Source organism: Haliotis rufescens, unplaced genomic scaffold (assembly GCF_023055435.1).
Source record: "Haliotis rufescens isolate VD_foot unplaced genomic scaffold, xgHalRufe1.0.p SCAF_6, whole genome shotgun sequence".
Classification (NCBI taxonomy): Eukaryota; Metazoa; Mollusca; class Gastropoda; order Lepetellida; family Haliotidae; genus Haliotis; species Haliotis rufescens.
Window position 1 is genome coordinate 60,884,738 of NW_025964334.1, and position 144,179 is coordinate 61,028,916.

The following is a 144,179-nucleotide window of genomic DNA, read 5'->3' on the forward strand; positions in this document are numbered from 1 at the left end:
GGTTTTGACACACAGGTCCATCCATGGTACGATCCAGTGTATGTAGAGGGCGTCATGGAAAATGACAAATACAAAATACTTTGGAACAGGCCCGTAAACAGCCTCAGCCAGACCAACTAATCCGTGTCAGGTTTAATGACACGTAACTGCGTAAACGTGGCATAATAAACACCTTTAGTCTCCAGTCATGATAATACCGATCTATCAGAATTGTTCTGACCTTAGGCTTTAACCAATAATTGGTCGTAAAAGCTTGACATAACTATGTAGAAGTTAACTCCGTGCTCTCCACAGAATTACTGTAATGCAAGTTAAAAGTGGAAAGTTACAAATACTGTAACATTGATACATCTTAACCACATGCTGCATTCACCACCTCATTTGATAAGAGTCAAAGTTTATTCCCAGATACAATCATTGTTGTTTTTATGACAATTTTGAGTTCACCATAAATAATAAAGTTTGGAGTTTATTGCATAAATGCAGGTATACGCTTGTAATAATTTAAATGATTTCTTTCAATCATAACTGACATATAATCCAGCCTGAACGAGCAAGACGGAGGGAGATACATTGCTGTCAGCTCCCCAGCATCCGTGACAGCTCTAACGTCATTGACTGAACACATCCTTGACTACTTCTGACATAATGACTTCTGCCCACATCTAGGATTACCAAAATATCACCGCCTACATGTAGGCCAGCTACAACATCATTGGACACTTTTGGGGTGATTTCAACATCATTGATTACATTTGGGACGAGTACAACGTCATTGACCACATCTACATTTAGTTCCTGCTGCCACCCCTTTTCTCCCAGCCCCAAACGCCCCCGTGGGTGAGTGTGGCCGAGGGTCGACGGGACACTTGTCGGCTCGGGCCAATTTGTCCGCCTACAGTTGGGAACTGATGACTGAGGTTGACTGTGCTCGTTACATTGGTTGACCTGTCAGCACTACATGCTGCTGTACTGACTGTGCCAATCCCTGACTAAGAGCGCTCTTGCCCCTCCCACACTAAACAAGCCTCCTTTTGTGTAAGCAGTTCATCAGAGGAGTCATCAGTTTCCTAACAGAATTATAATGTTGTAGACAGCATATGTCCCTTCAGACACAGAGAAGTTATAGATCACGTGTCACAGCACAGCGTCCATGTATGGCAACTGTGGGGTAACCACGGAGAGTATTGAAGATGTGGGGGTATACTTTCAATTCAAATGTGTCTTGTATGATAGACCATAGGCCCAAGTACATGAAGTGGATACAATACAGTATAGGATCATTTTTCAAGTGAATCACATGTTTCATTTCTGTTCAATTCCGAGTCTTGAAGACATATTTGAAATATAATATAACAGATTTTAAGTCTTGATAATTTGAGGTTGCTATAAGGCGATTAAATTGTTGGACTGACGGTCGAATTATATATTTATGTCGTTTGTATTGCTTTCCCGTGTCAAGGTAAAATGATAGAGATCTTCGATATTGTTTAGATCACAATATGTACATAATCTTTCACATTTTGGAATCTCCCGTTATCAATATTAGGCCTTGTACATCAAACTCGAGCACGAACAAAATCGGTAGCAAATGTACACAAGATCGAATCTATCAAATATTTCTCTGTTTCTAGGCTAATTTTAAAATGTGTAAAATATTCATATCTAGTACTAGATGGTAATATATTGGACCATTCTTTGCTGTACATATCTTTCAAACGGGAGTATAAAAGATTAAGAAAACTAGCCACATATCCAACTTATTGGGAGACCACAGCATACACCAGACCTGAACTAGACAGAACAAGTCTAACATTACTTGTCCAGTTCTGTCTACCTACTGAAACAAGAGTAAACAACAATTCCTAAGCCTCACGCGGAAGTCTATTAGATGGCATGTGAAGTAGTATTTGATGTATTTCACCGAACTATTTATAAACAATGGGTACCGCCCACATTCCCCCAAAGCCATTGCAATGAGAGTGTTAATTCCTGAACCAAGATAATATGTACATGCTAGATAATGGACCCGTTCTACTTCCTCTCATCTTTGATGTCCCCATATCTCGCATCCACAAAGAAAGATGGGTTTAATGTTTTAATCAAACATTTTGAAAAATGTTATTCTAAAACATTTACTGGTGACCTTTTCCCATTTAACGTCAAATGTAACACTGCTCTTGCTAAACTTAAAGATGGCGTCATCATTAGTCCAAGATGCTTATGTTCTGCAACAACTTCTACAAGTTCATTACGATAACACCATTTCTCACGTTGTTTAACAATCCCTACTTTACGAAAAAACCCAATTGTTTTTAGTTTTTGACAGGTTAACATTTAACTTCCAAACTGAACAATAATTATCTGGATTATTCAGTTGCTCTTGTAGCCCACAGCAGACATCAATAGAAATAATTCATGGAAGTCGGGGAATAATTGCACTCCTCTTTAAACTGATACCCATGTAATGATATGTCGTCTTGATGCTGTTTGCAGGTTGTTGTTGTTTGTTGTTTAATGCCGCACTCAGAAATATTTCAGCTCATTGACGGCGGTCTGTAAATAATCAATCTGGGCGAGACAATTCAGTCATTGACATCATGAGCATCGATCCATGCAATTGGTATCCGGTGACATGCATCAACCAAGTCAGCTAGCCAGGTGTAGACATGGAGAGTGTTTGTGATTTGGGGTATATCTCGTCTTAATGCAGAGCGCAGGTGTAGACATGGATAGTGTTAATGGTGTGGGTATATCTTTTCCTGATGCAGAGTGCAGGTGTAGACATGGATAGTGTTTGTGTTGTTGGGTATATCTCGTCTTAATGCAGAGGTGCAGGTGTAGACATGGAGAGTTTTTGTGATGTTGGGTATATCTCGTCTTAATGCAAAGTGCAGGTGTAGACATGGAGAGTATTGATGGTGCGGGGTATATCTCGTCTTAATGCAGAGTGCAGGTGTAGACATGGAGAGTATTTGTAATGCGGGGTATAGCTCGTCTTAATGCAGAGTGCAGGTGTAGACATGGAGAGTATTGATGGTGCGGGGTATATCTCGTCTAAATGCAGAGTTGAAGTGTAGACATGAAGAGTCTTGATGGTGCGGGGTATATCTCGTCTTAATGCAGAGTGCAGCTGTAGACAAGGAGAGTGTTGATGGTGTGGGTATATCTCGTCTTTATGCAGAGTGCAGGTGTAGACATGGAGAGTATTGATGGTGCGGGGTATATCTCGTCTTAATGCAGAGTGCAGGTGTAGACATGGAGAGTATTGATGGTGCAGGGTATATCTCGTCTTAATGCAGAGTGCAGGTGTAGACATGGAGAGTATTGGTGGTGCAGGGTATATCTCGTCTAAGTGCAGAGTTGAAGGGTAGACATGGAGAGTATTGATGGTGCGGGGTATATCTCGTCTAAATGCAGAGTTGAAGTGTAGACATGGAGAGTATTGATGGTACGGGGTATATCTCGTCTTAATGCAGAGTGCAGGTGTAGACACGGAGAGTATTGATGGTGCGGGGTATATCTCGTCTTAATACAGAGTGCAGGTGTAGACATGGAGAGTATTGATGGTGCGGGGTATATCTCGTCTTAATGCAGAGTGCAGGTGTAGACATGGAGAGTATTGATGGTACGGGGTATATCTCGTCTAAGTGCAGAGTTGAAGGGTAGACATGGAGAGTATTGATGGTGCAGGGTATATCTCGTCTTAATGCAGAGTGCAGGTGTAGACATGGAGAGTATTGATGGTGTGGGTATATCTCGTCTTAATGCAGAGTGCAGGTGTAGACATTGAGAGTATTGATGGTTCGGGGTATATCTCGTCTTAATGCAGGGTGCAGGTGTAGACATGGAGAGTGTTGATGGTGCGGGGTATATCTCGTCTTAATGCAGAGTGCAGGTGTAGACATTCAGAGTATTGATGGTGCGGGGTATATCTCGCCTTAATGCAGAGTGCAGGTGTAGACATGGAGAGTGTTGATGATGAGGGGTATATCTTTTCTTAATGCAGAGTGCAGGTGTCAACATGGAAAGGGGTTGGTGATGTGGGGTGTATCGCGTGTTGATGCAGAGTACAGGTGTAGACATGGAAAGGGGTTGGTGATGTTGGGTATATCTCGTCTTAATGCAAAGTGCAGGTGTAGACATGGAGAGTATTGATGGTACGGGGTATATCTCGTCTTAATGCAGAGTGCAGGTGTAGACATGGAGAGTGTTGATGATGAGGGGTATATCTTTTCTTAATGCAGAGTGCAGGTGTCAACATGGAAAGGGATTGGTGATGTGGGGTGTATCGCGTGTTAATGCAGCTTACAGGTGTAGACATGGAAAGGGGTTGGTGATGTTGGGTATATCTCGTCTTAATGCAGACTGCAGGTGTAGACATGGAGAGTGTTTGTGATGTTTGGTATATCTCGTCTTAATGCAGAGTGCAGGTGTAGACATGGAGAGTGTTTGTGATGTTTGGTATATCTCGTCTTAATGCAGAGTGCAGGTGTAGACATGGAGAGTATTGATGGTGTGGGGTATATCTCGTCTTAATGCAGAGTGCAGGTATAGACACGGAGAGTGTTGGTGATGTGGGGTGTATCGCGTGTTAATGCAGAGTGCAGGTATAGACACGGTTATAGTGTTGATGATGCAGGGCTTATATGATACATTGATGCAAGTCAGGTCAGTGATAATCAGCTGTTCCTGCCTCGCCCACGTGATCGATGACCTGTGCTACTTTGTTACATCTGTCCGGGAGGTGTGACCCCTGGTCAGACAAGGGCCGGACTATATGTTCCCACACCTACCAGCACCACTGACCCCATGACCACCATGACGACATCACGGGCACGGTATTCGACACGTGTAAGACACAGCTCCAGAAAAGGTCGCACCCTGGGAGGTGACGTGACACACGATGATCTTCACTGAGGAGGACATCCTCCGTTGCACAACATTGAATTACAACATGTATGGCAATGTATCTTTACCAATGTCACGGGTATCATGCACACACACGTATTTTCTTACAGAAAAATGTCAATACTACGATTCATTGATATATCTCTGTCACACCAGCAACAAATAGTAACTTACCATTGTACACAAAGTAACTCTGGTTGATAGTGCTCTCTATCGTTTACATATCCTAGACCGCAAGAAAGATTGTGCTCAATACTGTTTAGGTATCCTAGACCGCAAGAAAGATTGTGCTCAATACTGTTTAGGTATCCTAGACCGCAAGGAAGATTATGCTCAATACTGTTTAGGTATCCTAGATCGCAAGGAAGATTGTGCTCAATACTGTTTAGGTATCCTAGACCGCAAGGAAGATTATGCTCAATACTGTTTAGGTATCCTAGATCGCAAGGAAGATTGTGCTCTATGTCGTTTACATATCCTAGACCGCAAGGAAGATTGTGCTCTATAATGTTTACGTTTTCTATTCTTCACCAAAAAAACGCTTAGAAACGATCATATGATCTATACCCCAAGAAAGATCATCCTAATGTTTACATTTCCTGTACTACAAGGCAGATAGTGGTCAATAGCGTTAACATATTCTACACTATAAGAGAACAGCGCTATTCTTTGCACACTTAAAATTGAGCCATTCGCATCCTTTTTTAAAGGAAGAGAGTTTACGAGATTATTACAGGGCCACAACTAAATGTTACAGTGTTGTGTGGACTCCTTTTTGTATTCCACTTGGATTTGAACAAACAGAACAGTGTGGTCTGTGTACAGGGGTTTCATCAGTTGTAGCTATAACAGACTTATCTTTCAAACGCATAAAATTGACCCCTTCGTCTTTAAGAGAACAGACTCGGGGTTATTTGTGTAAACCCTGCTTCAATCCATTGATGTCTGCATACAAGTAAACATTTCTGCTCGGAGTGGCACATTATACGCATGGGATCTGATGTTAACCTTAATTTCAGGTATATTGAGGATTTAACATCGTTCAGTAACGGTCAAATAGAGAGTCTCTTTTACTCGTCTACACACCTGAACGAGAAATATACGAGACTAGCCTCATTTATTTCATATTTAGATCTATGCATCTATACATAAAAACTCTGAGTGATAACACACTGTAAGACTGTACGACAAGAGGGTGACTTCAATTTTCCAATGGTCATCTTTCCCTGTATGTCGAGCAATATTCCTGCAGCTCCAGCCCTTGGTGACTGTATGTCGAGCAGTATTCCTGCAGCTCCAGCCCTGGGTGACTGTATGTCGAGCAGTATTCCTGCAGCTCCAGCCCTGGGTGACTGTATGTCGAGCAGTATTCCTGCAGCTCCAGCCCTTGGTGACTGTATGTCGAGCAGTATTCCTGCAGCTCCAGCCCTGGGTGACTGTATGTCGAGCAGTATTCCTGCAGCTCCAGCCCTTGGTGACTGTATGTCGAGCAGTATTCCTGCAGCTCCAGCCCTGGGTGACTGTATGTCGAGCAATATTCCTGCAGCTCCAGCCCTTGGTGACTGTATGTCGAGCAGTATTCCTGCAGCTCCAGCCCTTGGTGACTGTATGTCGAGCAGTATTCCTGCAGCTCCAGCCCTGGGTGACTGTATGTCGAGCAGTATTCCTGCAGCTCCAGCCCTTGGTGACTGTATGTCGAGCAGTATTCCTGCAGCTCCAGCCCTGGGTGACTGTATGTCGAGCAGTATTCCTGCAGCTCCAGCCCTGGGTGACTGTATGTCGAGCAGTATTCCTGCAGCTCCAGCCCTGTGTGACTGTATGTCGAGCAGTATTCCTGCAGCTCCAGCCCTGGGTGACTGTATGTCGAGCAGTATTCCTGCAGCTCCAGCCCTGGGTGACTGTATGTCGAGGAGTATTCCTGCAGCTCCAGCCCTGGGTGACTGTATGTCGAGCAGTATTCCTGCAGCTCCAGCCCTGGGTGACTGTATGTCGAGCAGTATTCCTGCAGCTCCAGCCCTTGGTGACTGTATGTCGAGCAGTATTCCTGCAGCTCCAGCCCTGTGTGACTGTATGTCGAGCAGATTTCCTGCAGCTCCAGCCCTGGGTGACTGTATGTCGAGCAGTATTCCTGCAGCTCCAGCCCTGGGTGACTGTATGTCGAGCAGTATTCCTGCAGCTCCAGCCCTGGGTGACTGTATGTCGAGCAATATTCCTGCAGCTCCAGCCCTTGGTGACTGTATGTCGAGCAGTATTCCTGCAGCTCCAGCCCTGGGTGACTGTATGTCGAGCAGTATTCCTGCAGCTCCAGCCCTGGGTGACTGTATGTCGAGCAGTATTCCTGCAGCTCCAGCCCTGGGTGACTGTATGTCGAGCAGTATTCCTGCAGCTCCAGCCCTGGGTGACTGTATGTCGAGCAGTATTCCTGCAGCTCCAGCCCTGGGTGACTGTATGTCGAGCAGTATTCCTGCAGCTCCAGCCCTGTGTGACTGTATGTCGAGCAGTATTCCTGCAGCTCCAGCCCTGGGTGACTGTATGTCGAGCAGTATTCCTGCAGCTCCAGCCCTGGGTGACTGTATGTCGAGGAGTATTCCTGCAGCTCCAGCCCTGTGTGACTGTATGTCGAGCAGTATTCCTGCAGCTCCAGCCCTGGGTGACTGTATGTCGAGCAGTATTCCTGCAGCTCCAGCCCTTGGTGACTGTATGTCGAGCAGTATTCCTGCAGCTCCAGCCCTGGGTGACTGTATGTCGAGCAGTATTCCTGCAGCTCCAGCCCTGGGTGACTGTATGTCGAGCAGTATTCCTGCAGCTCCAGCCCTGGGTGACTGTATGTCGAGCAGTATTCCTGCAGCTCCAGCCCTGGGTGACTGTATGTCGAGCAGTATTCCTGCAGCTCCAGCCCTGTGTGACTGTATGTCGAGCAGTATTCCTGCAGCTCCAGCCCTGGGTGACTGTATGTCGAGCAGTATTCCTGCAGCTCCAGCCCTGGGTGACTGTATGTCGAGCAGTATTCCTGCAGCTCCAGCCCTGGGTGACTGTATGTCGAGCAATATTCCTGCAGCTCCAGCCCTTGGTGACTGTATGTCGAGTAGTATTCCTGCAGCTCCAGCCCTGGGTGACTGTATGTCGAGCAGTATTCCTGCAGCTCCAGCCCTGGGTGACTGTATGTCGAGCAGTATTCCTGCAGCTCCAGCCCTGGGTGACTGTATGTCGAGCAGTATTCCTGCAGCTCCAGCCCTGGGTGACTGTATGTCGAGCAGTATTCCTGCAGCTCCAGCCCTGTGTGACTGTATGTCGAGCAGTATTCCTGCAGCTCCAGCCCTGGGTGACTGTATGTCGAGCAGTATTCCTGCAGCTCCAGCCCTGGGTGACTGTATGTCGAGGAGTATTCCTGCAGCTCCAGCCCTGTGTGACTGTATGTCGAGCAGTATTCCTGCAGCTCCAGCCCTGGGTGACTGTATGTCGAGCAGTATTCCTGCAGCTCCAGCCCTTGGTGACTGTATGTCGAGCAGTATTCCTGCAGCTCCAGCCCTGGGTGACTGTATGTCGAGCAGTATTCCTGCAGCTCCAGCCCTTGGTGACTGTATGTCGAGCAGTATTCCTGCAGCTCCAGCCCTGGGTGACTGTATGTCGAGCAGTATTCCTGCAGCTCCAGCCCTGGGTGACTGTATGTCGAGCAGTATTCCTGCAGCTCCAGCCCTGGGTGACTGTATGTCACAGCTCTGTGGTACAATCGAGCTTGCTCTTATTGCGAAGATTTCAAAGAGCGGCACACAATTCTTGCTCAGAAGATCAAGGTTACAACAATCAAAACTTTCAAAAGGTTTGATGGCGGACACGTGGGGGACATGTCTAAATTTGACGTATCAGTACGAACACCTGATGACATCACTATTTGATAGTGATTCATGAACACATCCTCATGATACTGTCGGAATCGTACAATATACTTTTAGCAGCCTTTACTAGCTTTTAGTAGAGATTTTATATGCTTATGGAAATGTTTTCTGTCGCTTATATTTGCTTTTTGACCCCTACTATTGTGTCAAACGCCATTTTGAAGTCTAAAGCACAGTACGCATTAATTAGATACTCGTATGCATCAGCATTTGAATGACGAATATATCATGTGCAGATGTTAGTTTCTTTTTTAAGTCAACTTGTGCTGAGGCTGTGACATGGTTTAAATCAAGGAATCCATTCCTAAACATCAATTTACTGTAAATATCTCCACAATGTATCCTCACTAGATAGTCAGAAAACCAACTCCTTCCAATGAATCGTTACCCCATTGCCAGCATGGGAACAGTGGCCACCTGAGCCACGTGACTGATTACAGGTAGATGCACAGAATGCAGACACGAGGAGGTGTGGAGGGGGTATGAGGGTGAGGCAGTGTGGTTTGTGAGGCACGTAGACGCTGACATTTCCTTGATCCTGTTTGTCTTGTGATGAATGCCGATATTAAGAATGTGTCATTGGGGGAATATGCATTTGATTAATGTACAACCACGATGTGTCATAAGGCTCAGTACTGCTTGTTTTACAAACGTCTTGAGGACATACAACTGCAGTCAAGCGTAAACGCCAGATGCCAGACGCCAATAATAATAATAATAATAATAATAATAATAATAATAATAATAATAATAATAATAATGAAAACAGAAATATGATAATAGAAATGATGAAAACGAGAGCACTTCAACAACTTTCAATAATCAATATCAGAATAAAACCTCCCCCAAGTCTCTACCGTTGATGGACATGATATAATAATGTATGCTAGCTCCACCGCCATCAGTCACGGTGAGGAGAAACATAATAATAATGATAATAATAATGATGATGATAATAATATTAATGATGGTGATGATGTTTGTAGTACTACTACTACAACGACTAGTACTGCTACTACTACTACTACTACTACTACTACTACTACTACTAATGTTCAGGAAAAAACAAGGTTAATAATAATAATAATAATAATAATAATAATCATCATCATCATCATAATAATAATGAAATATTAATAAAAAATAACATCAACAATAATAACACTACTACTACTACTGCTGCGATTTAGGATTTGTTTTTTGTTTTTTTGTTTGTTGTTTAACGCCGCACTCAGCAATATTCCAGCTATATGACGGCGGTCTGTAGATAATCGAGTCTGGACCAGACAACCCAGTGATTGGAATGTTGCCACTGGGTTTGGTATAACGTTAATAACAATATGCACTTGGTTAAAATAAGGCTAGGATATCTTTTGCCTACATCCTGTGACGCAAATAGCATGTTACGAGTGATGAGTACCTGTCATTCGATGTAGCATAAAATAAGTTACTTCCGTCTCTTCCTTCTTTCACCATGACGTACTTATGAACATGGAGAAGTATTTGATTATTTGATTTAGAAAACAAAAGATTAACATTTACTGGTGAGATGGTATAGGAGTGACCACCAATCAGGACTCGTCTGGTGGGTTGCCTGGCCGCTCCGAGACGCGCTGATGACGTCAGCCCACGTGACCCGGCTGTCATACCTACATGAGGGGTGGTGTATATAAGTCTCCGTGCCAGCAGGGGGTCACATCTGCCTTTAATAACCAGGAGCAAACACAGGGAACAAGTGGTAAGAACAAAAGCAAATTGAAATAGGTTCATATATTTGGCAAAAATACTTTTCTATGTAAAAACAAAATTGAAGGTGGAATTGAATGACTTTAAAAATCACAAAAATCTCCTCTCCATTTACGAAAAAAATATTCCTAAAAACTATATGTGATGTGACTACATTGTTGTTCGTTCCAGAAACAAGGAAGAAACAAAATGAAGCTGCTCTTGTTGTCGGTGTTGATGTTGAACATATGTGGAACTGTCGCAGATGATGACGAGGGATTTTCGACGTGGGGTGCACCCTGGTCACAGACAGGTAAAAGAAAGACTTTTATCACTTTTTAGAAACTTAAAGGGCTCATCAGTATATGGCTGAAATATTACCGACATTAACTCACTCACCCTTATACAGCAACATAATAAAACGCAAAACTTTTACTTGGTACATTTAGAAAAGAGGTTTTTTATTTGGAAGTGCATCCGATCTGTTTCATTTGGGGCAGGGTTCAGATTGATGCTGGCAAGTGTGTCAGAGGCTGTAATGTGATAGATGGTTCATGTGATATCACAGAGGAGGACGACACGATCTGTGACTAAACAAGTCCAACTGGCTCCCGGAGGAGACTTGAACCGCCGTGTATGCGGTCGCTCCATGCACAGCTCCATAGCATGACCTTGCTAATGAATATCATTTATATGATGGCGTCGACTGGAAGAAACCGTTGATTTATTAGTTAAATATACTTGGGTGTAGAAACATCAGGAAAGTTAAAGCATTTTATAATGCTGCATTTACCAGCATGATGAGGATTGATAAGTAGGAATGATAAGAAGGAATGCTAGGATTTGTTTTTTGTTTTTTTTGTTTGTTGTTTAACGCCGCACTCAGCAATATTCCAGCTATATGACGGCGGTCTGTAGATAATCGAGTCTGGACCAGACAACCCAGTGATTGAAATCATACGCATCGATCGACGCAAATGGGATACGATGACATGAATCAACCAAGTCAGCGAGCCTGACCACCCGATCCCGCTAGTCGCCTCTTACGACAAGCATGGTCGCTGAAGACCAATTCTGGATTGGTAGGAAGGATTGAAGGTTTGGCTTCTCCAAGCAATCAACTCCCGACTATCTTCATCACCGTACCTGTCGTTGTCGTGGAAGTGTCTGTACGTACACCGAAGTCAGTGGAGTCAGATCGCGTCCAGCACAAACTTCCTATGATTTCAGGAACATAGGGGCCCCGGGTCTAAGGCGCCGCGATTCGCTGTGCAGACGCGTCCCTTGGGCACGCAAGAAATCTATGATTGTTGGTTCGAATCCCGGTTCGCCCCGATTATGTTTCTAGGTTTGTCAGCACCATACCCGTGCTCGTGGATTTCACTGAAGTGGTAAATGTCTGAGACCTGCATCACTTCGGGCTTTCCTCACACATTAAGCTGACACGCCGTGATATAACTGGAATACTGTTAAAAGCGGCGTAAAACCCAACTCACTCACTCACTCGGGAACATAGTGAGTGAGTGAGTGAGTGAGTGAGTGAGTGAGTGAGTGAGTGAGTGAGTGAGTGAGTGAGTGAGTGAGTGCGTTTAACGCCAATATGAACAGCATTTCAGTTACACCATCCTCGTGAGTCAGCTAAACGTTGGAGGAAGGTCCGAATTGAGGCAGGTTTTGAGGTTCAGAACTTAGGGCATGGGTAAAATAGGCACGTTAGTTTGGTATGTTTGTGTTGACAAGGGTACTTACAGACATGTTAATATTGAAATGTGTTTTGATCTGAGCAATGTTGACACGGTATTGGTCGGTCTCTAATGTTTGAAATGTCATACCCCGCCTCCTTGTGTGTGCTATAATGTATTATACGTGGTGTCATGTGTCGCCTGCAGACACGAGTGACATTTACAGCTAGGATCCTGGTAGGGTCTCACCTTTGTATGTTCATGTTTCCTGAATATGTCTTTTGTTCGGGAAGTATTTCAACATGGTTGGAAGGTGAGATATTGTTTTCAACGCTCATCCCGACAATATTTCTGAATAATTTCAGGTATGACATTGCTGACATTTTTTATGTTTTCTCTAAAAGAGACTACGCAATTGCTTTTAAGGATCTTAAGAAATTACAGTAAAATACGGTTATAACGAACAAAAGGGACCATTAATTTAAGTTCGTTTTAACCGTAGTTTGTTTAAAGCACACATACTGCCTTTATACAGCAAATGGAGGGGACCCAAAAACAGTTCGTTATATCCGTTAGTTCGGTATAAGCATGTTCGTTATAAACATTTTTTACTGTATTTAAATATTTATGATAGAGTTGCAGGTATGGTTCTTGTTTCTCTACACAACTAGATTGTTCAGAAAATACGACTCGCATATCAACAAAACAGGGAGAGTATGTCCAAACCTGATTATATGACATTGTATTCAGCAGATTCATGAAACTCCCCCACCTAACTCACACTGCTGTGTTAGAGAGGTCATTGTATTCATAAAGTTTATATAAACCATACCTAACTCACGTACGTGTTAGAGAGGTCATTGTATTGAGAAGGTTTATATAAACCATACCTAACTCACACTGCGGTGTTAGATAGGTTATTGTATTCATAAAGTTTATATAAACCATACCTAACTCACGTACGTGTTAGAGAGGTCATTGTATTGAGAAGGTTTATATAAACCATACCTAACTCACGTACGTGTTAGAGAGGTCATTGTATTCATAAAGTTTATATAAACCATACCTCACTCACGTATGTGTTAGAGAGGTCATTGTATTCATAAAGTTTATATAAACCATACCTAACTCACGTACGTGTTAGAGAGGTCATTGTATTGAGAAGGTTTATATAAACCATACCTAACTCACGTACGTGTTAAACAGGTCGTTGCATTGAGAAGGTTTATATAAACCATACCTAACTCACGTACGTGTTAAACAGGTCGTTGTATTGAGAAGGTTTATATAAACCCTCACTAAAATCGCCTACTGTGTCGGAAGAATGGCCAGTTGATCTGAGATCTGGGGGTCATTGTATTCAGAAGGTTTATATAAACCGTCACTAAAATCGCCTACTGTGTCGGAGGAATGGCCAGTTGATGTCTACAATCAGCACTGATTGATGCTTCTTTCTGTGCGACGTCCGGGACATAGAGAGGGTTGTCCTCCCCTACATCGATGGTCAACTGTTGACGGAGGACCTCCTCAGGTCGCATGTTCTGACATGGCCAGATGCTGTAGCCACTGGACGTGACGGATGACGACAACATAAGCTAATCTCACCATCACCCGGGGATGGACAATTAGGTTCAGCCCAGACTGTCGGGGAGTAATTAATACCATTACATACATTTTTGTGTCTGTAGATAGGTGGATGACATTAGCACGGGTACTGATGTGTTTGTATATAGATAGATCACATAGGCACGAGTATTGATGTATCTGGTCAGGGGGGTCACATTGGCACGAGTATTGATGTATCTGGTCAGGGGGATCACATTGGCACGAGTATTGATGTATCTGGTCAGGGGGATCACATTGGCACGAGTATTGATTTATCTGGTCAGTGGGATCACATTGGCACGAGTATTGATGTATCTGGTCAGTGGGATCATATTGGCACGAGTATCTGTGTATCTGAGTATGGTGTATCTGTAAACAGTTGGTCCCTCCGAGAATATGTTCAAATCAACATGTACAGCTGCAAGTACCATCATCTAAGTTAGAGACTTTGGGCTCAAGATCATTCAGTGTTGCTGTCGCTTGTTTGTGAAATTCTCAAACTCTCATACTGAAATTAAAACCAACTCTCCAGTCTTTCAAATGAGGACTTAAAACTTATTTTCTCCAAGGCTATTTCCAGTGACATTCTTTCAGGCTCTTGTATATATGTATATATGCTGTTAGCGCTTTGTTCTTACCCTATCCCTTAGTGATGTGGATTTTAGCGCTATATATATGTCCATATTATTATTATTATTATCATTATTATTGGGTTCACATTAGCACGTGTTCGTATGCGTCTGTAGACAGGTAGATAAAATTAGCATGGTTCGAACAACTACAAAATATATGCACATTATGGGACACGCCATACATGATATGACTGTAGACTGATTCCTCCCCGGGGTAAGCCCAGCCATGCATAACCCACCAGCAGCTAATCGTGCAGGGTCGAGTTCTAATTACAGAACGTATGTCGAGATGGAATGCTTTGAGATGACCTTCATTGATGTTGCTGACAAATGTTCCTTGATCCTCAGGTGGAGGCGACAGCGGCGAGGTGACGGGCGGGTTCGGTTACCAAGGCAACATGTACTACGGCACTGGCCAAACAGGCCAAACAGGAAACTACCAGGGTTACCCTGTCAACTACGGAAACCCGCTCATACAGGGCTACCCTGGTAACTATGGAAACGCAGGTAACCAAGGTTACCCCATGTATCCCGGGTCATCAGGAGGACGCTCCAGCCAGGGGAGTGGCGGGGTGCAGGGTGGCTGGTACCCGGCCGTACAACCCACCAACACCTTCGTCTCCGGCGGTGTGTCTCCCAACATCTACCACTACATGCAGCAGGGGACTGGCAGCGTCATGGCCGGCGGAGATAGTTCGGCGGAAAAATCCGCCGCCGTCTACCCACAACCTACCATGGCTTCCAGCGAGGAACAGAATGTATCGCCGGTTGGGGATTATTATGATTATAGTGACGAACATGTGCACTCGACTGCAACCTCAGGGGGTGACTCGTATGACAGTGGGGAAAATGTGCCATCGACTGCATCAACAGGAAGTGATTCGGACGACAGCGGGGAACATGTGCCCGTTGCTGTAACCACAGGAGGGGACTCCGACAGCAGCGAACATCTACCATCGCCAACATTTGGGGTCATGGGAGGCGACTCTGGAGACAGTGGAGAAAATCAAGTCCGAGTTATCTACCCTGGACAGACAGTTGTCGTTGGTGACGGTGACAACTCTGCTGAAACTGTCCTGGGCGGCGGCATCAACCTCACCCCATCAGGTAAATACTGTAGGTCGGAGAGTGAGTGAGTGAATGAGTGAGGGAGTGATGTCTCGCGTGTGTTGACCGTTGGTTGGGGAAGTTGTTTGTGTGTCGCGCGGGAGATTCGAGTTTGATTCCCAATTATCTGATAACAGCTGATTGTATTTGCCAGAGATATATCGAGTATGTGTAAGTTATATATGGTTCTTTTAAGTTAGGTGATATGTATACGTGGCTTCTCATATGTGTTAGACCCGTGAAGACCCGGGAGAGAATAGGTCTTCAGAAACCCATACTTACCGTAAAATGCGATTATGCTTGTCATAAGAGGCGACTAACGTGATCGGGTGGTCAGGCTCGCTGACTTGGTTGATGCGTGTCACCGTATCCCAATTGCGTGGATCGATGCTCATGATGTCAATCACAGGATTGTCTGGTCCAGACTATGTTTGCAGACCGCCGTCACATAGGTGGAATAGTGCTGTGTGCGGCGTTAAACAACAAACAAACAAGCAAACAAGCAAAAACATCATATGTGTTGATGAATTAAAGAAAGACGTGAATCGTGTTATGCACTATCACAATATGTAAATGTCTGTCAATGTCAGAGAGCCTGGATCGATGTTGTAATGATACACCGATATTCCCGTGTTGTGTTTATACAACCCAATGTCTTATGTTGTGTTTGTATAACCCAATGTCTCATGTTGTGTTTATACAACCCAATGTCTCATGTTGTGTTTATACAACCCAATGTCTCATGTTGTGTTTATACAACCCAATGTCTCATGTTGTGTTTATACAACCCAATGTCTCATGTTGTGTTTATACAACCCAATGTCTCATGTTGGCTGGCATCTACAAATTCCAGGGTGCCAGGAACTCCTAGAGATTGTCGCCGTTGTCGACGGATCTGACAGCATCTCCGCCATCGACTTCCAGACGCTGAAGCACACCCTCCTCACCATGGTCGACCAGCTGAACATCAACGACAACAACCAACGTTTCGGAGTCGTCCTCTACAGCACCAACATATCCGCCGTCATTAATCTCAGCGGGGACGCGGCCTATCTCAAGCTTCAGATCAGTCAGTTGGGCCATCCCCGTGACGGCACAAACACTGCCGACGGCATCAGCGCCATGAACGACATGTTGCAGCGGTATGCCCGTCCTGGCGTCCCCAAGGTGGCGGTGGTCATCACCGACGGGATTTCGAAGAACCCTGGCGCTACCGCCCAGGCGGCCCGAGTGTCCAAGCTCCTGGGGGTCAACATGTTTGCCGTCGGGGTGGGGCTGAAAACGGACATCGTGGAACTTCAGTCCATCGCTTCCGGCTCGGATCACGTTCTGACGGTGGCACAGTTTCAGCAGTTGGACGGGCTTCTTGACCAGCTCTTCAAGCGCGTGTGTCCAGGTAGGTCATCACTGAGTCAAACACGCAATTAAAGCATGAATGTTGTAGATGAAAGACACTGTGACGTGATTGGTACCCTTCATGTACCACAAACACTGTTTGATTATATCACGTGACAGGCGGCTCAAGCGGGACGGTTGACATCATGGCTGTGAGGGTTTGGGCTCAGTTTATTTGGAGATATCATGGGAAGCGCAGGGCAGTTGTAGTGCTAGGCTATTAGCGCGCGATGTAAAGTACATGAGTTATAACAGTTGTAGTGCTACTAGAGCACGATGTAAAGTACATGAGTTATAACAGTTGTAGTGCTAGGTTTTTAGAGCGCGATGTAAAGTACATGACTTATAACAGTTGTAGTGCTAGGTTATCAGAGCGCGATGTAAAGTACATGAATTACAACAGTTGTAGTGCTAGGCTATCAGAGTGCTATGTAAAGTACATGATATCGCAGTTGTAGTGCTAGGCTATCAGAGCGCGATGTAAAGTACACGAGTTATAACAGTTGTAGTGCTAGGCTATCAGAGCGCGATGTAAAGTACCCGAGTTATAACAGTTGTAGTGCTAGGCTTTCAGAGTGCGATGTAAAGTACATGAGTTATAACAGTTGTAGTGCTAGGCTATCAGAGTGCGATGTAAAGTACATGAGTTATAACAGTTGTAGTGCTAGGCTATCAGAGCGCGTTGTAAAGTACATGAGTTATAACAGTTGTAGTGCTAGGCTATCAGAGCGCGTTGTAAAGTACATGAGTTATAACAGTTGTAGTGCTACTAGAGCACGATGTAAAGTACATGAGTTATAACAGTTGTAGTGCTAGGTTTTTAGAGCGCGATGTAAAGTACATGACTTATAACAGTTGTAGTGCTAGGTTATCAGAGCGCGATGTAAAGTACATGAATTACAACAGTTGTAGTGCTAGGCTATCAGAGTGCTATGTAAAGTACATGATATCGCAGTTGTAGTGCTAGGCTATCAGAGCGCGATGTAAAGTACCCGAGTTATAACAGTTGTAGTGCTAGGCTTTCAGAGTGCGATGTAAAGTACATGAGTTATAACAGTTGTAGTGCTAGGCTATCAGAGCGCGTTGTAAAGTACATGATACTTTGATATGCGGCCGAAGCACCATGTCGTCACTATGAAAAGGGATCTAGTTCCTACCCTATGAGAAGGAATCTACATCTTACGTAACGATCAGACAACCAGAAGGGGGTCACTGACCACTCGGATTAAAATCTTATTTCCAACTGATCTGATCCCGAGATGCTTTGTAGCGCTGCCATGACACATGTGATAGATGATGGCGGCCATCACAGAAGCTGCCTGATAAATGACCATGTCCTGGTCGTGATCTCAAACAGGGGATAGACGTCACGTGACCACTCCTATTTATAGTAACTCGTGATTCACATGACGACATCAAAGAGACCTGAGTCGGGGAATATAAGGGATGTGGGGGAGGGATGTAGAGAAGGATGTAACTGGAGTGATGTCACCTCCTCGACACAGGCCCCAATAAACGCCACTGTGTACATGTGTTCAACCGTAAACTGACACTTAATTATCACCCTAAACGCTCACCCTAAACACTTACCCTCAAGATTGCCCCCATACACTTTCCCTTGATGCTATGCAGGAGTATGTCAGTGCCACTCTACAGAACACTGGTATTGCCGATAACTTACTTGTTAATGCGATACCACACTTTGATTGGGCCTGAAATGTATTAATTACGTAGACAGTAGAACACCGACAACTGTCTGACCACCCCCCTCCAGCCCCCCAACTGCCACCAGCCCCTACACACACACACCCACGCACCCACCCCGCCCACCTTGGTCTACTTCATCCAGGTGACTGCATCAGCGGCGCTGCAGTGATCATTTGGGACATCACTTTAACACTGAAATGTGACGTCATAAATGTTTACAAGAAAACAGCGCGTACAGGGATCACAGGCGAAATAAACAGGGCGTTTATTTCCCATAAATGTCACGTGACCATCCCCTCCTGTCAGTGAGCTGTCTCCGTGGCTGGCTGTCTCCGTGGTGACAGTTTACATACATATACTCGTGTAGTGTGGTCGTTACATTATTGTTTCTCGCCCCCTAATGTCTCGTCAGTCTCACGTTAACGTACGTCGCTGTTGTGGAGAACCAGGGCCGACATACCCTCACAGCAGTCGGCAGTAGGCAGTGTGCCACGTCATCATATTGCTGGAATATGGCTAGAATATTGTTGGAATATGGCTGGAATATTGCTGAATTATGGCTGGAATATTGTTGGAATATTGCTGGAATATTGCTGGAATATGGCTGGAATATTGCTGGAATATGGCTGGAATATTGCTGGAATATTGTTGGAATATTGCTGGAATATTGCTGAATTATTGCTGGAATATTGCTGGAATATGGCTAGAATATTGTTGGAATATGGCTGGAATATTGCTGAATTATGGCTGGAATATTGTTGGAATATTGCTGGAATATTGCTGAAAATAACAAACTCAAATGGACCACTAATTTTAGTTCGTTAAAACCGTAGTTCGTTCTAAGCATATATACAACATCTATACAGCAAATGGCCGGGACCAAAATGTTAGTTCGTAATATCCGTCAGTTCGTTATAAGCGTGTTCGTGATAAACGTTTTTTACTGTATCTATCTTAGCTGTGCGGGTGGGGTGGGGTGGGGTAGGGTGGGGTGGGCTGAGGCGGGGTGGGGTGGCGTGGTTTGAATGCCAGATTTGATCTCACGATGTTTTAGATAAAAACAATACTGTTAAGAACGGCGTTACGCCAAATCACTTTTGCAACTTGATGTATATAGATCGCCTGTTTGTTACACATCTCCATATTACCCCACAATGTATATCTGTTCTTCATCCTGTACTTCTTCTCTAGTTCAAGGAGGATGGACCCACTGGGCTGATTCATACGGCGCATGCTCAGTCTCGTGTGGGGGTGGGTCACAGGTCATCACGCGCACCAGAACGTGCACAAACCCTGCCCCCGCAAATGGCGGCTTGTACTGCGTGGGGGACGCCGTGGTGACGTTGGCAGGGGCTTGCAACACACACGGGTGTCCAGGTAGGTGGCGAGTCACATTAATGTACAACGGATATACCAATGTATGTATGGTTATACATAAGAACCGTATGTAGTGATGCACATTAACCATATATGGGTATGTAAATTAATCGATATCTAGTGATGTATATCCACTTTATTTGCTGATGTACAGCTAATGTATCTAGTGATGTATATCTAATCTGTGAGTGCACCTATGGTACAGTAAATTGGACCATCACGTTTGTGTCATTTACCACGCGATGTGATTTTGGTGATGGTCATCATTGAATTATCCTTGTCCCCAGTTAACGGAGGATGGAGTTTGTGGATTGACACTGTAGCTCAGTGCTCTGTGTCATGTGGTGGAGGATCTCAACTTGTCACTAGAACCAGAACCTGTACAAACCCCGCCCCTGCCTATAACGGCCTCTACTGTGTTGGACATGACAGAGCTACATTCACACAGGCGTGTAACACCCAGGGATGTCCAGGTACTGTCTTGTTGGTAATTTCCCTTGGAAGAAACAAATGTTTGGCTTTTGCCATCGGTAAAATCTGGTAACGCGATCGTGACCAAGAAAATAAATCGCACTAGAATTCTTTCAATATGAAGTTCGAACCATTTACTGTATTTTATATTTGAATTAAGATGAAGTTAAATTTGCCATTAAGCCCTGAAACCAAAATAAACTCAACGGTAAATACCCTTGACCAGCATCTGAATGGTAAACAATTGTGTCCCCAGTTGACGGAGGTTGGAGTTTGTGGATTGACACTGTAGCTCAGTGTTCTGTGTCATGTGGTGGAGGATCTCAACTTGTCACTAGAACCAGAACCTGTACAAACCCCGCCCCTGCCTATAACGGCCTGTACTGTGTTGGAGACAACAGAGCTACATTCACACAGGCGTGTAACACCCAGGGCTGCCCAGGTATTTTGCTTCTGAAATTAACTTGTTTACGGCCTATAAGATATATTTTCTTTGGGAACACTAAATGTAAACACGTATTACCGTTTATGTTCAATTGGTCAAACCCATAAACTTAAATATAATAACCGAGTTTTAACTTTATCAAGAATAATTTCCTAATGTTTGCCTTGATGCTGTGTGTCCCCAGTTAACGGAGGATGGAGTTTGTGGATGGACAATGTAGCTCAGTGCTCTGTGTCATGTGGTGGAGGATCTCAACTTGTCACTAGAACCAGAACCTGTACAAACCCCGCCCCTGCCTATAACGGCCTGTACTGTGTTGGAGACGACAGAGCTACATTCACACAGGAGTGTAACACCCAGGGCTGCCCAGGTACATTATCCATGTTTAATAGACTTTACTGAGATTTAATGATAGCCGACATAGCGCGCCATAGTACTCAGCACAGACATGAGAAGGTGAAGCTAAATAGAAACCATCTTGCAAAGGAAGATTCTACACATTGTTCAACCCCTTATCAACCTAAGTACTTCCGGGCGAATCACTCAGACAGGCTGCCTCTCTGTAGGTCATCTCCGATGGTAAAAAGTGAAGAAGCATATTCCATGTGTCGAGTGATACATACCATTTCACGACATGTAATATCCAATTAATCATATACTTTTTGTTTAGTTGTCTACCGGGACATTCAATAATTTAATTGTAAATGAAAAACGTTAAACGTACATTCCTCCTACCTGACAGGCAAGGACGTTTCACCACCCTCGTGATTGCGAATATAGACAAAAATAACAAAATGTAATTGAAATAAATAAATAGGATAACATACAAATTCAAGCTCAGGAAAAAATATTCTTAAAATCCTTGAATCATAACACATGATATTACACTGCATTGAAAATATGATATTTCTCAACTTAAAAAATGCAGTCTGACACACTGAAGTGTGTAATAATTGTGATTACTCACTTCCTCAGTATGTCAATATGCAGTACATATATGGCGGCGTTTGGTGTAATAATAGACACATTCTGATTGATGATTATTCACAATATATTCAAATATAGATTCAATATCTTTGGCACACTCGACCTGGCAAGCTTATAGAACGTATAAATCTGTATTGATAGTATGACCATATGCTAATATTCTTATGTGTATTGTTGTGTTCTATATAAATCGTACTCCTAGATGCAATTGCAACCACGTGCATGATCATGTATTCAGCTTGATATCATGTATTATGTACTATGTATCATGTACCATGTACCATGTACCATGTATCATGTATTCAGCTTGTTGAGAGGTCTTCCTGTAGATCTGTATCTGTAGCGTTAACCTTCCTATATCCCCAGTTGACGGAGGATGGAGTGTGTGGACGGACACTGTAGCTCAGTGCTCTGTGTCATGTGGTGGAGGATCTCAACTTGTCACTAGAACCAGAACCTGTACAAACCCCGCCCCTGCCTATAACGGCCTGTACTGTGTTGGAGATGACAGAACTACATTCACACAGGCGTGTAACACCAAGGGCTGCCCAGGTACTTGTCCCTCTGTCTCGGTGGTATTCCTGGAACCATCACGTGGCGGTTGCAGCACGTGAATCTCAATCAGCTGGCGTTGTCTTGCAACACGTGCAGCGTTTAGTGTTCTCATTCTTTCAATTTGATAAGGATCACATTAACATTATTACGAGCATCGGCTGATATACGATGTCAAAGATTTCAATTTCTTACTGTATAATAAACATACACGTAATTTCCCACAGCATACAGGGTTAAGTCATACGTCGCCGTGAACACGGTTCCTTAGGAACCATAAAAAAACACACGCAAATACCAGACAATCGGGAACAATTGGCCAAATACAACACGCAAATACCAGACAATCGGGAACCTTCAGACAAACACCACGCGCAAATACTAGACAATCGGGAGCCTTCAGACAAACACGATAAGCAAATACCAGACAATCGGGAACCTTCAGACAAACACAACACACAAATACCAGACAATCGGGAACCTTCAGACAAACACAACACGCACATACCAGACAATTGGGAACCTTCAGACAAACACCACACGCACATACCAGACAATCGGGAACCTTCAGACAAACACCACATGCAAATACCAGACAATCGGGAACCTTCAGACAAACACCACACGCGCATACCAGACAATCGGGAACCTTCAGACAAACACCACACGCGCATACCAGACAATCGGGAACCTTCAGACGAACACCACACGCAAATACCAGAAAAGCAGAAAATATACAATAGTGATGAAATAAATTTTGCTGTTCTCTTTCTTTCAACTAATAGTTTCATTGCTGAAAAGAGCATTTACCGATCAATACAACGTAAACGAACCCTTATTCTTGTTGTTTTGTATCTGTACAATGAATATTTCCTTTGTGTCCCCAGTTGACGGAGGTTGGAGTGTGTGGACGGACACTGTAGCTCAGTGTTCTGTGTCTTGTGGTGGAGGATCTCAACTTGTCACTAGAACCAGAACCTGCACAAACCCCGCCCCTGCCTATAACGGCCAGTACTGTTTTGGAGACGACAGAACTACATTCACACAGGAGTGTAACACCAAGGGTTGCGCAAGTATAAACAACATTTATGGAAATATTATCCTAAACTTTCAGTATCGTATTGATCACAATAATCTCAATTACTGTCGATAAAAATGGAATATGTTTGTTAACTCTTTATCTTTTTCAATAATATTCACAGTTGGTCAACTCCGAATTTGTTGCTATGTCACGGAGTGCGAAATGTGATTAACTTATTATTGAAATTTTGATTATTCTAAAATAATTGTCATGATATTCTATGTAGATATAATATTCTTCAGGAATTGTTCATAGAATTGGGGATCCCTTAAACAATTGTCGATTGGAAGACAAACCACTTAAATCTACCGCATGGGAATGTTCAATGATTTGAAAAAGTCGTATTTACGATGTTCAGCAGTAAACAAAAGTATTAGAGCAACAAGGACACATACAGATGTATTTACATTGACCCAGCACGCTTGGACTTCCTTGTATTGTTGTTTTGTCGTTTTGTAATTATTGTAATTATCGTGTTCACAGTTGACGGAGGATGGAGTGTGTGGACGGACACTGTAGCTCAGTGTTCTGTGTCCTGCGGTGGAGGATCTCAACTTGTCACTAGAACCAGAACCTGTACAAACCCCGCCCCTGCCTATAACGGCCCGTACTGTGTTGGAGATGACAAAGCTACATTCACACAGGCGTGTAACACCCAGGGCTGCTCAGGTTTGTAATGTTGACATAGATTGCACAATGAATCTGTAGACAGGGTTTGAGTTGGACATGTGTATGAAAGACTTTCTTGATCAAGATTTAAGTGAGTAAGATATGTGAGAGTTATGTTCATGTGTTATTTACGGGCGGACAGTTTGGTTTAAATGTGTTACCGTCACACACTTGGCAAGACGGAGATTGTGTCTCCAATTTGACCGGATATTTAAGACAATTTTGAGGCAATGTTTGAGGCAATATTCAAGGCAATGTTTGAGGCAATATTTAAGGCAATGTTTGAGGCAATGTTTGAGGCAATATTTAAGGCAATGTTTGAGGCAATATTCAAGGCAATGTTTGAGGCAATGTTTGAGGCAATATTTATGGCAATATTTGAGGCAATATTCAAGGCAATGTTTGAGGCAATGTTTGAGGCAATATTTAAGGCAATGTTTGAGGCAATATTTAAGGCAATATTTGAGGCAATATTCAAGGCAATGTTTGAGGCAATATTTATGGCAATGTTTGAGGCAATATTTAAGGCAATATTTGAGGCAATATTTAAGGCAATGTTTGAGACAATGTTTAAGGCAATATTTAAGCCATTGTTTTGAGGTGCTAAAACAAAATGCCAACGTCTTCGGATCAGTTGCATGTAGGCCAAGCGAGCGAAGTACTGATGTCTTCCACCCAGGCGAACGCTTGGTATCCTATAATGATATATTCCACACGGATTTTTCTGAAAGTGAATCGGACAGGCTACACTAGCGTGCATATTATTCAGACAGAAGTAGTTATACATATATTTATATCATTATGCATATTTAATATAAGACTGTATCTCTAAAGTTTTTTGTTTTATATTGTATCTGTACGATGAATGTTTTCTCTTTGTCCCCAGTTGACGGAGGTTGGAGTGTGTGGACGGACACTGTAGCTCAGTGTTCTGTGTCATGTGGTGGAGGATCCCAACTTGTCACTAGAACCAGAACCTGTACAAACCCCGCCCCTGCCTATAACGGCCAGTACTGTGTTGGAGACGACAGAGCTACATTCACGCAGGCTTGTAACACCCAGGGATGCCCAGGTGAGGATGACATCGCGTGTGATGCGGGGAAAGAGGGGATGGGGGTTATTTGGCTTGGGGAGAGTAGCTTCCGTGTTGGTGGATAGCCAGGATTGTCTGTGAGCAGCAATACATACAGCATGACACTGCATCGTCAGAATGACTAACAATAGGAACACTCGTCACTGTGATTAACAGTAGCAACACTCGCCACTACATTTACCAGAAGATGCATTCGTTGCAACGAGTAACAATAGAAACTTTCGCCACTCAAACATCAGTAGAAGCATTCGTCACCACAAGCAACAATAGCAAGTTCGTCACCAAAAGTAACAGGAGATACATGCGTCACCACATACATCCCCCAAAACATTGGTCACGATAAACAACAATAGCAAAATTCTTCACAACAAGTAACAACAGAAACTATCGAACTTTGACCCTTGACATACGCCCCAGAGAAAGTTGCCGGGTTTGGTTGCCAAATATCCAGATGTTTCTTTGACTAGCATTAAGAAGCTGTAGTTTGTTGAAAATGCTATAACTTACTTCGTGTTAAAGGCCGTGCCAAAATGTAGCATTGGAAGACTACAAAGAAGTTAAATACACCAGTGAACCCTGCCTACATGCTTAATGTTTCCTCTTTGTCCCCAGTTGACGGAGGATGGAGTGTGTGGATGGACACTGTAGCACAGTGTTCTGTGTCATGTGGTGGAGGATCTCAACTTGTCACTAGAACCAGAACCTGCACAAACCCCGCCCCTGCCTATTACGGCCAGTACTGTGTTGGAGATGACAGAACTACATTCACACAGGCGTGTAACACCCAAGGCTGCCCAGGTATTTTACTTGTGAAATAAATCAACTTGTTGACGGACAATATCAATATTTGTTTTTGGGAACAGATTATGTTGACAGAAGTTACTTTTTTATGTTCAATTAGTCAAAACATCGTCAACTTTAAAACAATTTGCGAATTTCACCTTTTTAAGAATAATTTAACCTTTGTGCTGTGTGTCCCCAGTTGACGGAGGATGGAGTTTGTGGACGGACACTGTAGCACAGTGTTCTGTGTCATGTGGTGGAGGATCCCAACTTGTCACCAGAACCAGAACCTGCACAAACCCCGCCCCTGCCTATAACGGCCAGCACTGTGTTGGAGATGACAGAGCTACATTCACACAGGCGTGTAACACCCAAGGCTGCCCAGGTACACTGCAGATTGAAATGACTGTAGATTGTTGTTGGTTTTATCTCCTTAAATCTCACACCTGCTGTGAGCGTTCCCCACTAATGTCCCCACAGCGTGTGACGGAGTCTCCAGTGGAAGCCATATTGAACTGATGCAGGGGGTCTGACAAACACAGTCTTTATTATTGCAATGTTTACAAATACCACTTGGTATCAGATATATTCTCATTAATGCAAAAGAAAACGATTACAAAACTCTAAGGAGAGTTATAAACCTTAAATTGTACACAATTGATAATGGATATATTTGATGCGTTATTTTATCTCCAGTTGACGGAGGTTGGAGCAATTGGACGGACACTGTGGGCCAGTGCTCTGTGTCATGTGGTGGAGGATCTCAACTTGTCACTAGAACCAGAACCTGTACAAACCCCGCCCCTGCCTATAACGGCCTCTACTGTGTTGGAGACGACAGAACTACATTCACACAAGCGTGTAACACCCAGGGTTGCCCAGGTAACCTTTAAGCAAATAATTTGATCATATCGACAAACACTTTACAAACCTTTATTCAGCGTCCACGATACCCATGCCAAAGGCTGTAGATACATCGGAGAAGAATACACATGATTTTAATTTTCTCACAATAATGATCCACATGACATGGTGAGGTGAGGTGAAATGGGGTTTAACGTCGCGTCCAAGATTATTGCACTTATATAGCGACGTGCATGCACCTGTATGTGTGTGTGTGGCTGCTTGTACTAGTCCGGACTGATGCTGATTTATGGTGCTAGCACACTGAGATACCATGCCACAGTTTAACATGAATACCCCACTCAGACACAGTATACTGACTCCGAGCCGACCAGTCCTTGTTTTAGCCCCTTAATGCCGAGCGCAAGACAGGGTAACAACAAGTACCATCTTTTAACCTCTTTTGGTATGACGCGGCTGGGGATCCCCATGACATGGACTCCCTTGGTATCCCGAGAGTCTCCCGCTCGTGATGACAGTGTGGGTCGTGTGTTGTAGTGGACGGTGGCTGGACTGCGTGGACAGAGGCTGCAGGAGAGTGTTCGCTGACCTGTGGCGGGGGTACCCAGACGGTGGTGAGGATGAGAAGCTGCACCAAGCCCGCCCCCAGCGCCGGGGGTAGCGACTGTGTCGGAGAACCCAGGGAGATTGTAACACGAGCGTGCAACACACAGCAATGTCCAGGTAATTCAGCCCCACCATCTAAACCTGGGTGATTTATACTACTCAAGTGTGAATTAATACGTGCATACATCCGACGGTCAAGGCTCCTCGAGTTAAGATTACTGGCGTGTTGTCACGTCCGACTGTCACAATGGCCTCGAGTGTAGACTGTAGTCCGTTTTCATTTCTATAGGCATATCCTTTCTGTTAAGAAAGAACCAAGTTGAGACAATGTGCTTTCATTTCTCTTCCAGTGACGACGACAGAGAAGCCGGATCTTGGTATGTGTTTACTTTCTCCATAGACTACACTATATAACAACGCTCTGTTCACAACCTGAATATTTTACGTTTTTAAAACAACACTATGCTATCAACCTACATAGATTGCTTTTGTGAATAAATATTATGTTTTTTTTATATGAAAAGATAAAATCAGTGGTTCCGAAACGAAATATATCGTAATATTATATCCACGAAAAGTAATATGACCTTTTGTTACACACAGGCAATGTCCTGCTATACTGATGCCCTTCTGTTATACTGATATCCTTCTGTTATACTGATATCCTTCTGTTATACTGATGTCTTTCTGTTATACTGATATCCTTCTGTTATACTGATATCCTTCTGTTATACTGATGTCTTTCTGTTATACTGATGTCTTTCTGTTATACTGATATCCTTCTGTTATACTGATATCCTTCTGTTATACTGATGTCCTTCTGTTATACTGATATCCTTCTGTTATACTGATATCCTTCTGTTATACTGATGTCTTTCTGTTATACTGATGTCCTTCTGTTATACTGATGTCCTTCTGTTATACTGATATCCTTCTGTTATACTGATGTCTTTCTGTTATACTGATATCCTTCTGTTATACTGATGTCCTTCTGTTATACTGATATCCTTCTGTTATACTGATATCCTTCTGTTATACTGATGTCTTTCTGTTACACAGAGGCAATGTTCTTCTGTTATACTGATCAATGTCCTTCTGTCCTCAGGCCTCTGCAACGACTGCAAGATGGACAACGGTATCGGCTACAACCCTCACCCCAGCGACTGCAACAAATACATTCAGTGCACGTTCGACAACAAGCAGCTGATCAAGGTCCAGGAGATGGAGTGTCCTCATGGCTTATACTGGGACCAGGACAAACTGACCTGCAACAGACCAGAGGAGGTCACGTGTCCTGCTGGTGAGTCAAGTCACACCATACATTATCATCCAGCATACAGGAAGCACTGGACACTAGCATCATCACCAGCCTCTATACTACATAGATAGCACTCGTCTGGTCACAACACATTTGTTTTTAGCAGGAACAAATTCCCTCAGCACCTAGTGTCTGACTCGTGCCTATGTAACATACATGTAGAAGCACCTGGCACTGATAAACATGAACAGGTTGGAATGCTGTAGGAAGACAAACCCGATACGTATTGTTGTTGGACATATATGTGTGAAGTATTCAAACAAAGTGAAGGAAATGTGTACAAAGTGCGACATCGTTGTGTGTAACCCTAACCCTAACTGAACTTGTGTCTCCAGAGCGGTGCAATGACCCCATGACGACGTCCTACCCCAGCGCTACGACCTGCAGCGGATACTGGGAGTGTGTAGGGGGCGTGTCCAAGGGCAGGTGTTGCCCCGAGGGCCAGGCCTACAGCATTGCCGGGTACTGCGTCCCCAGCACAACGTGCAAGACTCCTTGCAAGGGGGACGGAGGTCAGGGTACGTATCACCCAAGTCTCGATGGTCAACGACGTAAATGTCGGGATAAGATGATAACTTGTACGCGATGGTGTCTAATTTGATTACGGTAAGGTTTATTCTCAAGCGCATCCCATCTAAGAGACTCCGGCAGTTTAAAAACTTACCCTCGCTTTCAGGTGCTTGCGACAAGAGGCCCGTAGCCGGTGACAGCTCTCGATTCCAACAGTTCGCTAAAGGTCACGGATGGATAACCTTGACCTGCGCTCCCGGAAGTAGTTACAACTCTACTGAGTGCAGGTGCTCCATACAAGGCGGGATCATTTCTCCAGACAGTGAGTTATCGGATATCACTTCTGAACACCCCTACATAGTATCATTCTTCCTGTTTACCGCACAGATAACTTTGGCCGTGAAGATCCGGTGTAGAATAGGTCTTCAGCAACCCATGCTTGCCGTTAAAGGCTACTATACTTGTCGTAAGAGGCGACTAACGGGATCCGGTTGTCAGGCTCGCTCACGTGGTTGATACATGTCATCGTATCCTTATTGCGTAATGTGAATCATTGGATTGTCTGGTCCAGACAGCCGTCATATAGCTGAAATAGTGCTGAATGCGGCTTTAAACAAAAAAACAAAACAAACAAAACCAAAAAAAACAAACAACCCTTCCTATGTAGCCCACAGATAGCCTCGTCCGTCCTCCACTCTCAGATGATAGTCTCGTCCTTCCTTGATACCCCGACACCCTAACAGATGGCCTCGTCCTTCCTTGATACCCCGACACCCTAACAGATGGCCTCGTCCAGAGATAGCTTCCTCCTGCTTTACAACATGAGAAATAGACCCACCCCACCCCTGTTCATGTGTTAAATCAGGACCAAAAATAATACAGAATAAAATCACGATATCACCGGAAATATCACAAACATAGCTATCATGTTTATTTATTATATTTGCCAGCCTGCAAACCGGAAGTTTATCTATCCTTCACCGACGACGTTGGCGACAAGTCCGACAGCGGAGTCTACATTCAAAACGACGGCGTGAAGGTCCGAAACGGCGTGGGCTACTTTGACGGCAAGAGTGGTCTGAGGATTCCCAGATTCGCTAATGCCGGGTTAGGCAGCACTGTGTACATCAGAATCAGGTACCGAGGGGAGGGATCTGCCACCAGGAAACAGGCCTTGTTATCTAATGGTGACTGTGGCAAGGACAGCTCAATCACCATTGCCAGGGGACCAGCGTCTACGTACTTCGGTGTCCGCTCTGAGGCTAACAAGTCCGCCGGCGTGTCGGTCAGCAGCTTGGTGAGTTCTTACTCTGGGTTCCACAGAGAATATCCTATTCTAGTGAGTTCTTACTTTGGGTCCCACAGAGAACATCCTACTCTAGTGAGTTCCTTCTGTAGAACAGGGTTATTCATGTTCTAGTGACTTGGCATGTGTTGTTGGACATCTTCATGGCAGGATTTAAGTTCGGTAAATATACAAAGGTTAGCGACCTCCGCTATGTTATCCACTAGTATAAGTCACTAGTCTCTTGATTTGCACTTCAATAGCAAGCACCAGATGTGTTGTGTCCAACTGTGTCCTCATCCCATGTTTCAGAGCAATGGATGGAACGAGGCTTTCTTCAAGCTTGACGGTGGGATGCTGAGCGGAAGCGTGGGATCCTCTATGAAACAAACCGCCCTCCTCGGTAGGTGTCCCCTTCTTTCTATGTGTGGCCCCTACTCTCTACATTGTTTTGTGACCCGTGAAGATCCGGGGTAGAATAGGTCTTCAGCAACCTATGCTTGCCGTAAAAGGCGAATATGCTTGTCGTAAGATGCGACTAACGGGATTGGGAGGTCAGGTTCGCTGACTTGGTTGATGCATGTCATCGATCCCAGTTGCGTGGATCGATGCTCGTGATGTCAATCACAGGATTTTCTGGTCCAGACTCGATTATTTACAGACCGCCGTCATACAGCTGGAATATTGCTGAGTGCGGCGTTAAACAACAAACAAGCCAAACTTTGTCTCGTGTGTCGTAGCGAGGAAGGAAGGACATATGTGTAAGTGGGGTAATCACAGATATGTAACAGAGGGTAAATGCTACTGAGATAAATACATAAATGACGCGATGCACTACTGTGACTCATCCTCATCTTCTGTGTTCTCCAGGTAATGTTCAGAGAGCCAACTGTGCCATGCAGATCGGCAGAGGAACAAATTACGCCAACTTCCGGGGTTACATGGACAATGTAAGTCTATCTCGTGTGTGTCTTGTGTGTGTGTCTCGTGTGTGTCTTGTGTGTGTCTTGTGTATCTCGTGTGTGTGTCTCGTGTGTGTATCTTGTGTGTGTGTCTTGTGTGTCTCGTGAGTGTGTCTAGTTGTGTGTCTCTTGTGTGTGTCTAGTGTGTGTCTTGTGTGTGTCTCGTGTGTGTCTGTTGTGTGTATCTCGTATGTGTGTCTTTCCTGTGCGTCTCGTGTGTGTATCTCGTGTGTGTGTCTTGTGTGTGTCTCGTGTGTCTAGTGTGTGTCTTGTGTGTGTGTGTGTGTGTGTGTCTAGTGTGTATGTCTCGTGTGTATGTACCTCATGTGTGAGTTTCTTATGAGCACACCAAAATTTGCTCGCCAACAAATGTTTAACCAAAACACTTACTCGCTTTTAATGGGCGATGAGATAGCCTAGCAGATCGCTCGTCCAGCTGGCATTGCTTGAATATTGCTACAATACCCACTCATATATTTTCGTTAAGGATAGTAGTATTTATTATTTACGTACTGTTGACATGATTGTTTGCTTGTTTGTTCTCCAGCTCACCATCTACCTGTGTCGGCCCTGATCACCCGAAGAAGACATCACCACCGTTCTGATGACATCTTTGAATTCCATTTGCCATTTTGTAGTCGATATAGGATAGTTGTTGTAGGAACGTGTACATAGGACCACGCCATGATCCGTTAATAGAAGTAGGGATATTGTACCACAAACTGTTCCATATAAATATCTGTCTCTTATTTATTTCAAGACACTAATATTTATTGATCAGTGACGAGTAGTAAGTTAATAGACATACCTCTGATGTGGTTTATTGGTAGAAGGCTGTCTCTCCACCGTCGACGTGTGACATTCCATATGTCCAGTGTGTTTGAATGTTCATGTATATATGTTTGGTCCTGGACACACACTATTGAAGGAAGAACCACCTTTATCTCTGGTCATGCATGTTTCGTTTATTTCGTCATGTGTGTTTTGGTGAGAACCTGACAGCGAAGAGACCGTGTGTTGCTATAGCTACGCTGGGTCGCCACTGTGTTTACTCGTTTCTTACTTTTTTATACCTTATTACCGGCATCAAAACAATTTTGTTTTGAATTGATCAGATGCAAATAAAAACATGTTGCAAAATATTTTGCTTGTTCATTTGTTAAATTTGTCTGAGAAGCAAAGACAGACGTGTAGTTGATATTACATCACAGTTCACATCTATCTTCAATCACTGTTCCAACCTATAGACAGATGTATCAATCACAGTTGATGCTATAACTACACACTGAATGTACCCATCACAGACGATGCTATAACTACACACTGAATGTACCCATCACAGTTGATGATAAAACTACACACTGGATGTACCCATCACAGTTGATGATATAACTATACACTAAAGGTACCCATCACAGTTGATGCTATAACTACACACTGGATGTACCCATCACAGTTGATGCTATAACTACACACTGGATGTACCCATCACAGTTGATGATATAACTACACACTGAATGTACCCATCACAGTTGATGCTATAACTACACACTGGATGTACCCATCACAGTTGATGCTATAACTACACACTGAATGTACCCATCACAGTTGATGCTATAACTACACACTGAATGTACCCTTCACAGTTGATGCTATAACTACACACTGAATGTACCCATCACAGTTGATGCTATAACTACACACTGAATGTACCCATCACAGTTGATGATATAACTACACACTGAATGTACCCATCACAGTTGATGCTATAACTACACACTGAATGTATCCATCACAGTTGATGCTATAACTACACACTGAATGTACCCATCACAGACGATGCTATAAGTAAACACTGAATGTACCCATCACAGTTGATGATATAACTATACACTGAATGTACCCATCACAGTTGATGCTATAACTACACACTGAATGTACCCATCATAGTTGAATAAGTCTTCCAATGCTTTCCGTAATAGACGACTATGCTTGTCGTAAGAGGCGACTAACGTGATCGGGGTGTCAGGCTCGTGACTTGGTTGAAGTATGTCATCGTATCCCTATTGGATGGATGTTTGCTGATGATGTCACTCACTGGATTATCTGGTCTAGACTCGATTATTTTCAAACAGCCTTCATATAGCTTGACTATTGCTGAGTGCGGCGTTAAACAACAAACAAACAATCACAGTTGATGCTATGACTACACACTGAATGTACCCATCACAGTTGATGATATAAGTAAACACTGAATGTTCCCATCACAGTTGATGCTATAACTACACACTGAATGTACCCATCACAGTTGATAATAAAACTACACACTGAATGTACCCATCACAGTTGATGCTATAACTACAAACTGAATTTACCCATCACAGTTGATGCTATAACTACACACTGAATGTACCCATCACAGTTGATGCTATGACTACATAAAGAATGTACCCATCACAGTTGATGCTATAACTACACACTGGATGTACCCATCACAGTTGATGCTATAACTACACACTGAATGTACCCATCATAGTTGATGATATAAATACACACTGAATGTACCCATCACAGTTGATGCTATGACTACATAAAGAATGTACCCATCACAGTTGATGCTATAACTACACACTGGATGTACCCATCACAGTTGATGCTATAACTACACACTGAATGTACCCATCACAGTTGATGATATAACTACACACTGAATGTACCCATCACAGTTGATGCTATAACTACACACTGAATGTATCCATCACAGTTGATGCTATAACTACACACTGAATGTACCCATCACAGACGATGCTATAAGTAAACACTGAATGTACCCATCACAGTTGATGATATAACTATACACTGAATGTACCCATCACAGTTGATGCTATAACTACACACTGAATGTACCCATCATAGTTGAATAAGTCTTCCAATGCTTTCCGTAATAGACGACTATGCTTGTCGTAAGAGGCGACTAACGTGATCGGGGTGTCAGGCTCGTGACTTGGTTGAAGTATGTCATCGTATCCCTATTGGATGGATGTTTGCTTATGATGTCACTCACTGGATTATCTGGTCTAGACTCGATTATTTTCAAACAGCCTTCATATAGCTTGACTATTGCTGAGTGTGGCGTTAAACAACAAACAAACAATCACAGTTGATGCTATGACTACACACTGAATGTACCCATCACAGTTGATGATATAAGTAAACACTGAATGATCCCATCACAGTTGATGCTATAACTACACACTGAATGTACCCATCACAGTTGATGGTATAACTACACACTGAATGTACCCATCACAGTTGATGCTATAACTACAAACTGAATTTACCCATCACAGTTGATGCTATAACTACACACTGAATGTACCCATCACAGTTGATGCTATGACTACATAAAGAATGTACCCATCACAGTTGATGCTATAACTACACACTGGATGTACCCATCACAGTTGATGATATAAGTAAACACTGAATGTTGCCATCACAGTTGATGCTATAACTACACACTGAATGTACCCATCACAGTTGATAATAAAACTACACACTGAATGTACCCATCACAGTTGATGCTATAACTACAAACTGAATTTACCCATCACAGTTGATGCTATAACTACACACTGAATGTACCCATCACAGTTGATGCTATGACTACATAAAGAATGTACCCATCACAGTTGATGCTATAACTACACACTGGATGTACCCATCACAGTTGATGCTATAACTACACACTGAATGTACCCATCACAGTTGATGCTATAACTACACACTGAATGTACCCATCACAGTTGATGCTATAACTACACACTGAATGTACCCATCACAGTTGATGCTATAACTACACACTGAATGCACCCATCACAGTTGATGATATAAATACACACTGAATGTACCCATCACAGTTGATGCTATGACTACATAAAGAATGTACCCATCACAGTTGATGCTATAACTACACACTGGATGTACCCATCACAGTTGATGCTATAACTACACACTGAATGTACCCATCACAGTTGATGATATAACTACACACTGAATGTACCCATCACAGTTGATGCTATAACTACACACTGAATGTATCCATCACAGTTGATGCTATAACTACACACTGAATGTACCCATCACAGACGATGCTATAAGTAAACACTGAATGTACCCATCACAGTTGATGATATAACTATACACTGAATGTACCCATCACAGTTGATGCTATAACTACACACTGAATGTACCCATCATAGTTGAATAAGTCTTCCAATGCTTTCCGTAATAGACGACTATGCTTGTCGTAAGAGGCGACTAACGTGATCGGGGTGTCAGGCTCGTGACTTGGTTGAAGTATGTCATCGTATCCCTATTGGATGGATGTTTGCTTATGATGTCACTCACTGGATTATCTGGTCTAGACTCGATTATTTTCAAACAGCCTTCATATAGCTTGACTATTGCTGAGTGCGGCGTTAAACAACAAACAAACAATCACAGTTGATGCTATGACTACACACTGAATGTACCCATCACAGTTGATGATATAAGTAAACACTGAATGATCCCATCACAGTTGATGCTATAACTACACACTGAATGTACCCATCACAGTTGATGATATAACTACACACTGAATGTACCCATCACAGTTGATGCTATAACTACAAACTGAATTTACCCATCACAGTTGATGCTATAACTACACACTGAATGTACCCATCACAGTTGATGCTATGACTACATAAAGAATGTACCCATCACAGTTGATGCTATAACTACACACTGGATGTACCCATCACAGTTGATGCTATAACTACACAATGAATGTACTCATCACAGTTGATGATATAACTACACACAGAATGTACCCATCACAGTTGATGCTATAACTACACACTGAATGTACCAATCACAGTTGATGCTATAACTACACACTGAATGTACCAATCACAGTTGATGCTATAACTACACACTGAATGTACCCATCACAGACGATGCTATAACTACACACTGAATGTACCCATCACAGTTGATGCTATAAGTACACACTGAATGTATCCATCACAGTTGATGCTACAACTTCACAATGAATGTACCCATCACAGTTGATGCTATAACTACACACTGGATGTACCCATCACAGTTGATGCTATAACTACACACTGAATGTACCCATCACAGTTGATGATATAAATACACACTGAATGTACCCATCACAGTTGATGCTATGACTACATAAAGAATGTACCCATCACAGTTGATGCTATAACTACACACTGGATGTACCCATCACAGTTGATGCTATAACTAGACACTGAATGTACCCATCACAGTTGATGATATAACTACACACTGAATGTACCCATCACAGTTGATGCTATAACTACACACTGAATGTATCCATCACAGTTGATGCTATAACTACACACTGAATGTACCCATCACAGTTGATGCTATAACTACACACTGAATGTACCCATCACAGTTGATGCTATAACTACACACTGAATGTACCCATCACAGTTGATGCTATAACTATACACTGAATGTACCCATCACAGTTGATGCTATAACTACACACTGAATGTACCCATGACAGTTGATGCTACAACTACACACTGAATGTACCCTTCACAGTTGATGCTATAACTACACACTGAATGTACCCATCAATAAGTCTTCCAATGCTTTCCGTAATAGACGACTATGCTTGTCGTAAGAGGCGACTAACGTGATCGGGGTGTCAGGCTCGTGACTTGGTTGAAGCATGTCATCGTATCCCAATTGGATGGGTGTTTGCTTATGATGTCACTCACTGGATTATCTGGTCTAGACTCGATTATTTACAAACAGCCTTCATATAGCTTGAATATTGCTGAATGCGGTGTTAAACAACAAACAAACAAACAAACAAACAAGCAAGTTGATGCTAAAACTACACACTGAACGTGACCATCACATTTGATGCGTGTACACTTCAGATCTGGAGTTTGAACAGATCAGTTGTCACCGCACTTAATGTGTGTTAGTTTCAACCACCACTCGAGTACAACAGACCTGACTGGATACCCCCCGCCGTGTATGGTCTACAGCCGTCACTGGTTGGTCAGCATGGACACAGAAGAAAACAAATGCATGTACACACTGCCACTGTTGTTCATCTTGATTGAGAAGACACGGCATGGACCCGGGTATTGCCACCCGCTGAGGCAATCAACCCCACACCCATTCCCGTAATATGCTGCTTTTAGAATAAATGTTTGTCCCGACCCGGAAACAGGATGCGTTGCTGTTATACATGTAATCAATTGGACTGTGAAACATTGTGCTGCAAATTTGGGCGTCGGTTTGAATCTTGGCTTCTGTCTGTATGAATTCGCTGTGTATTATATGAAAGTAATTACTTTTAGCCCACCATTAGAGACATGACAGGCATTATATTATATCTAAGGTGCTTCTATAAATGACGAAATCAATTTCTAAGTTCAGTTGCTGTGGTTGGAGCTGTCTGATCTGACGACGTGAGTAACTGCAGTTTCTGCGTTATTGTTGAATATCTGATCTGACGGAGACGGCGTGAGTAGCTAGAGTACCTGCGTTTCTGTTGAATATCTGATCTGACGGAGACGACGTGAGTAGCTAGAGTACCTGCGTTATTGTTGAATATCTGATCTGACGGAGACGACGTGAGTAGCTAGAGTACCTGCGTTATTGTTAAATATCTGATCTGACGGAGACGACGTGAGTAGTTAGAGTACCTGCGTTATTGTTGAATATCTGATCAACTCAAACCATGCTGCTCCCCTTATTATTTTCGTAACGTCGTAACACCATTAATTAGAGTGAAGAGTGTGTGTGTGTGTGCGTGCGTGCGTGCGTGCGTGTGTGTGTGTGTGTTTATCAGTTAATGAAAACAATAAGGGGAACAACATGGTTTGAGTTAAAACGGATATTCAACAAATATATAATATTTAAATAAGTTTGAAAAGCTTAAGCAATGTTACATGTTGTTTTTACGGTGGTCGTTTCAATTTAACAAGACGCCATCATATCTAGTTGAAGTGAAGTCAAGTCAAATTGTGTATTGCATTCTAGACAACTGGCATAGCTACGTTAATTCATGATATGCGCCTGTTGTTACAGTGAGCTTCCTGTAGGTGTAGCATGCGTACAAAATCTATTCCTATTGAAGAACTATATTTGTTTAATAGGGACTAGTTGGATAGAAACATAACACAGCTAGAATGGATTATTTTCTGAAGTCAGTAAATCGAAGTGATATTAATGCCAGGTCACGCGATGGACATAACTCAGACACTACCAAGTTCCTTCATTACTTGTCAACGTCAACATATTTGCCGGATACTGAACGGTATTATGGGAGAGTTATTGTATGCATGTATTTCTCAGGTTCTAACAAGATTTTTTATTCTTTGTAAACTGAAAATCGAAAACTATTTTTTTAACAGAGGATTAAAATTCCGGGGAATATCTTTCACTACCACACTTTTGAATACTTTTGAAATAGTTACAGTTTCTCCGATCCATGTGTTCGAGATAACCTAACAAAGAATGATAACAAATGGGATAACAAAGGAGGATAAACAAAGGAGGATAACAAAGGTGGGATAACAAGGGTGGATAGCAAAGGTGGATAACAAAGGTGGATAACGAAAGGGGATAACAAAGGGGATAACAAAGGGGATAACAAAGGGGAAGAACAAAGGAGGATAAGAAAGGAGGATAAGAAAGGAGGATAAGAAAGGGGGATAACAAAGGTGGATAACAAAGGTGGATAACAAAGGTGGATAACAATTGTGGATAACAAAGGTGGATAGCAAAGATAGATAACAAAGATGATAACAAAGGAGGATAAAAAGGGAGGATAACAAAGGTGGATAACAAAAGTTGATAAAGGGGATAACAAAAGGGGATAACAAAGGTGGATAACAATGGGGCTAACAAAGGAGGATAGCAAAAGTTGATAACAAAGGTGGATTACAAAAGGGGATAACAAATGTGGATAACAAAAGGGGATTACAAAGGGGATAACAAAGGGGAATAACAAAGGATGATAAGAAAGGTGGATAACAAAGGTGGATAACAAAGGAGGATAACAAAGGAGGATAAAAAGGGAGGGTAGCAAAAGAGGATAACAAAGATGGATAACAAAGATGGATAACAAAAGGGGATAACAAAGGTGGATAACAAAGGTGGATAACAAAGGAGGATAACAAAGGAGGATAACAAAGGAGGATAAAAAGGGAGGGTAGCAAAAGAGGATAACAAAGATGGATAACAAAGATGGATAACAAAAGGGGATAACAAAGGTGGATAACAAAAGGGGATAACAAAGGGGAATAACAAAGGAGGATAAGAAAGGAGGATAACAAAAGAGGATAACAAAATCCGAACACTGTGGTCCAGGTAGCAAGCACTACATTGAAAACACAGCATGGTTTCTTCTGCCATTTAGAGTGATACGTTTTGTGTTTTCAGCTGAGTTTCGAGTGAGCCGAGATGTTCCTGTTTCTTGTCATGGTGATGTATGCCGTCAAACTTGGCGTCCACGCTCAAAACAGTAGGTAGCATCTCACAGCAATCACGCTTCCGATATCTTAGTCTCAGTAACACTTGGCGGGTAGCAAGTGGCGGACTATGAATGGTGGGGTAAAAAGTGGTGGGTAAAAAGTGGTGGGTAAAAAGTGGTGGGTAACAAGGGGCGGGTAACAAGTGGTGGGTAACAAGGGGCGGGTAACAAGTGGCGGGTAACAAGTGGCTGGTAACAAGGGGCGGGTAACAAGTGGCGGTTAACAAGTGGCTGGTAACAAGGGGCGGGTAACAAGTGGCGGTTAACAAGGGGCTGGTAACAAGGGGCGGGTAACAAGTGGCGGTTAACAAGTGGTTGGTAGAATGTAAGGGAGTAAGGTTTTGATAGCAAGCCATCGTTTCAACCGTCGCCAAGAGTTGAAAGCAGACATTACAATGTTCCTCAAGATGTCGATCATTGCAAATAATCTTTACAATGTTCATCTGTGTGTCAAATGTGATCAGTTGGTCTAACGGTATCCCTTATTGATCGAATGTTGTAAGTAACATTTGAAACAACCCTTTTGAGCGTTCATTTCTTATGAAGATCAGACAGTAATATCGGTAACAGCTTTGACACGTGTTCTGTTCCCATGTAGCATGCTAATTATTTATGGAATCATATGCTATGGTTTAGTTGGTCAACTTCTCAGACAACCAGATGTGCGTCAGGTAGGTGGATGACAATATGGATCTGATACCGTTCATTTTATTTCAGCTACCCAGCCAGCTGGGTTTGCAGATGATACACGCGGCGCCTCAACAGTGGGTAGGTATCCATTATTGGGAAACAAGTTATGTGTAGAGAGGTGGGGAAAAATAGCATCTCTTATTTATCAGCTTTCATAAGTAAACTTAATACGATCTTTGACTGTTCATCAGAACATCATATACCAGCGTTAACTTTGTCAAGTGTTTGGATATTAATATTGGCTAATATATTTATTACTTGTTTGAATACAATGTTGCTCTAAGTAGCTGTAAAATTATCTGATATCTGCTCATATTTGTTTCAGCTGCCGAAGCAGGTGAGTTTACACAACAGGATTTCAGCAAGTGATGTGGTATCTAGTGGTGGGTATCAATTGGTGTGATAGCAAGTGGTGTCATATCAAGTGGTGTGATATCAATATATGTGATATCAATTGGTGTGATATCAATTGGTGTGATATCAAGTGGTGTGATATCAAGTGGTGTGGCATCAATTGGTGTGGTATCTAGTGGTGTGGTATCAAGTGGCGTGATATCAAGTGGTGTGGTATCAAGTGGTGTGGTATCAAGTGATGTAGTAACAAGTAGTGTGATGTCAAGTGGTGTGGTATCAAGTGGTGTAGTATCAAGTGATGTAGTAACAAGTAGTGTGATATCAAGTGGTGTAGTATCAAGTGATGTAGTAACAAGTAGTGTGATATCAAGTGGTGTGGTATCAAGTGGTGTGGTATCAATTGGTGTGATATCAAGTGGTGTGGTATCAAGTGATGTGGTATCTAGTGGTGTGGTATCAAGTGGTGTGATATCAAGTGGTGTGGTATCAAGCGGTGTGGTATCAAGTAGTGTGATACCAAGTGGTGTGATATCAATTGGTGTGATATCAAGTGGTGTGGTATCAAGTGGTGTGGTATCAAGTGGTGTGATATCAAGTGGTGCGGTATCAAGCGGTGTGGTATCAAGTGGTGTGATATCAAGCGGTGTGATATCAAGTGGTGTGATATCAATTGCTGTGATATCAATTGGTGTGATGTCAAGCGGTGTGATATCAATTGGTGTGATATCAAGTTGTGTGGCATCAATTGGTGTGGTATCTAGTGGTGTGGTATCAAGTGGTGTGATATCAAGCGGTGTGATATCAAGTGGTGTGGTATCAATTGGTGTGATATCAAGTGGTGTGGTATCAAGTGATGTAGTAACAAGTAGTGTGATATCAAGTGATGTGGTATCAAGTGGTGTGATATCAAGTGGTGTGATATCAATTGGGTTGATATCAAGTTGTGTGGTATCAAGTGGTGTGGTATCAAGTGGTGTGATATTAAGTGTTGTGGTATCAATTGGTGTGATATCAAGTGGTGTGATATCAATTGGTGTGATATCAAGTGGCGTGGTATCAAGTGGTGTGGTATCAAGTGGTGTGATATCAATTGGTGTGATATCAAGTGTTGTGATATCAAGTGGTGTGATATCAAGTGTTGTGGTATCAAGTGGTTTGATATCAAGTGTTGTGGTATCAAGTGTAGTGGTATCAAGTACTGGGATAATTTCCCTCTTGATGTATTGACTGTTCAGATCTGACAATGTTCCTCTTGATGTGTTGACTGGTCAAATCTGACAGTTTCCCTCTCTATGCATCGACCGTTCAAATCTGACAATTTCCATTGTTATGTGTTGACCGTTCGAATCTGAGAAATATCCTTCTTTATGTGATCTGCAATCAGCAGTACTCTCACATGGGTCGACTTTTATAAATACACTGATTCCTTTTAATGTGTTCATTACATATCGAATCATATATATGCTATGGTTGTGTTTGTCAACTTCTCAGACAACAGCATTGGATCATTTCTGTATGATGGTTTACCTGCATATCTGCGTCTAGTAGGTGGACGTCAATATGGATCTGATATCCGCTCCTTTTACTTCAGCTACCCAGCCAGCTGCGTTTGCAGATGATACACGCAGCGCCTCAACAGTGGGTAGGTATCCATTATTGGGAAACAAGTGACGTGTAGAGAGGTGTGGAAAAATATCATCTCTTATGTATCAGCTTTCATAAGTAAACTTGATACAATCTTTGACTGTTCATCTTAACATCATATACCAGCGTTTACTTTGTCAAGTGTTTGGACATTAATATTGGCTAATATATTTATTCCTTATTTGAATACAATGTTGCTACAAGTAGCTGTAAATCATCTGATATCTGCTCATATTTGTTTCAGCTGCCGAAGCAGGTGAGTTTACAGCGACAGGATTTCAGCAAGTGATGTGGTATCTAGTGGTGTGGTATCAAGTGGTGTGATATCAATTGGTGTTATATCAATTGGTGTGATATCAAGTGATGTGGCATCAATTGGTGTGGTATCTAGTGGTGTGGCAACAATTGGTGTGATATCAAGTGGTGTGATATCAATTGGTGTGATATCAATTGGTGTTATATCAAGTGGTGTGGTATCAAGTGGTGTGGTATCAAGTGATGTAGTAACAAGAAGTGTGCTGTCAAGTGGTGTGGTATCAAGTAGTGTGGTATCAAGTGGTGTAGTATCAAGCGGTGTGATATCAAGTGGTGTGATATCAATTGATGTGACATAAATTGGTGTGATATCAAGCGGTGTGATATCAAGTGGTGTGATATCAAGTAGTGTGGCATCAATTGGTGTGGTATCTAGTGGTGTGGTATCAAGTGGTGTGATATCAAGTGGTGTGATATCAAGCGGTGTGATATCAAGTGGTGTGGTATCAAGTGGTGTGGTATTAAGTGGTGTGGTATCAAGTGGCGTGGCATCAATTGGTGTGGTATCTAGTGGTGTGGTATCAAGTGGTGTGATATCAATTGGTGTGATATCAATTGGTGTGATGTCAAGTGGTGTGGTATCAAGTGGTGTGGTATTAAGTGGTGTGGTATCAAGTGGCGTGGTATCAAGTGGTGTGAAATCAAGTGGTGTGATATCAATTGGTGTGATATCAAGTGTTGTGATATCAATTGTTGTGATATCAAGTGTTGTGGTATCAAGTGGTGTTATATCAAGTGTTGTGGTATCAAGTGTAGTGGTATCAAGTACTGGGACAATTTACCTCTTGATGTATTGACTGTTCAGATCTGACAATGTTCCTCTTGATGTGTTGACTGGTCAAATCTGACAATTTCCATTGTTATGTGTTGACCGTTCGAATCTGAGAAATATCCTTCTTTATGTGATCTGCAGTCAGCAGTTCTCTCACATGGGTCGACTTTTATAAATACACTGATTCCTTTTAATGTGTTCATTTCATATCGAATCATATATATGCTATGGTTGTGTTTGTCAACTTCTCAGACAACAACATTGGATCATTTCTGTATGATGGTTTACATGCATATCTGCGTCAAGTAGGTGAACGTCAATATGGATCTGATATCCGCTCATTTTACCTCCAGCTACCCAGCCAACTGAGTTTACAGATGATACACGCAGCGCCTCAACAGTGGGTAGGTATCCATTATTGGGAAACAAGTGATGTGTAGAGAGGTGGGGAAAAATATCATCTCTTATGTATCAGCTTTCATAAGTAAACTTGATACGATCTTTGACTGTTCATCTTAACATCATATACCAGCGTTTACTTTGTTAAATGTTTGGACAATAATATTGGCTAATATATGTATTACTTATTTGAATACAATGTTGCTATAAGTAGCTGTAAATTATCTGATATCTGCTCATATTTGTTTCAGCTGCCGAAACAGGTGAGTTTACAGCGACAGGATTTCAATATTAAAAGCCGGGTACACAGAGGTCATGTATCAAATGACGGGATGTCAAATACTGGATATCAGGCTGTGGCAAATTAATATTATAGTTTCCCTTATGTATCAGCTGTCGTACGTAAACTTGATACAATCCTTGACTGTTCAGTTCACATGAACATCATATACTGTCATTTACTTTGTCAAGTGTTTGGACATTCATAATTTGTTAATACTTGTATTACTTGTTTCAATACAATGTTGCTGTAAGTATTTGCAAATTAATATTTATAATGGTATCTGCTCACTTCTGTTTAAGCTGTCAAATTAGGTGAGTTTACCGATTGTTTGAAATCAAGTAGTGGGATGTCAAGTGGTGGGATATATAATCATAGAGTATTCCTTGCTGGCTATACACGTTATCAAGTAGTGTTGTATCAATTGGTGTTGTATCAATTGGTGTGGTATCAAGTGGAGTGGTATCAATTGGTGTGTTATCAATTGGTGTGTTATCAATTGATGGGGTATCAAGTGGTGGGGTATCTAGTGGTGTGGTATCAAGTAGTGTGATATCAATTGGTGTGGTATCAATTGGTGTGGTATCAGTTAGTATGGTATCAAGTGGTGTAGTATGAAGCGACGTGGTATCAATTGATGTGGTATCTAGTGGTGTGGTATCAAGTGGTGTGGTATCAAGTGGTGTGGTATCAAGTGATGTGGTATCAAGTGGTGTGGTATCTAGTGGTGTGGTATGAATTGGTATAGTATCAAGTGATGTGGTATCAATTGGTGAGGTATCAAGTGATGTGGTATCAAGTGATGTGGTATAACGTGATCTGGTATCAAGTGGTGTGGTTTCAAGTGGTGTGGTATCAAGCGGTGTGATATCAAGTGATGGGGTATCCATTGGTGTCGTATCAAGTGGTGTAGTATGAAGCGACGTGGTATCAAGTGTTGTGATATCAATTGGTGTGGTAACAACTGGTGTGGATTGAAGTGGTGTTGTATCAAGTGGTGTGGTATCAAGTAGTGGGATATCAAGTTGTGGGACAATGTCCATCTTGATGTGTTGACTGTTCAAATCTGACAATTTCCCTCTCTATGCATCGACCGTTCAAATCTGACAATTTCCATTATTATGTGTTGACCGTTCGAATCTGAGTAATGTCCTTCTCTATGTGATCTGCAATCAGCAGTACTCTCACATGGGTCGACTTTTATATATACACTGATTCCTTTTAATGTGTTCATTACATATCGAATTATATATATGCTATGGTTGTGTTTGTCAATTTCTCAGACAACAGCATTGGATCATTTCTGTATGATGGTTTACCTGCATATCTGCGTCAAGTAGGTGGACGTCAATATGGATCTGATATCCGCTCCTTTTACTTCAGCTACCCAGCCAGCTGCGTTTGCAGATGATACACGCAGCGCCTCAACAGTGGGTAGGTATCCATTATTGGGAAACAAGTGATGTGTAGAGAGGTGTGGAAAAATATCATCTCTTATGTATCAGCTTTCATAAGTAAACTTGATACAATCTTTGACTGTTCATCAGCATTTGCTTTGTCAAGTGTTTGGACATTTATCGGATATTGGCTAATATATTTATTACTTGTTTGAATACAATGTTGCTACAAGTAGCTGTAAATTATCTAATATCTGCTCATATTTGTTTCAGCTGCCGTAGCAGGTGAGTTTACAGCGACAGGATTTCAGTATTAAAAGCCGGGTACACAGAGGTCATGTATCAAATGACGGGATGTCAAATACTGGATATCAGGCTGTGGCAAATTAATATTATAGTTTCCCTTATGTAATTAATATTGATAATGATATTTGCTCATTTCTGTTTCAGCTGTCAAATTAGGTGAGTTTACCGATTGTATGAAATCAAACAGTGGGATGTCAAGTAGTGGGCTATATAATCATAGAGTATTCCTTGCTGGCTATACACGTTATCAAGTAGAGTGGTATCAATTGGTGTTGTATCAATTGGTGTGTTATCAATTGGTGTGGTATCAAGTGGTGTGGTATCAAGTGATGTGGTATCAAATGATGGGGTATCAAGTTGTGTGGTATCAATTGGTGTGTTATCAAGTGATGTGGTATCAAGTGGTGTGATATCAAGTGGTGTGATATCAATTGGTGTGGTAACAAATGGTGTGGTCTCAAGTGCTGTGGTATCAAGTGATGTGGTACCAAGTGGTGCGGTATCAAGTGGTGTGGTATCAAATGGTGTTGTATCTAGTGGTGTGGTATCACGTGATGGGGTATCTAGTGGTGTGGTATCAAGTGCTGTGGTATCAAATGATGTGGTATCAAGTAGTATGGCATCAATCAGATCAGACATCAGTCAGATCAGTCAACAGACAGGTCAGACAACAGACAGGTCAAACAAGTCAGACAACAGACAGTTCAGACAGCAGAAGGTCAGACAACAGACTTATCAGACAACAAACAGGTCAGACAAAAGACAAATCAGACAGGTCAGACAACATACATGTCAAACAACAAACAGGTCAGACAAAAGACAAATCAGACAGGTCAGACAACATACATGTCAGACACTAGACAGGCCTGACCATTCAGACAACAGACAGGTCTGAAAGGTCAGACAACAGACACGTCAAACAGGTCAGACAACGGACAGTTCAGACAACAAAAGTTCAGACAACATACAGACTGCATCGCCACAGACGACACTTGGGCATCGTCTCGGTCGACAGACAACATCAGTGAGATTGAGGTGACATGGTATCCGAGCACGTCGATCCTACAGTGAAATGACGTTGACGTGGACCAGGCGGGTTCGGCGTTGGCAGTTTTGATGAGAGTTGCCTGTTACGACCTCATGCCCGACAGCATGTGCACAGACACGCCTTGCATCAAACTGTGTACAGGACATTCACCCCGACGGAAGGGTGGCGTCATGGTATTTGGAGGAGTCAGTGGAGACTTGGACACGAGACAACACTACTGCACTGTGGCATCAGGAAGATGCTTCGTGACCTGTTGTGCTGCCATTTATCCAACAGCCAAGAGGTATTGCCGTCAAGCATGAAAACGCTATTGCAAAGCTGGCTCGGGACTTCCTCAACAACATGAACGTTAATAGTTTGCCATGATCTACATATTCTCCTCACATGAACCCCATCGAACACTTGCAGGATTATCGTGACAAGAATCAGAAGGAGACAAGTACCATTGGTTGACCGCCAGGACCTGTAGCGATGTCTCATCGAGACATAGCAACGAATTCCCTGAAACCTCATCAGGCGTTTGGGAGTGACATCAATTGTCGGAGTATGGATGTGTATGCTATCAAAGTATGGAGTATCAATTGGCGGAGTTTGGATATGTATGATATCAAAGTATGGGGTATCAATTGGCGGAGTATGGATGTGTATGCTATCAAAGTATGGGGTGTCAATTGTCGAAGTATGGATGTGTATGATATAAAGTTATGGGTTATCAATTGTCGGAGTATTGATGCGTATGATATAAAGTTATGGTATATAAATTGGCGGAGTATGGATGTGTATGACATAATGTTATGGGTTATTAATTGGCGGAGTATGGATGCGTATGATATAAAGTTATGGTATATCAATTGGCGGAGTATGGATGTGTATGACATAATGTTATTGGGTATTAATTGGCGGAGTATGGATGCGTATGACATAGAGTTATGGTATATTAATTGGCGGAGTATGGATGTGTATGACATAATGTTATGGGGTATTAATTGGCGGAGTATGGATGCGTATGATATAAAGTTATGGTATATTAATTGGCGGAGTATGGATGTGTATGACATAATGTTATGGTATATTACTTGGCGGAGTATGGATGTGTATGATATAATGTCATGGGGTATCAATTGGCGGAGTATGGATGTGTATGATATAATGTCATGGGGTATCAATTGGCGGAGTATGGATGTGTATGATATAATGTCATGGGGAATCAATTGGCGGAATATGGATGTGTATGATATAATGTTATGGGGTATCAATTGGCGGAGTATGGATGTGTATGATTTAATGTTATGGAGTATCAATCGGCGGAGTATGGAAGTGTATGATACTATGTGATGGGCTGTCAATTAGCCTTGTAGGGAAGTATGTGATAACAAGGGATGGACTATCAATTGACAGAGTAGGGCTTTGCATGATATGAGGGAGTGTGATATCAATGGGCGGAGTTGGTCTCACCGTTTTCTTATGGATCGAGTGTTGGAGGTAAACTAAAATACTTCGATCCTTCACTTTCTCTTGAAGATATATATACTATCGCTTAGTTTGTCAACTGCTCAGACAATAATATTTATTGGTAAAAGTACTTGCAATTTAATATTGATATTGACATCTGCTATTTTTTTGTTTCAGCTGCCAAACCAGGTGAGTCTACATATGGCATGGTATCAAGTGACGGGATATTAAGTGACGGGATATCAAGTGACGGGATATGGAGAGTATCAAGTAACGGGATATGGAAAGTATCAAGTGACGGGATATGGAGGGTATCAGGTGACGGGATATCGAGGGTATCAAGTGATGGGATATGGAGGGTATCAAGTGACGGGATATTGAGGGTATCAGGTGACGGGATATCAAGTGACAGGATATGGAGGGTATCAAGTGACGGGATATCGAGGGTATCAAGTGACGGGATATCGAGGGTATCAGGTGACGGGATATCAAGTGACGGGATATCGAGGGTATCAAGTGACGGGATATCGATGGTATCAAGTGACGGGATATCAAGTGACGGGATATCGATGGTATCAAGTGACGGGATATCGAGGGTATCAAGTGACGGGATATCGAGGGTATCAAGTGACGGGATATGGAGAGTATCAAGTAACGGGATATCGAGGGTATCAAGTGACGGGATATCGAGGGTATCAAGTGACGGGATATCGAGGGTATCATGTGACGGGATATCGAGGGTATCAAGTGACGGGATATCGAGGGTATCAAGTGACGGGATATGGAGAGTATCAAGTAACGGGATATCGATGGTATCAAGTGACAGGACATCGAGGGTATCAAGTGACGGGATATCGAGGGTATCAAGTGACGGGATATCGAGGGTATCAAGTGACAGGATATATAGCACCCATTATAATATTTCGACTGTTTTAATTAGTCTTCTCAGTAATATGTTGGCCATTGAGAGTAGATGTCACAGTGTCCCTCTTTATGTCAACTTAAACAGTTTTCCTTACAACGACCCAAATGGTTCGCATGTTGTAAGGAAATTGTATGATATCTTTTTATGTGGATAATTCTTGTGAGGCGTGTCTGTTGTTCAGACAATTACATTGATGCTTGATTGATCTTGTTTAGGCATTGTTTACATGCATATTTATTATCGGCAGTTGCAAATCAATATGGATTTTGAGATTCGTTAACCTTTGTTTCATCTATTCCGCCAGATGATAACATATCAGTGTTTAACTCACCTCTTTGAGGTACTACTTCACTTCATCAATGGGATATTGATTAATAAATGAATTTTTTTATATTTCTTTATGGAGCATTCTCTTCCTTAGCAGCTCTAAAGGTAGCTGCAACATTCCTTGTCGTGTGCGATAAATGCGACTACGACAAAGGTTATGGCTACGTGAGAGACCCAGAGGACTGCAACACCTACTACCAGTGCGTGCGGGATAAAGGGGTGTACTACACGTTTCACTGTCCGCCAGGCCTGGTGTGGGACGCACAGGCTCTGGCCTGCAACTGGCCGTACCTCGTCTCCAGTTGCTGTAAGTAGCCTTTAATCCATTCTTCTGACGTGCAACTGACATGTAACTGACATGCAACTGACATGCAACTGACATGCAACTAAAATGTAACTGACATGTAACTGACATGTAACTAACATGTTATTGACATGTAACTGACATGTAACTGACAAGTTTCTAAAGCCCCATTCACATTGACTCATTTACTTAGGTGAGTATATATACTGTTTAAATACTTACATAAGTAAATTTACTTATTGTGGCATGTGAACGCATATGCTTACGTGAGTAAAGAGACATGAGTGTATATTTGCTACACCTGATGGGGTCTCGTAAAAGTATATTTACTCATAAGTATAAATGCTCCTGGAGTATTTCTGGTCATGTGAACAGATTCTCTATTTGCGTACGTGAGCATATTAAATCCAAGATTCTGATAATCAGTAAAGAATTCCGAATGTAATTTCGTAAGGGCTATATTTAGCAACAGGGATTGCATCATAGCTATTCTCGTCCAGACAGCCGTCTGGAGTGTGCATGGTTTAGTAGTCTGCCATAGAAAATGCCACCAAAAAAGAGCTCTGACCCTAAAACAAATGCTAGGAAGTCTACCCGTAGACTTTCTTGGACTGATGAAGAGACAGAGTGTTTGTTATCGGTGTGGAATGAGAAAAACGTTGAAGAACAGCTCGAAGATCCAAAGAGGAATAAAGGAGCAATATAGAGTAGTGCACAGTGCAAAATACGCATGCACACGTTGAAGAGAACATTTGCGGATTGCAAGAAAAACATGAAGACAAGTGGTAAAGGGCGAAAACTCTGCACGTTCTATAACAAGCTGAATGAGATATTAGGACAAAGACCAGCGACTTCCTCTGTAAAGCTAGTGGAAAGCATGGCTCGAAATAAGCGTTTTGCGAATGAGGACATGACAGATGAAAGCGATAACTCAGAAGTGGAGGTTAATTTTGAGGACAATGAAAGAGATGACAACGAGACAGAAGAGCCTCGGAAAGAGAAGGGTGATGATGGAAATGATACAGCTAACAGAGTGGAAGATAATGAAGATTCAAATGATTATAAGAGTGGCAAGACAAACGAAAGATGTGAAAAAGATGGGAAGACAGATAATAGGGAACCAAAGAAGAAAGATGTGAAAACAGACAAGATAAAAAAAAAGAAAAAGTTTGGAGACCGCTCTCGGAACGGTCATGAAGGAATATTCTGACAGTAACAGCAAATTTGAAACACTAATGATGTCGTGATATGCGTGTATGGCTTTAGGAGCCATAGCTTCAAAGGGTAAGCTGCACCCAAAATCACAACTGGCATTGATACTTGCTTGTCAGGCAATCTCAACTGCCTGGTCCAGTTTGGGAACAAGTCGTTTGTCTCTCCTTTATAGTACAGTTCTGAATTGCCAAGGACCCTGGCATCATGAACTTTACCTGGCCATCCTACATTCACGTCAGTGATTATGTACTGATGGTCACACAATGCTTGTAGGGAAATAGAATAAAATCCTTTCCTATTGAGGTAGTCACCGCTAGTGAAGGTGCAATTATGGAGATATGGGTTCCATCAATTGCCCCTGTACAGTTTGGGAATCCCCATGTCTCCTGGAAGCCATTAAAGACAACCTTTAATTCGTCATCTACTGGAAGCTTCCCATATTTTGCCAACAAATTTTCTGTAATTGCATTGCAGATATCATGCACACATTTAGGCACGGTTGAGATACCAACCCCAAACACGTTGCTGATTGCTCTAAACTCCGCAGAGGAGGCAAGCCAGCAAATCGTTATGGCCACTTTGTGATCCAGCTCCAATGGTTCCCTCACATACATTTCCTGTGCAGGAAAATACGGCTGTAGTTCCTCGCAAAGAACATAAAATGTTTCGCGTGTCATGCGAAAGTTATCATCACAGTTTATCATCAAATGATCGTTTGACGACATTGTTCCAGAAGTGTTGAGAACGTTCTCTCTTCCACAGTTCTCTTCCCTGGCATAATCCTAAGACTAATCCCATACTAAGGAAGTGTGGAAAGTCTCTCTTTCGCCTCTGGTTGACTATCTTCGACAGCGACATGGCCTCAAATGATAAAAGTCCCACTTTAATTATGAAATGATGTTTACTTCTGCCTTGCATAAACGTCATGTGAACGCAATGTAAATACATTTGCTTACATGAGTAAATATACTCCAAGAGTAAATTTGCTTACATGAGTAAATTTTGTCCATGTGAATGGGACTTAAGACAGTATTAACATGCTATTGACAATGCCCTCACATCTTACATGTTTCTCAAATGTTTCTCAAATGTTACTTACATGAAACTGACATATAACTGACATGCAACTGACATGTAACTGACATGTAACTGACATGTAACTGACATGCAACTGACATGTAACTGACATGTAACTGACATATAACTGACATGCAACTGACATGTAACTGACATGCAACTGACATGTAACTGACATGTAACTGACATGTAACTGACATATAACTGACATGCAACTGACATGTAACTGACATGCAACTGACATGCAACTGACATGTAACTGACATGTAACTGACATGCAACTGACATGTAACTGACATGTAACTGACATGTAACTGACATGCAACTGACATGTAACTGACATGCAACTGACATGTAACTGACATATAACTGACATGTAACTGACATGTAACTGACATGCAACTGACATGTAACTGACATGTAACTGACATGTTTCTAAGGTAGTACTTACATGCTTCTGCCAATGCCCTGTTTTTGTCGAGGAAATGATTGCCATGTGTTTTATTATTTTCATCCTTTCGTTTCAGCCGACCCGCCAGGTGAGTAAACGGTATACAGTGTAAAATACCACAATCCTGTAATCAATTCTAGTGGTGATGAAAGTGGGTTGAAAGGTGCACGTAAGCTCATGTATATTTTTATTGTGTGGTTGACAGACCCATGTAAGTTCACGTGTATATTTATTGTGTGGTTGACAGACCCATGTAAGTTCACGTATATATTTATTGTGTGGTTGACATGTAAGTTCACGTGTATATTTATTGTGTGGTTGACATGTCAGTTCACGTGTATATTTATTGTGTGGTTGACATGTAAGTTCACGTGTATATTTATTGTGTGGTTGACATGATAGTTCACGTGTATATTTATTGTGTGGTTGACATGTAAGTTCACGTGTATATTTATTGTGTGGTTGACAGACCCATGTAAGTTCGTGTGTATATTTATTGTGTGGTTGACATGATAGTTCATGTGCATATCTATTATGTGGTTGACATGTGCATGTTAGTTCATGTGTATATTTATTGTGTGGTTGACAGGTGCATGTAAGTTCATGTGTATATGTATGTGTTTGAGAGGTCCACGTAAGTTCATGTGTATATTTATTGTTTGGTTGACAGATCCATGTACGTTCATGGCCCCAGATCCAAGCAACCCCTACGGCTACAAGAAGTTGGTCTCAGGGACGTGGCTGGTCAAGGTGTGTCCACTTGGAGAGATGTATGACCCTACCACGTGCACGTGTGTACCAGACCCATGTTACAACAGGGAGTACCATCCCAGCAACCCCAATGCCTACAAGCAATACGTGAACGGGAAGTGGGTCGTCAAGTGGTGCGCATTCTGGCAGGTCTACAACCGAGACACCTGCACATGTGTGGCGGGTAAGTCCAGTCTCCTATGTGGTAGATAGATCCAGTCTCCTGTATGGTAGGTCCAGTTTCCTCTGTGGTGGGTAGATCCAATCTCCTGTGTGGTAGGTGCAGTTACTAGGTGGTGGGTAGATCCAGTCTCCTGTGTGGTAGATAGATCCAGTCTCCTGTGTGGTAGGTCCAGTTTCCTCTGTGGTGGGTAGATCCAATCTCCTGTGTGGTAGGTGCAGTTACTAGGTGGTGGGTAGATCCAGTCTCCTGTGTGGTAGATAGATCCAGTCTCCTGTGTGGTAGATAGATCCAGTCTCCTGTGTGGTAGATAGATCCAGTCTCCTGTGTGGTAGATAGATCCAGTCTCGTGTGTGGTAGGTCCAGTTTCCTCTGTGGTGGGTAGATCCAGTCTCCTGTGTGGTAGGTCCAGTTTCCTCTGTGGTGGGTAGATCCAGTCTCCTGTGTGGTAGGTCCAGTTTCCTCTGTGGTGGGTAGATCCAATCTCCTGTATGGTAGGTCCAGTTACTAGGTGGTGGGTAGATCCAGTCTCCTGTGTGGTAGGTCCAGTTTCCTCTGTGGTGGGTAGATCCAGTCTCCTGTATGGTAGGTCCAGTGACTAGGTGGTGGGTAGATCCAGTCTCCTGTGTGGTAGGTCCAGTTTCCTCTGTGGTGGGTAGATCCAGTCTCCTGTGTGGTAGGTCCAGTTACTAGGTGGTGGGTAGATCCAATCTCCTGTATGGTAGGTCCAGTTACTAGGTGGTGGGTAGATCCAGTCTCCTGTGTGGTAGGTCCAGTTTCCTCTGTGGTGGGTAGATCCAGTCTCCTCTGTGGTAGGTCCAGTTACTAGGTGGTGGGTAGATCCAGTCTCGTGTGTGGTAGGTCCAGTTTCCTCTGTGGTGGGTAGATCCAGTCTCCTGTATGGTAGGTCCAGTTACTAGGTGGTGGGTAGATCCAGTCTCCTGTGTGGTAGGTCCAGTTCCCTCTGTGGTGGGTAGATCCAGTCTCCTCTGTGGTAGGTCCAGTTACTAGGTGGTGGGTAGATCCAGTCTCCTGTGTGGTAGGTCCAGTTACTAGGTGGTGGGTAGATCCAGTCTCCTGTGTGGTAGGTCCAGTTTCCTCTGTGGTGGGTAGATCCAGTCTCCTGTGTGGTAGGTCCAGTTACTAGGTGGTGGGTAGATCCAGTCTCCTGTATGGTAGGTCCAGTTTCCTGTGTGGTGGGTAGATCCAATCTCCTGTGTGGTAGGTGCAGTGTCCTGTGTGTTAGGTCCATTCCCCTATGTTGTTGGTCCAGTCTCATGTGTGGTAGGTCCAGTCTCCTGTGTGGCGGGTAGGTCCATTATCCTGTGTGATGGGTAGGTCCAGTCTCCTGTGTGGCGGGTAGGTCCGGTCTCCTGTGTGGTGGGTAGGTCCATTATCCTGTGTGATGGGTAGGTCCAGTCTCCTGTGTAGCGGGTAGGTCCAGTCTCCTGTGTGGCGGGTAGGTCCAGTCTCCTGTGTGGCGGGTAGGTCCAGTCTCCTGTGTGGCGGGTAGGTCCAGTCTCCTGTGTGGTGGGTAGGTCCATTATCCTGTGTGATGGGTAGGTCCAGTCTCCTGTGTGGTGGGTAGGTCCAGTCTCCTGTGTGGTAGGTAGGTCCCAATATCCTGTGTGATGGGTAGGTCCGGTCTCCTGTGTGGCGGGTAGGTCCAGTCTCCTGTGTGGTGGGTAGGTCCAGTCTCCTGTGTGGTAGGTAGATCCCAATCTCCTGTATGATGGGTAGGTCCAGTCTCCTTTGTGGTTGGTCTAGTCTCCCGATGTGGTGTGTAAGTTCAGTCTCCTGTGTGGCGGGTAGGTCCAGTCTCCTGTGTGGTAGGTCCAGTCTCCTGTGTGGTAAGTCCAGTCTCCTGTGTGGCGGGTAGGTCCAGTCTCCTGTGTGGTAGGTCCAGTCTCCCGATGTGGTGTGTAAATCCAGTCTCCTGTGTGGTAAGTTTCTTATGCAATTAGGACCTAGCAATAACTCGTTCTTTGATCGGATATTGATTATTGATGGAGCCTGAGAATCCGGTACAAAAAAGTAATTAAATCAGATTCAGGTGTTGAGTGAAGCAAAACGTTTATTGAATGATGCCTGGTTATGTTTATACATAACAAATCTTCGGGACTTACATGTGTAGCACAAATGTCATTTAAGTCGTTATAGTTATTACAGTACACCTCTTGTTATATTCTAGAGGATTTTCCTTGTTCCAATGTTTCAACCGTAGTCACATAGTCAGAATCTCTTAAGCACCCCCGTCCCTCGGCCCTCACCCCACATCCCCATCCTCCAGCCAACACCCCTCTCCGTCCTGACCCCGTCAGCCCACTGTGAGAACTGGGACAACGCTGGTTCTAGCGTACAGGATGTTCAACGTTGGACATGAACAAATAAGAAATGACGGAAAGTGTTCTATGCTAGATGTTTTTGACGGAGGTCACACAATACCTACATGTTTTTTAAACGTGTCCTTGCACTTCAGACCCGTGCCACCAGAAGAAGGCCCACCCTGCCAACACGCACGTGTACTTGGAGTATGAAAACTCCAAATGGATTGTGCGGCCGTGTGCACCAGGCACGGCATACAACGAGACCTCCTGCAACTGTGACATTCACTCCCGCGTGCCGTTCTTTCCAGGCAAGTATTAAATAGTGTCCTACATTCCCTGAAGGACAAGGCTGATGTTGTAGGTTGTGAACCTGTTCTGTATTTAGACATGTCTGACGTTGTAGGTTGTAAGCTGTTCTGTATTTAGACATGTCTGATGGTGTAGGTTGTGAGCCTGTTCTGTATTTAGACATGTCTGATGGTGTAGGTTGTTTACTGTTCTGTATTTAGACATGGCTGATGGTGTAGGTTGTGAACCTGTTCTGTATTTAGACATGTCTGATGTTGTAGGTTGTTCACTGTTCTATATTTAGACATGTCTGATGTTGTAGGTTGTTTACTGTTCTGTATTTAGACATGTCTGACGTTGTAGGTTGTAAGCTGTTCTATATTTAGACATGTCTGATGGTGTAGGTTGTTTACTGTTCTGTATTTAGACATGTCTGATGGTGTAGGTTGTTCACTGTTCTGTATTTAGACATGTCTGATGTTGAAGGTTGTAGGCTGTTCTATATTTAGACATGTCTGATGTTGTAGGTTGTAAGCTGTTCTATATTTAGACATGTCTGATGTTGTAGGTTGTTTACTGTTCTGTATTTAGACATGGCTGATGGTGTAGGTTGTGAACCTGTTCTGTATTTAGACATGTCTGATGTTGTAGGTTGTTCACTGTTCTGTATTTAGACATGTCTGATGTTGAAGGTTGTAGGCTGTTCTATATTTAGACATGTCTGATGTTGTAGGTTGTAAGCTGTTCTATATTTAGACATGTCTGATGTTGTAGGTTGTAAGCTGTTCTATATTTAGTAATGTCTGATGTTGTAGGTTGTTTACTGTTCTGTATTTAGACATGTCTGATGTTGTAGGTTGTTTACTGTTCTGTATTTAGACATGTCTGATGTTGTAGGTTGTAGGCTGTTCTATATTTAGTAATGTCTGATGTTGTAGGTTGTTTACTGTTCTGTATTTAGACATGTCTGATGTTGTAGGTTGTTTACTGTTTTGTATTTAGACATGTCTGATGTTGTAGGTTGTAGGCTGTTCTATATTTAGTAATGTCTGATGTTGTAGGTTGTTTACTGTTCTGTATTTAGACATGGCTGATGTTGTAGGTTGTGAACCTGTTCTGTATTTAGACATGTCTGATGTTGTAGGTTGTTCACTGTTCTGTATTTAGACATGTCTGATGTTGAAGGTTGTAGGCTGTTCTATATTTAGACATGTCTGATGTTGTAGGTTGTAAGCTGTTCTATATTTAGACATGTCTGATGTTGTAGGTTGTAAGCTGTTCTATATTTAGTAATGTCTGATGTTGTAGGTTGTTTACTGTTCTGTATTTAGACATGTCTGATGTTGTAGGTTGTTTACTGTTCCGTATTTAGACATGTCTGATGTTGTAGGTTGTAGGCTGTTCTATATTTAGTAATGTCTGATGTTGTAGGTTGTTTACTCTTCTGTATTTAGACATGTCTGATGTTGTAGGTTGTTGACTGTTTTGTATTTAGACATGTCTGATGTTGTAGGTTGTAGGCTGTTCTATATTTAGTAATGTCTGATGTTGTAGGTTGTTTACTGTTCTGTATTTAGACATGTCTGATGTTGTAGGTTGTTGACTGTTCTATATTTAGACATGTCTGATGTTGTAGGTTGTAAGCTGTTCTATATTTAGACATGTCTGATGTTGTAGGTTGTAAGCTGTTCTGTATTTAGACATGTCTGACGTTGAAAGTTGTTTACTGTTCTGTATTTAGACATGTCTGATGTTGTAGGTTATAAGCTGTTCTGTATTTAGACATGGCTGACGTTGAAGGTTGTTTACTGTTCTGTATTTAGACATGTCTGATGTTGTAGGTTGTATGCTGTTCTATATTTAGACATATCTGACGTTGTAGGTTGTAAGCTGTTCTATATTTAGACATGTCTGATGTTGTAGGTTGTATGCTGTTCTGTATTTAGACATGTCTGATGTTGTAGGTTGTATGCTGTTCTGTATTTAGACATGTCTGATGTTGTAGGTTGTACGCTGTTCTATATTTAGACATGTCTGATGTTGAAGGTTGTAAGGTGTTCTGTATTTAGACATTGCTGATGTTGTAGGTTATATGCTGTTCTGTATTTAGACATGTCTGATGTTGAAGGTTGTAAGGTGTTCTGTATTAAGACATGACTGATGTTGTAGGTTGTAAACTGTTCTGTATTTAGACATGTCTGATGTTGTAGGTTGTAAGGTGTTCTGTATTTAGACATGGCTGACGTTGAAGGTTGTTTACTGTTCTGTATTTAGACATGTCTGATGTTGTAGGTTATAAGCTGTTCTGTATTTAGACATGTCTGACGTTGTAGGTTGTAAGCTGTTCTGTATTTAGACATGTCTGATGTTGTAGGTTGTAAGGTGTTCTGTATTTAGACATGTCTGATGTTGTAGGTTGTAAACTGTTCTGTATTTAGACATGTCTGATGTTGTAGGTTGTAAGGTGTTCTGTATTTAGACATGGCTGACGTTGAAGGTTGTTTACTGTTCTGTATTTAGACATGTCTGATGTTGTAGGTTGTATGCTGTTCTATATTTAGACATGTCTGATGTTGTAGGTTATAAGCTGTTCTGTATTTAGACATGTCTGACGTTGTAGGTTGTAAGCTGTTCTGTATTTAGACATGTCTGATGTTGTAGGTTGTAAGGTGTTCTGTATTTAGACATGTCTGATGTTGTAGGGTGTTAGCCTGTTATGTATTTAGACATGTCTGATGTTGTAGGGTGTTAGCCTGTTATGTATTAAGACATGTCTGATGTTGTAGGTTGTAAGGTGTTCTGTATTAAGACATGTCTGATGTTGTAGGTTGTAAGCTGTTCTGTATTAAGACATGTCTGATGTTGTAGGTTATAAGCTGTTCTGTATTAAGACATGTCTGATGTTGTAGATTGTTAGCCTGTTATGTATTAAGACATGCCTGATGTTGTAGGTTGTAAGCTGTTCTATATTTAGACATGTCTGATGTTGTAGGGTGTTAGCCTCTTCTATATTTAGACATGGCTGATGTTGTTGCAGGCTTCTGCTCGTTAGATGCGAATTGAAACAACTCGTTGTGAGATGAACGATGTATTTAATCTCAGTGTGTCTGATGCTGTTGTAGCCTGTAAGCCTGTTCTGTACCTTCCCCTGTACTACAACACCGAAGACGCCGCTCACGACCACCACGTGGACAACCACGGCGTGTACATCCACTACGACATCCCTGCAGCAGTGTGGGATGGCAGCAGCTCTCTCAGCGTGCCATACTTCAGAAACGGTTACTATGGTGATGAGCTGACCATATCCTTCTACTATTTCCGCATCGACAACGTCACCCGCGTCGTCGTGAGCAACTCCCTCTGCGATGGCGTAGAAGCCACAGTCTACATCATCGTGGTCCCCGACGGCGTCTGTTTTCACGTCAAAAACAACTACGGCGACACGTTTGTGATGTGCGTGCCGTGTCCGGTAAGTGCGTCAGACTGAACAGACACAACGCAAGGGCCAATGTGCTGAAATGACTTCAGGTAATCTGACCGGATGTCCCTTCCATCCGTAATGTGACACAACCATCCTGTCTCTCTTTTATCTGACACTATGTTTACAGCGATGTTCCTGTCTCTCTGTTATCTGACACTATGTTTACAGCGATGTTTGTGTCTCTCTGTTATCTGACACTATGTTTACAGCTATGTTTCTGTCTCTCTGTTATCTGACACTATGTTTACAGCGATGTTCCTGTCTCTCTGTTATCTGACACTATGTTTACAGCTATGTTTGTGTCTCTCTATTATCTGACACTATGTTTACAGCGATGTTCCTGTCTCTCTGTTATCTGACACTATGTTTACAGCTATGTTTCTGTCTCTCTGTTATCTGACACCGACCACCCTGCCTCTGTAATATGCCATCATTCATTTTTCTTTGTGGAATCTAGCACTGTGTTTACAGCAATATAAATTCTGTCTGTAATTTGACACTAACTCTGTGTGTTTCTCTGTAATCGAAATCCTATGTCTTTGTATATCTGTAAATTGACGCCAATCTCTTTGCATATCTGTAAATTGACGCCAGGCTCTTTGCATATCTGTAAATTGACGCTAATCTATTTGCATATCTGTAAATTGACGCTAGTCTCTTTTCATATCTGTAAATTGACGCCAATCCCTTTGCATATCTGTAAGTTGACGCTGCCTACTCTGGCGTTGACGTTTTAGATTTACGCCGGCCTCTCAGACATGTTAGTTGTTTGACACGTCCTGGCACGTGACTCGTAGATGATGTTGTCATTACAGGGTGCGATAGGGTGGAGTTTTGCCATGTTGAAAATCCATGATGGCAAAATGATTGGCGTCACTGGAACGGACTACAGGGTGAGGGATTTCTATGGTAAGTAACACAAACATCATTACTGGATAAAGGATTTCTATGGTAAGAAACACAGACATCATTACTGGATAAAGGATTTCTATGGTAAGTAACACGAACATCATTACTGGATAAAGGATTTCTATGGTAAGTAACACAGACATCATTACTGGATAAAGGATTTCTATGGTAAGTAACACAGACATCATTACTGGATAAAGGATTTCTATGGTAAGTAACACAAACATCATTACTGAGTTAGGTTTCTATGGTGAGGGACACAAACATCATTAATGGATAACGGATTCCCATGGTGAGTAACACAAACATCATTACTGGATTAAGGATTTCTATCGTAAGTGACACAAACATCATTACTCGAAAAAAAACAATTTTGAGGGTACTTGATAAATGAATTATTGATGGTTGACGGATTTCTAGGGTGTATTATTATTATTGGATGACCACCTTGTTGGGAAGAGACATGAGTATAACATGGTGACAAGCTTTATCCGAAGTGACAAATGTTTGGGTAAGAGGCAAGTGACAAGGCCACAGCACAGAGCTGAATGGTGAGAGGAACATAGGATACACCGCTACATGACTGACAGTCTGACGAGGGTGCAAACCATTGCTCTCTTCTGAGATTCAATAATTGCTTGTCCTCTTACCTAATACCCATATTCATGTTGAAAGTCTGAAACGCTTACACTGAAACGCAAATTTTGGAACATTGAAATACTGACAATTTAATAATGGAACACAAATATCTCGAACCGGTTTTGGTTTCGAATGAACTCAACATGTATCAAATCGACGTTGAAAACCTCCAATACATCCGGGTTACCTCCTACAACTGATCCGATTGATTCCATTCAGGCACGATACCCCCGACGAAGTGCCCGCTGAGTATCGGCAAGGGTCTTCATCATCTAAGCTTCTACGGGAAGATTGTCCAGGTAAGACTCATGAGCTAGGCGTTCCTGAGTACTTTGAGGTAATAGCAGGGAGCTGGGCGTTCCTGAGTACTTTGAGATAAAAGCAGGGAGCTGGGCGTTCCTGAGTACTTTGAGATAATGGCAGGGAGCTAGGTGTTCATGGGTACTGTGAGGTAATAGCAGGGAGCTAGGTGTTCCTGGGTACTGTGAGCTCGGTGTTCTTGGGGACTGTGAGGTAATAGCAGGGAGCTGGGTGTTCCTGGGTACTGTGAGATAATAGCAGGGAGCTGGGCGTTCCTGGCTACTGTGAGGTAATAGCAGGGAGCTGGGCGTTCCTGGCTACTGTGAGATAATAGCAGGGAGCTGGGTGTTCCTGGCTACTGTGAGGTAATAGCAGGGAGCTGGGTGTTCCTGAGTACTTTGAGGTAATAGCAGGGAGCTGGGTGTTCCTGCGTACTTTGAGGTAATAGCAGGGAGCTGGGTGTTCCTGGGTACTTTGAGGTAATAGCAGGGAGCTGGGTGTTCCTGGGTACTGTGAGGTAATGACAGGGAGCTGGGTGTTCCTGAGTACTTTGAGGTAATGGCAGGGAGCTGGGTGTTCCTGCGTACTTTGAGGTAATAGCAGGGAGCTGGGTGTTCCTGGGTACTGTGAGGTAAGAGCAGGGAGCTGGGTGTTCCTGGGTACTTTGAGGTAATAGCAGGGAGCTGGGTGTTCCTGGGTACTTTGAGGTAATAGCAGGGAGCTGGGTGTTCCTGGGTACTGTGAGGTAATAGCAGGGAGCTGGGTGTTCCTGAGTACTTTGAGGTAATAGCAGGGAGCTAGGTGTTCCTGAGTACTTTGAGGTAATAGCAGGGAGCTGGGTGTTCCTGAGTACTTTGAGGTAATAGCAGGGAGCTGGGTGTTCCTGAGTACTTTGAGGTAATAGCAGGGAGCTGGGTGTTCCTGAGTACTTTGAGGTAATAGCAGGGAGCTGGGTGTTCCTGAGTACTTTGAGGTAATAGCAGGGAGCTGGGTGTTCCTGAGTACTTTGAGGTAATAGCAGGGAGCTGGGTGTTCCTGGGTACTGTGAGGTAAAAGCAGGGAGCTGGGTGTTCCTGAGTACTGTGAGGTTATAGCAGGGAGCTGGGTGTTCCTGGGTACTGTGAGGTAAAAGCAGGGAGCTGGGTGTTCCTGAGTACTGTGAGGTCATAGCAGGGAGCTGGGTGTTCCTGACGATAGCGTCAAGTCGGCTAGTCATGCGCGGGGACTTAGTAGATAGGTTGTCTGGGGACGTTGTTCATTATATGAATGACTGGTTTGTCTTCCTAAACTGCCATTTTATGGGTGGAATATCACTTAATGCAAATACACAGAATATTAACTTACATTGACTAATTTACATGTGATTACTTTAAAAGTCCCCTTGTATTGCATTATACCAAGGCCAATCAAAATGTAACGTGTGCTATTTATAAATATGCCAATTAGATACATAATGCTTCGACAATTCATGTACGCATGCAACAAGTGTGTGATGCAGTGGCTTGTTTCCTTACAGTTTGTGGTGTACGTGGGCTGCAACCCTCATCAATACAAGAGGGCCTCTGACCTTCTCAAGCAGGGTAGCGTCAATGCTGCCTTGATCGGAACCACAAGCCCCCTGCCCGTTTTAGCTTAAACTCTAGGACGTGTCTTCCCCCTAGTGCCCTCTGTATGCCTGCTTCCTGTTTGTGCATCTCTAGCCCGTGTCTTCCCCTAGTGTTCCCTGTATGCATGCTTCCTGTTTGTGCATCTGAAGCCCGTGTCTTCCCCTAGTGTTCCCTGTATGCATGCTTCCTGTTTGTGCATCTGAAGCCCGTGTCTTCCCCTAGTGTTCCCTGTATGCATGCTTCCTGTTTGTGCATCTCAAGCCCGTGTCTTCCCTTAGTGTTCCCTGTATGCCTGCTTCCTGTTTGTGCATCTCAAGCCCGTGTCTTCCCCTAGTGTTCCCTGTATGCATGCTTCCTGTTTGTGCATCTCAAGCCCGTGTCTTCCCTTAGTGTTCCCTGTATGCATGCTTCCTGTTTGTGCATCTCAAGCCCGTGTCTTCCCTTAGTGTTCCCTGTATGCCTGCTTCCTGTTTGTGCATCTCAAGCCCGTGTCTTCCCCTAGTGTTCACTGTTTGCATGCTTCCTGTTTGTGCATCTCAAGCCCGTGTCTTCCCCTAGTGTTCCCTGTATGCATGCTTCCTGTTTGTGCATCTCAAGCCCGTGTCTTCCCCAAGTGTCCTCTGTATGCATGCTTCCTGTTTGTGCATCTCTAGCCCGCCCCTGTCTTCCCCTAGTTTCCTGTGTATGCTAGCTTCCTGTTTGTGCATCTCTAGCCCGCCCCTGTCTTCCAATAGTGTCCTCTGTGTGCTTACTTCCTGTTTGTGCATCTCCAGCCCGTGTCTTCCAATAGTGTCCTCTGTGTGCTTACTTCCTGTTTGTGCATCTCCAGCCCGTGTCTTCCAATAGTGTCCTCTGTGTGCTTACTTCCTGTTTGTGCATCTCCAGCCCGTGTCTTCCAATAGTGTCCTCTGTGTGCTTACTTCCTGTTTGTGCATCTCCAGCCCGTGTCTTCCAATAGTGTCCTCTGTGTGCTTACTTCCTGTTTGTGCATCTCCAGCGCGTGTCTTCCAATAGTGTCCTCTGTGTGCTTACTTCCTGTTTGTGCATCTCCAGCCCGTGTCTTCCAATAGTGTCCTCTGTGTGCTTACTTCCTGTTTGTGCATCTCTATCCCGTGTCTTCCCCTAATGTCCTCTGTGTGCTTACTTCCTGTTTGTGCATCTCTATCCCGTGTCTTCCCCTACTGTCCTCTGTGTGCTTACTTCCTGTTTGTGGCATCTCCAGCTCGTGTCTTCCAATAGTGTCCTTTGTGTGCTTACTTCCTGTTTGTGCATCTCCAGCTCGTGTCTTCCAATAGTGTCCTCTGTGTGCTTACTTCCTGTTTGTGCATCTCCAGCCCGTGTCTTCCAATAGTGTCCTCTGTGTGCTTACTTCCTGTTTGTGCATCTCTATCCCGTGTCTTCCCCTAATGTCCTCTGTGTGCTTACTTCCTGTTTGTGCATCTCCAGCCCTTGTCTTCCCCTAGTATCCTCTGTATGCTCACTCATGTTTGTGCATCTCCAGCCCGTGTCTTCCAATAGTGTCCTCTGTATGCTAACTTCGTGTTTGTGCATCTCTAGCCCATCCGTATTTCCCCCTTGTGTCCTCAGGATGCTAACTTCCTGTTTGTGCATCTCTAGCCCGTGTCTTCCAATAGTGTCCTTTGTATGCTAACTTGCTGTTTGCGCATCTCTAGCCCGTATCTTCCCCTAGTATCCTTTGTATGCTCACTTCCTGTCTATGCATCTCTAGCCCGCCCATGTCTAACCCTAGTGTCCTCTGTATGATAACTTCCTGTATGTGGCATGTCAACTTTCGACATATCACTATTGCTATGGCTATCACTATTGCTATCGCAATCACTATTGCTGTGTCTATCAAAAGTTCAATGGCTATTACCATTGATGATGGCTATCACTATTGCTCTATCTATTATTTATTTCTCTGGCTATCACTTTTTCTATGGCTATAAATATTTCTATGGCTATCACTATTGCTATTGTTGTCTCTACCCTTATCACTATCACTATCACTGTCGCTAGTCGTATCCTTCCTTCTATATTTTGTTTTCTCTGATATGCAATAGGTTACCTATGTATTCCCTTTTATTAGACGCATTTCTTACACGATCCCCACCTCTGGCCACCCTATAGAGCTCTACTGCTTCATGTAACCTGCACCTGCTACTCTCCTCAACCCCTCCCGCCATTCACACCCCTATTCAGCCTATGCAACTGACAATCAGTTTTGCGACAAGGAAATGAGCTTGAAAGAGCTTCTCTTTCTGAGTTTGAATACCTTTGCATTAATGAATACAAATAACTTGCGCTACATCACTGAGCTCATAGATACACGAGATAACTACATATCCCTTCCTGCTTTTGTCGCTTTTTGTATGTTAAGGGGACACTTGCGAGACAGGCTGAACGTTGTATGTTAGGGTGACACTTGCGAGACAGGCTGAACGTTGTGTGTTAAGGGGACACTTGCGAGACAGGCTGAACGTTGTATGTTAGGGGGACACTTGCGAGACAGGCTGAACGTTGTGTGTTAGGGGGACACTTGCGAGACAGGCTGAACGTTGAAGCACGTGGTATGCTGCTGGCACTACCGGATATCCCTTCCTCTCCCCATCTTTCTCCTACTACACTGCTGCCTGTTATATGTATTGTAACTGTGAACATATTCATCAACGGCAAATAAATGTTTCTCTGCATTTTTGTTTTACTACTTGATTCATGAGTTGTACCTGTCGGGAATATTGTGACTGTAGTCGCAGTGTTAACCAGCCTTCTAGATACTATTCCATCCAGAAGGGCCCCGAAAAATAGCCCTGTCCCCACGTGATATGTCCCGCTGCTATGGGGCAGTACAGATTATTGTAAGATTATTGGGCAATGATTGTCAATGGCGGTAAATGACTGAAACGCTCTTAAAATACCGGATGTGAGTGGCTAGCTTGTAACCGGAAGTCTGATTCAGAGTTACGTCCCTTTGTTTGTTAACAAACGCAGGGTACCCTAATGGCAGATTGATCGTGAGAGAAGTTCCGTTGTGTGACAGTTTCTAGAAGGCTGTGCCTGTATTGACACGAGGGCGATTCGAGACGATGTATGGCCTGACTTCTGACTGACTTAGGTTATCGGGGATCTTGTGTGGTCGTTTCCGGTTCTCTACGAACCTGTTTCTGGGTTAACTTTGCGGTTCTATTTGGAAGAAGCCCTTCAAACTATAAACATATCAATACTTCGCAATTTAGGTATACCCTTGTACATAAACATCTACCCCCATCTGCATATACACGTCCTGATAACCAACTGAACAAACCCATCCACACAACCAGCAGGCCAGATATAGATATACCCATCCACACAACCAGCAGGCCAGATATAGATCTACCCATCCACACAGCCAGCAGGCGAGATATAGATCTACCCATCCACACAACCAGCAGGCGAGATAAAGATCTACCCATCCACACAACCAGCAGGCCAGATATAGATCTACCCATCCACACAACCAGCAGGCCAGATATAGATATACCCATCCACACAGCCAGCAGGCGAGATATAGATCTACCCATCCACACAACCAGCAGGCGAGATATAGATATACCCATCCACACAACCAGCAGGCCAGATATAGATCTACCCATCCACACAACCAGCAGGCGAGATATAGATCTACCCATCCACACAACCAGCAGGCCAGATATAGATATACCCATCCACACAACCAGCAGGCCAGATATATATATATACCCATCCACACAACCAGCAGGCCAGATATAGATATACCCATCCAGACAACCAGCAGGCCAGATATAGATATACCAATCCACACAACCAGCAGGCCAGATATAGATATACCCATCCACACAGCCAGCAGGCGAGATATAGACCTACCCATCCACACAACCAGCAGGCCAGATATAGATATACCCATCCACACAACCAGCAGGCCAGATATAGATATACCCATCCACACAGCCAGCAGGCCAGATATAGATCTACCCATCCACACAACCAGCAGGCCAGATATAGATATACCCATCCACACAACCAGCAGGCCAGATATAGATATACCCATCCACACAGCCAGCAGGCCAGATATAGATCTACCCATCCACACAACCAGCAGGCCAGATATAGATCTACCCATCCACAGAACCAGCAGGTCAGATATAGATCTACCCATCCAGACAACCAGCAGGCCAGATATATATATACCCATCCACACAACCAGCAGGCCAGATATAGATATACCCATCCACAGAACCAGCAGGCCAGATATAGATCTACCCATCCACACAACCAGCAGGTCAGATATAGATCTACCCATCCAGACAACCAACAGGCCAGGTATAGATATACCCATCCACACAACCAGCAGGCCAGATAAAGATATACCCATCCACACAACCAGCAGGCCAGATATAGATATACCCATCCACACAACCAGCAGGCCAGATATAGATATACCCATCTACACAACCAGCAGGCCAGATATAGATCTACCCATCCACTCAACCAGCAGGCCAGATATAGATCTACCCATCCACACAACCAGCAGGCCAGATATATATATACCCATCCACACAACCAGCAGGCCAGATATAGATCTACCCATCCACACAACCAGCAGGCCAGATATAGATATACCCATCCACACAACCAGCAGGCGAGATATAGATATACCCATCCACACAACCAGCAGGCCAGATATAGATCTACCCATCCACACAACCAGCAGGCCAGATATAGATCTACCCATCCACACAACCAGCAGGCCAGATATAGATCTACCCATCCACACAACCAGCAGGCCAGATATAGATCTACCCATCCACACAACCAGCAGGCCAGATATAGATATACCTATCCACACAACCAGCAGGCCAGATATAGATCTACCCATCCACACAACCAGCAGGCCAGATATAGATCTACCCATCTACACAACCAGCAGGCCAGATATAGATCTACCCATCCACACAACCAGCAGGCCAGATATAGATCTACCCATCTACACAACCAGCAGGCCAGATACAGATATACCCACCCACACACTCGACAGCCGCCATATATACCCATCTACACAACCATTTTGATATATCTGCATCCAGACATCATTTAGGTATTTGCGAATTTCGTGATATACTTTTTGAACACATGTATTGTCATTATAATTATCCATATTCGTTTACAATGAGTGAATCTTGAATTTATGCATGTTCTAGCTTTATTCCTGCAATGTTAGGGCGGGGACGAGCAAAAGCTGTAAAACTAGGCATTGTTGAATAAAACATTAACATTTTTATACTTAGCGTTTCAAGAGGTCTGTTAGCTTGTATCAGTTTTCTGAGCACGAAACCCTGTCTGCAGATTACAGTGTATTCGTTATCTAGAGTCTAGTTTTCCTTCAGTAAACACATTCGTCGCAGCGAAATGGGAATTTTTTTCTTCGAGATTCCTGCTACTGATAAAATCAAGTAAGGCATGTTAGGGCGAAACCAAACAGCCTATCAGTGATATTGTAGTATTGTATCAGCGCACGATCACACCAACATAATCAAGCGCACAATCTGTTTCCCCCAGATATTCTGAGGCGCTAGATCCACCCCTCTGCCCCCAGGTCGTACAACTGTCAGCATGGCCATAGCTGGTACTCGTCATCTTCGTTTATAAATAGCAATATCAGCAACGCGCTTATTCAGCCACGAAATGTTTCAGGAAGAGATTAAAAATTAATATGCAAATGTCCCTTGAAAGCCTAGAGCTTGAGAAATGTAACGTCTTTGGTTTGTCTTTTCGTGAGAAATGCTAAACACCCCTGAGGAGCGTCTGGAGGATGTGCATGTTTGACAGCGGATAGATGATGGGTTAGATTCCATGTTTAGATTCTAATGCTGATGGCAATGCTCATCGACATGCATCGTCTCGTGTCCCAACACTTTGATATATGAGTTTTAATGAAATGTTCACATTTGATACTCATGTTATTCTCATGTTTGTTCTTAGTACATTTTAAACACGTGATACAAGTTGAATAACTCCAACTAAAGAGCATAATAATTAAACGATTGCTCTTAAGAAAAAGTATATTGACACCATTCTTCCAAGAATTTGGAAACCACTCAAGCTGATTAGTCAGAGGTTTCAAATCACAATAACTACCTCTGATTCAAACGTATAATTTGATGGCAAAATCACGGCAGAAGCTATTATTTTACAGTGTGATCAGAGAACACGATAGACGTCGACTAAGATAATCGCTAATGTATTTAAAGTTTTAGGGGTAACAGAGCTCGTGGTGTGTGTTTCTTCTCTGTATTCATGTATCCGACTGTGGGGTGTCAAATAGTGTCTCAATGTACACATGATGTGACGTCATAATACTGACGAGCTCAGAAGACGTAAACCTTGTTTAATCCTATTAATCCCGAGCGCCGGGCTGGGTAACAAGTACCACTGCTACGAGTGAAGATGAAGTAAACCTCAAAGCCACTCTCATCATTAAAAGGAATACAGAACAATCTGAGTATTTATCAATGCTCCTTTAATAATATCTCATTACAAACAGGACCGCCACAGTGATCTAGTGGTAGAATGTCCGCTCGGAGAGCGGAGGGTCCGGGGTTTGATCCCCGTCCGCGTCATACCAAAAGATGGTACTTGCTGTTAACCTGTCTGGCGTTCCTCATTAAGGGGTGAAAACCAGCAATGGTCGGCTCAAGGTCAGTATACTGTGTCTGGGTGGGGTATTCATGTTAAACTGCGGCATGGTATCTCAGTGTGCTAGCACTTTGAATAGGCATCAGTCCGGACTAGTACAAGCAGCCACACACACAGACACACAGACACACAGACACACACGTAGCTATATAAGTGCAATAATCTTGGACGCGACGTTAAACCCCATTTCAACTCATCCATTACAAACAATACTGGTTTCCATGGCGACAACTAAGGGCAGCCTAGAAATAATGACGACAAAGCATCATGGTTGCGCATGGTTAAAGACATATGCCCAAATATGGGCATTGTTGACATTTCTCTTCATACGCGTTCCAGCTGTTGTGTGTGTAAACACGACAGTTCCAACTCGCAAGCGTTTTTTAAAAGGAATTCCATATTATTTTAATTCAAGCTCATTGTTGTAAGTACGCTGGACAGCTGTAAGTAAAGTTGAAAACTCAATTAGCGCCGCGCTTTGAATCTCGGACCAACACTCGGTCACTCGCACCGCCGGGGTCCCGGCTGTGGCATCCAAAGGTTCGGTTACCTTGGTCTATCAGCTGAGATAATGTCCGTGCCATTTTGGAAGGGGGAAACCAGAGTGCTCGCCAGAGACGTTTTCGTTAACTGTATGACCCTTTACTGAATACATGGAAATCGCCGAAGTCAAAACTCATTCATAAACAAACACCTTTGGAAACAATGTCACAACAAACTGACTTCATTTCACCACGCTTTACCTTTTATGTTAAATCAAATTGAAAGTTGCGAAAGTGGTCGTTTGCGTTACGCTTATAGAGAACTGATCTATTGGTAGTCGTACGTTGAAAATGGATAAAGCTCGATTATAAAATGTATGTAGCAACTCTATGCATAACAAATAGTTTTAGTCAGCATTTATGCATTTCAGCATTCATCAGCATTCCTTTACATACAGATCACATTCCTTCATTTACAACTCACATTCCTTCATAAACAGCTCACATTCCTTCATAAACAGCTCACATTCCTTCAAATACAGTTCTCATTCCTTCATATACTGCTCATATTCCTTCATATACAGCTCACATTCCTTCATGTACAGCTGACATTCCTTCATGTAAAGCTCACATTCCTTCATATACAGCTCACATTCCTTCATAAACAGCTCACATTCCTTCAAATACAGTTCACATTCCTTCATATACTGCTCATATTCCTTCATATACAGCTCACATTCCTTCATATACAGCACACATTCCTTCATGTAAAGCTCACATTCCTTCATATACAGTTCACATCCCTTCATGTACAGCTCACATTCCTTCATATACAGCTCACATTCCTTCATATACAGCTCACATTCCTTCATATACAGCTCACATTCCTTCATGTACAGCTCACATTCCTTCATGTACAGCTCACATTCCTTCATATACAGCTCACATTCCTTCATGTACAGCTCACATTCCTTTATGTACAGCTCACATTCCTTCATGTACAGCTCACATTCCTTCATATACAGCTCACATTCCTTCATATACAGCTCACATTCCGTCATGTACAGCTCACATTCCTTCATGTACAGCTCACATTCCTTCATGTACAGCTCACATTCCTTCATGTACAGCTCACATTCCTTCATGTACAGCTCACATTCCTTCATATACAGCACACATTCCTTCATGTACAGCTCGCATTCCTTCATGTACAGCTCACATTCCTTCATGTACAGCTCACATTCCTTCATATACAGCTCACATTCCGTCATGTACAGCTCACATTCCTTCATGTACAGCTCACATTCCTTCATGTACAGCTCACATTCCTTCATGTACAGCTCACATTCCTTAATGTACAGCTCACATTCCTTCATATACAGCACACATTCCTTCATGTACAGCTCGCATTCCTTCATGTACAGCACACATTCCTTCATATAGAGCTCACATTCCTTCATATACAGCTCACATTCCTTCATGTACAGCTCACATTCCTTCATATACAGCACACATTCCTTCATGTAAGCTCACATTCCTTTATGTACAGCTCACATTCCTTCATTTTCTGCTTACATTCCTTTATATACAGCTCACATTCCTTCATGTACAGCTCACATTCCTTCATATACAGCTCACATTCCTTCATATACAGCACACATTCCTTCATATACAGCTCACATTCCTTCATGTAAAGCTCACATTCCTTCATGTACAGCTCACATTCCTTCATATACAGCTCACATTCCTTCATATACAGCACACATTCCTTCATATACAGCTCACATTCCTTCATATACAGCTCACATTCCTTTATGTACAGCTCACATTCCTTCATGTACAGCTCACATTCCTTCATATACAGCTCACATTCTTTCATGTACAGCTCACATTCCTTCATATGGAGCTCACATTCCTTCATATACAACACACATTCCTTCATGTACAGCTCACATTCCTTCAAATAGAGCTCACATTCCTTCATATACAGCTCACATTCCTTCATGTACAGCTCACATTCCTTCATATACAGCACACATTCCTTCATGTACAGCTCGCATTCCTTCATGTACAGCTCACATTCCTTCATATACAGCACACATTCCTTCATATACAGCTCACATTCCTTCATATACAGCTCACATTCCTTTATGTACAGCTCACATTCCTTCATGTACAGCTCACATTCCTTCATATACAGCTCACATTCTTTTATGTACAGCTCACATTCCTTCATATAGAGCTCACATTCCTTCATATACAACACACATTCCTTCATGTACAGCTCACATTCCTTCAAATAGAGCTCACATTCCTTCATATACAGCTCACATTCCTTCATGTACAGCTCACATTCCTTCATATACTGCACACATTCCTTCATATACAGCTCACATTCCTTCATATACAGCTAACATTCCTTGATGTTCAGCTCACATTCCACCATGTACAGCACACATTCCTTCATGTAAAGCTCACATTCCTTTATGTACAGCTCACATTCCTTCATTTTCTGCTTACATTCCTTTATATACAGCTCACATTCCTTCATGTACAGCTCACATTCCTTCATATACAGCTCACATTCCTTCATATACAGTTCACATTCCTTCATGTACAGCACACATTCCTTCATGTACAGCTCACATTCCTTCATGTAAAGCTCACATTCCTTCATGTACAGCTCACATTCCTTCATATACAGCCCACATTCCTTCATATACAGCACACATTCCTTCATATACAGCTCACATTCCTTCATGTAAAGCTCACATTCCTTCATGTACAGCTCACATTCCTTCATGTACAGCTCGCATTCCTTCATGTACAGCTCACATTCCTCCATGTACAGCTCACATTCCTTCATGTACAGCTGATGTTCCGTCATGTACAGCACATATTCCTTCATATACAGCTCACATTCCTTCATGTACAGCTCGCATTCCTTCATGTACAGCTCGCATTCCTTCATGGAAAAGTTGAAGAACTACATGACAGATTTGACTCTGATGTGAGGAAAGTAATTCGCGTCCTGGAAGAACCGAATGAAAATTTAATTACTGCTGCACGTGAAAATGAAAGTTTACGTAATACAGAAACCAAATTGCGACGCAAATCATGGTGTCACATGGTATGTGGCTGCTTGTACTAGTCCAGACTGATGCCGATTTATAGTGCTAGCCCACTGAGATGCCATGCCGTAGTTTAACATGAATACCCCACCCAGACACAGTATACTGACTCCGAGCCGACCAGTCCTTGTTTTAGAATCTTTTAACGTCTTTTGTTATGACGCGGCCGGGGATCGAACCCTTCCCCTAGACCACTGGGCCACGGAGGCAGTCCACAAATAAGGGACAAAGACTCACAGATACGCCATTCGAAATATGAGGTAAGCTCTAACTTGGACAAGCTGTCACGCAACACAAGTATTAACAGCTAAATGTAAGACCATTGAAACAGTGGCATGGACAGACGCCTTCGTACACGTAAAGGTGATCGTGGGTAGTAGAGCTTTGTTTGCCTCAACTGACGTATATACATTTTGATTGATGGTTTAAAATCAGAGTGAGGTATCAGAAGTGGGGAGATCTGCTTATCAAGAGCTGCTTTAGCAGCGGCATCAGCCCTGGTGTTACCAACAATGCCGACGTGACTCGGTAACCAACAAAAGACAATGTCGAACTGGCCAGTAGATAAATCATTGTATAATTCTAAAATAGCAAGTATGAATGGATGATTTGACGATATTTCTTTAAGTGCTTGAAGACAGGAAAGAGAATCAGAGAAGATAATGAATTGGTTATATTTAGATGTATGTATTCCAAGGCAACGTGGATAGCCTTGGCTTCGGCCGTGAAAATCGAACTATTATCAGGTATCCTGGAAGATATGATTTTCGTTCCAACGACAGTGGCACTTGAAACAATGTCACCATCCTTAGATCCATCTGTAAAGATGGAACGATGACGTTCATATTTAGTACGTAATTGAACATATTCCTGTTGATATATAATTTGATTCGTGTCAGATTTTTTAAACTTAGTGAGAGAAAGGTCTACTTCAGGCCTGACTAATTGCCAAGGTGGAGTAGACAGAAGCTCGTATGGAGATATGATATCTAAATCAATAGCAGCACCTGTAATATGTGGTTTGATCCAAATTCCAAGTGGTGGGATAAGCTTGGGCTTGTTTTGAAACAGTTCCTCATTAAGAGGATTAAAAACGCAATTATATGCTGGATTAGATGGGTTTGAACGTAATTTTGTTACATACTGAAGAGATAATTTCAAGCGACGTTGTGCAAGTGAAGGCTCATCCGCCTCCACATACAAACTATCTACAGGAGAAGTTCTAAATGCTCCAAGGCAGAGCCTGAGTCCTTGATGGTGTATCCTATCCAATTTCTCTAAATTCATTTTAGCAGCTCCGCCATATACTATTGAACCATAATCCAATTTGGATCGAATAAGGGATCTATACAGGTGAAGTAAGGTTGTCTGATCCCCACCCCAATTAGTATTTGCAACAACTTTCAGTAGGTCCAGAGCCTTTAAGCACTTAGTTTTAAGATATTTTATATGAGGTAAAAACGTCAGGTGGTGGTCAAATATAAGACCCAATAACTTGGTCTCCTCTACAACCTTGATGGGAGTACCGTTTAATAACAGTTCCGGGTCTTTATGCGGTCTATAATTTCTACAAAAATGTATACAATTTGTTTTTGCTTTGGAAAATCTAAAACCATTCTCAAGCGACCATTTTTGAATTTTATTGAGGCAAAGCTGAAGTTGCCTTTTTATCGTGTTCTTATTTTTGCCACGACAAGATATATTAAAGTCATCTACGAATAGTGACCCATCAATTGAGTCATTCAATACCTTGGACAGACTGTTAATTTTGATGCTGAATAATGTGACAGACAAAATACTTCCTTGTGGGACACCCTGATCCTGATTATAATGATCAGACAGAGATGAACCCACTCGGATTTGAAATTGTCTGTCGGATAAAAAACGGGATATAAACTGGGGCAAACGGCCTCTCAGTCCGAAATCATGAAGATCTCTTAAAATGCCATGCTTCCAAGTTGTATCATAAGCTTTTTCTAAATCGAAAAAGATGGACACAGCATGTTGTTTATGTACAATGGAATTTTTTTGGAACGATTCTAAACGCACAAGATGATCAATGGTACTTCTATTTTTACGGAAACCACACTGGATATCTGTAATGAGATGATTGGTTTCCAAATACCAAACTAATCGATTATTCACCATACGTTCCATATTTTTGCAAACGCAGCTAGTGAGAGATATCGGACGGTAATTTGATGGATCTGTATGATCCCGTCCTGGTTTCGGTATAGGAACTACAATTGCATCATGCCACGAAGGAGGAAAAGACCCTGATGTCCAAATATCATCAAATATAGTTAAAAGTGTTTGGAGACATGATTCAGGCAAGTGTTTTAAAAGCTGATAATGAATATTATCAGCTCCAGTTGCAGTATCATGAGCTTGCCCAAGGGCGGTATTGAGCTCATGTATTGAAAACACTTCATTGTAGTCTTCACCATTATCAGAATTAAAATTTACCTTTTTCTTTTCCTGTTGTTGCTGAATTTTCGGAAATTTAGGGTCATAGTTGGATGATGAAGAATGCTTGGCTAAAGTTTCTCCTAATTTATTTGCAATGTCAACTTTATCTGTCAAAAAATCATTACCATCTTTGAGATGTTTAATGCTGGATTTAGAACCCTTGCCTTTGATTCTTTGAATCATATTCCACACCTTTGATATAGGTGTGCGTGAATTGATTCTGGATACATAATTTCTCCAAGACTGACGTTTATTTTGTTTAAAAGTTCGTCTAGCCTTTGCACTTTTTATTTTTACAATATTTAAATTATGGACCGTAGGGTGTCGGCGGAAAAACTTTTCTGCTTTTTTCCTACGCTTTCTAGCCTGTTTGCAATCATCGCTAAACCATGGTTTGCGAATGTGCGGGTTCACAGAGGACTTAGGAATTGTTTCATCAGCTATGTGTTTCAGTTGTTCTGGGAATATCTGAATAGGGTCAGGGATGTTTTGGAACGTTTCAGGTTTCAGAGTTTCAAAACAACGTGTTTGAAATAAGGGCCAGTTTGCTCTATTAAAATTCCACCTTGTTGAAGGTGGTTCATCAGTTGGGAAAATAGACTTTAGTATTGTGGGGAAATGGTCACTTCCACATAGGTCATCATGGACTGACCAGTCAAATTCGTGTATTAAATTAGAATCTGTGAGTGACAGATCTAATGCTGAATAAGTTCCTGTTGCAGGATGTAAATATGTGTTTGCACCATCATTAAATATACATAAATTATTGTTTGTAATAAAATCTTCAAGGACCGTGCCCTTAGCGTCGACACTTCCCCACAGAGGGTTATGTCCATTTAGGTCACCCATGATGACACAGGGTTGAGGGAGTTGGTCAAATAAAGACTGAAGATCAGCCTGCTGAAGTGGAGAAGATGGTGGAATATACAAAGAGCAAAGTGTGAAGGCGATGTGAAATGTTAGCCGGACTGCAACAGCTTGAAGACTGGTGGTCAGAGGAATAGCTCTATGAATTATATCCTGTCTCACCAAGATTGAAGAACCTCAAGTGGCTTTTGCTCCTGGAGGTGAGAAGTGATTATACATGTTATATTTCCTGACATCACATTTATCTGTGTTCTTAATGTATGTTTCTTGTAAACACATAGCTGATGGTTTAAAATCTTGAATTAAAAGTTGTAAATCGTTAAAATTATTCCTAAATCCTCTACAATTCCATTGGATTATGTTAGACGATTGAGTCATGGTGGCTCAATCGGTGAACGTTCACGTACACGTGAGGATGAAGGACTCCTACTACTGCTCTGTGACGATGGGGTTACATCCATGTCCAGAGCATCAAAGGAGTTACTGAGAGGAACCTCTGAAGAAGAGGAATTTCTGATTGATTGTTTTCTATTAAGTTTTTTACGTTCTTTCCTTGTCAGAGTAACCTGAGATTCAGTAGGCGTAGTTTCTACAGCCTCTGGCGTTGTAGGAGCTGGTTCAACAGTATCAGGTTGAGCAGTATCAGCTTGATCAGTCAAAGGTTGAGAGTGTCTTATAGTTTGAGTTGAAGACGAATTTGAAGTAAGCACTGATGATATGCTGACAGGTTGATCTGATGTGATCCATGTCAATTCTGTCTGAATAGAAATGGATGCAGTTGGAGGAGCGGAGGTAGTGACAGCAGCAGAAAAGGTTCTGGAAAGTGGACTTTGCAGGCTCTGACTTTCGATCAGCTTCTTGGCATCATAAAAAGGATATATTTTGCTCATGCTTGAGCTTCAGGATTTTGGATTGTTGAAGCCATTCGGGGCATAACCTGGACGAGGCCAGATGTTGTCCTTTACAGTTCGAACATTTTATTTCTGCTGAGCAGTCGGTGCTGTCATGACTGGCACCACAGCGCTGACAGACCACTGAGTGAGCACAAGATCTGGAGCCATGTCCAAACTTTTGGCACTTGAAACACCGGAGTGGATTGGGGACATACACCTCCACTCCGATGTTTAGATAACCAGCTTTGATTGACGTAGGTAGTGCTGAAAGAGTAAAAGTAAGCAAATAAGTGTTGGACGGGATGATGTTTCCGTCTCTAGATTTCATGGTAAAACGTTTAACTCCTGTCACTGCTTGAGATTTTAATTCGTCTGCAATTTCTTGCTCTGACATGTCGGACAGACAACGAGCTCTGTCTCGAACAATGCCTCAGCAAGAATTCAAGGTTTTATGAGGGGACACATCAACCTCAATATTGGCAAATGTGGTTATGGACAACAAGTTGAGAGATTGTTGCTTCTGTGAGCACTCAACAAGAAGAGAGCCACTACGGAGACGTGTCACATTCTTCACTTCGCCGCAAATTCCTAAGACAGCTTTGGAAATGGCGAATGGATTAAGTTTAATGGGTTGTTTGTCAGCTGCCTCAATCACAATAAAGCGAGCCCATGAATCAAAGCCACGAGATAATTGTTCATTTTGATCAATGTCATCAAGATCGACATGTCTACGTTTTGAACGGGTTGAACCAGGGTATTTGTGCGACATGGTGAAATATAGTAATTCAGCACCCCTGCTCCCCACCCACCATGGAGTGCCACAAAGAGCGATGTTGTGTTGCACCGGATCTCCAACATGCAAACACCAGGGATACAGGGATGATATACTCCAGCAAGTATGACGCAAATAGCAATATTTGTATACCAAATTAAATGCCAGGCTGGTTCGGCCCATGACAAGTAATCGGATACATACTGAATTTGGAGGTCAACATCACCAGATTGGCCCATGAGCCACCGCCTTCTGGCGTAAGACTCTAGGCAATTTATTCAATCAAAAATTGAGAACTCATACAAGTTATGCACGGCCAAGACCAAAATAGACATGAAAATACAACACGGGTATGCATATACAATATTACGCACAGGGCCTGGCATGACCAGCCGATTGATAAGACCGGGCCCATCTTACCACCCGTCTAGGCGAAGTAAGGGTCGAAGTAGTGTATTGGGCAAAGGAACACAGTTCCAGGAACCAGTGCCCTCAACTACCAGACTCCCGTCCTCCGCCGACACAGGGACGCAACCCACGGCAAACAGGCTGCCCACTTTGGTCGCCTCTTACGACCAGCAATGGGGTGCTGTGGAAATATTCTACCCCGGTTCCACACGGGGGAAGAGCTAATAGCGCTATCCAGCACTCACCACGAGGAGGTTGCTCTTCACGAGTGCCAGTTACTTAAAGAACGCAGAGATTTTCTTCAGATGTTGTCCCACAATATTGAATGGTTGATGACGTCAACGTAGGCTTCGACACCCACAAGATTGGCTGTAATGTCATTTCCAGCATGTACTGAATCTCCTTCTTCAGAACTTTAGCCAGATGAGATTCATCCGGTAGGAATGTTGTTTCAGAGGCACAGCGTCACCCACATCTACATCATGAAATATGTTTACACACCAAATCTGTATGGCCAGGTACATCCATTAACAAGTGAGCAAACTCTTCAATTAACTCTGACACTTGGGTGTTTTGGTCAGATGACAAATGACTTAACTTAGCATCCAAGTTAGCTAACACTTTAGAAATGTTAAGTTAGGGCTCGCATAATCAGCAATGCCATCACACTTGACAAACTCTTAATTATCATCAGCATCACAGCCTGATGCAATATGCGTAGGAGAAACAGTGGCAACACACTGAGTAGGTCCAATGTAATTTCTTTCATGATACTTTCTAATCATATAGACATGACAAAGCTGTGTCTTTTACAACGGTCTGCTGTTTGTATGACAAAGTCAGAATTACTGATTTCTCTGTCAGTAACATTTGGACCGTGGTACCTAGCACGTAATGGTTGACCATTTTGTCCGTATCAACTACCAAGCGTTTGACAACCATGACCGAAATGATGATACATACTCAAACAAACTCATTTCAGACATATCATTAAGCCAATGCTCCTTGAAGTGCTTTAAGGCTCCACGAACTGTATGGCTAAAGGCAAAAGGACTAAAACCCAGGGACTCCTGAACTGACTCCCTCACAGCCAACAAAAACAAATGAATGCTTTCACCCCAATCCTTCTGTCTCAAAACAGTAAGTTCTTATCATATTCTGAAGAGTCTGATGAAACCTCTCTTATGCATATGCTCCTTGAGAATCAGGATGATATGCACTATACTTTATCTGTGTTATGCCTAACTGGTATCTGAGACCTGCATCACTTCGGGCTTTCCTCCCACATTAAGCTGACATGCAGTGATATAACTGGAATACTGTTAAAAGCGGTGTAAAACCCAACTCACTCACTCACTCACCTAACTGGTGCATAGCCTATTGGAAAACTCCTGACATGCAATTAGAGCCCTGATCTGACTGTATGGTCTTAGGCAAACCAATCATGGTGACGTACTTTACCAATGCCTTGATAATAACCTGAGCTGTAATCTTCCATAAAGAAAGAGCCTAGGAAACCTTGTTGAAGCATTTTCAGAAGTACTTTGTTTTGCCATAGCAACAACACACGAAGGAAAAATACCTGCATTTTCTTTTTCAAGATTTTCAGGACTTTCCGAAGTGTTTGCTCAAGACAAACAACAGGATCAGCCAAACATTTTCCCCCTGTCAAATCATTCCCATTAGCAAGTCTACACGTGAAACAACCCCCAACTTGACCAACCAATACCATCCAATATCAGAGTTTGAAGAGCACAAGTATCATTTTAAACGGTAACGGGCTTAAAATTGCTATTGTCACCTTTAACTGACACAAAACCTTTACTAACAAAAGGAAAGTACTCCTCTCTCACATCAACAGACTTTGACTTGTCCACAACCACTGACTTCTCATTTGCCGAACCACAAAAAGGGCGTGACTTGTCTTGTCAAAGGCATTCTCGGAAGAATGAGCTTTCTACATTCAGACTTGACAAACACAACCACGATTGCAACACGTGGTTACTTGACATACACAACCAAGGGTGCAGCATATATTATTTGACAAACACAAGCAAGGGTGCAACATATATTTACTTGACAAACACAATCAAGAGTGTATCATATACTTAGTTGACCAACATAACCAAGGGTGCAACATGTATTTACTTGACAAACACTATCAAGGGTGCAACATATGTACTTGGCATACACAACCAAAGGAGCATGATGTATTTACTTGATAAACACAATCAAGGGTGCAACATATTTTTACTTGAAATACATAACCAAGGGTGCAACATGTATTTACTTGACACACACAACCAAGGGTGCAACATATATCTACTTGACACACACAACCAAGAGTGTATCATATACTTAGTTGACCAACATAACCAAGGGTGCAACATGTATTTACTTGACAAACACTATCAAGGGTGCAACATATGTACTTGGCATACACAACCAAAGGAGCATGATGTATTTACTTGACATAGACAACCAAGGTTGCAGCATATATTTACTTGACAAACACAATCAAGGGTGCAACATATTTTTACTTGAAATACACAACCAAGGGTGCAACATTTATTTACTTGACACACACAACCAAGGGTGCAACACGTATTTACTTGACACACACAACCAAGGGTGCAACACGTATTTACTTGACAGACACAACCAAGGGTGCAACACGTATTTACTTGACACACACAACCAAGGGTGCACCACGTATTTACTTGACACACACAGCCGAGGGTGCAACATATATTTTTTTGACACACACAACCAAGGGTGCAACATATATCTACTTGACACACACAACCAAGGGTGCAACATATATCTACTTGACACTCAGAACCAAGGGTGCAACATGTATTTACTTGACACACACAACCAAGGGTGCAACATATATCTACTTGACACACACAACCAAGGGTGCAACACGTATTTACTTGACACACACAACCAAGGGTGAAACATATATTTACTTGAAATACATAACCAAGGGTTCAACATATATTTACTTGAAATACACAACGACGGGTGCAACGTGTATTTACTTGAAATACACAACGACGGGTGCAACATATATTTACTTGAAATACACAACCAACCGTGCAACATGTATTTACTTGAAATACACAACCAACCGTGTAACATGTATTTACTTGAAATACACAACGACGGGTGCAACATATATTTACTTGAAATACACAACCAACCGTGCAACATATATTTACTTGAAATACACAACCAACCGTGCAACATGTATTTACTTGAAATACACAACCAACCGTGTAACATGTATTTACTTGAAATACACAACGACGGGTGCAACATGTATTTTCTTGAAATACACAACCAAGGGTGCAACATATATTTATTTGACATACACAACCAAAGGTGCAACATATATTTACTTGACATACACAACCAAGGATGAAACATATATTTACTTGAAATACATAACCAAGGGTTCAACATATATTTACTTGAAATACACAACGACCTCACATAGAAGGAAGCTTTTCTTGGCGTCTTAGCATATTCGCAAAAAAAAATATAAAGTAGTTGCAGAAAGAGTTGTCTAAAACCAAAAGCAGAGCATGATCGCTATCATATAAGATCGACGCTCTATACATAGCACAACACAGGAGTGCCCACGTGTGCCCCGGGCACCGTCAAGCAGGAACATTGATGCATGTGATAAGTATGCAGTAGATTCACGCAGGAGACACCAGTATGACAGGAGTATGACACCAATGTCTAGTTAAAGACAAAATTAGATTTCTGACTTGATTTCGTTCCTTTTAATGTTCATTACATATGCAACAAAGTGGAGATAAAAGTAATATTTCGAGTTAAAAATTGAGTGACGCATTTAAATGTAAAAAAAATCGATATTGCCAGGATATATAAACTGAACAGAATGTCAATGTTATGGTCAGGCAGAGAGGAAGCAGGACGATACAAGGTTGGTCGGTTATCTTACTGTATGTTTGTATGTTTGTGCGTTTGTATGTCTGTGTGTTTGTATGTCTGTATGTCTGTATATCTGTGCAAGTCTGTATATTTGTATGTCTGTATGCATGTGTGTTTGTATGTCTGTATGTCTGTATATCTGTGCAAGTCTGTATATTTGTGTCTGTATGCATGTGTGTTTGTATGTCTGTATGTTTGTATGTGTGTATGTTATTTGTGTTTGTATGTTTGATGATTGTGTGTTTGTATGTTTGTGTGCTTTTATGTTTGTATGTCTGTGTGTTTGTATGTCTGTGTGTTTGTGTGCTTTTATGTTTGTATGTCTGTGTGTTTTTATTCCGAAATATAGGCCATCCTGTCCATACTTTACACATTGTTGAAATGTCTGCCTTTGTACATTCAATGCATTAAAACAGTAAAAGTTAGGAACAAATGCTATTAATTAACATCATAGTCGCTTTAAATCGTTTTCTCAGGCATTGAAACCATAAATGATGTGTGCACCTAGTTTCCATGCCTGGTGGTTATTTCATGATATCGACAACGTTAAAATGTCCTTTCACAACGTAAAGATACTGGCTCATTATCAGGACATATCAACAGAAAATGTTCTTCACCTTCAAAAACTTTGTTTAAACAAACAGTTTTTACAAAATAAACAAAGAATTCTTTCTTTGTACCAAATATCTTCCCATCGCCCAGACTCAATTCGTAAATAATGATTTACACACAGCATGGTGACTGTAACAGCGTCTCTTGGCTGTTACAAAGTACGGTGACTGTAGCAGTGTCTCTTGGCTGTTACACAGTACGGTGACTGTAGCAGTGTCTCTTGGCTGTTACACAGTGAGGTGACTGTAACATTGTCTCTTGGCTGTTACACAGTACGGTGACTGTAGCAGTGTCTCTTGGCTGTTACACAGTACGGTGACTGTGGCAGTGTCTCTTGGCTGTTACACAGTACGGTGACTGTAACAGTGTCTCTTGGCTGTTACACAGTATGGTGACTGTAACAGTGTCTCTTGGCTGTTACACAGAACGGTGACTGTTGGAGCGTCTCTTGGCTGTTACACAGTATGGTGACTGTAACAGTGTCTCTTGGCTGTTACATAGTACGGTGACTGTAGCAGTGTCTCTTGGCTGTTACACAGTACGGTGACTGTAACAGTGTCTCTTGGCTGTTACACAGAACGGTGACTGTTGGAGCGTCTCTTGGCTGTTACACAGTATGGTGACTGTAACAGTGTCTCTTGGCTGTTACATAGTACGGTGACTGTAGCAGTGTCTCTTGGCTGTTACACAGTACGGTGACTGTAGCAGTGTCTCTTGGCTGTTACACAGTACGGTGACTGTAACAGTGTCTCTTGGCTGTTACACAGTATGGTGACTGTAACAGTGTCTCTTGGCTGTTACACAGTACGGTGACTGTAGCAGTGTCTCTTGGCTGTTACACAGTACGGTGACTGTAGCAGCGTCTCTTGGCTGTTACACAGTACGGTGACTGTAGCAGTGTCTCTTGGCTGTTACACAGTACGGTGACTGTAACAGTGTCTCTTGGCTGTTACATAGTACGGTGACTGTAGCAGTGTCTCTTGGCTGTTACACAGTACGGTGACTGTAGCAGTGTCTCTTGGCTGTTACATAGTACGGTGACTGTAGCAGTGTCTCTTGGCTGTTACACAGTGAGGTGACTGTAGCAGTGTCTCTTGGCTGTTACACAGTACGGTGACTGTAGCAGTGTCTCTTGGCTGTTACACAGTACGGTGACTGTAGCAGTGTCTCTTGGCTGTTACACAGTACGGTGACTGTTGGAGCGTCTCTTGGCTGTTACACAGTGAGGTGACTGTAGCAGTGTCTCTTGGCTGTTACACAGTACGGTGACTGTAACAGTGTCTCTTGGCTGTTACATAGTACGGTGACTGTAGCAGTGTCTCTTGGCTGTTACACAGTACGGTGACTGTAGCAGTGTCTCTTGGCTGTTACATAGTACGGTGACTGTAGCAGTGTCTCTTGGCTGTTACACAGTACAGTGACTGTTGGAGCGTCTCTTGGCTGTTACACAGTACGGTGACTGTAACAGTGTCTCTTGGCTGTTACATAGTACGGTGACTGTTGCAGTGCCTCTTGGCTGTTACATAGTACGGTGACTGTAGCAGTGTCTCTTGGCTGTTACACAGTACGGTGACTGTAACAGTGTCTCTTGGCTGTTACACAGTACGGTGACTGTAGCAGTGTCTCTTGGCTGTTACACAGTACGGTGACTGTAACAGTGTCTCTTGGCTGTTACATAGTATGGTGACTGTAACAGTGTCTCTTGGCTATTACATAGTACGGTGACTGTTGCAGCGTCTCTTGGATGTTACACAGCATGGTGACTGTAGCAGTGTCTCTTGGCTGTTACACAGTACGGTGACTGTAACAGTGTCTCTTGGCTGTTACATAGTACGGTGACTGTTGCAGCGTCTCTTGGCTGTTACATAGTATGGTGACTGTAACAGTGTCTCTTGGCTGTTACACAGTACGGTGACTGTAGCAGTGTCTCTTGGCTGTTACACAGTACGGTGACTGTAGCAGCGTCTCTTGGCTGTTACACAGTACGGTGACTGTTGCAGCGTCTCTTGGCTGTTATACACTGCGGTGACTGTAACAGTGTCTCTTGGCTGTTACACAGTATGGTGACTGTAACAGTGTCTCTTGGCTGTTACACAGAACGGTGACTGTTGGAGCGTCTCTTGGCTGTTACACAGTACGGTGACTGTAACAGTGTCTCTTGGCTGTTACACAGTATGGTGACTGTAACAGTGTCTCTTGGCTGTTACACAGAACGGTGACTGTTGGAGCGTCTCTTGGCTGTTACACAGTATGGTGACTGTAACAGTGTCTCTTGGCTGTTACATAGTACGGTGACTGTAGCAGTGTCTCTTGGCTGTTACACAGTACGGTGACTGTAGCAGTGTCTCTTGGCTGTTACATAGTACGGTGACTGTAGCAGTGTCTCTTGGCTATTACATAGTACGGTGACTGTAGCAGTGTCTCTTGGCTGTTACACAGTACGGTGACTGTAGCAGTGTCTCTTGGCTGTTACACAGTACGGTGACTGTTGGAGCGTCTCTTGGCTGTTACACAGTGAGGTGACTTTAGCAGTGTCTCTTGGCTGTTACACAGTACGGTGACTGTAACAGTGTCTCTTGGCTGTTACATAGTACGGTGACTGTAGCAGTGTCTCTTGGCTGTTACACAGTACGGTGACTGTAGCAGTGTCTCTTGGCTGTTACATAGTACGGTGACTGTAGCAGTGTCTCTTGGCTGTTACACAGTGAGGTGACTGTAGCAGTGTCTCTTGGCTGTTACACAGTACGGTGACTGTAGCAGTGTCTCTTGGCTGTTACACAGTATGGTGACTGTAGCAGCGTCTCTTGGCTGTTACACAGTGAGGTGACTGTTGGAGCGTCTCTTGGCTGTTACACAGTACGGTGACTGTTGCAGCGTCTCTTGGCTGTTATACACTGCGGTGACTGTTGCAGTGCCTCTTGGCTGTTACATAGTACGGTGACTGTTGCAGTGCCTCTTGGCTGTTACACAGTATGGTGACTGTTGCAGTGTCTCTTGGCTGTTACATAGTACGGTGACTGTTGCAGTGCCTCTTGGCTGTTACATAGTACGGTGACTGTTGCAGCGTCTCATGGCTGTTACATAGTACGGTGACTGTAGCAGTGTCTCTTGGCTGTTACATAGTACGGTGACTGTTGCAGTGCCTCATGGCTGTTACATAGTACGGTGACTGTTGCAGCATCTCTTGGATGTTACACAGTACGGTGACTGAAGCAGTGTCTCTTGGCTGTTACACAGTACGGTGACTGTAGCAGTGAATCTTGGCTGTTACACAGTGAGGTGACTGTAGCAGTGTCTTTTGGCTGTTACACAGTACGGTGACTGTAACAGTGTCTCTTGGCTGTTACACAGTACGGTGACTGTTGGAGCGTCTCTTGGCTGTTACACAGTACGGTGACTGTTGCAGTGTCTCTTGGCTGTTACATAGTACGGTGACTGTAGCAGTGTCTCTTGGCTGTTACACAGTACGGTGACTGTAGCAGTGTCTCTTGGCTGTTACACAGAACGGTGACTGTTGGAGCGTCTGTTGGCTGTTACACAGTACGGTGACTGTAACAGTGTCTCTTGGCTGTTACATAGTATGGTGACTGTAGCAGTGTCTCTTGGCTGTTACACAGTACGGTGACTGTTGCAGTGCCTCTTGGCTGTTACACAGTACGGTGACTGTAGCAGTGTCTCTTGGCTGTTACCCAGTACGGTGACTGTAACAGTGTCTCTTGGCTGTTACATAGTATGGTGACTGTAACAGTGTCTCTTGGCTGTTACATAGTACGGTGACTGTTGCAGCGTCTCTTGGATGTTACACAGCATGGTGACTGTAGCAGTGTCTCTTGGCTGTTACACAGTACGGTGACTGTAACAGTGTCTCTTGGCTGTTACACAGAACGGTGACTGTTGGAGCGTCTCTTGGCTGTTACACAGTATGGTGACTGTAACAGTGTCTCTTGGCTGTTACACAGTACGGTGACTGTAACAGTGTCTCTTGGCTGTTACACAGTACGGTGACTGTGGCAGTGTCTCTTGGCTGTTACACAGTACGGTGACTGTAGCAGCGTCTCTTGGCTGTTACACAGTACGGTGACTGTAACAGTGTCTCTTGGCTGTTACACAGTACGGTGACTGTTGCAGTGTCTCTTGGCTGTTACACAGTATGGTGACTGTAACAGTGTCTCTTGGCTGTTACACAGAACGGTGACTGTTGGAGCGTCTCTTGGCTGTTACACAGTACGGTGACTGTAGCAGTGTCTCTTGGCTGTTACATAGTACGGTGACTGTAGCAGTGTCTCTTGGCTGTTACACAGTGAGGTGACTGTAGCAGTGTCTCTTGGCTGTTACACAGTACGGTGACTGTAGCAGTGTCTCTTGGCTGTTACACAGTATGGTGACTGTTGGAGCGTCTCTTGGCTGTTACACAGTACGGTGACTGTTGCAGCGTCTCTTGGCTGTTACACAGTGAGGTGACTGTAGCAGTGTCTCTTGGCTGTTACACAGTACGGTGACTGTTGGAGCGTCTCTTGGCTGTTACACAGTATGGTGACTGTAGCAGTGTCTCTTGGCTGTTACACAGTGAGGTGACTGTAGCAGTGTCTCTTGGCTGTTACACAGTATGGTGACTGTAGCAGCGTCTCTTGGCTGTTACACAGTGAGGTGACCGTTGGAGCGTCTCTTGGCTGTTACACAGTACGGTGACTGTTGCAGCGTCTCTTGGCTGTTATACACTGCGGTGACTGTTGCAGTGTCTCTTGGCTGTTACATAGTACGGTGACTGTTGCAGTGCCTCTTGGCTGTTACATAGTACGGTGACTGTTGCAGTGCCTCATGGCTGTTACATAGTACGGTGACTGTAGCAGTGTCTCTTGGCTGTTACATAGTACGGTGACTGTTGCAGTGCCTCATGGCTGTTACATAGTACGGTGACTGTTGCAGCATCTCTTGGATGTTACACAGTACGGTGACTGTAGCAGTGTCTCTTGGCTGTTACATAGTACGGTGACTGTAGCAGTGCCTCTTGGCTGTTACACAGTACGGTGACTGTGGCAGTGTCTCTTGGCTGTTACACAGTGAGGTGACTGTAGCAGTGTCTTTTGGCTGTTACACAGTACGGTGACTGTAACAGTGTCTCTTGGCTGTTACACAGTACGGTGACTGTTGGAGCGTCTCTTGGCTGTTACACAGTACGGTGACTGTTGCAGCGTCTCTTGGCTGTTATACACTGCGGTGACTGTTGCAGTGTCTCTTGGCTGTTACATAGTACGGTGACTGTAGCAGTGTCTCTTGGCTGTTACACAGTACGGTGACTGTAGCAGTGTCTCTTGGCTGTTACACAGAACGGTGACTGTTGGAGCGTCTGTTGGCTGTTACACAGTACGGTGACTGTAACAGTGTCTCTTGGCTGTTACATAGTATGGTGACTGTAGCAGTGTCTCTTGGCTGTTACACAGTACGGTGACTGTTGCAGTGCCTCTTGGCTGTTACACAGTACGGTGACTGTAGCAGTGTCTCTTGGCTGTTACCCAGTACGGTGACTGTAACAGTGTCTCTTGGCTGTTACACAGTACGGTGACTGTAACAGTGTCTCTTGGCTGTTACATAGTACGGTGACTGTTGCAGCGTCTCTTGGCTGTTACATAGTATGGTGACTGTAACAGTGTCTCTTGGCTGTTACACAGTACGGTGACTGTAGCAGTGTCTCTTGGCTGTTACACAGTACGGTGACTGTTGCAGTGTCTCTTGGCTGTTACACAGAACGGTGACTGTTGGAGCGTCTGTTGGCTGTTACACAGTACGGTGACTGTTGCAGCGTCTCTTGGCTGTTATACACTGCGGTGACTGTAACAGTGTCTCTTGGCTGTTACACAGTATGGTGACTGTAACAGTGTCTCTTGGCTGTTACACAGAACGGTGACTGTTGGAGCGTCTCTTGGCTGTTACACAGTACGGTGACTGTAACAGTGTCTCTTGGCTGTTACACAGTATGGTGACTGTAACAGTGTCTCTTGGCTGTTACACAGAACGGTGACTGTTGGAGCGTCTCTTGGCTGTTACACAGTATGGTGACTGTAACAGTGTCTCTTGGCTGTTACATAGTACGGTGACTGTAGCAGTGTCTCTTGGCTGTTACACAGTTCGGTGACTGTAACAGTGTCTCTTGGCTGTTACACAGTATGGTGACTGTAGCAGTGTCTCTTGGCTGTTACACAGTGAGGTGACTGTAGCAGTGTCTCTTGGCTGTTACACAGTACGGTGACTGTAGCAGCGTCTCTTGGCTGTTACACAGTACGGTGACTGTAGCAGTGTCTCTTGGCTGTTACACAGTACGGTGACTGTAACAGTGTCTCTTGGCTGTTACACAGTACGGTGACTGTAGCAGTGTCTCTTGGCTGTTACACAGTACGGTGACTGTAGCAGTGTCTCTTGGCTGTTACACAGTGAGGTGACTGTAGCAGTGTCTCTTGGCTGTTACACAGTACGGTGACTGTAGCAGTGTCTCTTAGCTGTTACACAGTACGGTGACTGTAGCAGCGTCTCTTGGCTGTTACACAGTACGGTGACTGTAGCAGTGTCTCTTGGCTGTTACACAGTACGGTGACTGTAACAGTGTCTCTTGGCTGTTACATAGTACGGTGACTGTAGCAGCGTCTCTTGGCTGTTACACAGTACGGTGACTGTAGCAGTGTCTCTTGGCTGTTACACAGTACGGTGACTGTAGCAGTGTCTCTTGGCTGTTACACAGTGAGGTGACTGTAGCAGTGTCTCTTGGCTGTTACACAGTACGGTGACTGTAGCAGTGTCTCTTGGCTGTTACACAGTACGGTGACTGTAGCAGTGTCTCTTGGCTGTTACACAGTGAGGTGACTGTAGCAGTGTCTTTTGGCTGTTACACAGTACGGTGACTGTAACAGTGTCTCTTGGCTGTTACACAGTACGGTGACTGTTGGAGCGTCTCTTGGCTGTTACACAGTACGGTGACTGTTGCAGCGTCTCTTGGCTGTTATACACTGCGGTGACTGTTGCAGTGTCTCTTGGCTGTTACATAGTACGGTGACTGTAGCAGTGTCTCTTGGCTGTTACACAGAACGGTGACTGTTGGAGCGTCTGTTGGCTGTTACACAGTACGGTGACTGTAACAGTGTCTCTTGGCTGTTACATAGTACGGTGACTGTTGCAGCGTCTCTTGGCTGTTACATAGTATGGTGACTGTAACAGTGTCTCTTGGCTGTTACACAGTACGGTGACTGTAGCAGTGTCTCTTGGCTGTTACATAGTACGGTGACTGTAGCAGTGTCTCTTGGCTGTTACACAGTACGGTGACTGTAGCAGCGTCTCTTGGCTGTTACACAGTACGGTGACTGTTGGAGCGTCTCTTGGATGTTACACAGTACGGTGACTGTTGCAGCGTCTCTTGGCTGTTATACACTGCGGTGACTGTAACAGTTTCTCTTGGCTGTTACACAGTATGGTGACTGTAACAGTGTCTCTTGGCTGTTACACAGAACGGTGACTGTTGGAGCGTCTCTTGGCTGTTACACAGTACGGTGACTGTAACAGTGTCTCTTGGCTGTTACACAGTATGGTGACTGTAACAGTGTCTCTTGGCTGTTACACAGAACGGTGACTGTTGGAGCGTCTCTTGGCTGTTACACAGTATGGTGACTGTAACAGTGTCTCTTGGCTGTTACATAGTACGGTGACTGTAGCAGTGTCTCTTGGCTGTTACACAGTTCGGTGACTGTAACAGTGTCTCTTGGCTGTTACACAGTACGGTGACTGTAGCAGTGTCTCTTGGCTGTTACACAGTACGGTGACTGTAGCAGTGTCTCTTGGCTGTTACACAGAACGGTGACTGTTGGAGCGTCTGTTGGCTGTTTCACAGTACGGTGACTGTAACAGTGTCTCTTGGCTGTTACATAGTATGGTGACTGTAGCAGTGTCTCTTGGCTGTTACACAGTACGGTGACTGTTGCAGTGCCTCTTGGCTGTTACACAGTACGGTGACTGTAGTAGTGTCTCTTGGCTGTTACCCAGTACGGTGACTGTAACAGTGTCTCTTGGCTGTTACATAGTATGGTGACTGTAACAGTGTCTCTTGGCTGTTACATAGTACGGTGACTGTTGCAGCGTCTCTTGGATGTTACACAGCATGGTGACTGTAGCAGTGTCTCTTGGCTGTTACACAGTACGGTGACTGTAACAGTGTCTCTTGGCTGTTACATAGTACGGTGACTGTTGCAGCGTCTCTTGGCTGTTACATAGTATGGTGACTGTAACAGTGTCTCTTGGCTGTTACACAGTACGGTGACTGTAGCAGTGTCTCTTGGCTGTTACACAGTACGGTGACTGTAGCAGCGTCTCTTGGCTGTTACACAGTACGGTGACTGTTGCAGCGTCTCTTGGCTGTTATACACTGCGGTGACTGTAACAGTGTCTCTTGGCTGTTACACAGTATGGTGACTGTAACAGTGTCTCTTGGCTGTTACACAGAACGGTGACTGTTGGAGCGTCTCTTGGCTGTTACACAGTACGGTGACTGTAACAGTGTCTCTTGGCTGTTACACAGTATGGTGACTGTAACAGTGTCTCTTGGCTGTTACACAGAACGGTGACTGTTGGAGCGTCTCTTGGCTGTTACACAGTATGGTGACTGTAACAGTGTCTCTTGGCTGTTACATAGTACGGTGACTGTAGCAGTGTCTCTTGGCTGTTACACAGTTCGGTGACTGTAGCAGTGTCTCTTGGCTGTTACACAGTACGGTGACTGTAGCAGTGTCTCTTGGCTGTTACACAGTACGGTGACTGTAGCAGCGTCTCTTGGCTGTTACACAGTACGGTGACTGTAGCAGTGTCTCTTGGCTGTTACACAGTACGGTGACTGTAGCAGCGTCTCTTGGATGTTACACAGTACGGTGACTGTTGGAGCGTCTCTTGGCTGTTATACACTGCGGTGACTGTAGCAGTGTCTCTTGGCTGTTACACAGTACGGTGACTGTTGGAGTGTCTCTTGGCTGTTACACAGTACGGTGACTGTAGCAGTGTCTCTTGGCTGTTACACAGTACGGTGACTGTAGCAGCGTCTCTTGGCTGTTACACAGTACGGTGACTGTTGGAGTGTCTCTTAGCTGTTACACAGTACGGTGACTGTAGCAGTGTCTCTTGGCTGTTACATAGTGAGGTGACTGTAGCAGTGTCTCTTGGCTGTTACATAGTACGGTGACTGTAGCAGTGTCTCTTGGCTGTTACACAGTACGGTGACTGTAGCAGTGTCTCTTGGCTGTTACATAGTGAGGTGACTGTAGCAGTGTCTCTTGGCTGTTACACAGTACGGTGACTGTAGCAGTGTCTCTTGGCTGTTACACAGTACGGTGACTGTAGCAGTGTCTCTTGGCTGTTACACAGTACGGTGACTGTTGGAGCGTCTCTTGGCTGTTACACAGTGAGGTGACTTTAGCAGTGTCTCTTGGCTGTTACACAGTACGGTGACTGTAACAGTGTCTCATGGCTGTTACATAGTACGGTGACTGTTGCAGTGCCTCTTGGCTGTTACATAGTACGGTGACTGTTGCAGTGCCTCATGGCTGTTACATAGTACGGTGACTGTTGCAGCATCTCTTGGATGTTACATAGTAAGATGACTGTTGCAGCATCTCTTGGCTGTCATATAGTACGCTAAGTAGGCTTAGATTATTAGATTGTACTTCCATTGCCCTGTAACCAATGACAGTACCATCATGACCCTATATCAGCATTCACGTCTTGTTTCCAGATGACGAGATACATCTTCGGACGGGCGCTGGGTCTCACTGTGTTTGTCACACTCTGCTGTACCGTCACCGCAAACGGTAAGTGGCTATAGTAGTGTCACATGCTAGATGTGAGGCAGTTAGTATTACTTTGAGCTGATGGGTTATGACAATATATGACATGTTGTATAATATGACCAAATCTGAGATATGTTGGTGTGATATTACTCGATAAAACCCTTTCCACATACATGAGAAATCTGAGGAACAATGGTACAATTCACAATTGGGAATTACATCATGTTTGTCACGCGCCAATTTGGGAAATTGCCTCTACATTTCTACCTTAGAACTTTTTGAAAGCATTACTGAGGCCTTGAATGTTGCAGTGTTACGCTCTTTGAATTCTCCATTGAAAGAGCATGCTCGCTTGTACCCCCAAAGTTGTGAAATATGTAGACAACAACGGTTGGTGCTGCTTGAATATTGCTCAGTTTGAAGGGAAAGTTGACTGTTGGAAAGCTGAAGTCATCCCTCTTGTCTTACAGTCTTGTGGAGAGTGTTTTGCCACTCTGAGTCTTTATGCATAGATCTAAATATGAAACAGGTGAAGTGGTCTCACTGGTCTCATTTAGTTTCAGTTCAGGTGGGTAAATAAGTGGAGTGAGTGAGTGAGTATGGTTTTACACCGCTTTTGGCAATATTCAAGCAATATCACGGCATGGTACACCACTTCACACATTGTACCCATGTCGGGAATCGAACCCGGGTCTTCGTCGTGACAAGCGAACGCTTTAACCACTAAGCTACCCTACTGCTCCTAATTACGTTGGAAGGTATTGGAAGTTATTGAACGATATCAAATCATCGATATCCCTGAAGGTTTAGATAAACTTCTTGGCCAAAGTACACGTGTTTGTGTGATATGGCTAGTGTCGAAATGCCTGCCGCGGGACTGTCTGGTCAACCATTAGATTGTTTGGTCGAGACTCGATTGTTCAAAGGCCGCCGTCGTGAGGTAAGAGTGCTGCTATGAAGCGTCAGGCAACACACACGTACACGTACCGCCGTTAGGGCAGGACATGCTGACCCTTTTCTCAACACCTTGTGTCATTTAGTATCATATGGGAAAATGTGACTCGTGGTGGTTCGATATGACTGACTGACTGACTGACTGAGAATGGTTTTACGCCGCTTTTAGCAATATTCCAGCAATATCACGGCGGGGGACACCAGAAATGGGCTTCACACATTGTACCCATGTCGGGAATCGAACCCGGGTCTTCGGCGTGACGAGCGAACGCTTTAACCACTAGGCTACCCGACCGCCTTTCGATATGACTAGACATGACACAGTATTTCACGAAAATATTGTTCAGTAAAGTTTGAACCCATCCCAAGGCAATATTTCTTTATGTGACACAATGCTATATTTTGATAACTGATTCTTAAATCAAATCTAAACTTATTGTAACAAGATACTGCACACGTCCTTTAAAGACCTGTCAAGTAGAGATCTTTCCTATTGCGTCTACCAACATTTCTGAAAATACCTCAATCCTTTACATGAAAGCTAGGATATTATAGTGAGTGAGTGAGTGAGTGAGTGAGTGAGTTGGGTTTAACGCAACTTCTAACAGTATTCAAGCTATATCGCGGCGTGTCAGCTAAATGTGGGAGGAAAGCCCGAAGTGATGCAGGTCTCAGACGTTTACCACATCGGTAAAACCCACGAGCACGGGTATGGAGCTGACAAACCTAGAAACATAATCGGGGCGAACCGGGATTCGAACCCACAATCATAGGTTTCTGGGGTGCCCAAGGGACGCAGCTCTGAAAAGCGAATCGCGGCGCCTTAGACGACTGGGCCACCCGTGCCCCCAGGATAATATAGAAATGTACCATCGATCTAATCGGTATATATGCATTCGACCGTGTCAGGGAAACATTACTGGATTCTACGCTGCTGTACAGCAAAACCTCACAGGTGTAAAGTCAATTTGAACGATCTGACGATCTGTACAGACTGCAATAGACTTTACATCTGTTTGTGGTAACTGTGTCTTGTGTTACAGACTTCCAAACTATTTGCGGTGACTGCGTCTACAAAGGAGGGGCCGGCTACGTGAACGACCCCTCGAGCTGCTACGGATTCTTCGAATGTGACGAGGCAACCGGACAGTATACCCTTCTCCGTTGTCCCTCGGGGATGTCCTGGGATGACAGCGTGTGGTCCTGTGTAGGGGACCCATCGTGTGTTTACCCCAGTAAGTCCATACTAAGATTCTATCTAAGCCTCTGTGTACACCTTTACAAGTGAATACTAGTAACTTGATGTTTGGGTAGCATACCTGTACTAAGCATTTTCTATCTCCAGCGTCTTAGTAAGTCTGCAAAGACGACTTAGCGCATTACCCAGACTATTTGTGATGAAAGTGAACCAAACGATATTTGTTGTTTCAGCATCTCCCACTACAACACCAGGTAAGTAAACGTCTCATCAAATGTCTCCTGTGGTAATCGGGCTCCATCACTCCTAGGAATATAGTATGTAGTAGAACTTAGAAGTAAAACAAAGTAACTAGCGGTATGTCTGTGTGTTACTTGGTACTTAGCAGAAGCAGATGGAAGTAACTAGCGGTATATCTGTGTTATACTTGGTACTTAGCAGAAGCAGATGGAAGTAACTAGCGGTATGTCTGTGTTATACTTGGTACTTAGGAGAAGCGGATGAAAGTAACCAGCGGTATGTCTGTGTTACACTTGGTACTCAGTAGAAGCAGATGAAAGTAACTAACAGTATGTTTGTGTTATACTTGGTACTCAGTAGAAGCAGATGGAAGTAACTAGAGGTATGTCTGTGGAATACTTGGTACTTAGTAGAAGCAGATCAAAGTAACTAGCGGTATATCCGTGTTATACTTGGTACTTAGTAGAAGCAGGTGGAAGTAACTAACGGTATGTCTGTGTTACACTTGGTACTTAGTAGAAGCAGATGAAAGTAACTAACAGTATGTCTGTGTTATACTTGGTACTCAGTAGAAGCAGATCAAATTAACTAGCGGTATGTCTGTGTTATACTTGGTACTCAGTAGAAGCAGATGAAAGTAACTAGCGGTATGTCTGTGTTATACTTGGTACTCAGTAGAAGCAGATGAAAGTAACTAGCGGTATGTCCGTGTTATACTTGGTACTTAGTAGAAGCAGATGAAAGTAACTAGCGGTATGTCTGTGTTATACTTGGTACTTAGTAGAAGCAGATGGAAGTAATTAACGGTATGTCTGTGTTATTCTTGGTACTTAGTAGAAGCAGATGAAAGTTACTAGCGGTATGTCTGTGTTATACTTGGTACTTAGTAGAAGCAGATCGAAGTAACTAGCGGTATGTCTGTGTTATACTTGGTACTTAGTAGAAGCAGATGAAAGTTACTAGCGGTATGTCTGTGTTATACTTGGTACTTAGTAGAAGCAGATCAAATTAACTAGCGGTATGTCTGTGTGTTACTTGGTACTTAGTAGAAGCAGATCAAAGTAACTAGCGGGATGTCTGTGTTACACTTGGTACTTAGTAGAAGCAGATCAAAGTGAATAGCGGTATGTCCGTGTTATACTTGATACTTAGTAGCAGCAGATGAAAGTGAATAGCGGTATGTCTGTGTTATACCTGGTACTTAGTAGAAGCAGATCAAAGTAACTAGCGGTATGTCTGTGTTATACTTGGTACTAAGTAGAAGCAGATGAAAGTAACTAGCGGTATGTCTGTGTTATACTTGGTACTTAGTAGAAGCAGATCAAAGTCTGTCTTATACTTGGTACTTAGTAGAAGCAGATCAAAGTGAATAGCGGTATGTCTGTCTTATACTTGGTACTTAGTAGAAGCAGATCAAAGTGAATAGCGGTATGTCTGTCTTATATTTGGTACTTAGTAGAAGCAGATCAAAGTGAATAGCGGTATGTCTGTGTTATACTTGGTACTTAGTAGAAGCAGACCAAAGTGAATAGCGGTATGTCTGTGTGTAACCAGGTGGTAAGAAAGTCTACACTCGTATATAGCGGCAGTACACAAGGTGATACGTTTATAGTTTGATGACCAATTTTTATATGTTCAACAGATCCATGTACTTTCATAAGTGCAGACCCAGCAAACCCTGCCGGTTTCTTGATAACATCAAACGGCATCGTCTCCAAAATGAACTGCGCTCCCGGAAGTCTATACGACTCCACTGTCTGCAAATGTGCCATACGAACAACCGTCGTCCCACCACAACGTGAGTGACTGGTCAGAATATATACCGGGGGATGGGTGTGGAACAAAATATGACAACAGTCCTAACGCCAATCTCACAGCCCCCTCCCCTCATAATACACGATCAGCCCCTTATGTAGACAAGGTGCCACATTGTGACGTAATATAGTAATATAGTAATATAGCAATATAGTATAATAGCAATATAGCAATATAGCAATATAGTAATATAGTGTTATAGTAATATAGTAATAAAGTAATATAGTAATATAGCAATATAGTAATATAGTAATATAGTAATATAGAATTATAGTCATTTAGAATTATAGTAATATAGCAATATAGCAATATAGTAACATAGTAATATAGAATTATAGTGATATAGTAATATAGTAATATAGTAATATAGTGATATAGTAATATAGTAATATAGTAATATAGTAATATAGCATATGTATATCGCATCTTATATTTAGTTTATTTAACCTGTGTACATCGTATATCACCGGCCAGCGTTACTGTTCACCCCAAATATAGGTAATACCCATGCACGGTGTGGGTTTGACTCAGGCACAGTAATATCTACTGTCAAATGTGTTCAGTGTTCCCTGATGCTGTCTGTAGCGATGTAGTCCATATGTATGTATGTATGTATGTTTGACAGCATGCACGGATGACCTGTTCATTCCGTGTGCTGTGGACACCAAGGATCACTCCGGCAACATGGTCTGGGTGGCCAATACCGGCGTCACCCTGGCAACTGTCATGGGTAGGACTTACAGCGCTTGCCGCTTTGCTGGAGGTGCTTACCTCAGTGTCCCCTTCTTTAAGAACAACGATTTAGGGGACAACTGGACGATCAAGTTCAACTATCAATCCACCAGTGTTGGTGGAACTCGCGTCCTCGTCAGTAACAGCATGTGCAGCGGCGTGTCGCCGAGTGTGGAGGTGACACATGTGGGAAAAAAAGTTTGCGTCAACCTCCAAACCACCGGCGGCCCCGTCACACTCTGCGCTCCCAATACAGTAAGCATGCCCTGGTACATTCGTCATATAGCGGTTCGCGTTCCATCCATTGGATCCTTGTCATTGCATCCATGTTCTACCTTTGAATGGTGAAGTCATTGCATCCGTGTTCCAATGTTGAATAATGAAGTCATTGCTTCAATGTTCTATCGTTGAATAGCGAGCAATTACTTGACGTTAGATAGTGAAGTCATTGCATCAATGTTCTGACGTTGAATAGTGAAGTCATTGCATCAATGTTCTGACGTTGAATAAGGAAGTCATTGCATCCATGTTCTGACGTTGAATAAGGAAGTCATTGCATCCATGTTCAAATGTTGAATAGCGAGCAATTACTTCAATGTTCTAATGTTGAATAGTGAAGTCATTGCATCAATGTTCCAATGTTGAATAATGAAGTCATTGCATCAATGTTCTGTCGTTGAATAGTGTGGTTGTCAATACATCTATGTTCTGACGTTAGATAGTGAAGTCATTGCATCCATGTTCTGACGTCGAATAAGGAAGTCATTGCATCCATGTTCTGACGTTGAATAAGGAAGTCATTGCATCCATGTTCAAATGTTGAATAGCGAGCAATTACTTCAATGTTCTAATGTTGAATAGTGAAGTCATTGCATCAATGTTCCAATGTTGAATAATGAAGTCATTGCATCAATGTTCTGTCGTTGAATAGTGTGGTTGTCAATACATCTATGTTCTGACGTTAGATAGTGAAGTCATTGCATCCATGTTCTGACGTCGAATAAGGAAGTCATTGCATCCATGTTCTGACGTCAAATAAGGAAGTCATTGCATCCATGTTCTGACGTTGAATAAGGAAGTCATTGCATCCATGTTTTGACGTTGAATAGTGAAGTGATTGCATCAATGTGCTAACGTTAAATTGTGAATGTCATTGCATCAATGTTCTAACGTTGAATGGTGACGTAATTGCATCCTTATTCTAACGTTGAATAGTGAAGTCATTGCATCAATTTGAATAGTGAAGTCATTGCATCCATGTTCTAACGTTGAATAGTGAAGTTATTGCATGAATTTGAATAGTGAAGTCATTGCATCATTGTTCTAACGTTCCATAGTGAGTAATTACATCCATGTTCTAACGTTGAATAGTGAATAATTACATCCATGTTGTAACGTTGACTAGTGAATAATTACATCCATGGTGTAACGTTGAATAGTGAATTATTACACCCATGTTGTAACGTTGAATAGTGAAGTCATTGCATCAATTTGAGTAGTGAAGTCATTGATTGCATCAGTGTTCTAACGTTGAATAGTAAATAATTACATCCATGTTGTAACGTTAAATAGTGAATAATTACATCCATGTTGTAACTTTGAATAGTAAATAATTACATCCATGTTGTAACGTTAAATAGTGAATAATTACATCCATGTTTAAACGTTGAATAGCGAAATCATTGCATCAATGTCCCAACTTGGAATAGTGAAGTCATTGCATCCATGCGCTAACGTTGAATAGTCAGTAAATAACATCAATGTTCTTACGTTGAATAGTGAAGTAATAAACGTATATGTCTTGCCAAATATTCTGCATAGTTGTGTGTTTTCAATTACAAAAGGTAATAGTGACACACCTTGACATTATGCACCCTTCTCGCTCAGGGCACCCCGGCACCAAACCTTCCTTATATTCCGGTAACGGTGAAGGTGAACAACGGACAACTGATACTCGTCAACGGTCTAAATGTCGTCACCAAGCTAGTCCCTGGTAAGAATGTACTCACTATGCATGCAGACAGCTGAGTATTCTTGGGCACTCTACATTTGGAGGGTAATTAGGTTGGAAGTGTGTATTTGTGCAGTGTGTAGTGTGTAGTGCATATGTGTGTAGTGTGTACTTTTGTAGTATGTACTTGTGTAGTGTGTAGTGTAGACTTGTGTAGTGTGTACGTGTGTGGTGTGTACATGTGTAGTGTATACTTGTGTTGTGTGTAGTGTATATTTGTGTAGTGTGTACTTGTGCAGTATGTACTTGTGTAGTGTGTAGTGTGTACTTGTGTAGTGTGTACTTGTGTAGTGTATACCTGTATAGTGTGTACTTGTGTATTGTATACTTGTGTAGTGTATTGTTCCGTTGTGTATAGTTGTGTAGTGTGTACCTGTGTAGTGTGTTCGTTGTGTAGTGTGTACTTGTGTATTGTATACTTGTGCAGTGTATTGTTGTGTAGTATATATTTGTGTAGTGTGTACTTGTGTAGTGTGTACTTGAGTAGTGTGTAGTGTATAGTTGTGTAGTGTGTACTTGTGTAGTGTACAGTTGTGTTTATGTGCACTTGTGTAGTGCATACTTGTTTGATGTGAAGTGTGCACTTATGCAGGGTGTCAATGTGTAGTGTATACTTGTGTAGTGTATACTTGTGTAGTGTATACTTGTGCAGTGTGTCTTTGTGTAGTGTATACTTGTGTAATGTATACTTGTGTAGCGTATACTTGTGTAGTGTATACTTGTGCAGTGTGTCTTTGTGTAGTGGGCACTTGTGTAATGTATACTTGTGTAGTATATACGTGTGAAGTGTATACAATGATCCATTCAACAATATCATTAAACTTTTTACAAAATCGATTTCCGGAAATACGTTTCACAAAACTATGCCATCATTCTATTCTTAACTACATGTTCACTAAATGATTCTCTTTAAAAGATTGTATTTCCACGCTGGTGTGTTGACAGCTGCTATTTCACACCAGCAGGAAGTCATTGTTATTTGTTTCACTGTAAAATGTCAACAGAAAAATAAATTTATAAATAAAAACAGAAAGGTTTTATGTTCAAGTCAAACTAGCATTCACTGTTGCCGTACAAGTCAGTGTCCTTAAAGATGTAGACCTGCTAAGTTTGAACCAAGCTTTTGAACCTTTTGTCACGGAATTGATCTGCTTCAGCTGACGTTATTCAATCCTGTGTCACGGAATTGACCTCCTTCAGCTGACGTTATTAAACCCCGTGCTACGGAATTGATCAGTTTCAGCTGACGTTATAAAACCTTTTGTTACGGATTTGACCTCCTTCAGCTGACGTTATTAAACCCCGTGCTACGCAATTGATCAGTTTCAGCTGACGTTATAAAACCTTTTGTTACGGATTTGACCTCCTTCAGCTTACGTTATTAAACCCCGTGCTACGGAATTGACCTGTTTCAGGTGACGTTATTAAACCCCGTGTTACGGAAATTACCTCCATCAGTTGACGTTATTAAACCTTTTGTTACGGAATTGATCTGTTTCAGCTGACGTTATAAAACTCCGTGTCACGGAATTGACCTCCTTCAGCTGACGTTATTAAACCCTGTGTCACGAAATTGATCTGTTTCAGCTGACGTTATTAAACCCCGTGTTACGGAATTGACATCCTTAAGTTGACGTTATTAAACCCCGTGTTACGGAATTGACCTCCTTCAGCTGACGTTATTAAACCCTGTGTCATGGAATTGATCTTAGATCAAATATTATTAAACCCGGTTACGGAATTGATCTTTCATCTGATATTAAACTTTTGTTTCGGAATTGATCTTTCATCTGATATTAAACTTTTGTTTCGGAATTGATCTTTCATCTGATATTAAACTTTTGTTTCGGAATTGATCTTTCATCTGATATTAAACTTTTGTTTCGGAATTATTCTTTCATCTGATATTAAACTTTTGTTTCGGAATTGATCTTTCATCTGATATTAAACTTTTGTTTCGGAATTGATCTTTCATCTGATATTAAACTTTTGTTTCGGAATTATTCTTTCATCTGATATTAAACTTTTGTTTCGGAATTGATCTTTCATCTGATATTAAACTTTTGTTTCGGAATTGATCTTTCATCTGATATTAAACCCTGTATTCCGGAATTGATCTTTCAGGTGATGTTCTGCGGGTCAAGTGTCCACTGACCATCGGCAAGGGAGAGGGCAGATTAGATTATCAAGGATTGCTTTGGAATGTAAGACATGTAATGTTAATCTACCACAATACAAGGCACTGTGTTTAACTGCAGCCATTATGCTCACTGATTTGACTGTAAAGTGTGATCCCTTCAACAAGATGTAACCAGCCTGTGTGGTCATTTTGGCTAATTGTGTTACAATACCCACGTGTGTTTATTTTTTTCAGTTTCAGGTGTATAAATGCAACCCTGTCAGTTTCAACAACCCACAAGAACTGACTCCAGCTACCCCCCTGCCGTAACAGCTGACTCCGTCTGACCCAGTCTCTCTGACCTCTCACCTTTACAAGGCCGTGTACCAGAATGTAGTAAGACATGAACACTTGTCTTTCGATTCTTGTGAGCGAGAAGAGTGTCAGCGTGTAATCTAATAACACAATAAACGTCTTTGAGCATTGACTGTATTCTTGTGTAAAAACATAGTATCTAAACATTTTAGATATACCCTTGCTTATGAAACTTGGTACCACGACAGACAGAACAATACACACTCTTTCTTTGGACATATAATTATTTCTTATGACTATAGAAATGGTTATGTCGCTTCCATGTAAACAATAAGCTCGACGGTATCGCCTGAGTGAGTGAGTGAGTGAGTGAGTGAGTAGGTGAGTGAGTGAGTGAGTGAGTGAGTGAGTGAGTGAGTGAGTAGGTGAGTGAGTGAGTGAGTGAGTGAGTGAGTGAGTGAGTGAGTGAGTGAGTGAGTGAGTGACCACTAGATTACCCGACCACCAACAGTATCTACAAGATTTAGGTAGTGAGTGAGTTCTATGGATCACACATTATTGTGGATGGATCACACATTATTGTGGATGGATCACACGTTACTGTGGATGGATCACACGTTATTGTGGATGGATCACACGTTATTGTGGATGGGTCATCCGTTATTGTGAATAAATCAAACATTATTGTGAATAAAACACACATTATTGTGGATTGATCACACGTAATTGTGGATGGATCACACATTATTGTGGATGGATCACCCGTTATTGTGAATAAATCACACATTATTGTGAATAAATCACACATTATTGTGGATTGATCACACGTTATTGTGGATGGATCACACGTTATTGTGGATGGATCACACGTTATTGTGAATATATCAAACATTATTGTGAATAAATCACACATTATTGTGGATGGATCACACATTATTGTGGATGGATCACCCGTTATTGTGAATAAATCACACATTATTGTGAATAAATCACACATTATTGTGGATGGATCACACGTTATTGTGGATGGATCACACGTTATTGTGGATGGATCACCCGTTATTGTGAATAAATCACACATTATTGTGAATAAATCACACATTATTGTGGATGGATCACACATTATTGTGGATGGATCACACATTATTGTGGATGGATCACCCGTTATTGTGAATAAATCCCACATTATTGTGAATAAATCACACATTATTGTGGATGGATCACACGTTATTGTGGATGGATCACACGTTATTGTGGATGGATCACCCGTTATTGTGAATAAATCACACATTATTGTGAATAAATCAAACATTATTGTGGATGGATCACACATTATTGTGGATGGATCACACATTATTGTGGATGGATCACCCGTTATTGTGAATAAATCCCACATTATTGTGAATAAATCACACATTATTGTGGATGGATCACACCTCATTGTGGATGGATCACACGTTATGGTGGCCTGTTCTTGGCCTGCCTGGTGTCTGCCCGGTCTGTCTGTAACGTTGTATTGGGTTAGTTACAGCAACAGGGGAGCAACCGAAAGTTGTGAAAGAATGCGGGCATGGTGGCTCCCATTGGTATTATACGCAGGTCTCGCTCGCGTTGTTCGGGTGACATTCGTGGCTTTTTTGTTTCTTTTATTAGTGTAAGTGTCTGACATGCCGTCCGTAGCATTTATATTCCCTTATTGCACATGTAATTTCGGCTGCCCAAGCGACAAGTGTTTTTCACTTTTTCGCATTTTCTCCCCAGAAAAAAACGTGCGGTGAACGTGAATCACTTTCTACATAGAGCAGTGTTGTGTCTGGATGATGTGTTTTGCATTGATTTAGTTTGAACTTGTGTTTTTAAATTTTAGCAATTCATTTTGTAAGTGTTAAATTTCTTTTGGCCGTCAATTTAGCTGTTACCACTGACAAGCCCTGTCATAACATAAAGATTATATGTAAGCAGCACTGCATTAATGCATTTTCCGATACTGCCACACAGAAGGCCTGTATGCTTCCTGAGCATATATAAAACGACAACGCGGGAAAATAACCAGTCTCGATTATCCGCCAAAACAGATTATATTGAGCGTAAAAGTCAAAATAACGGTGACAATAATATGTTTATAGAATTATAAGTAAAGAAAAGGGTTTAAGAAATATGTTTGTTTTGCAACACAGTGGGAGGTATTGTTAATAAAATTGACCCAAACATGTCCTTTAAATTGTGCTCAGCATAGATTAATGCTACTGAGCTCATGATAAAACTCGGGTCTTTCGTCAACCAGCAGACCAGTCCAAGTAAAATATGAAACATCAAAGCCAGAGAATAACCAGTCTCGATTATCCATCAAGCCACACATCAGCACTTTCAACTTTAGGCTTTACTATAAAAAACTATAAAAAAAGAGAGAGATATGTCTGGGTCAGCAAATGTACCACTAAATCCCCATCTCAAAGACGAAACATAATCTCTAATCCACTCAAGGACCTTCGTTATATTCACAGAAAGTATTGGGGACAAGTCGAGTAAATTACACGTGGATTCCCAAAAGCTCGAGAAGTTTAACTTAAGGTGCAGGCATATCGATGAACTCATATCGCTCAACAATTGTGGTCAACTACCCAATTCACTTCCACTGATTTACCCACCTGGGCCAGAAAAAAATAGACCAGTTGAACCACCCCATCTGTTTCATATTCTGATCTGTTCATAAGATTCAGAGTGACAAAAAATCTCCACAAAACTGAATGACAATTGAGGGGACTTCACTTTCCCAACAGTCAACGTTCCTTTTATGTTGAGCCATATTCCAGCATCCACAGCCCCTAGTGTCCACCAGGTTCACCCATACTTGCCGCAAAAGGCGACCATGCTTGTTGTAAGAGGCGACTAACGGGATCGGGTGGTCAGGCTCGCTGATTTGGTTGATGCATGTCATCGTATCCCAATTGCGTGGACCAATGCTCATGATGCCAATCACTGGATTATCTGATCGAGACACGATTATTTACAGACCGCTGTCAAATAGATGGAATATTGCCGAGTGCGGCGTTAAACAACAAACAAACACAACTTTTGAAGTACAGTCGAGAATGCCCTTTCTGCGAAGATTTCAGATTGCTCAAAAGTTGTTTTGTTGAGGATAAAACACGTCCGATGACTCATCTGATGTTAAATTTCATAAAATCTTTTATCTTATAAAAAGAAAGAAAACCTGACATTTACCCACAATTTCTGTTTCACATTACTTTCCACGAATCTTAGGAAACGGACGTAAAATATGTCTTGCTGGCGAACATCTGATTTATTTGAAAAAGACATTTTTAAATCATACTGGTTTATATTGACTGACTGACTGAGTATGGTTTTACGCCGCTTTTAGCAATATTCCAGCAATATCACGGCGGGGGACACCAGAAATGGGCTTCACACATTGTACCCATGTCGGGAATCGAACCCGGGTCTTCGGCGTGACGAGTGAACGCTTTAACCACAAGGCTACCGACCGCCCCTACTGGTTTATAATTATAAGCACTCACATATACGAAGGTTGCAAGTTCGAAACACTGAAGCATGAAGAAGACAGTGTACATTCTTCCACACATTGTGTATGGTGTGTCCAACTGCAAGATCCTGGTTCTACAGTTACGTTACCCCAGTTTGAACCGTATGACGATGTCACGCTAATGTTCTTGCACTGAATTATGAGCCAAGAACTCACTGGCCATTCTCAACGAGTACCTTAACCTGGTATAATTGTACAGCACCAGGCGCCGTGCCGTAAGTGGTATGGGTTTGAGAAAAAACTACATGGGAGCAGTGTGGCCTTGGGGATGAGAAATCGCTGGAAAGATGTAACCAAACTTTTAAGAGAAACTTTATCTTTGTCTCGCATGAGTATAAGGATATGGGTACATACGAAATACATGAATAATTATGAACATATTTTTTAAAACATTCTTGGCTGTAATTTACTTTTCAAAACATGTTTAATTTTATTCGGCAACAATCATAACAGGGAGCCTGTCCTAGACTGGTTTACCTGCCCCAGAACGCTTTCGTTTCAAGCCTGCAGTCGCTAGGAGGCGAAGGGCGGGGTACCAGTCTAGCTCTAACCGACCTATTTCCCGCTTTTTGACAATATAGGTACATGCATGAATAAACAACAAAACAATGAAACAATCATGTTATGTACCAGAAACCCGTTATATAATCGCGTGAAACAAAATCAATAAAACAATTATGTTATGTACCAGAAAACTGTTATATAACCATGTTAAACACAGCAATAAAACAATTATGATATTCTCCACAACCCGTCACATAACCATGTTAAGCAAAATAATAAAACAATAATGTTATGTACCACAACCCGTTACATAGCCATGCTGCACTAAACAATAACATTATTTATGCTATGTACCACAAACCCGTCATATAACCATGCCAAACGCAACAATAAACAAATTTTGTTATGTACCACAAACCCGTTACACAACCATGCTGTACAAAACAATAACATTAATTATGCTATGTACCACAAACCCGTCATATAACCATGCTAAACGCAACAATAAACAAATTTTGTTATGTACCACAAACTGGTCATATTACCATGCTAAACGCAACAATAAACAAATTTTGTTATGTACCACAAACTGGTCATATAACCATGATAAACAAAACAATAAAGCAATGTACCACAAACTCGTCATATAGCCATGCTAAACGCAACAATCAACAATGTATGTAATGTACCACAAACCCGTTACAAAACCATGCTGTACAAAACAATAACATTTGCAACAAAGTTGTTTATTTGAAATATCTGTGACATGAGCATCTAGACTGGGAAACAAAGTTGTTTATTTGAAGTCTCTCTCACATGAACACAAAGACTTGGCAACAAGGTTGTTTATTTGAAGTCTCTGTGACATGAGCATCTAGACTGGGCAACAAAGTTGTTTATTTGAGTGAGTGAGTGAGTATGGTTTTACGCCGCTTTTAGCAATATTCCAGCAATATCACGGCGGGGGACACCAGAAATGGGCTGCTTGTTTATCTGAAATCTCTCTCACATGAAAAGTTAGAGCGGTCAATAAAGTTGTTTATTTGAAGTCTTTGACACATGAACACAAAGACTTGGCAACAAAGTTGTTTATTTGAAGTCTCTGTGACATGAGCATCTAGACTGGGCAACAAAGTTGTTTATTTGAAATCTCTGTGACATGAGCATCTAGACTGGGAAACAAAGTTGTTTATTTGAAATCTCTGTGACATGAGCATCTAGACTGGGAAACAAAGTTGTATATTTGAAATCCCTGTAACATGAGCATCTAGACTGGGAAACAAAGTTGTTTATTTGAAATCCCTGTGACATGAGCATCTAGACTGGGAAACAAAGTTGTTTATTTGAAATCCCTGTGACATGAGCATCTAGACTGGGAAACAAAGTTGTTTATTTGAAATCCCTGTGACATGAGCATCTAGACTGGGAAACAAAGTTGTTTATTTGAAATCTCTGTGACGTGAGCATCTAGACTGGGCAACAAAGTTGTTTATTTGAAATCCCTGTGACATGAGCATCTAGACTGGGAAACAAAGTTGTGTAATTTGAAATCCCTGTGACATGAGCATCTAGACTGGGAAACAAAGTTGTTTATTTGAAATCCCTGTGACATGAGCATCTAGACTCGGAAACAAAGTTGTTTATTTGAAATCCCTTTGACATGAGCATCTAGACTGGGAAACAAAGTTGTTTATTTGAAATCCCTGTGACATGAGCATCTAGACTGGGAAACAAAGTTGTATATTTGAAATCCCTGTAACATGAGCATCTAGACTGGGAAACAAAGTTGTTTATTTGAAATCCCTGTGACATGAGCATCTAGACTGGGAAACAAAGTTGTTTATTTGAAATCCCTGTGACATGAGCATCTAGACTGGGAAACAAAGTTGTTTATTTGAAATCCCTGTGACGTGAGCATCTAGACTGGGCAACAAAGTTGTTTATTTGAAATCCCTGTGACATGAGCATCTAGACTGGGAAACAAAGTTGTATATTTGAAATCCCTGTGACATGAGCATCTAGACTGGGAAACAAAGTTGTTTATTTGAAATCCCTGTGACATGAGCATCTAGACTGGGAAACAAAGTTGTTTATTTGAAATCCCTGTGACATGAGCATCTAGACTGGGAAACAAAGTTGTTTATTTGAAATCTCTGTGACGTGAGCATCTAGACTGGGCAACAAAGTTGTTTATTTGAAATCCCTGTGACATGAGCATCTAGACTGGGAAACAAAGTTGTATATTTGAAATCCCTGTGACATGAGCATCTAGACTGGGAAACAAAGTTGTTTATTTGAAATCCCTGTGACATGAGCATTTAGACTGGGCAACAAAGTTGTTTATTTGAAATCTCTGTGACATGAGCATCTAGACTGGGCAACAAAGTTGTATAATTGAAATCCCTGTGACATGAGCATCTAGACTGGGCGTTAGTTGACCCCACTGATGTGTACTCCTGGTCTCACGTTACCGTGTGTTTAGTTGTCAGTTGAAAGATAATGTTCGCCTGATGGAGTGAGACTTCACTACAACTGACATGATGGACAGATGGGTGTTCACGTCGTGTATTTCAGACCATAACGAGAACACAGGCAGGTTGATGATACAACTGTTTCATCCCCGGCACAATCTCATAGTTCCGATGACGTAATACATGTAAATGAACGGGCAAATTGTGTCTTGAGCTGCCTTGCCGTGGGAACACCCTTCAAATCAGGGATCGTGCATCATACATATTAGACTAACACTTAGTCACAGAAAACATTTCTTTAGAATAATTATTTAATTTATTCTTGGAAAAAACCTTTCCTCTTCTGCTGTGGAATCAAGCAAACTAGATTTGGTTAGTTTGGTCTAGACTTGTCTAGGCTCTTAGTAAAAAATACAGTAAACTACGGTTATAACGAACTCAAAGGGACCACTAATTGTAGTTATAACCGTAGTTCGCTATAAGCCTATATACAGCATATATACAACACATATACACCAAATATACAGCAAATTGACGGGATCAAAACACATTTCGTTATATCTGTCAGTTCGTTATAAGTGTATTCGTTATGAACGTAGTTTATTGTACCTAAAAATTATATATTCCACAGTCATGGCGCAGGACTACCTACCTATGAAAGTACCATAAGTATACCTGTACTCACACCCAGAAGTAAATGCTACATGGAATAACAAACGCTCGGTTTCGGCCATCCAGGTGCCCGGTACGAGTGTTATTAATTTGTTATTTAAGCGATCGACGGAACATCCGTCATGCGACCATGCAGAATGTAACATGGGAACTCCCCATACATCATGTCATGACGGGTGGCGGAAAGGGGCAGGTCGGGAGTCGGGGTCATGTTCGGGGTTACCTCCGGGGTCGTGTGTTTTGCCACATAATTCTGCATGTTCATAACAATTACGATTCTCCATCTCGCGATCAGTGAACCGTGGCCGATGTCGTGACGGACTCCTCCCACGTGGGTCGATGGCGGTAGTGTTCTGTGGGCGTTACGGGCATATATAGTCAGTGACGGGCATATATAGACAGTGAGGGGTATATAGAGTCAGTGAGGGGCATATAGAATCAGTGTCGGGTGTTTCTAGTCAGTGAGGAGCGTGTACCGGTAACTAAGGTACTTCAGTGAAGGATCTGTGTGTTATAAGCGCTAAGGTGAGTTTGCTGAAAAGACAACACATGTTAACATTGTGGTGTTGGTGTCCCTAGTTCCATCCTTTACCATTTTGATGTACTGTATATATCCATATGCAGTGCTTACTCCTCAAGAACACGCAGCAGACCTGTGAAACGTGTCTTAGGAACCAGAAAATGGGGTTTCTACCACCTTACTCGGCATCAACGTTAATTCGTAGTTTTTCGACACCTGGTATCATTACAATTTGATAGTGATTCATAAACACATGCTCATAATATAGTCGGAATCTTACAATCGATTTTCTCATAAATTACCACAACAACAGGGTGCATGTGGGCCTCTCTATAGTAATAAGTCATCGTATCCAAAATGTGTGGGTCGATGCTCACGATATCAATCCCTGGATTGTCTGGTCTAGACTCGATTATTTACAGATTGCTGTCATGAAGCTGGAATATTGCTGCGTGGGGCGTTAAACAACAAACAAACAAATTTAAACAAACAGAATCTGTAGTAATATATTTACTACAGTGCTGGGTAGTATTGTCACATATTGACAACAATTGTTCGTTCTGCATGTTATATATGGACACAAATGGTTCGTTCCAATGGTTCGTTCCAAAAGTTCGTTCTGCATGTTGTAAATGGACACAAATGGTTCGTCCCATTGGTTCCTTTCAATAGTTCGTTCTGTATGTTGTATATACAGAACAATGGTTCGTTCTATATGTCATTAAAGAAAACTATAATGATGTACGATGACGCCCGATGAAATTCTCTCTTCACATGTACCATATATATGTGTGTGTGTTTTCTGCGTTGTTCAGGTGAACACTTGCATGTGTTTGTGATGGGGCAGGATGGAGCAGGATGTTGTCACGTTTTAGTACCCAGCCAGCATCATCTTTAATTGAAAGGGATTCATCAACACATGCTTATGATAAGGCCGAGGTATTTCTTATGAGTTTGGAAATGGTTTTGTAGCTGTTATTTACACGCTCCTTATAATGTCGTCATTATTTAGATGTAGACGGATCGCAGATCCAGGGAGTGAGTGAGTGAGTGAGTTGGGTTTAACGCCGCTTTTAACAGTGTTCCAGTTATATCACGGCGTGTCAACTTAATGTGGGAGGAAAGCCCGAAGTGAGGCAGGTCTCAGGCGTTTACCACTTCGGTGAAACCCACGAGCACGGGTATGGTGCTGACAAACCTAGAAACATAATCGGGGATTCGAACCCACAATCATAGGTTTCTGGCGTGCCAAAGGGACGCAACGCTGCACAGCGAATCGCGGCGCCTAAGACGACTGGGCCACCCGTGCCCCCCATATCCAGGGAGTGAATAAGGGATACAACCCACCAATGGCAGTCACAAGCGCTGAGCCTGACAGTCTGTATCTGTGTTCTACATTGTGTCTGACAGTCTGTATCTGTGTTCTACATTGTGTCTGACAGTCTGTATCTGTGTTCTACATTGTGTCTGACAGTCTGTATCTGTGTTCTACATTGTGTCTGACAGTCTGTATCTGTGTTCTACATTGTGTCTGACAGTCTGTATCTGTGTTCTACATTGTGTCTGACAGTCTGTATCTGTGTTCTACATTGTGTCTGACAGTCTGTATCTGTGTTCTACATTGAGTCTGAAAGACGACACAAACGTCGCCTAGATATTTCTCAGACATATTCCATATAGAGGATTCATCACGAATGTTTTTTAATATGGGAAATATCAACCGAGTCTTAGTTAATCAGTATTTGCCGAGCCTTTGGCGAGGCAAATACCGATTAACGGGACGAGGTTGATATTTCCCATATTAAAAAACACGAGTGATGAATTCTATTTATCATTTTCACATTTTTGCTTCCAAATTAAGGAATAATTGCATTAAACATTAACATCAGCAACTTGTCGAAATCTTACGTATAGATCGTGCGTAGTGATACATGTTTTCCATAGCCATGTAAACCAAAATAAACAATTCGCTGAGAAAAAAAGTTCCTCGGATTATTTTAAACAAAATACTTGAACAGACTTTTGCAGAATAATTGAAAATTTAATAACGGTAACAACAACGATTCTGTGTAATCTGATTATATCTCTGGTGTAACTTCACTTATAATATATAGTTTCAAATCAAACCGCTCGCTCTTCCGGTTATCTAATTTGCATATCTAATTTGCATACTTATGTCATTGGGGTATGACATACATGTTTTTATGTCATAAGCTTATGGCATGGATAAATGCTTAAGTTAAATGATAAATGTCTATAATCCATATTAGATATGTGGAGGACATTTCCAAATTTGATGCGTCAGTGACCAAATTTTATGTCCGTTGCAATTCCCTGTATTGACTTGTACCATATGATCAATTGGTGAACAATTGTCTTGCCTTGGCATGTGTTTGTTATGGGTGCCACCGGTCTGGCAGGATACGCTCACCTTTTGACGAACACCTGGTGTCATCACTATTTGATAGTGATTCATAAACACATGTCATGCTTATGATATAGTCGGAAGGGTACAATCGACTCTGCTTTATGCAGAGATTTCTATTGGAAATGGAAAGGGTTTTGTGCTTCATTTATATAAGCTTTTGGAGTTAGTCGGACGGACGCAAGTTACCACACTCCTTATATGGTTGCTGATGTTCTCTACCTGCAAAACAAACATCTGCTGCTGTCAGAACTGGTGTCACTGGGCGGCAACTAGACTGTAAAAGATTAAGCATGTGTTTGTTTCCTCGACAACACGTACAACTGCTAATGGATGTTGATGAATGAGATTCTTCAGCTGTTATATTATTACCGGCAATCAATCTCCACTATTTACAACATGGTGTTGTCTGTTTACTGTCCACGTTAGACTTCCTCGTGTGTGCAAGGCTGTGTGATCACGTGGTAAGAGCGACCACATTCCTGGGACACTAATTGTGTGTGTGTGTGTGTGTGTGTGTGTGTGTGTGTGTGTGTGTGTGTGTGTGTGTGTGTGTGTTTATGTATGTGTCTGTGTGTGTGTTTGTGTGTGTTTATGTGTTTGTTTGTATTTGTATGTGTTTGTAGTTGTGTGTGTATGTGTTTATGTGTTTGTTTGTATTTGTATGTGTTTGTAGTGGTGTGTGTATGTGTTTATGTGTTTGTTTGTATTTGTATGTGTTTGTAGTGGTGTGTGTATGTGTTTATGTGTTTGTTTGTATTTGTATGTGTTTGTAGTGGTGTGTGTATGTGTTTATGTGTTTGTTTGTATTTGTATGTGTTTGTAGTTGTGTGTGTATGTGTTTATGTATTTGTTTGTATTTGTATGTGTTTGTAGTGGTGTGTGTATGTGTTTATGTGTTTGCGATGTGTCTGTGTATGTGCATGTTTGTGTGTGTCTGAGTGTATGTTACCGTTTGTCGGTGTGTGTGTGTGTGTTTGTGTGTGAGTGTGTGTGTATGTTTTGTGTTTTGTGTGTTTAGGAGAGATATGTGGGAGCACTCGCCAAGGTCCAAGGTATCATTAGGTTGTGTGTGTTTGTGTGTATGTGTTTCTTTGTTTGTGTGTGTTTATGTGTTTGTGTAATGATGTGTTTTTGTTTGTATGTGTCTGTGTGTTTCTGTTTGTGTGTGTTGGTGTATGTGTATGTTTGTATGTGAATGAGTGTATGTTAGTGAGTGTATGTGGGTTGTTTTTTTTGTGTGTGTGTGTGTTTGTGTGTGTGTGTGTGTGTGTGTGTGTGTGTGGTTGTGTGTGGTTGACGCACTGCCTTCTATCACCTGTCATTATGACCTGGTTATGCCTGCGTCAACATATGTTACGCTTCAGTAGGCATCCACTGTCGCGTGAATGGCACAATATCATATTAAATCCCATGAACTGAAGCCATTGTTAAGAAATTAGTTTTAATCCAAGACTTATGATACAATTGTCCTTCAAGATGGGATTCATGGCACTTGTTTAATAGCATAAACAATACGTATAGTAATGTTAAAGCTACTGTAACTTTGAACGTTGAAGGAAATTTCTAGACTATCGTTTAGTCCGAGAAATAAGTCCTTTTTATTTATAAATATATATCTGCAAAATATAAAATAAAATCCATATGGAGACCAGAGAGAGGCAATCTAGACTTGTCAAGTCATGATAGACGTCAGTTGGATGCCTTCTTTATGTATTGTCTTGGGAGACCTGAGCAGTTTGATACGTAGGATAAGACAAGGGCGTACCCTCCATCCTGTGCTGTTTTATATGTTGGTGTAAAAAGTTACGTATGATGATAGTATTTTTGGTTTTAAGCAAATGTTAAATGTTTTAGCCCTTAGCTGATCACGTTGATACTAGTTACCGACGTAGTTGCTCACGTCGTTATCACACGTCGCCTTGATACTCTGCCATTATATTCCCATGTTTGGGGTGTGGAAATTAATGCTGACTAAAGTAAATTTATTTTATTCAAAATGGGCGACACTTTATAAAAACGTGAGAGATGGTTCTATATTGACCTGACTATGGAAACTGTAAATGTATTTCAGTATTTAGGACGTACGGTTACTCCAAAACTAGACTAGAGCATTGAAAACAATCTGGATTTTAAAATCGCTCATAAGGCGATGAACGTATTATCTTCAATATTCCAATAATAGTGTGATGATGATACTCTTATTATCAGTAGTATCGCAATGATAGTACCCCTATTTAATGATATTCTGATACTATTACCCCTATTTCAATAGTATCGCAATGATAACATCCCTATGTCAGTAGTGTCAATGCATTGCAATCAGTACCTCTATTGCAACAGCATTACGACAAGCGTTTCTCCTTTTGCAATGATATTAGGACAAGTGTTCCCCCAATTTTAACCATATTACAATAGTATCTCTGGTGTAACAGCATTGCGATAACGGTACCCTAAATTTAATAGTATAGTAACGGCGATGCCCTTAGGACAACAACATCGAGATGATAGTACCCCTACAATAGTATTGCTATGGTAATACTCGTAATTCAATAGCATTGCGATGATAGTACCCCTATTTCAATAGTATTGTTCTGATAGTACCCATATTGCAATGGCATTTTTATGATAGTACCTCCATGTCAATAGTATTGTGATAAAAGTACCCCTGGAGCAATAGGATTGTTGTGACAGTACCCCTATTTCAATAGTAGTGTGATGATATTACCATATTTCAATTGACCTTTTTCACACTTTCGCCATCTTGGATCGAAAACGAGGCTTGGAGAGCATAGCTCCATGCAGTGAGAGTCGCATCAGCTCATAGGGAATAGACAGCATGTTGTGCATTTCACTGATGGACATTTCAAACAAACAAAAAATGGTATCCTCTGTATATAATACAGAAGATATTTCACATTAAATCATGAGGTCCAACTAAAATATGCATGTTATACACTGGAATTAGCATTTTGCTGTCAGGATCCCGGAAGTGAATCGAAAGGTGCATTTCGAGATACGTATTTCAGAAATAGATTGTTTTATCATAACCTCGTTGGCATACAATGTGACAGTACATTCAATGACAGAGGGTTTCTATCGTAAATAAACAGCATAACATGAAACACGTCAGTGTACTTTTGCAAAATTGCTCAGTCAGTGCGTGGCTTGGCGAACTCTAGATCAAGATTGAGATCATGTTTATTTCACGTTTCATAGTGGTGTTTGCTGAACAACGCACTATCGTTTTGCCATGAGTCCAGTTGACAAAAGACACTTTTTCTGCTATGATTTTCATTTTAACATATTACAATGTTAATTATGAAAATAATTCGTGTGTCAAAATATATATTCAGAAGGGGCAATAACTCTATTCAGTGTGTACAATGACAGATGATACTTTACTTGTTCTTCAAACATCACTTACTTAACTGATTATTGCCGATTGAGATTGCACCGTGCACTACAAAAGTAATAATGTGTGAACTGTTTAAAATAAGTTAAAAGGACACTAAAAATTGATAAATATAAACAATGCATGAAATTGAAGAAATATAGGAATTGATACAACTACCAACTTCTTGAACACCCTCACCCAATCCTGTATGATGAAAGGTAATTGTATATCAAAAGGAAGCTACTAATACATTTATCCTGAATAGTTTGAAAATGTCTTGATCAGATATGAGTACAGTTAAAATAACAAAAGATAAAAAGGAATCAACTTCAATTGGTAATCAAGCCAAGATAAAATATATGTATCGGTACAAATTATGTTGATGGAACAATCTGGATTTCTCATATTTAACAAAGAAAAATAAACCAAAATTTTCATATCTTTATTTCTCACAATATAAGTTTTCAAAACTTAACATGGACTGGGTGTCTTTGTCAGTCAAAAGCACCTAATTAAATTCCAGGAGAAAATAATTTTTTTGCTTGTAAACAAATGGTACAATGTGCTTTTTCAGTGTCCGATAAATATTGGCCATGTTGATTTGTGAGTGAATAAGGCTTTTCCGTTCCTCGTCCTATTTTAGTGAAATGTGACAAGAACCACATTTGTTGATTGAATAAATATGTCTTTTCACTTCCTCGTCCTTTGACAGGACGCACATTGTAACCATTGTGTTACTGTCAGCAGAAAGCTCCTCCTGACATCCGTCACCGGATACTAGTACTTCATTGTGTTGACTCGCTGGCCTGAAATGAATAATTCTATAATATTATAATAATATTCCTACTTTAATAACATTTTTCATAAACAATGCATATTCACCTTCTCTCAAAATATTGCTTATTTAGAAAACAACATTCTTCTGAAATAGAGAAGTTTAAGGAAAATTAATCACAGTGTGTAACATTACATGCTACATGTACTTTAGAACAATCTTGAAGGCATGAATTCATCTGATATGTCGAAAACTCAAACAGTATATTCTGTGTAAAGGGTAAATTCAACAGATGCATCAATTTAATGACAGTGTACTACAGCTCTTTATACCAATGTCACACAGAAATTCACTCTTGTTTTAATGAAACACGTTTTGATATTTGTATTACCGGTATGTATTTAATCATGACCATGCTGAAAACATACTTTCGCTAGAGTGAAAAAAATACGATTTTTATTAAAATCAGGTGAAATATCACGTTTTGTCACACCTACAGTCAGTCTGCCTCATGGACACTATGGTTTTCTGAGTAAGGTCATGAAGATCACAAAGAAAATATAAGACTTGAATTTATTTTGTCAAATGCAATATTTATCTCTTCATGTGGTTTACTAAAGTTGATATCTTGACTTGAAAATATTAACTTTGTCAGATCACAAGACGAAATATTATTAAACATATTTTATTGTCCAAAAAGACAAAGGGCAGCACTTATTACCGCCTTCTCCCTATATACAGTTATACATAATATTGCATAATGAAAATGAACAATTTACAGTTGAAGCTTCACATTGTGGAAACATAGTGCACAATATATACATGTATACAGTGCTCATATGAAGGATATGTACAATGTGCTGGAAAGTGAAGACAGTGTGCATCTCATACATATCCTAATATTATACATTTTAGTGTTGAATATAGATTTAACAATATTAATGATTAACAGTTTGGAAACAATAATATGCTAGCTACTGAATCTGTTAGTCGTTTCTATAAATTTGTGTACAGACAAGAATATTTTTGTATTCAGGAAAACATCTAAGTTTGAATCACCAAAAAGAATACTATGTAGAGTTTTTTGTCCTCCAAGATTATCGATAGCTGTCAGTAATGTCTTCCTAAAATCATCATATAAGGTACATTCGAAGAAGAAATGGAATGAATTTTCACAAGGAGCATGCTATACAAGGAGCATGAGATAAATTCATGCTATCATCGTTATTTGACAAGGAAAACAAATTTCTTCTATGTATTTATATTTTTTTATTTTTCTCTTTTTGATTGAATTATAAAAAAATATCAAAATGATCACACCACTTGACTTGATTGAAATAAACTAAAGTTCTCAAGATTGTTAACAATAGTAAAATATTACATCATAACAATATAATTATTGCAAAATAACACAGTAAGCACAACTATATTCTTATATATAAATTGATATGATTAATAATCAATAATACATGGCAATTGCTTGCACACAAAAATATCTTTTTGTTTTAAAAGTTTCAAAACATGTTTGTGGACATAAAACCAGATGGGTTTCACAATTAAACAAAGGGAATAAATGAGTTATGATTGCAATACGCATGGGAATTAAAAATAATTCTTTTTATACTTTAAGTTTTTAGTAATGTCAATATCAATTTATGCATTTGAAATATTTGAATACAAACTGTGAAAGAGTTATCTGTTTCTGTAAATTATATAAAGATCACATGTAGATTGAACATTTACTGGACATTATTAGTTGGGTTTTTGTTCATTTCATGACATGATTAAATTGGTACAGTAAAGTAAATAACATTTTGGTCGAAATATTAATTGTTACCAAAATTACAGATCAAACTGTACTTTACTTTAAATATTTACACACCCTTTATGTAATAATTCAGTTGAAATATTACACCTCATGCTATCTAATCTGTCAACATTGACAATCAAAATAACAACTGTTCCCAATCACAACAGCACAAGTAGATCTAGATTTCTAATATTTTATTGGAATGCATTTGAGGCCATTACAATTTACATCAAATACACAACTGATGCAAACTTCTGATTTGTTACGATTGTAAATTCTCAGTAGGTTACAATTTGATACATTATATCAACATATCAATTTAGTTAGTTTCTGACATATATCTAGATATGGTCTAAAGGTCAATATTTCGACTTCAAATACAACCCGCAAAGTTATTTAAACTCACAATAAATAGTTTGGCTTAATGGTGTGTAAACAATGAATTATTTTTTACAAGATTTCAGTAGAATTTGTATTAAGTCTGTTCAGCCACCATAAACTGCATTGGGAGTTACCAGGTGGTCATGGATATTTTAAATTGAAATCACAACAGAACGGCCAGACTCAAATTTATATCGGTAAGGAGACCAGATAACAGTAGAATAGTTTGTCAATAAGAATAATGTTCAATACTTACGATAAATGTACCGGGATGGTTAAATTGTCACAGTTTGTCCCGACTGCATGCCTTGTTGACATCTCCATGTGTTTCATGTGCTATCCAGCCTTCACCTTCTGCTCTCCAAGCCTCGCTTTCAAACCGGAAGTAGCGAAGTGTGAAAAAGGTCAATAGTATTGCGATAATAGTAACCCTATATCATTGTGATGATATTACCCCACTTCAATAGTATTGCGATAATAGTACCCCTATATCATTGTGATGATAGTACCCCTACCTCAATAGTATTGCGATAATAGTACCCCTATATCATTGTGATGATATTACCCTGTTTCAATAGTATTGATGTGATAGTACCGCTATTTCAATACTATTCAGATGATAGTACCCCTGTTTCAATAGTATTGAGATAATAGTATCCCTATTTCAATAGTATTGAGATCATAGTACCCCTATTCCAATAGTATTGTGATGATAGTACCCCTATTTCAATGGTATTGTGGTGATAATATCCATATTTCAATAGTATAGGGATGATAGTTCCCCTATTTCAATAGTATCGATGCATTGAAATCGGACCAAGGACATTTTTCAAAGCAAAATGTTTGGAAAAAATCGATTTCTTTTTCAGCATGTTACATGTCAGTCAACTATTCCTGGTTCGTGTTGCCTCTGAAGGGAACGACTTGACAGTCCAAATAATGAATAATGGTGACTCACTTCCTTGCTGCAGGTGTGCCGACCTGACAGTGAGTTATAGTCTGTCTGCCTGGCCGCCAGGTCAACGCTGAGATTGTTTGTTGTGCTCTGCACAAGGGATCACTGAATTCTTGTGTCGTGCTTTCAGCAGATGGTCACTGCCGTCGTGTATGGTGCTCAAGCGCGTGTGCCAGGTGAACTGCGCTTTCTGAAAGAGGGAGGGGGCACGGGTGGCCCAGTCGTCTAAGGCACCGCGATTCGCTGTGCAGAGTTGCGTCGCTTGGACACGCCAGAAACCTATGATTGTGGGTTCGAATCCCAGTTCGCCCCGATTATATTTCTAGGTTAGTCAGCACTATACCTGTGGTCGTGGGTTTCACCGAAGTGGTAAACGTCTGAGACCTGCATCACTTCGGGCTTTCCTCCCACATTAAGCTGAGACGCCACGATATAACTGGAATACTGTTAAAAGCGGCGTTAAACCCAACTCACTCACTCACTCTGAAAGAGGGGACACGGCCATATGAAAAAGCCATTAACTACACGTGTGTAATGCCATATTTCCGCCTTCACCCTAACGTTGTGTTGCAGACCATGCCAGCCCGAGAGTGGACACTGTGGTGTGTCGCCCTCCTCCTGCTCCAGACACATGCGGGCCACGCCCAGATCGGCACCTCCAATAACGTCATCAACTATGCTGGGGACAGTGCTGATGTTGAACCAAATAAACTATCAAATGTGTTGGTGGTAAAGACTAACATTGTTGTCAGTAAGTACACTCTTCTGGTAGCAAGGTACAAACCACAGACAGCGAATAAAACACACGCAGTGAAATACCGTTATTAATACCGATAATCGCGATAAGGCATTTACAATGTTGATCAAGTATATTAATGTTCATCAGTTGTGCTTCACACATTTTTTTGTTTGGGCATAAGGGGAGTCATTTAAGCCTTCTACACCGGACTTTCGGCGTGAACACTTTAACCATAAGCCTACCTGACCGCCCCTAGTGGTGTGTTTGTTTTTCTATTGTTTAACGCCGCAATCAGCAATATTCAATCTATATTACGTTTATAGTAGTGGTAGTAGTAGTAGAAGCAGTCGTAGCACTGATGGTGGTGGAAGAAGTGGATGAGTGAGTTTAAGCCGCTTTTACCAGTATTCCAGTTACATCATGGTGGGACAGCTAAATGTGGGAGGAAAGCCCGAAGTGATGCAGGTCTCAGACGTTTACCACCAGTGGTGGTGGTGGTAAAAGTAGTAGTAGTAGTAGTAGTAGTAGTAGTAGTAGTAGTAGTAGTAGTAGAAGAAGTAGTAGTGGTGGTGGTGGTGGTGGTGGTGGTGATGATGTGGTGGTGGCGGTGGTGATGGTAGTGGTGGTAGTAGTAGTAGTGGTGGTGGTGGTGGTAGTGATAGTGGTAGTAGTTGTGTGACAGTAGTAGTTATCTCTTATTCACTATGCCTCTGTAATAGAGCCAGCTAACAGTCCGTGTGTCACTGTGAGTCTATTGCCTCTGTTACAGGTGATTGCCATGATGACGATGACGACGATGATGACGATGACAGTGAGGGCTGTGCGGACTCAACGCCCGACGTCCCAGACAACGCTGTACAGCCCATATCCTCGCCCCGGTCGTCAGACACGATAATGGTTGCCGATCTCGACAGCAGTACGTACAGGATGCCGTTAGTAAAAGTCCCGATTCAAGTTATGGATCCTATCAGGAATTCCTTCCAAATTCTACTTCAGCGTTATAGACGCAAATCATAGGCCGGCTTCTGGCCTTTCCGGAACTTCATAGCGAACATGTCAATAGTGACAACCAACATAGTTGTAGCATATATCACTAACCATGTATGTACGCCCGTTCCATCTATGAATCTGCCCATTTGAGACCTTCCCCCTTCCTTCGTCTTTTCTCCATGCGATTGTGAAATTGTGAAACGGCAAGAAATATGCAACATGAGCTCGAATGTAAACCTTTTCTGTCAGTTAATCATATGTTTGATTTTCCATTGAAACTTGCTTAAATTAGCGACGCTATATCCAAAACATAAAGTGCACTGACACTTAGTCAGCCTAGTCATGCTTTATTTAAAAAAATATTATTTGATTAGAACCTTTCAAATTTCTTTTAAACAATTCGCATAATAACTATTGATTGGCAGCTCAGACATGTTATCTTTGAAAATCGATAAAATTGCTTTATTACAAAATTCACAACATTTCAGACCTGGTAGGGTCACGTGATTGCACACATTTCTTAACCTAGTCTTCATTGAACAAATTTATATTTACATAAATTACCCAGCCTACTTTTTTTTAAACTGTTGCAGAAATAAAGGATGGGTAATTAGACATAATCAAACTTTAAAAAAAAATGTTGTTTCAATTTTCAATTCAACTTTTTCGGTATCGTTTATATCAATGCCTGTCTAAATTAAAATTATGGATTATGTTTCTTATAGTGATCATATTGTGATACTGTTATATAGGTCACGACACGTATGTTGTGCGCCTATCTGATCCTCCTGTCACCACGGCGTCAACGACATCATACACGACACGACCTGTATCCACTGCAACCCCGACGTCAACATTTCCCAGCACAGTTAGAGTGACAACAATTCCATCGACTTCCACAACAACAGCAACAGTAGTGAAAACAACAAAAACAACAGCAGCAACAACAACAGAAACGGCAGCAGCAGCCACAACTCCAGCAACAACAGCACCACCAACAACGCCATTTTCAGAAACAGCAATAACAGAAACAACAACAGGAGCAGCAACAACAACGCCATTGCCCACATCAACATCAACTTTCACTGTTACAACACCAACAGTCACAAGTAAGTGATGGGTTGTTATATGAATACACGCCCTTCAGTTGGCATCTGCATCTGCATCTCATCTTCGTCAGAGCCAGGAGGCCCGTGAAGATCCGGGGTAGAATAGGTCTTCAGCAACCCATGCTTGCCGTAAAAGGCCACTATGCTTGTCGTAAGAGTCGACTAACGGGGTTGGGTGGTCAGGCCAGCTGATTTGGTAGATGCTAGTCATTGTAACCCAATTGCGTGGATCGATGCTCATGTTGTCAGTTACTAGATTGTCTAGTCCAGATTCAATTATTTACAGACCGCTGTCATATAGTTGGAATATTGCTGAGTGTGGCGTTAAACAATAAACAAACAAACAAACAGAGCCATGAGATAATTCAGTTGTCTGTTGTCCTGAACTTGAAGCCTGTAGCCTATAGCCTGTAGGAGGGTCTTATGCAGTTGTACAAGGAACAGATGAAACATTGACAACATGGCTGATGGTGATGCAGTGAAGATGTTCGCGTTGGTGGTGATGTAGTGTAGACGTTAAAGGTTGGTGGTGATGTAGTGTAGACGTTACAGGTTGGTGGTGATGTAGTGTAGACGTTAAAGGTCGGTGGTTATGTAGTGTAGACGTTACAGGTTGGTGGTGATGTAGTGTAGACGTTAAAGGTTGGTGGTAATGTAGTGTAGACGTTACAGGTTGGTGGTGATGTAGTGTAGACGTTACAGGTTGGTGGTGATGTAGTGTAGACGTTACAGGTTGGTGGTGATGTAGTGTAGACGTTAAAGGTCGGTGGTTATGTAGTGTAGACGTTACAGGTTGGTGGTGATGTAGTGTAGACGTTAAAGGTTGGTGGTGATGTAGTGTAGACGTTACAGGTTGGTGGTGATGTAGTGTAGACGTTAAAGGTTGGTGGTAATGTAGTGTAGACGTAACAGGTTGGTGGTGATGTAGTGTAGACGTTAAAGATTGGTGGTGATGTAGTGTAGACGTTACAGGTTGGTGGTGATGTAGTGTAGACGTTACAGGTTGGTGGTAATGTAGTGTAGACGTTACAGGTCGGTGGTGATGTAGTGTAGACGTAACAGGTCGGTGGTGATGTAGTGTAGACGTTACAGGTCGGTGGTGATGTAGTGTAGACGTTAAAGGTTGGTGGTGATGTAGTGTAGACGTTAAAGGTCGGTGGTTATGTAGTGTAGACGTTACAGGTTGGTGGTGATGTAGTGTAGACGTTAAAGATTGGTGGTGATGTAGTGTAGACGTTACAGGTCGGTGGTGATGTAGTGTAGACGTTACAGGTTGGTGGTGATGTAGTGTAGACGTTACAGGTTGGTGGTAATGTAGTGTAGACGTTAAAGATTGGTGGTAATGTAGTGTAGACGTTAAAGATTGGTGGTAATGTAGTGTAGACGTAACAGGTTGGTGGTGATGTAGTGTAGACGTTACAGGTTGGTGGTAATGTAGTGTAGACGTTACAGGTTGGTGGTAATGTAGTGTAGACGTTAAAGGTTGGTGGTGATGTAGTGTAGACGTTAAAGATTGGTGGTGATGTAGTGTAGTCCTTACAGGTTGGTGGTGATGTAGTGTAGACGTTACAGGTTGGTGGTAATGTAGTGTAGACGTTACAGGTTGGTGGTAATGTAGTGTAGACGTTACAGGTTGGTGGTGATGTAGTGTAGACGTTAAAGATTGGTGGTGATGTAGTGTAGACGTAACAGGTTGGTGGTGATGTAGTGTAGACGTTACAGGTTGGTGGTGATGTAGTGTAGACGTTACAGGTTGGTGGTGATGTAGTGTAGACGTTAAAGATTGGTGGTGATGTAGTGTAGACGTAACAGGTTGGTGGTGATGTAGTGTAGACGTTACAGGTTGGTGGTAATGTAGTGTAGACGTTAAAGATTGGTGGTGATGTAGTGTAGACGTAACAGGTTGGTGGTGATGTAGTGTAGACGTTACAGGTTGGTGGTGATGTAGTGTAGACGTTACAGGTTGGTGGTGATGTAGTGTAGACGTTACAGGTTGGTGGTGATGTAGTGTAGACGTTAAAGGTCGGTGGTGATGTAGTATAGACGTTACAGGTTGGTGGTGATGTAGTGTAGACGTTAAAGGTCGGTGGTGATGTAGTGTAGACGTTAAAGGTTGGTGGTGATGTAGTGTAGACGTTAAAGGTTGGTGGTAATGTAGTGTAGACGTTACAGGTCGGTGGTGATGTAGTGTAGACGTTAAAGGTTGGTGGTAATGTAGTGTAGACGTTACAGGTTGGTGGTGATGTAGTGTAGACGTTATAGGTTGGTGGTGATGTAGTGTAGACGTTAAAGGTTGGTGGTGATGTAGTGTAGACGTTACAGGTTGGTGGTAATGTAGTGTAGACGTTACAGGTTGGTGGTAATGTAGTGTAGACGTTACAGGTTGGTGGTGATGTAGTGTAGACGTTACAGGTTGGTGGTAATGTAGTGTAGACGTTACAGGTTGGTGGTGATGTAGTGTAGACGTTAAAGATTGGTGGTAATGTAGTGTAGACGTTACAGGTTGGTGGTGATGTAGTGTAGACGTTACAGGTTGGTGGTAATGTAGTGTAGACGTTACAGGTTGGTGGTGATGTAGTGTAGACGTTACAGGTTGGTGGTGATGTAGTGTAGACGTTAAAGGTCGGTGGTGATGTAGTGTAGACGTTACAGGTTGGTGGTGATGTAGTGTAGTCCTTACAGGTTGGTGGTGATGTAGTGTAGACGTTAAAGGTTGGTGGTAATGTAGTGTAGACGTAACAGGTTGGTGGTGATGTAGTGTAGACGTTAAAGATTGGTGGTGATGTAGTGTAGACGTTAAAGGTCGGTGGTGATGTAGTGTAGTCCTTACAGGTTGGTGGTGATGTAGTGTAGACGTTAAAGGTTGGTGGTAATGTAGTGTAGACGTAACAGGTTGGTGGTGATGTAGTGTAGACGTTAAAGGTTGGTGGTGATGTAGTGTAGACGTTACAGGTGAACACTGAAGAAACTTGATGCAATGTAGAAGTCATGAACGTTTACAATCCTGTTCTTGGTGCTAACATGAGAAGGGGCCAAGGCATCAAGTTAAGCGTGTGTGCAAGACGAACTCACGGGTGCTGTTTATCTCCAATAACAAACATGACTGTGGCCTCTGTTCAAGGTGTCGGGGTAGAAGATCCAGCTACTGGGGTCACGCTGCGGATGTGCATAAATAACATCGCATTTCCTATGATTAGTGACAGTAATTAAGATAAAAGAATAGTGTGCCAGCACAGAGAAAGTTCCGCAGATTGCAGATCTGAAAAATACAATTTCTGTTGCAGTGTCGTCATCAGATGGATTTGTTATCTGGTTACAGAAGATCTCGAGATTAAGAATTAAAGAATTTCAATTCCAACTTGCTTTGTGCCGCCGAAAATATGCACAAATAACCACATGCTTGTTTCTGTTTACTGGAATAAGCGTTGTGTACCCGCAGAGAGAAGATTATGCAAATTGCAGATGCCACATGGAATTTAGACGTGATCTGAAAAATAATATTTCTGTTGCTCTGCAGTGTCGTCATAGGCTGGAATTGTTATCTTGTCACAGAAGGTCTCGGGATTAAGAATAAAAGAATGTCAGTTCAAATTGCTTCTTTCTGTTAACTGTTAATAGTAATCACCCTCTCTCAGTGTGACCCTGCCTGTTACATTTGTCTCCATCCTCCTGTCTTCATCTTCCTCCAGATGGGGACATGTGTACCGGATGTGTCATGACGAACGGCGTCGGCTACGTCCCCCACCCCTCCGACTGTTCCCGATTCTATCAGTGCTACCACAGCGACGTCTCCACCACCGTCTCCCGAGAGAAGTCGTGCCCGACAGGTTTATACTGGAACCAGGCGGTACTGACGTGTGACTTCCCGGGGAATGTGCCGTGTGCACAAGGTGGGTATAGCCAGATGACGGCACAGTGTCAACTAGCAGACAGAAATACAGTTATACTGTTACCAGGTAACCAGTGACTTACCTGGATGCTTACCTGTAGATTTAGCTGCTGGCTTTAAGGGTTTAATGGACTCGTCCAATGGCCCGAGTGCTATGCAGTGGTCAGTACCCGTGCAGATCCGGGATAGAATAGGTCTTTAGCAACCCATGTGTGCCGTAAAAGGCGACTATGCTTGTCGTAAGAGGCGACAAACTGACTTGGTTGATGCATGTCATCGCATCCCAATTACGTAAATGGATGCTCATGATGTTAATCACTGAATTGTCTGGTCTAGACTCGATTATTTACAGACCGCCGTCATTAGGTGGAATATTGCTGAGTGCAGCGGTAAACAACAACACACAAACAACATTTCTTCTGATTTCGGCCAGGGTACATTTATATGTATGGGAGAAAACACGCCTCCGAGGTTTTGGTTGGAAATGAAAACACGAGGGATTTCCTGGCGACTGGGTGTTTACTTTTTCAACCGAAGGATAGTGTCTTACTCTGGCTTATAAACCGTCAAAAGAGTTTAATTTAAACAAAAAATCCAATTTACTTTACAATTGTAAAGCCTGTTTACATGTTCAACCAAAGCCAAGGAGGAGTGTTTTATCAAACAAATCTAAATACAAGAAGTTCCACAAAAAAGATCGTGATATCTTATTTGTGAAACAATACAATGGTCCGCGTTATAAGGGTAATTCGATCGAAGCGTGTGAGTGAAAGACAACGCGCAGCATGCACACATTCGAAGTCATGACAAGTAATATTGGACAGAAATGATCACCTTCTCCGGTGGCTCGGTGGGAAAGCAATGGGTTACAAAACTTCACACGATATGTGAGATTGCAGGTTCGATTCCTGTGATCCATAAGGAAAAGTTGCATTTCTTGTCTTTCGACGTTTGAAACACCAAATCTGCAACTCAACTCATCAGGTCTTACAAGGAAAACGTAAAACCTCAAACCAGGTCTTACAAGGAAAAATTAAAACCCCTACCAGGTCTAACAAGGAAAAAGTAAAACCTCATACCAAGTCTTAGTAGGAAAATGTAAAACCTCCCAGGGGGCTATTGTGCGGAAGGAGTTTACTACCTACAAGACAACAGGCAAACGTGGCAGCAGGTTTATAAATACAATCCCTCCCCTTTCATGTTGAATATGTTTTTCTCGCGGTTATTGCAGATGTGTGCGCTACAGGGAGGCCGCTGACTGTCGACTGCCGCAACTACTGGGACTGCAGTACCGGAAGTGCCACTGCCAAGTGCTGCCCACTATACCAGTCATACGATATCACTTCCGGGTCATGCAAGACGAATGTGACCTGTACTGTTGCTTGTCTAATGGCGGGAGATACTCCTGGTATGTAACTTCTTTGAAAGCCTACACTTAAAAATCGAAAGCTTGGTTCTTGCGAATTGCGCAACTCTTGTTTCAGTATGCAGTAGAGACTAGACAAGACTGGAGGACGTTGTTTTGAGTTCAACAATCGTGCACTGTTTATATGAAAGCCGTTTTCCGCAGGTCGAACGTTTCTTTTGTTCGAGATCATAGTCATTGTTAAAAAACATGCCTCTGAGGAATATACTAACGAAACAAAGTAACTGTGCTTCATATAAAGTTCAATAGAAGTACATTTATTCTTAAATTCAATAATGCATCTAATTTCAATACATATTCGTGCGTGTTAATTCACGGTGAACAATGTCTGCGTGTTTGTTGGGTGCTTATACAAGTTGTTTTTGAATGTGAACAGCACACAATCATTGTTTAGCTATCAGGTGCTCAGAAAAATATCATTGGTTAACTGTAAATAACGCTAACGCTATGCCACGGCTTGCTGGAAATCAACGTCTACCAGCCATAGGTATGCTGTAAACAGGAATGGCGAAAAACGGATAAAAGTTGCCGGATATTTTAATGTTCATCGAAACACAATATTATCTCTTTGGAGATATTATCTACAGCAGGGTAACACTTGTAACTTGCCACCGGTCGTCCACGACTGACGTCACGTCAACAAGACAACCATATTCGGTTGGTGCATCTACGCAATCGATACCAAACTGCGACATCAAGCGCCAACAGTTCCTGTGTTGAGGCCAATTAGAACCGTACGCAACCGGTTGATGGAGCACACCATCCGGCCCCGACGTCCAGCGATACGCCACATTTTGCTTCCACGTCACCGTCAGGCACCCCTAACTTAATGCAGACCTCATGTGAGGCTCCGAAGACAAGACAGGGACAGTATACTGTTCAAAGATGATTCCAGGTTTCACCTGGTGATGGTCGTGCAAGCACCTGCAGGCGTCAACAGGCGCCTTCAGGCGTCCAGGCGACGTTACTCAACGTCGTCAGTTTTCCGGTGGAAGTGTAATGATATGTGGTCGTATGAACTCATGGGAGAGCACGCTACCGACATTGTCAATTAAGTTTTTATACCGCCACTCTTTGAGGGCTTGTAGGTCTGTCTCATGTCGGGGCGATGGGGTAGCCTAGTGGTAAAAGCTTTCGCTCGTCACGCCGAAGACCCGGGTTCGATTCCCCACATGGGTACAATGTATGAAGCCCATTTCTGGTGTCCTCCGCCGTGATATTGCTGGAATATTGTTAAAAGCGGCGTAAAACCATACACACTCACTCACTGTCTCGTGTCACTTGGTAAGGGCTTTGTCAGTGAAACTGTTGTGATATGAAACGAATGACATAACATTTACACCACTTTTTATGAAGTACAGTTATGTTTTTTTCGCTGATGCACATGAAACACTTTGACCCACAGACGCCCCGTGTGACCTGCGTCCAGTGGCCGGAGACAAGCACGTGTTCGAGCAGCGGACATCAGCTGGCTCGTGGGTCCGTCACAGGTGCCCGCTCTTCACGGCGTACAGCGAGGGGAACTGTGGGTGTGCTTTTATTGCGCCGCAAAACTACAACAAAGGTTAGTGTTCCGACAAAGATTGGTGTTTAGACATTGTTCTACAAAGTATAAGAAAGACGTTCCGTGCTGTTAAATAGTTAATTTCCGGCTGCGTGGGACTACACTGCAGCGCACGCGACAAGTCTGTTTTATCAAATAACCCATGGCAAGTGGTGTTTCTATTGACAAAAGATTGAAAACATGTTTGTGTGTTTATTAGTTTCAACAAAATCAGTAATGGTACTCTCGTCTTACTGAATTTTCTGGTTCATCGATCACTTGATTGTGTGGTTTGTTTAAAGGCTGACGTCGCATGGCAGGAGTACTGCTGTGCCGCGTCAGGCAATCAATGCTTACCTTTTTTATGAAAATTGTATGAATTGCGGGTTCTACCGGTAGAGCAGGCCATACTTACCCTTTTCGCGAACACCTGGTGTCATTACTGATTTTCAGTGGGCCATTCATATAATTTTAACAGCTATTTGCCCTTTGCGCCAAGTGGAAACTGTTTCGGCAGAAAATCTAGGCTGGTTATTCATATTTATGTTGTGTGCAGCTTGCAGACCTGAGATGTATCTGCCATTTGACGTCAACACCGACGACATGTCCGGGAAGTCTGTGCACGTTGGTAACGAAGGCGTTACCGTCAGCCGCGGGAGTGCTGTGTTTGATGGCAAGAGCCGTCTTGTGGTCAATCGGTTCTCCAACGCATGGTTTGGGTCAACTGTGGTCATCACTCTCAGGTTCAAGGCCGCGGGATACGCGTCTCGCCACGCCCTCGTGTGTAACGGAGACTGTGGTGTGAGTCCCTCCCTCTACATCGGCAGCAACAGCGACAGCACAACTGAGTTCTTTGCCAAAACGTACAGCAGCCCTGCAGTCAACTTTACCCTCCCACAGTCCGTGAGTATAACACAATGGGTGCCTAGACACAACGTTACATTGCAAGATGTGATCTAAACGATATTTCGTTACAATCGGTGGATATGTACAACGCAAACAGACACAACTATTTAAAACAATATGTGATCAAGCACAACTTTATAAAACCTTATCTTATCAAACAACTAGATCAAACAGTATGTGATCAAACACAACTATATGAAACAGTATGTGATCAAACAACTATACAGAATAGCATGTGATCAAACAAAACTATATAAAACAATATGTGATCAAACACAACTATATAAAACAATATGTGATCAAACAAAACTTTATTAAAGAATATGTGATCAAACACAACTTTATAAAACAATATGTGATCAAACACAACTATATAAAACAATATGTGATCAAACAGCTATACAAAACATGTGATCAAACACAACTTTATAAAACAATATGTGATCAAACACAACTATATAAAACAATATGTGATCAAACAGCTATACAAAACAACATGTGATCAAACACAACTTTATAAAACAAAATGTGATCAAACACATATTTATAAAGCAATATGTGATCAAACACAACTTTATAAAACAATATGTGATCAAACACAACTATATAAAAGAATATGTGATCAAACACATCTATATAAAAGAATATGTGATCAAACACAACTATATAAAACAGTATGTGATCAAACACAACTATATAAAACAGTATGTGATCCAACAGCTATACAAAACAACATGTGATCAAACAACACCATATAATAGTGTGTGATCAAACAACTATATAAAACAATTTGTGATCAAACACAACTATATAAAACAAGATGTGATCAAACACAACTATATAAAGTAGTATGTGGTCAAACTCAACTATATAAAAAAGTATGTGATCAACCACAACTATAAAAACAGTATGCGATGAAACACAACTATATAAAACAGTGTCTAATCAAACACAACTATATAAAACAGTGTGTGATCAAACAACTATATAATACAGTATGTGATCAAACAACTATATGAAACTGTTTGTGATCAAACACAACTCTATCAAACAGCATATCATGAAATAAAAACTAACAACAAAATCTGTGTTGCCGCCATGGCGTGAGTGATGTGACACATGGAAGTGACATAAAATCTCACTTTATACACAACCCTTAGAACAATGTACATTTATCAGCGTCCAGTGGCCCTTCGTATTGGTGTCATGTGTCACATCTAGTTGCCACATAAATTACACACGTGTCGGGCCTTGTTGAGCCACAAAAGGCAAACAAATAACCCAAACACACATTGATACGGTTCGTGTCATAAGAATACTTCGTAAGAACGACAGTTCAAAAGGGAGAATCGACGTAAAAGGCATAGCGACTCCCCATGATATGACAACGAATGTCTTATTAAAAAACACGAACGCTGTCATGCACTACACACTTTTCGGGTCACTCAAAGCACTGAACACCTAGCCAAGTACTACCAGGTACGCCTTGAGTAGGACAAAGGGGGACCAGTATCGACAGCGTAATAGAGTACAAGTGATAAACTCAACTGGGGACCACAAACGTTTTGGGGACATTGTCAAACGTGTGTCCGGGCGTCAACATCATCACAATCCTATCTCCGCGGGAGAGTGGGCTGAATATTTCTCAACTTTATACACACATATTGAGACTCAGTGACTCATGTGATTCTCATGAATTGACAGCAGACATTCTTGACTGCCCGATAAAAAGATCAGAAATCAGAGACAGTATCCGTGCCTTAAAGAACAATAAATCAGCTGGAGTTGACCATATCATAAGCGAAAACCTAAACACTCCTCAGATGTCATTTCTCCTTACTTGGAGATTATATTCAATAGAATGAATGAAAATGGTGTTTTACCTGAAAATTGGTCATTAGGAATTATCATCCCAGTACGTAAGAAAGATGACGCAATGGTTCCAAATGAGTATCGAGCCATAAGCCTTCTGAGTGTCCTTAGAAAAGTATTCACGTCAGTTCTATGCAAGAGATTAGTTTTCTGTACAGACAAAGTTTGTGTTACTTCCGAATGCCAGTCAGGCTTTCGGAAGGGGTATTCCACTGTAGATAACGGTCTTGTCCTTAATGCTCTTGTACAATGATTCCTTTCACGTGAAGGGGGTAAGTTTTACGTCGCTTTTATTGACTTCCCTAGGGCGTTCGACTCCACGGGGAGTAAGTACAAAACTGGGAAGAATATTGCAATCAAACAACAAGGACGTTAAGGCATGTGTAAGGTCTAACAAGGTGTACGTCTGGGGCATTCGATCGCCCTTTGGGGGTCAGGCAAGGCTGTGTACTTTGCCCTTTCCTGTTCCAGTTCTTTATAAATGAAAATGTTCTTGAGATGGAAGAGGAGTATCCGTTTGGTGTACAGCTCCATCCAGGCATTAACCACATCCTTTTACTTGCAGATGATTTGATACTCGTTTGTGATAGTGTTTCTAACCTCCAGAAGAAATTAAGCGTCATTGAGAATTTGTGGGTTCATGTGTTGACTGTTGACTGTTTCAGGGAGGGGGATGGCAGGAGGTGGAGTATGTGCTGGCGGACGGAGCGCTACAGGGTCGTGCTGCTGGACTTTGGAGTTCGCACAACGCAACAGGTACAATGTCTCCCATGTCTGCAATAACACTGACTGAAACTACCTTCTTGTACCATATCCCTGTAACAACACGAGGTGTGTGGCGTTACCATGGCCGTGTTAGTTGGTGCTTATACATACAGACTGACCCGTGAAGATCCGGGTTAGAATATGTCTTCAGCAACCCATGCTTGCCGTAGAAGGTGAATATGCTTGTCGTTAGAGGCGACTAACGGGATCGGATGGTCAGACTCGCTGACTTGGTTTGTGCATGTCATCGCAACCCAATTGCTTAGATCGATGCCCAGGATGTTAATTACTGGATTGTCTGATCCAGACTCGATTATTTACGGACATATATGGTATACAACAAACGACAACAAAACAACAACAATACATAAAGACTACTGGTTAGTAGGCGGCAATACATGCAGGCAGCATTTGTAGCTGATTCGACATCAGAGCTTTCTGCGTCTGCAGAAACTCACGGACACGTCACATTCAAGTTAAATGTCAACAGTAAAGTAAGGCGCATACAAGGTGTGTCCATGGAAAGCAGGTGTGATGTGATACGTAACACCGTCTATCGGGAGTAGACTGTCTGTCTGGGAGCAGAGTAGACAGTTTCACCGAACACACAACGCTGATAACCAGCTAATGCCAATAGTGGTGCGCAAGTGATGTCATTAAACACTGTTTGATAAAGGTACAGTGTTTGTAAACATTATATCTGTTCACGTGTGAGTCATAAAGCATGAGACGGATGAGAGGAAGACCGTAAATCTCACTCTTCAATAAGCTCGACTATTCAGTTAGCTCGACTATTCAGTTAGCTCGACTATTCAATTAGCTCGACTATTCAGTTAGCTCGACTATACACTTAGCTCGACGATTCAGTGAGCTCGACTATGCAATAAGCAGTTAGCTCGAGTGAGTGAGTGGGTATGATTTTACGCCGCTTTTAGCAATATTCAAGCAATATCACGGCGGGGGACACTGTACCCATGTCGGGAATCGAACCCGGGGCTTCAGCGTGACCAGCAAACGCTTTAACCACTAGGCTTACCGACCGCCCCCAGTTAACTCGACTATACAGTGAGCTCGACTATTCAGTTAACTCGACTATACAGTTAGCTCGACAACACAATTAGCTCGACTATTCAGTGAGCTCGACTATTCAGTGAGTTCGACAATTCAGTTAGTTCGACTATTCAATAAGCTCAACTATTCAGTTAACTCGACTATACATTTAGCTCGACTATACAGTGAGCTCGAATATACAGTTAGCTCGACTATTCAGTGAGCTCGACCATACAGTTAGCTCGACTATTCAATGAGCTCGACTATTCAGTAAGCTCGACTATACAATAAGCTCGATTATTCAGTGAATTCGACTATTATTTAGCTCGACTATTCAGTTAGGTCGACTATACAAATAGCTCGACTATTCAATAAGCTCGATTATTCAGTGAGCTCGACTATTATTTAGCTCGACTATTCAGTTAGGTCGACAATTCAATGAGCATTTTCTTTCACGCTATTTTCATTTACTAAAACCACAATTTGATACAATCATTCAGCTTGTAGAAAAGGATACAAGCTGAATTAAGGGGTTACGTGTGGCCCAGTCGTCTAAAGCACCGCAATTCGCTGTGCAGACTTGCGTGTCTTGGGCATGCCAGAAATCTCTGACTGTGGATTCGAATCCCGTTCGCCCCGATTTTGCTTCTAGGTTTGTCGGCACCGTACCCGTGCTCGTGGGTTTCATTAAAGTTGTAAACGTCTGAGACATGTATTACTCATTAAGCTGACACGCCGTGATATAAAGCGGCGTTAAACCCAACTCACTTAAATTAATTAAATATTAAGTTTGGTCAATAGTTTACAGATTAACGTCGATTTAGCTGTTTTTCACATTCTGCTAACCATGCGAGTGTAGTTATGACACAAGGAGAAAATTCATGTTGATTCTCGATATCTGTGTGTTAATATGCCAGGGGGGTAAATATAATGTGTAGTGTGGTGTTCTATGTCAGGTTCACTTGAGACTCGACAGAGGGCGCTGATGATTGGAGGCTGTGAGGGAGCGGAGGGATTCCAGGGTCATATTGATCAGGTAGGTATATATATATATGTATAGGTTTCTAAGATGCTTCGCTAAAAGATCAAAAGCCCCGACACAACTTTATCCTTCGATAAAGTACACTTATTGAGTTACGATATAATGGACTGACGTCATGACGCTGTTCAAATTATCAAATACTGTATCCCTTGGTCATTTGCAGATAACTATGCAAATATTAAAGGTCAAGTAGAATCTACTTTCAATCTGAACATGTAACCATGGCGTCGTCCTTGTTTATCTCCACAGAGATACGTGTTATCAGTAATTACATTAGATACCGAAAATCAGTGTCCGACAAGGTGGTGGCTGAAGCTCTTCACAAAGGGAGGCAACTTTGGAACCATATCGTGCGACGAAGTGTTAACGAGGGCGCCAGCGGTATCAGTTTCAATACGTAGACCTCTGCGGCTTGGGTTCTTTTCAAGAATTTGAGATGGATTTGCCAGAGATATTTTACCTTGTTTCATTTCGTCGCTGCGTGGGACACCTGACTGCAATTCTTACGGTTAGACTCTAATCTAAATAAACGTGACGTCTCACGGAGTAGACCCGTGAAGATCCGGGGTAGAATAGGTCTTCAGCAACCCATGCTTGTCGTAACAGGCGACTAACGGGATCGGGTGGTCAGGCTCGCCGACTTGGTTAATACATGTCATCGTATACCAATTGCGTGGGTCGATGCTCATGATGTCAGTCACTGAATTGTCTGGTCGTGACTCGATAATTTACAAACCGCCGTCATACAGCTGGAATATTGCTGAGTGTGGTGACGTTTTACGGATTAGAGTAGCTTCCCTTTGTGTGCAGGCGGTTAATCTAACGGGCGGGCCAATGGATTGCCGGGTAAGGCGATCACTGACATTGAACTATTATGTGAAAGGCAATTGTCTTTTTGCCTTTACGATAGTTACGCCTCGCTGTGTAGTTAGGTCGCACATAGTGGTGGCTGAATACAATGTTTACAATGCATCCTGTGTTCCATCCCAAAACACACTCACGTGGTCTACACTTGAATATGTGACGCCACATTGTCAAGGCATGTATATTGGTATCATCTGTATATTATTAGATGTACCCCGAGTGCTACTGCCACAACAAATCTTACTAACATGTTTTGATATGACATTGTAAAATAATTGAAACAAATTTAAAATTGATAGAAAACATTTGTTCGATTGAGCTGAGGTTAACTGCTGTGTCAAGTGACTTTCACTGACTCGGAAAATGCGTGCATCTTTTTGCTTCGAAGCGGGCTCTAAGGGATTCATTCTCCAGCTCAGAAATCCACGTATAGCCTGTCTTGTACGTGGCGGGGTATAAGGGATTTAGCTCCCGCTCAGAAATGTATTTCCCTCCGAGGCAGGATACATATGATGTTATCAACATCACGTGAAACAATCAGATCTCATCATTCTGACATTGAGGGATGATAATCTCGCATACAGCCCCCTGACTTAACACTGATGTACATTACAGGTGGCAGTTTACTTCTGTAACCCTGGAACGGCCTGACCCTGGAACGGCCTGACCCTGGAACGGCCTGACCCTGGAACGCCCCAAGCACTGAATTCCCAGCGTTGAGATCCACAGCTTGTCCATCTTTGTGTCTTTCATGTGGATTATTTCACATTCGACAGATTTTTATATTTCTTTGTTAATAAAAGTCGTTAAGCAAACGTACAGTATGTTTATTATGAAAATACAAAGTTCATTGGTCGCATACATCACAATGATTGTACAGTAAGCCCGGCGATTGGAATATGACGCTTAAGAACCGGAAATCACAGATATACTATATAATCAATCAATTGTTTCTAATTCACAAACAACAATAAACACCAATTTGTCCCTCGACAGTTTCTGGTTAACGATGCCCAAGAGTGATCGCTGTAGCACTTCACTCCATCAGGTTCATTTCTGAAAGTGTTTTTTTTGTCCGAAGAAAAAGCCCCACAACAACTGCGTCCACAAAACACAAAATGGCCGCAACAGCTGACAACCCCATCGGCCAGTCAATTCGGCCCCCTGCGGTATCTCGTTTGGGGTAGCGCGTGAGTCCAGCACACTTCTTGGCGAATACCGCAATGCCCACCAATATGGCCGACCCTGGAACAATCAAGGAGGCCTTTAGATTCAACGACGGGAATCTTGAATGCATCTACCGATTCACCCAGATTCAGTTCAATTTGGATCAATCAAAAGTGGAATGTTTCTGATGCAATTCGACCCCCCCCCCCCCCCCCCCCCTCTGATTTCATTGACAAAGTCGAACTGAGAACATGTATATTATAAAGAATAATCCAAAGATACCAACAACAAACACTGCCTACATATACAACAACCAACACACAAACAATCTACAAACAACCTACATAGACAACAGCCTACATACACAACATCCTACATAGACAACAACCTACATAGACAACATCCTACATAGACGACAACCTACATAGACAACAACCTACATAGACAACAACTTACATATACAACAACCTATATAGACAACAATCTACATAGACAACAGCCTACATAGACAACAACCTACATAGACAACAGCCTACATAGACAACATCCTACATAGACAACAACCTACATAGACAACAGTCTACATAGACAACATCCTACATAGACGACAACCTACATAGACAACAACCTACATAGACAACATCCTACATAGACAACATCCTACATAGACAACAACCTACATAGACAACAACCTACGTAGACAACATCCTACATAGACGACAACCTACATAGACGACAACCTACATAGACAACAGCCTACATAGACAACAACCTATATAGACAACAATCTATATAGACAACAATCTACATGGACAACATCCTACATAGACAACAACCTATATAGACAACAATCTATATAGACAACAATCTACATAGACGACAACCTACATAGACAACAACCTATATAGACAACAACCTACATAGACAACAACCTACATAGACAACAGTCTATATAGACAACAATCTATATAGACAACAGTCTATATAGACGACAACCTACATAGACAACAACCTATATAGACAACAACCTATATAGACAACAATCTATATAGACAACAATCTACATGGACAACATCCTACATAGACAACAACCTACATAGACAACAGCCTACATAGACAACAGTCTACAAAGACAACAACCTACATAGACAACAGCCTACATAGACAACAACCTACATAGACAACAACCTACATAGACAACAGCCTACATAGACAACAACCTACATAGACAACAACCTACATAGACAACAACCTACATGGATAAAAACCTACATAGACAACAGTCTACATAGACAACAACCTACATAGACACCAACCTACATAGACAACAGCCTACATAGACAACAACCTACATAGACAACAGCCTACATAGACAACAGTCTACATAGACAACAGCCTACATAGACAACAACCTACATAGACAACAACCTACATAGACAACAATCTACATAGACAACAGCCTACATAGACAACAACCTACATAGACAACAGCCTACATAGACAACAGCCTACATAGACAACAGTCTACAAAGACAACAACCTACATAGACAACAGCCTACATAGACAACAACCTACATAGACAACAACCTACATAGACAACAGCCTACGTAGACAACAGTCTACATAGACAACAGTCTACATAGACAACAGCCTACATAGAACAACAGCCTACATAGACAACAGTCTACATAGACAACAACCTACATAGACAACAACTTACATTAAACAGCCTACGTAGACAACAGTCTACATAGACAACAGCCTACATATACAACAACTTACATAGACCACAGCCTACATAGACAACAACCTACATAGACAACAGCCTACATAGACGACAACCTACATAGACAACAACCTAAATAGACAACAGCCTACATAGACAACAACCTACATAGACAACAGCCTACATAGACAACAACCTACATAGACAACAACCTAAATAGACAACAGCCTATATAGACAACAGTCTACATAGACAACAGTCTACATAGACAACAATCTAAATAGACGACAAACTTCATAGACAACACCCTACATAGACAACAACCTACATAGACAACAACCTACATAGACAACAACCAACATAGACTACAGCCTACATAGACAACAACCTAAATAGACAACAACCTACATAAACAACACCCTACATAGACAACAGCCTACATAGACAACAGCCTACATAGACAACAGCCTACATAGACACAAACAACATAGACTACAGCCTACATAGACAACAACCTACATAGACAACAACCTACATAAACAACACCCTACATAGACAACAGCCTACATAGACAACAGCCTACATAGACAACAGCCTACATAGACACAAACAACATAGACTACAGCATACATAGACAACAACCTACATAGACTACAGCATACATAGACAACAACCTACATAGACTACAGCATACATAGACAACAACCTACATAGACTACAGCATACATAGACAACAACCTACATAGACTACAGCATACATAGACAACAACCTACATAGACAACAACCTACATAGACAACAACCTACATAGACAACAACCTACATAGACGACAACCTACATAGACAACAACCTACATAGACAACAACCTACATAGACAACAACCTACATAGACAACAGCATACATAGACAACAACCTACATAGACAACAACCTACATAGACAACAACCTACATAGACAACAACCTACATAGACAACAACCAACATAGACTACAGCATACATAGACAACAGTCTACATAGACAACAACCAACATAGACTACAGCATACATAGACAACAGCCTACATAGACAACAACCTACATAGACAACAACCTACATAGACAACAACCTACATAGACAACAACCAACATAGACTACAGCATACATAGACAACAGTCTACATAGACAACAACCTACATAGACAACAGCATACATAGACTACAGCATACATAGACTACAGCATACATAGACAACAACCTACATAGACTACAGCATACATAGACAACAGTCTACATAGACAACAGTCTACATAGACAACAGTCTACATAGACTACAGCATACATAGACTACAGCCTACATAGACAACAACCTACATAGACTACAGCATACATAGACTACAGCATACATAGACAACAGTCTACATAGACAACAACCTACATAGACAACAGCATACATAGACTACAGCATACATAGACTACAGCATACATAGACAACAACCTACATAGACTACAGCATACATAGACAACAACCTACATAGACAACAACCTACATAGACAACAACTTACATAGACAACAGTCTACATAGACAACAGTCTACATAGACTACAGCATACATAGACTACAACCTACATAGACAACAACCTACATAGACTACAGCATACATAGACTACAGCATACATAGACAACAGTCTACATAGACAACAACCTACATAGACAACAGCATACATAGACTACAGCATACATAGACTACAGCATACATAGACAACAACCTACATAGACAACAACCTACATAGACAACAACCTACATAGACAACAACCTACATAGACAACACCCTACATAGACAACAGCATACATAGACAACAGTCTACATAGACAACAGTCTACATAGACAACAGCATACATAGACAACAACCTACATAGACAACAACCTACATAGACAACAGCATACATAGACAACAGTCTACATAGACAACACGCAATAGAGAAAAGAACGATGGATGTAGGACTTACCAGCTCCCGCCATTAAACAAACAAACAGCCGGCACAGTACCACAGACCACTTGTTTTTGAACACTGACAGAACATAGCAAGCCACCGCTAGAGCCGCGAACACAGCAGCTCCGACTTCGAAAACCTTCGTCACTTGCAGCCAGGCTGAAAAAGAACATGGTTAGATCAAGTTTACTTAAACTTTGTTTCTTTGTTTGTTTTTTAACCCCGCACTCAGCAATATTCCAGCTATATGACGGGTGTCTGTAATTAATCGAGTCTTGACCAGACAATCCAGCGATTGACATCATGATCATCGATCCACGCAATTGGGATACGATGACATGCATCAACCAAGTCACCGATCCTGACCTCCCGATCCGTTAGTCGCCTCTTACGACAAGCATGGTTGCCTATTAGGGCAACATGGGTTGCTGAAGACGGATCTTCAGGGGTCAACTTTAGTTGTGAATAGAACCCTCATATGTTACTATCCAGTTGACTTCAGTTGCGCTGCAAATTGAGGACATATGTTGTGTGTGGTTTCCCAAATCCGACATATTTGAGTGAATGGGTGTCTTCAACATATTTGAGTGAATGGGTGTCTTCAACATATTGGCGTGAATGGCTGTCCCCGACATATTAGAGTGAATGTGTGTCCCGACATATTTGAGTAAATGGGTGTCCCCGACATATTGGAGTGAATGGGTGTCCCCGACATATTTGAGTGACTGTGTGTCCCCGACAAACTGGAGTGAATGGGTGTCCCTGACATATTTGAGTGAATGGGTGTCCCCGACATATTTGAGTGAATGTGTGTCCCCGACATATTGGAGTGAATGGGTGTCCCCGACAAACTGGAGTGAATGGGTGTCCCCGACATATTGGAGTGAATGTGTGTCCCCGACATATTGGAGTGAATGTGTGTCCCCGACAAACTGGAGTGAATGGGTGTCCCCGACATATTGGAGTGAATGGGTGTCCCCGACAAACTGGAGTGAATGTGTGTCTCCGACATATTGGAGTGAATGGGTGTCCCCGACATATTGGAGTGAATGGGTGTCCCCGACAAACTGGAGTGAATGGGTGTCCCCGACATATTGGAGTGAATGTGTGTCCCCGACAAACTGGAGTGAATGGGTGTCCCCGACATATTGGAGTGAATGGGTGTCCCGACAAACTGGAGAGAATGGGTGTCCCTGACATATTTGAGTGAATAGGTGTCCCCGACAAACTGGAGTGAATGGGTGTCCCTGACATATTGGAGTGAATGGGTGTCCCCGACATATTGGAGTGAATGGGTGTCCATGACATATTGGAGTGAAGGGGTGTCCCCGACATATTGGAGTGAAGGGGTGTCCCCGACATATTTGAGTGAATGGGTGTCCCCGACATATTGGAGTGAATGGGTGTCCCCGACAAACTGGAGTGAATGGGTGTCCCTGACATTTTTGAGTGAATGTGTGTCCCCGACATATTGAAGTGAATGGGTGTCCCCGACAAACTGGAGTGAATGGGTGTCCCCGACATATTGGAGTGAATGTGTGTCCCCGACATATTGGAGTGAATGTGTGTCCCCAACAAACTGGAGTGAATGGGTGTCCCCGACATATTGGAGTGAATGGGTGTCCCCGACAAACTGGAGTGAATGTGTGTCTCCGACATATTGGAGTGAATGGGTGTCCCCGACATATTGGAGTGAATGGGTGTCCCCGACATATTGGAGTGAATGGGTGTCCCCGACAAACTGGAGTGAATGGGTGTCCCCGACATATTGGAGTGAATGTGTGTCCCCGACATGTTGGAGTGAATGGGTGTCCCCGACATATTTGAGTGAATGTGTGTCCCCGACATATTGGAGTGAATGGGTGTCCCCGACAAACTGGAGTGAATGTGTGTCCCCGACATATTGGAGTGAATGTGTGTCCCCGACATATTGGAGTGAATGTGTGTCCCCGACAAACTGGAGTGAATGGGTGTCCCCGACATATTGGAGTGAATGGGTGTCCCCGACAAACTGGAGTGAATGTGTGTCTCCGACATATTGGAGTGAATGGGTGTCCCCGACATATTGGAGTGAATGGGTGTCTCCGACAAACTGGAGTGAATGGGTGTCCCCGACATATTGGAGTGAATGTGTGTCCCCGACAAACTGGAGTGAATGGGTGTCCCTGACATATTGGAGTGAATGGTTGTCCCGACAAACTGGAGTGAATGGGTGTCCCCGACATATTTGAGTGAATGTGTGTCCCCGACAAACTGGAGTGAATGGGTGTCCCTGACATATTGGAGTGAATGGGTGTCCCCGACATATTGGAGTGAATGGGTGTCCCCGACATATTTGAGTGAAGGGGTGTCCCCGACATATTGGAGTGAAGGGGTGTCCCCGACATATTTGAGTGAATGGGTGTCCCCGACATATTGGAGTGAATGGGTGT

The 144,179-nt window shown here is 42.2% G+C and overlaps 5 protein-coding genes across 26 annotated transcripts in view; 4 read left to right on the forward strand and 1 right to left on the reverse strand.

Moving 5' to 3' along the window:
• Nucleotides 1–10,460: 10,460 nt before the first annotated feature.
• Nucleotides 10,461–32,803, forward strand: LOC124124837 (SCO-spondin-like). Of its 12 annotated transcripts, XM_046488113.2 has the most exons (24): nt 10,461–10,545; nt 10,725–10,845; nt 14,800–15,558; nt 16,412–16,954; nt 19,852–20,037; nt 20,325–20,510; nt 20,765–20,950; nt 21,138–21,323; nt 22,307–22,492; nt 23,380–23,565; nt 24,057–24,242; nt 25,129–25,314; nt 25,948–26,133; nt 26,318–26,503; nt 26,815–27,000; nt 27,520–27,705; nt 27,939–27,965; nt 28,694–28,888; nt 29,242–29,424; nt 29,583–29,738; nt 30,367–30,713; nt 31,014–31,104; nt 31,572–31,651; nt 32,211–32,803. In XM_046488113.2, exons 2-24 carry the CDS (start codon nt 10,743–10,745, stop codon nt 32,235–32,237), a joined length of 4,743 nt encoding a protein of 1,580 aa, XP_046344069.2. In that variant the 5' UTR covers nt 10,461–10,545; nt 10,725–10,742; the 3' UTR covers nt 32,238–32,803. The 12 variants fall into 12 exon arrangements, with proteins under 12 accessions (XP_046344069.2, XP_048241496.1, XP_046344071.2 ...); XM_048385539.1 differs by lacking the exon at nt 26,318–26,503; XM_046488115.2 differs by lacking the exon at nt 25,129–25,314.
• Nucleotides 32,804–38,137: 5,334 nt separating this feature from the next.
• Nucleotides 38,138–66,393, forward strand: LOC124124840. Of its 10 annotated transcripts, none has more exons than XM_048385547.1 (20): nt 38,138–38,193; nt 40,172–40,253; nt 40,980–41,030; nt 41,278–41,289; nt 42,898–42,948; nt 43,195–43,206; nt 44,391–44,441; nt 44,688–44,699; nt 46,100–46,150; nt 46,387–46,398; nt 46,564–46,575; nt 49,097–49,108; nt 50,266–50,478; nt 53,295–53,306; nt 53,889–54,152; nt 56,629–56,784; nt 59,887–60,233; nt 61,061–61,154; nt 62,013–62,092; nt 63,610–66,393. In XM_048385547.1, exons 2-20 carry the CDS (start codon nt 40,193–40,195, stop codon nt 63,727–63,729), a joined length of 1,623 nt encoding a protein of 540 aa, XP_048241504.1. In that variant the 5' UTR covers nt 38,138–38,193; nt 40,172–40,192; the 3' UTR covers nt 63,730–66,393. The 10 variants fall into 10 exon arrangements, with proteins under 10 accessions (XP_048241504.1, XP_048241502.1, XP_048241507.1 ...); XM_048385545.1 differs by having other exon boundaries at nt 38,151–38,248; XM_048385550.1 differs by having other exon boundaries at nt 38,151–38,248; nt 50,269–50,478.
• A 16,862-nt stretch (nt 66,394–83,255) lies between these two features.
• Nucleotides 83,256–103,382, forward strand: LOC124124841. Its single transcript, XM_046488129.2, has 9 exons — nt 83,256–83,391; nt 93,772–93,847; nt 95,824–96,015; nt 96,212–96,232; nt 97,861–98,016; nt 98,659–99,020; nt 100,653–100,758; nt 102,901–102,980; nt 103,151–103,382. The coding sequence occupies exons 1-9, from the start codon at nt 83,347–83,349 to the stop codon at nt 103,223–103,225; spliced, it is 1,113 nt and encodes a 370-aa protein (XP_046344085.2). The 5' UTR covers nt 83,256–83,346; the 3' UTR covers nt 103,226–103,382.
• A 7,408-nt stretch (nt 103,383–110,790) lies between these two features.
• On the forward strand, nt 110,791–137,695 carry LOC124124839 (mucin-4-like). Of its 2 annotated transcripts, XM_046488125.2 has the most exons (12): nt 120,766–120,861; nt 121,259–121,436; nt 122,194–122,340; nt 123,167–123,523; nt 127,213–127,413; nt 128,644–128,820; nt 130,244–130,402; nt 130,938–131,284; nt 133,825–133,915; nt 135,931–136,010; nt 137,496–137,514; nt 137,547–137,695. In XM_046488125.2, the coding sequence occupies exons 1-12, from the start codon at nt 120,838–120,840 to the stop codon at nt 137,561–137,563; spliced, it is 1,797 nt and encodes a 598-aa protein (XP_046344081.2). In that variant the 5' UTR covers nt 120,766–120,837; the 3' UTR covers nt 137,564–137,695. The 2 variants fall into 2 exon arrangements, with proteins under 2 accessions (XP_046344082.2, XP_046344081.2); XM_046488126.2 differs by lacking the exon at nt 120,766–120,861 and adding an exon at nt 110,791–110,947 and having other exon boundaries at nt 137,496–137,695.
• Nucleotides 137,690–144,179, reverse strand: part of LOC125374609 — an 11,914-nt gene continuing 5,424 nt past the window's right edge. The window contains exons 2-3 of the mRNA XM_048385556.1: nt 141,763–141,906; nt 137,690–138,125 (exon numbers count right to left, since the gene is read on the reverse strand). Of these exons, the coding sequence (XP_048241513.1) occupies nt 137,917–138,125; nt 141,763–141,906 (353 nt within the window). The 3' untranslated portion in view covers nt 137,690–137,916. The remainder of the gene's footprint in view (nt 138,126–141,762; nt 141,907–144,179) is intronic.

Excerpts from the sequence above, each read along its gene's own strand:
- LOC124124837 (XM_046488113.2), top strand. The coding sequence starts at position 10,743 with ATGAAGCTGCTCTTGTTGTCGGTGTTGATGTTGAACATATGTGGAACT. Across the intron at positions 27,001-27,519 it reads TAACACCCAGGGTTGCCCAG|TGGACGGTGGCTGGACTGCG; the intron begins GTAACCTTTAAG and ends CGTGTGTTGTAG. Across the intron at positions 27,706-27,938 it reads CAACACACAGCAATGTCCAG|TGACGACGACAGAGAAGCCG; the intron begins GTAATTCAGCCC and ends TTTCTCTTCCAG.
- LOC124124840 (XM_048385547.1), top strand. The coding sequence starts at position 40,193 with ATGTTCCTGTTTCTTGTCATGGTGATGTATGCCGTCAAACTTGGCGTC. Across the intron at positions 56,785-59,886 it reads CCGCGTGCCGTTCTTTCCAG|CCTGTAAGCCTGTTCTGTAC; the intron begins GCAAGTATTAAA and ends ATGCTGTTGTAG. Across the intron at positions 61,155-62,012 it reads CAGGGTGAGGGATTTCTATG|GCACGATACCCCCGACGAAG; the intron begins GTAAGTAACACA and ends GATTCCATTCAG.
- LOC124124841 (XM_046488129.2), top strand. The coding sequence starts at position 83,347 with ATGTCAATGTTATGGTCAGGCAGAGAGGAAGCAGGACGATACAAG. Across the intron at positions 99,021-100,652 it reads CACTCTGCGCTCCCAATACA|GGCACCCCGGCACCAAACCT; the intron begins GTAAGCATGCCC and ends CTTCTCGCTCAG. Across the intron at positions 102,981-103,150 it reads ATCAAGGATTGCTTTGGAAT|TTTCAGGTGTATAAATGCAA; the intron begins GTAAGACATGTA and ends TATTTTTTTCAG.
- LOC124124839 (XM_046488125.2), top strand. The coding sequence starts at position 120,838 with ATGGTGCTCAAGCGCGTGTGCCAG. Across the intron at positions 127,414-128,643 it reads GAATGTGCCGTGTGCACAAG|ATGTGTGCGCTACAGGGAGG; the intron begins GTGGGTATAGCC and ends CGGTTATTGCAG. Across the intron at positions 130,403-130,937 it reads GCCGCAAAACTACAACAAAG|CTTGCAGACCTGAGATGTAT; the intron begins GTTAGTGTTCCG and ends TGTTGTGTGCAG.